Source organism: Erpetoichthys calabaricus, chromosome 14 (assembly GCF_900747795.2).
Source record: "Erpetoichthys calabaricus chromosome 14, fErpCal1.3, whole genome shotgun sequence".
Lineage (NCBI taxonomy): Eukaryota > Metazoa > Chordata > Cladistia > Polypteriformes > Polypteridae > Erpetoichthys > Erpetoichthys calabaricus.
Window position 1 is genome coordinate 97,460,374 of NC_041407.2, and position 144,179 is coordinate 97,604,552.

The 144,179-nt window shown below is 39.3% G+C and overlaps 5 protein-coding genes and 1 long non-coding RNA gene across 8 annotated transcripts in view; 3 read left to right on the top strand and 3 right to left on the bottom strand.

The window, feature by feature from the left end:
• Nucleotides 1-1,110: 1,110 nt before the first annotated feature.
• On the bottom strand, nucleotides 1,111-25,071 carry copz2 (COPI coat complex subunit zeta 2). 2 transcript variants are annotated; one of them, XR_003718403.2, is made up of 10 exons: nucleotides 24,960-25,071; nucleotides 13,818-13,886; nucleotides 12,564-12,648; nucleotides 12,362-12,453; nucleotides 9,957-10,012; nucleotides 6,977-7,054; nucleotides 5,685-5,736; nucleotides 4,720-4,833; nucleotides 4,448-4,486; nucleotides 1,111-3,874 (listed from the first exon to the last, which is right to left on the bottom strand). XR_003718403.2 is itself a non-coding variant. In XM_028819913.2 (9 exons), exons 1-9 carry the CDS (start codon nucleotides 24,975-24,977, stop codon nucleotides 3,827-3,829), a joined length of 537 nt encoding a protein of 178 aa, XP_028675746.1. In that variant the 5' UTR covers nucleotides 24,978-25,071; the 3' UTR covers nucleotides 1,111-3,826. The 2 variants fall into 2 exon arrangements, 1 of the variants encoding a protein (XP_028675746.1); XM_028819913.2 differs by lacking the exon at nucleotides 4,720-4,833.
• A 16,090-nt stretch (nucleotides 25,072-41,161) lies between these two features.
• On the top strand, nucleotides 41,162-79,495 carry nfe2l1b (nfe2 like bZIP transcription factor 1b). The gene is made up of 6 exons (XM_028819911.2): nucleotides 41,162-41,474; nucleotides 44,593-45,486; nucleotides 69,197-69,415; nucleotides 70,184-70,273; nucleotides 73,552-73,698; nucleotides 73,913-79,495. Exons 2-6 carry the CDS (start codon nucleotides 44,965-44,967, stop codon nucleotides 75,254-75,256), a joined length of 2,322 nt encoding a protein of 773 aa, XP_028675744.1. The 5' UTR covers nucleotides 41,162-41,474; nucleotides 44,593-44,964; the 3' UTR covers nucleotides 75,257-79,495.
• Nucleotides 79,496-82,312: 2,817 nt separating this feature from the next.
• On the top strand, nucleotides 82,313-95,640 carry LOC127525881 (uncharacterized). The gene is made up of 2 exons (XR_007933467.1): nucleotides 82,313-82,404; nucleotides 95,436-95,640. It is a non-coding gene; the product is annotated as an uncharacterized LOC127525881 (long non-coding RNA).
• On the bottom strand, nucleotides 90,466-99,801 carry cbx1b (chromobox homolog 1b (HP1 beta homolog Drosophila)). The gene is made up of 5 exons (XM_028819912.2): nucleotides 99,598-99,801; nucleotides 97,959-98,130; nucleotides 97,581-97,761; nucleotides 94,758-94,852; nucleotides 90,466-91,961 (listed from the first exon to the last, which is right to left on the bottom strand). Exons 2-5 carry the CDS (start codon nucleotides 98,096-98,098, stop codon nucleotides 91,817-91,819), a joined length of 561 nt encoding a protein of 186 aa, XP_028675745.1. The 5' UTR covers nucleotides 98,099-98,130; nucleotides 99,598-99,801; the 3' UTR covers nucleotides 90,466-91,816.
• An 18,864-nt stretch (nucleotides 99,802-118,665) lies between these two features.
• Nucleotides 118,666-132,390, top strand: LOC114665046 (sorting nexin-11-like). The gene is made up of 7 exons (XM_028819415.2): nucleotides 118,666-119,078; nucleotides 121,360-121,424; nucleotides 123,825-123,911; nucleotides 125,356-125,456; nucleotides 125,805-125,903; nucleotides 131,187-131,401; nucleotides 131,841-132,390. Exons 2-6 carry the CDS (start codon nucleotides 121,401-121,403, stop codon nucleotides 131,374-131,376), a joined length of 501 nt encoding a protein of 166 aa, XP_028675248.1. The 5' UTR covers nucleotides 118,666-119,078; nucleotides 121,360-121,400; the 3' UTR covers nucleotides 131,377-131,401; nucleotides 131,841-132,390.
• An 8,760-nt stretch (nucleotides 132,391-141,150) lies between these two features.
• Nucleotides 141,151-144,179, bottom strand: part of skap1 (src kinase associated phosphoprotein 1) — a 268,145-nt gene continuing 265,116 nt past the window's right edge. For both annotated transcript variants that reach the window (XM_028819166.2, XM_028819165.2), the window contains exons 12-13: nucleotides 143,347-143,444; nucleotides 141,151-141,344 (exon numbers count right to left, since the gene is read on the bottom strand). In XM_028819166.2, the coding sequence (XP_028674999.1) occupies nucleotides 143,352-143,444 (93 nt within the window). In that variant the 3' untranslated portion in view covers nucleotides 141,151-141,344; nucleotides 143,347-143,351. The remainder of the gene's footprint in view (nucleotides 141,345-143,346; nucleotides 143,445-144,179) is intronic.

Below are 144,179 nucleotides of genomic sequence, written 5' to 3' on the forward strand. Positions count from 1 at the left end.
GAACGCTTCGGTCTTTGCTCAATATATGCTATTAGGACTAAAATACATTTTTCAGATAATAATTTGATTCAATCATGCAGGATGGTTGGAGAAGCTATAGCTTATAAATTGGATTTTAATTATATAGATAGATAGATAGATAGATAGATAGATAGATAGATAGATAGATAGATAGATAGATAGATAGATAGATAGTACACACAGTATAATGTGTGTGTGTGTGTGTGCCTATGTGTTTCTTTCAAGACCATTACTAAAGCGTTCCTCTTAAACAATGAAATTAAATAAAACGGTGGAGTTAAAGCTTTTCTTAAGTAACTTCATGAGGCCTAACCTAAAACTATTTTGCTTTGCAAGATCCATCACATCTGTTTCCAAGAAGGCACAGAAGATAGCTTTTAGGATAAAGAGGATGATGATTTATTTATTAAGCTCTATTTATTAGAAAGTTTATTTATTTATTATGCTATATTTATTATTCCCAGTAACAGGGCTCAGCTCTTTCATCTTATTCAAACTGCACCATTGAACGTTTTTGATTAAAAAAAAAAAAAACAAAACAAATACATATAGTAGGTTTACAGTTTGTTCGTATGGAAAAAGACATACAGATAATGATTATTACAATAGCTTTGTTGATTTTATTAACACAAAAGAATGTCACAATGGCACAGTGCACTTAGGTACAATCTCGCAAGTGCTCAAAATTGTTGGCCTTCATTATTTACACATTCTTATAGCCTATTTGCGAATAACAATAATAAGAAGAAGAAGAAGACAAATAACACGACGAATAATTCAAATAAATAATACAATAATAAGTAATTCATAATAAAACTCTGTAAATCTACTAATATTAGTAGATTTCAGTAATACTTCCCACACACACTCGTGACGTTTGAGGTTTGAATCTCCGGTCTCCATGTGTATGCGTGGGAATGACTACATATTTTATGTATGTGACTACATTGAATACGCGCTGGCGAGTTTGACTGGCATTTCCAGACGGTTACGTTGCTTTCCGATTAACCGGCGTCCCCTCCAGGTCGAGTTCCTGATCTTTGTAACTAAAATAAGAAAAGTCTACAATTGTAATATTGTTCGTATGTCACAATGTGTATGTTAAACAAACAACAACCAACATTCTACCCAAAATAAACCTTTTAATGTAAGCCTTCATTTAATCCCACAAATGTATATCGGTATATTTTGTCTAGCAGAGACTTAAATGTGCATTAAGAAACAACAGTACCAGGAAAATAGTGTTTGTATACATTTGGGATCATGAGGAAGGCTACAAGAATGTTTACTTTACTGCAATCAGCCGACTACGCACTCACTATGTATAATTTATTAGGCAAATACGTCCTCCTGGAATTAAATAAATGATCTAAATAAAACCTCAAATGATCCTGATTTATCGAAGAATGAAAACATTCTTTAAACCTAATGACAAATACTGACACCAATTAAAAGATTTGTTTCTATCCAACCAAAGGCGTAACAAGCGCCCTCTTTCCATTATTAGCTGATATATACACAACCAAATACATAGATTTGGTTCATCTGATTTATTGCATATTTCTAAGGATCTGACTTTTCCTAATTTGGTCAGGAGGTAAAGATCCACAACACGCTTTCACTTCAGTGTTAAGTTTTATGGCGGATGGATTGAATTTTGAAAGTATAATAGCAACTGCTTCGTATTTCTGCTGTAGTCCCAAACTGCAGTGTGCAGTAATTACAGCATATGGTCCAATTATTTAAAAAATGCATTTTTTTTCTATATATGCACACGACATGATGCAACATAATAGTCTTGTCTTCTAGATTTTCATATTTAAGTAACATCGTTTTCACAGTTGCTTTTGCTAAAGCCTTAATTTACTTCCAACTTCCATTCACTATGCAGAGCTCATGAATATTTAATATACATTCGCCAATCAGATTTGCCCGAATGACGCTTGGCGCATTTGTTCAATTACGTTTTTAAAATATGACTCATTTCCTTTACATTTTCAAATACTTTAGAAGAGAATAACATGTCATCATCAATTTTTCGAAGTCGATTTTGTAGTGAGGCCTGTAAAAATAAATTAGTATAAATTTAAAAAAGCACAAACAAATCAATTGACTAAACGAGGTCTTTATTAACTGAAATAAATATTTAAACTCAAACTGGTTGATATTTAAATTTTACAGCTGTTAAATATTTTCAGGTATTACAATTTATATTTGCAATTTATATGTATTTAGAAAATACGCTTTCATTTCATCCTTCAGTAAAACACTGCAAAATATAAAATACACACTCGAAACTGCACAAAATCACTGTATATACACCTTTATAAGTCAATGTTAACATCAGCAGTAAACAATACTATTTTTTAAAAGAAGTCACATTGGGCCATAATAAATATATTTCTTTCGTTAAATTACATTTAAAGCTACACACTTTGCTCCGCTAGTTTTTCTACTGACTACGACAAGTGGTCAACTAATATACTGGAGCCATTATAAAACTACTTCATTAGTAAAAGTCCTGGATCTATAGATGCAGAATTAATTTACATACGTGTGCCTTGACTCGTGTGAAAGTGGAATTGTACTGAACTGCTGCCTGTCGTCCATTTCTGCACTGGACACATTTTCATTCAGAAATTACAGACATGGCTTTAATTCGAATTTGACGAATATTCAAAAATTAGTGAGGGTGTGCGTGCTGGTGTGTCCTGCGATGTGGTGACCAGCACGCCGTCCAGTGCGATGCTGCCGGAAAAGCCTCGGACTTCCCAAGACCCTTTTTGAGTTTATCAGATGTGGCATACAGATAAAAGTATAATGCTTAGTTAGTTGTTTCACCAACTGCGATCTACATACGTTTTACAAAATTTTACTATTATTATTATTATTGTTGTTGTTATTGCTGCACTAACCGATCTTTGGAGACTGGTTGCATTTACATTTTTACAAAAATCCTTCAAAACTGGGAAAAAATGTATTGAAATATAATACGAATTATGAAATCTTTGCAAGTCTCGAAGCACTGCAGCTCGCGGTAAGAGTTCACATTTTTAAGCATAAAAAGAAAGCTTTTTCGAAAACAGGGTGGTCGACGTGACATGCAGGTGAAAATTGTAATGATGCAATTAAATGCACAGATATAGTGTAGTAAATATATCTCAGTCAGTCTGAGTTTGTACATCGTGGAATTTGCATTATTTGATTTTTGGCCTTTTTTGTTGTCATCTTAATAAAAAAACAAAATTATCGCGACTGTGGATCAGACAGTGGACCCCAGTAGACGTTTGATCGCTGGCACAGATGTATTGAACTGATTAATACAACGCGACATGCATTCGTTTAAACAATCCCTTTACAGTTCTATGTTATTAAAATTTCCTTTTCGTCAGCACGTCTGAATGGCTGTTCCTTTCAACAAGACTGACAATTCACCAAAGTCCGTATCTACTGTATTGATCCACAAACGAAACAATTGCAATAATTGAGCCGCTCTCTTTACATTACTTTGACTAAAACATAAGTTTGACTTTTTTTTTTTAACTGAAATTCAGGAATTTTGTAGCATCGTCATTCATTTTAATGTAAACACTGTGATATAAATAGAATAAGATGTTTGTGTCTTGCAAATAGCGGGAGATAAAGCATTTCGTTTTTGGCAGACTCTTATTTTCGTTATCAAAATAAATAATGAAAGGTCCAAGGAGTCCAGATAAAAACACTATTGGCAAAAAAAAAAAAAAAAAAATGCATGTAAGTTTGCTTTTGTGTCCGTTTCTAAAGGACTATGTCGGCCACCACAGTCCTATTTCAGTATGGACCACTTGATCTGCTCTTTCGCCGACTGCAAAACCTGAAACAGAAAATAAAATAAAATACAATAAGGTATACTGTTTAATTGAGGGACCCCACGCTCAACTGATTCTACTCAAATCACTCGTTTGGCAACACACTGCATCTAATCTAAAAGAGCAGTTTCAACTATCGCCCAGTAGGTGTTGCTGCAGACCGCTTTTTGTTTTTTGACTTCTATACCCCATGAAGGAAGACTCAGTATTTCTATCGATGAATAATCGGCCTAAAGCTTAACGTTTATCCGCTTTCACATTTCAAAGATATGTATTTGTGTGAGAAGTTTGTTTTGAGGAATTCTTCATACTAATAAATTGAAAGAATCTGGCCACCAAACACCTGAAGCTCATGAATGTGCTACATTTAGTAAGTGCAGAAATGTAGATTTAGTTTTCTAAACCAGAAAAATGTAGCTATTGCTGTAAAACTGACAAAGAAATCAGTTTTTAAACTGTGATCTTTTCGGGTTCAGTGGTTCAACAGCCAGATCACACTGCTTCCCAGTGTGATGACAAGGAGCTTAAACTTGTACTTGATATCCAGGTGCTTCTAATGGTATATATGGAAGACTAACCTGAGACACACTCTGTTCTGACAGGGGGCTGTCATCAACCTGTTCAAGATAAAGCAATTAATGAGAATTGATCACAAGCACCAATAGCATAGTTCCATCATGTACATAATATCTCATATAGTCAGCACACTTGCTTTCTTTACTTTAATTGTTCTTCTTGCCACCTTTAATGTAAAAGTAGGCCTTTAAAAAACAGTCTAGTCTAGAAGTGCACCTGAAATAAAAAAATATACTGTAATCCAAATGCAGTTCTTTACTGCATGCAGAGTTACCTGAACTGGTGTCCTTCCCCCCCTTTATTTTTTCTGGCTCTTGTCTCCCTGCTGCTCAGTGTTACCCGTGATATAGTCAAAGAGAACGAAGCCATAGGCCGGCTCAGGCAGGGTCTACGCCACAGAACGGGTAGGGGAGAATGAATGAGAAGAAACAAAGAAAAATGTGGCAGAGAGAGGAAGAAGGAGAACAAATTAAGGAAAGAAAAAGCACTTCATTGCCTTCCGCCTTTCACACACAAAGTCAAGCAACTAAACAGATGGCAGACATGCATCCATGGTTAGGCAGCATGCAGCAATTACACTGAATGCCTTGCAAATGATACTGCAGCATTAAGGGGCAGACGTCTCTTTATTCACCAGTGGTGGAAGTGAAAAAGATGAGGGTGAGCAAACAGGAAAATGTGGTCCAAGTCTCTTAATTCTTTTTGATTACTGTGCACACAAAAATGTTCAGATTCCTGTGGTATGATTTATCTACTCATTTTAAACCCAACAAACTGTTGTTTTTATACAATTTTAACACCCAACCCCCGTGTCCTTTGATCATCACGGTCTATTTTTTCCTTGGGGATTTCAAGGAATATCTATAGCAAGCCTACGGGGTTTGCATGTTCTGAAAATAAAATAAAACTGAATTTATGAAAACTTGCACACTGCAACAGCTTTTATTCCCCTAGAGAATAAGGCTCCTTTTGCATCATATAGACGTAGATAATCTACCTTGAATGTAGAGTGTATTTATTATTTTTGCTATGAAGATTATTGCTTTGAGTATAATTGGTGAAAGGCTATCTATTCCTCAGATGAGGTTGCAAGGACTGAAGCTAAACGGGAGAATTAAAATGTGACATGCAGTCAATAAAAACTTAAATTATAGCAAACCAATGGGCAGTTCTCCCATCAGGCTACGTCTCTAGTGTGCAGGCCATATTAATAACAAAAGAAAATGTTTATTTACTTACCCTAAAATTAATCTTCTGGATAACCTGCTGAGGATCACTCTCCAGAATGACTCTTTTGTGAGCAAAGAAAACTCAAAATTAAAATGTGATAATTCTCTCAGAAACAATTAAGCATAAGGTTCCTACCATTGTCTTTGACTAAGTCACTTATCCTTCCAAGTCTTTAAATTTAGAATTATATAAATACTTATTTTGTACCTTTCCATTAATTAATTAATTATTATTATTAGTCTAAGGCAGCTCATAATCCAAACAATAATACATAGAACATGTGAATTGAAAGTACACTTTGAAATTGTGTTTATTATGGAAAAGCAGGATGATATTAAAGGTTTGTTTTTCTTTTTTTAAGGCAATCTGGACTAGCGAGTAAAGAGAAGTGTACAGAACAAGGTTGCTGGGTCAGTCTTCATCACTAAGTTGAAACAAGAAAGCAATTATGTTATGCACTTGTGATCTATAATTTATACACATTAATATATCAGATACAGTAAATAAAATAAATGGTAAATTAGTTTGCAGTAGTTCTCACTATGTTAAGCATTATGTAAAGATTGATTTTTCTAAGTGCTCACTGTAAAAGGTGTCATATAGCTACAGTATATATCACATTCATGACGGCACTCACTATATATATTACATTGATGCTTACTGTGATGAAGGCTGTATAAAAAGTGATTGATGTTTAAAAATTCATGGTTATATAGACTTCTGTGAAGGGTGAGTATAAATTAATGACTGATTTTCAACATACAGTACTTTGAGATAGTGCTCACTCTGAAAAGATTGTTCTGTAAAGGTTGCTATATAAAAAACTGATTGACAGACAAGCATAATCATTTACAGCTGCCTTCTACAGGTGACTTTGACATTGGTAATTCCTGTGCTCACAGTATTCTTATTTTTTATTAAAACAAGCATTAATGTTAAGACTTTAAATTCATAGAATTGATACTACTTGTGAGTATTCATGTAGTCCATCATACTAATCTGATTAAAACATATTAAAAGGACATTGCCAAATTAATCACCACCCTGGCTGGTATATCTTAGGACTGCAGGCGGAACCAGAGTCCCACCAGAAAAGTCACTCAAACATAGGCAGAACATGCAAACTCTCTATAGAAGGCATGCACTTTAAGTCAGGAGCCAAGATAGATTCCAGGGGCAGTGAGGGGAAAAACACATCCTCCAAGACACTTATTAATTAATAAATCAACTAATCTTTATTTTAATCTGTTTTATTTATGTGTGCAATGCTATCTTCATGTTCTAAAAAAATATTCCCATACCCTCCATCAATGACCTCATCGACCACAAGGAAGACTCCATCTAGATTTTCCATCACTGACCGTTTTTCTATGTTTTTTCTGGGGAAGGTTTGAAAGTAAGACAGAATTAGTATCCAAGAAAGTTCCCATTTCAAGACAGAAATCTGCACTTTCAGGCATAAATGAGCTTTTGTGTCTTTTCTCCCATTGGCACAACAAACACTGTTTCAAGGATTTAAAATTGCAACATCCATTGAATGGAACATGGCAACCAGTGCTATACAGTACTTCTTATTAGAATGAAAAATGAATGAGACAATAAAGAATCAATAAGGAACAATAAAATGCAGAATACAAAAGAATAATATAGTAATAATGAATCAATAAAAAACAATGAAACATAGAATAACAAAGAAGAATAATAAAGGATCGATAAAGAACAATATAACACAAAACACCAAAAAATGAGTTAGTATTTATGAATCAATAATGAACAATGAACATCAACATAAAAAGGTCCCCTTCTCTAACTTAGTGTGTGACACTGAGTACTGAGTCACTTAAACACACCATTGGTTCATTTATAAATGTCCTTTTATTTGAAGATGTTTTTTTCAATATAAACTATCTAAATAAATAAATCTAAATGAATGTTATTATCCTCTACTGGAATCTGTCAAGTAAACACTGCAGATTCTGCCATAAAGAAGGGAGGGGTTTATTGATACAAATTACAGAGCATAAAAGAATAAAGGGATATCATTGTCATTAAACTACAAACTTGTCTGAGGAGCAGAAATGCGCTATATAATAGGACTGCCATGTTAGACAAAGACAGAGCTTACTGCCAAATAGGCTCAATCTGTTAATCATAGTAAGTGAGATATATGCACCAAGATATTCATGCAAACACAGTTGTAATCATACAAAGGGGGAGCTAGCAAAGAACTGTATCAGTAAGCCTTTGTAAAAGAAAAGTAGGCAAAGATTAATTATAAAAAAAAAAAAAAAAATTTCCAAAAACAATACATCAGCTCCTGCTTTTTTACTTTTCGAAGTGGACTTAATATTTATGTTTTTTTTCTAGAGCACAGGGAACCTCCACTCTTTTCAAAAGCTCCAGCTCATTCCCATGGTGTACTCTGACACATAACTGAGACAACAAGCCCATAACACATACTATAGTATTAATGTGGGCTTGTGTACATGCTTGACTGTGTATTGATCTGTAGCGTACCTTAAATTCTAGGGATGTAAATGAGACACATTTTTTTTTGCCATAATCAAGTTGTTGGTTGCTGTTGATCATTTTTTGATTTTCAAATGGTGTAGCTTTATTTTACTGTGCCTTTTGAAAGGCGATATTCAGTTGGGTCTAAAGGGTCATTGTGATCTGTAGCGAGAGCAGGGAGCAGGTTGAGGAGACCTTGGAGAGGTGCAGATATGCTCTACAGAGGAGAGAAATGAAGATAAATAGAGGGTCCGCTCAGGTTCGACAGTTTGGAGACAAAGTCAAAGAGGTGAGATTGCATTGGTTTGGACATGTGTTGAGGAGAGATGTTGGGTATATTGGGAAAAGGATGCTAAGGATAGAGCTGCCAGGCAAGAGGAAAAGAGGAAGGCCTAAGAGGAGGTTTATGGATGTGATGAGAGAGGACACGCAGGTGATGGGTGTAACAGAGCAAGATTCAGAGGACAGGAGGATATGGAAAAAGATAATACGCTGTGGCAACCCCTAACAGGAACAGCCAAAAGAAGAAGAAGAAGATCATATTTGCATCTTCTGTGATGCTTTTATTTCACTTAGAAAAGTGTTGGGGACCAAAAATGCTTTTTGAAAAAAATATACAAGTGACATGATCACTAAAGAAGTATCCCATCTAAACATACTGTATACAGAATGTGCTTAACATACTTAACTTCTACCAGCAGCCAATAACAGCTTCTTTGCAATCCTGACAGCACAGAAGTACAGTTATAGTTCGATTCACACAAGGAGCTCTGCTGCAAGCAGGGTAAAGTCAATCATTATTCCATCCATCCATTATCCAACCCGCTATATCCTAACTACAGAGTCACGGGGGTCTGCTGGAGCCAAACCCAGCCAACACAGGGTGCAAGGCAGGAAACAAACCCTGGGCAGGGCACGTACACACACACACACCAAGCACACACTAGGGACAATTTAGAATCACCAATGCACCTAACCTGCATGTCTTTGGACCAATCATTATTCATAAAGCACAAATTTAAACAATTCACAGTACTCAAACATTAAAGGCAAGATTGCCTAAGGAATTGCTAATGTAAATATATTAGAAAAGTACATGCAAGTTAGGGTTAATTGGTGACTCAAAATTACCCTGGTATAAGTAAGTGTGTGTGCTTGTATGAGTGTGTTATATGATGGACTGACACCCCACATAAGGTGGTTCCTGCCATATGATCATAAATTGGATTGAACAGAGCTTTGAAAATTAAAGTTAATCCAGTATTGTGAATAATTCACATGGCCTCAACCCTCATAGTTCTTTTTTGCTTTCTCTCTGGAATTGTCTGCTGCTGTCTTTCCTGAATCTATACCTATTTTTGAGTAAATGCATATTAGAAGTTATAGTGAGGACAGCATGATCACCATGCATACTACTCAGCCTGGATAGCTTTTGTCAGCTTTCTCATTATACCTAAGGCTTTCCTTAACAGAACATAAAAAAGAAAAACAAAATCAATGTGCTTTTTGTTTTTATTCTTGACTTTCACAACTTTCAATTATTAGATTTATTTTTTAAACTGCTGCTTCATTCATAAGCACTTACAAGAGTGTTTGTGCATGTTCAGCAGTTATTAATATACAGATCTCTTATTATCTGCTACAGTATACAGTACCTTCAAATTTGTCCCAACATAAATATGTGCATGAACTACTGGAAAGCACTTGCCATTGTTTAGGCCTGCAGAGAGCCAGATACATGGCATGTTTCAGTGTGTATTAGATACTCACCTCAACATCTGGCTCAGGGAATCAAAGAGACAGTTCAGCACCGACATTAGCATCAACTGGAAGAGAAAAGATGATGATGTTACAGCAGCACAAGGACATCCCTAATTAATGAAGATGCACACTGTACCTCTGCTAACAACTAGGCATATTTAAAAGCTATGACCTTCTGAGGCAAGTACTATTTATTAGAGAACTGATTCATTGGACTTGTTATTATCAGTACAACCTTTTCACATCCAAGTCAGGGTCACATCAAAGTAATGAAAAACATTATTAATGTCTGATTGTGATTTTTGTATCATGAATATCTGTCACTGATCCCCATAGAAACACAAAGTTATGTGAGTGAATTCTTTATGATTTTTTTGTCCTTATCACAAGAATTCATGTAATGAAAAAGCGCATAATGTAGCCCCTAAACACCAAGGCACTGAACTGTAACCTACAAGCTTACACATTAAATTACTCACTACTGTATATGACCCTGAATGTGTCATTTCATTTACCAGTGTCCTAAACATAAAAAGTGTATGTGTGTGTACACAATTGAACTATAATTCTGCACTTTTAAAGGACTATAGGATAGTGATCACTACTGAAAGGTAACCCCTTCTTTGCTGTTTTGCACCATTTCCTGAATTTGAACTTTTACCTTTGATAAATGGTATATGAAAAGTGTTAAATAAACTTCCAACATCATTTTGGTGTCAGCCAATACCTTTTGCATTTTACTTTCTCATTTGCTGCTCAATATTTCTGTTTATTAATGTATTGTAATCTTCTTACACTGTGAAGCCATCTTCTGATAGTACAACTTGTTAATTGAGCTATAAAATAAAGTTTAATCAATTGTATAGATAACAGAAATCAACTGTAGTTGGGGTACCAGTCCATCACAGCACGTAACAACACATATACCCATATTCAGTAACATTCCCATTTAACTTCACATGAATGTAATTCAGGTATGAAAGAGAAACTGAAGTATGAAAGTGAAAAAAAGCATAGGTTAATGTACTGTGTATAGACAGTGACCAGCTTCGGATACTATCCCTATCACCTGGGGAACAGTTTAAAACTGGGGACACAAGGACTTACTATGATGTATCTACAGTATTAGTAACTTACTACTATGCAGAACATATGCTATTGATACCCTCTAGTACGAAAGTGTTGTTACCTGAGCTTTGTAAAGAAGACTGATAAAATTGGAAATTTAAGAAGTGTTGATACAACTGGGTAGCTCTCTATTCTAAAGTGTTGCCATCAAATGCAGCTATGAAACTGGACTCTTAATCATTGAGTGACCCACTACAGAAAGTGGTTATATAAAATAAATATTTCCTACAATAAGGTCTAGTGAGCATTATGACTAAAATGATTTCATCCTGTTTTTTCATTATTTAGGTGAATTACCCATTCCCATTTCCTGCCCGACTACTCCAGACAATTTCAGGGTGGCAAAGATGGCTGCAAAATTCAACTGCTTCTTTCAGCCACCTGTAGCTCTAATAATGTCAGCCCGTCATTTTGTAACCAGCTTAGTCCTGAACAAGGTTGCAGGGGTCTGTTGGACCCTATTCCAGCTAGCATAGGGCACAAGGTAGGAACAAACCCTGGACCAGGTGCCAGTCCATCGTAGGATGAACAAACACACATGCAAACCCATCCAACCCAACCACACACTAGTGCCAGTTTAGGATCACCAATTCACCTAACCTAAATGTCTTTGGACTGTGGGAAGAAACTGGAGCACCCAGAGGAAACCCATGCAGACACAGGGAAAACATGTAAACTCCACGCAGGAAGAACCTGGGATGCGAACCCTTATCTCCTTACTGGGAAGCAGCAGTGCTTCCACTGCGCCACCATGCTGCCCCTCTAATAATGTTGCATGTATACATTGCTTGTTCCTACATCAAATTTCATTCTGACTTATTTTCTTGATACTCAGTACAAACCATATTCTGATTAGGTGACCTCTCAAAGATCACTTATCCGTTCAATATTAAGATTCCCATTTCAATTTCTACTGGAGTTGTATTTTACTGGGGAAATGCAATTTGAATTATGCAAGATCTCCTTGGGTCTGTGTACATTTTTCTTCTACATACTTTATACTTCCTGCTTCATCCCAAAAGACATTAATTTTACTTTAGTCTAAATTCTAAATTATCCCTTTGTCAGTGTGTGCACGAATGGACTTTGCAATAGACTGGTACCCCATCCAGTGTTGTTTCCTGCCTTATGTTTCTGGGATGGTTTTTTGATCCCTTGTTACCCTGAATTTTTTTATGTTGATTTGAGAATGTAAAAGTGTTTTGTTTCATTTTTCATTCATGTTTTCATTTTACTGGCAATATTATTAAAAAAAAACATATTATTTGCCTTGTTTTAGGAAGTACCTCATTTTCCTGGGCACTGCCCACCACATAGAAGAAAAGGTCAATACTGCTTTTATACACAATAGTCATTCCCTCTAGGAAGGCAATCTCACCTGTGGAGAAAGAAGACCACCAGTTACCAACCAGCTATCTACAGGAAATAGACGGTGAGATAAACACAAATGCATGAGAGTTTATAGTAGAATATATTCGTCTAACTTACTGTCAGTTTTGTGTGTTTTGTTGTAAACATTCTTTTCAAAATTTTTCTGCTCCTTCATGGATGGAAATAAATCAGGATCATAGTACTGTAAAGAGACAGACGCAGAAGCACAGCAGAAATTATTGAAAGTGACATTGAATCCATTGGTCTGTTTCTTTTTGGTTTACTTTATTGGTAGCTTCTGCCATACTGGTCCTCAACACTAGGAAAGTCACAAAAGAACTGATATTCCTACTTTTAAATGAATGAACAGACAAAAAACGCTTGCTTTATTTTTTTGTTTTAATATTCAGCTTGTGCTTTCAAAAATGTATCCAGAATATGAAGTGTGACTGAGATGAATACATGTGTGACATTTAAGACACAGGCAGTTTACAGTTACTAAAATTATCTCAATAAACCATTATTGTATACTACCTTTATCTGTAAGCATTACAGTAATGTACCAATACCAGCAATCTTTATTTATAGTATTTTACACAGGTTATATTACCTTAAAGCACCTTACACACTTAGCCAGATTTATTTCGAATAGCTCCATTCATATGCACTTCCTTTGTGACCTATTTTAAAAACCTTCAATTAGCCTTCACTTTATGTAGCATTCTTCATTGGTGACACAACAATAAAAGCACTGCTCGAATTAGCCAATGCAATAAATGCACAAGACACCAGCGTAGCCTTCATTCCCACTTGTGTCACTGCTCAAAAGAACATTAGCTTTAAATGTCACTTCAGTTCAGAAATACACTAAAGGACAATATTAATTAGAACATCAAAGAATTAACTGATTGTATTCCACAAAATGTCTTAAATGTTAACTATTTCAGAGGGCTCATTCAGTAAACACAGTAAAAATTGAAGCAGGAGGTATAATTAAGATGGGGATTCCATTTCCAATAGGAATTAAAAAGAATGACAGCAATGAAACCCTGTAGATACTGTAGAACTCCACTCCTCACTAAGCAGCCAGGTCGATGATCCCTTGTGCTCCGGGAGGAAATAACAGTCATAACTCTCATCGTCTTAGATTGCAGGTCATTAAGTACACATCAGAGCAGAAATACTTTACTAGTAGCTATGTTGGTATAACATATTTCAAGAGCTTAGTTCCCAACCATTAACAACAGAGATCCAACTTCAATATAAAGGCATGCCTACAATAAAGAAATGTGGCATTACCACAGCAGTTTTCTGCTCAGCCCCAGCCTTATCTAACCTTTCCACACAGGCCTTCATGAAGTTATACAGTACCTTGGCCAGCAGGCGTGTGCCATCGTTGTCCAGTATGAAGACAGCTTTGACCGTGTAAAGTGAAGGCTCCTGGAAATGAAAGTCAAAAAAGTCAAATTACTAATGCATTGCAATGAGAAATATAGCCTGGCTTGGACTACAGGTCTTATCAAATGGTGCACATCACCATAGACAGACACCCTGGAGCTTTACATCACCACTGAGAAATACCACATTCTTCACAAAGTAGTGCTCCTATGATGCCAGTGACAGGAATGATAAATACTGTCAATTTCTGATTGACAAATATTACGATAAATTAAAGCAACTCCTGCATGTTAATGCTCAGGCCTTCTGTATGGTCTGCAGCAGCCTACTTACTAGACTCAAGATTAATGATGTTGCCAGAAGAGGCCTGCAGGGCAAAGCCGGATGCTTTACAGCAGGGGTCCTCATGTTTGGTCCTAGAGTAACATGGTGCCTGCAGATTTTGATCCAACCCAGTTTCTTAATTCAAAGCCAGTTACTGCTATTTAAGCAACTGTTGCTCAAACTTGCTTGCTTGAACTCTAAACACCTACATTAATAACATTTTGTTTTAAACTGGTACATTTCCAGTCTTAGTTGTTTCTTGTTTTGTTAGCCAACGATGCAATTTAAATCAGGAGTGTCAAACTTCAGGTCTGGAGAGCCGCAGTGGCTGAAGGTTTTCTTTCTAACCCTTTTCCTAATCAGTGACCAGTTTTCACTGCTAATTAACTTCTTTTCCCTTCATTTTAATAGCTCTGATTTTAAGGATTCAGTCCTCTGAATTGATTTGCTTCTTCATGAAATGGCAGCCAAACAGAAATGAGACGTGAAACGAGCCAACAGATGAGCAGCTAAACTGGGATTTCAAACACCAACCAATTTCACTCCAACCAGTCTATTAATGAGAAGCTGATTCTTGCTGTTGATTAAGCCAGTTATTTAATTTTGTGGCCTGTTGCTGCTCTCATTCTGCCACAGCAGACATTTCCAAAACTGTTGATTTTCTGTTCGTCAAAATGATTTGATGAGCTAAGAGATCAACCATACCGAGACCATCACCTTTCTTTATTTTCAGATATGGTGCGATGGGCACAGGTGAGCTGGTCATGTGGCGGCTCTTTTTGTGTCTCATTATTGTTTGGCTGCTAATTAAAAAAAGATACAACTAAGGGGCCCAAGTCAAATTAATTAAAAACTAAAGCAAAAGACGTTAATTAGCAGCAAAAACTAGTCACTAATGAAGAAGATGGTTAGAATGAAAACCTGCAGCCACTACGGCCCTCCAGGCCTGGAGTTCGACACCTGTGATTTAAATGACAAAGGAGCCAAAATGTTCACCTTCAAACTTGGTCTCATTCACACCTGGCTGTGCTCAACATGAATATCTGCTTCAATAAGATATTTGTAAAGAAAATCAAAGAGAAAAGGGTGAAGGATTAAGAGTTACTAATCTGCCCTAGACTATAAAAAAATGCATGATATCCTTAGAGAGGAAAAATCTACAATATTAAAATGGCCTGATGTGTCAAAAAGAAAACACTAATATGCCATAAAAGTAAATACATTCTATTATTGGCTTCTAATTAATCAACTGAGTTGGAACAAAACCTGAAGCCACTATAGCCCTTTAAGACAGACGTTGGGGAGCCTTGCTTTAAAGTGCTCAAGGGTCAATATTATACTAACTTAAAGACATTTTTAAAACAGCCAGGGGCTAGAATTGCACAAAGACACACTCAAATGTTACTACAATGAAAATCATCCATTAACACAACCACACTCACCCCTTCATATTGGTCACATACATGATATGGCAAACACATCTCTGCTGTATAACCCTTGGGATTAATAAAGTATCTATCTGTCTATCTATATTCTCATCCCATATTTCGCATAAAAGTTGTTTCACACACACACACAATCACAATGGCATGTTTCCTTTTAGACTTTCACAAAGGATGCTCTCTTCTTAATAATATAAGAAGCATGGTAGTAAATTGGAGCTCTGTTTTCTACATCTTACCATGTAAGTGGTAGAGTTTCAAATTAAAACAATCATTCTTAAGGTGTCCCTCTCTGTTAACAGACTCCTTTGAAACCTAACCACAAACTTGAAAGGTAGGGATGTAGTTTCTGACACTGCTATGATGAGAAGGGTTCTGCTTGTCTTTTATATATTTTAGATATTATATATTTTATATAAGCTTTTATTTTTTTCCCCCCATTCCCTACCCTCTGGCCTCTGTCAGATCTCCCTTCATTTGCCTATTAAAACTACAACTTACCCCTCTGAGTTCACTTAATGCACAATTAATTCTGGTTACTATTTAGTATCATTTTGAAAACAACAGCAGATTTTCTAATGACAGCTATGATCCATGACTGGAATTGGCACAAAATTTTAATATTTAATATAATCTATTATTTTCTATAATCTATAATATAATCTATTATTATTTTTAATATATTATTATAATATATTATTATTTTTGTTGTTTTGTTTAATCTGGTCTTTACACCCAGTTAAAACTGGTGAAATTCTGAGCAACTCAGAAGTTCCAGTCTATATTAGGGTTTGACGGACATAGTAATGAACTGGCTATACAGTACATCGCTTTTTAACCTGGAGACAGTCCACCACACTCAAAGAAGACACCTGCTTGTTGGAAGTGGATGTTGCTGCTTACTAGCCTTGCATGTCTGCCTAAATTGTTAGATGAGTAAAAAGAAAGGTAATTAGTGCTCTAAAGGATGTGGTGTTCAGATGCTAGGAACTCACTGATTTTCTGCAAGAACTTGCCACTTCATTTCTTTAGAATTATGCTCCTTTTGGTAATGGTGACAAAGAGTTTGTTGAGATTTCTAAAAGTCATGATCCAATGATTGATGGAAGTAGTTGGTCAATTTAGGCTCCTTATGTTACAACTCTCCAGCAACCTGGGCTAACAATACCAGGCAAACCCTGAGGACTGCTGAAAAACATTTTGCTCATTATTCTATGTCACCTTTAACATTGTGCTGTTGTTATGTGGTATATGTTTGACTGAACATTGAATACGAAGATTTTTATATGACTTAGAACAATCCAGTAGAAATAAGTACCTTTGCCCTATAAATACTACACATTTTCCTACTATCAAAACGCTCTCCTTATGCAGAAATAAAACCCTGAGACAGAATAGTTAGAGAGAGGAATTTGTTAAACCGACAAGGACCTGGACAAAAACCTATGCTTATATAAAATGTTTCATTAAATAAAGAGATGTGTTCACTAATATGGTCATTTTTCAAAAGTGCTTAAATTTACAGTGGGGGGAAGTGAAGATCACAGTACACTTTATTATGCCAAAATGAGAACTTCATGTGGTCATGCATGTCACATACAATGACAAAAATATCAGACAATAAGAAAAAAGTCACTGAAGTTGTATTCTCTTGTAAATGTCATTCATACATACTGTATGGTCTATAGCAGGTGTACTCAATTCCACTCATGGACGTCCTCAGCGGGTGAAGGTTTTCATTCCAACCAGTTTTGTGATTAAAAAGCCAGTCCTAGCAGACAATGAAACTTGATATTTAATTATATGACGTGTCAGTGCTTTCATTCTTTCAAGACAAATCTTTAGCACAATGTACGTTTTTTTTGTTTTCTGAGAACATTATCTATATGTTTTGTGGTCTGGAACAGATTTGTACCTCTTGGTCCTTCCCTGCTCTCTTGTTTATTTCAAATCATTTAATTAACACAGACCCTTCCTGATGCTTGTACACAGGTTTAAATGGAAGCACATTAGCTGGAGAGCTTGTGGTTCCTATCTTATTTGTCTCTCCTTATTAACTGATGGCTGGTTACAAAAACAGACAACAATTAAAACCTGAATGCAGCTGTTTGAAATAAGCAATTAAGAGTTCTGAATTGTAACAAATTAGTTAACTAACACTAAGCCCAAAAAACCTATTGCTTTAGTAATAAATAAGTGGGTTCTAATTAAAAATTTGATTACAGCAAAAGCCTGCAGCAACTGCGGACCTCCAGGACCCGAGTTAAGTACCCCAGTCTCAAATAAAATATTACTGAAGCTGCATAATAACATCTCACTCCATTGTGTTTAAAAATTAATTCCTAAGTTGATGTCAAATTCACTCTTTTCTTTCAATTTACCAAAATCACTTTCTGCAACCTGGTTGCTATGCTTTACTCTTCAAAAATATTCTCATTTTACAGAGTAAAACTGTGTATTTTATAGAGGACAATAGTAATTTTTCTACTCAAGTACCTTGCCTAGCCAATTGTGAACCAGTAGCTTGACCTCCAGTATCATATTTTACTTGAGAGTAGCTTCATAAAAAACAGTTAAAAGTTGGTGAGTTTTGATGAGTAGCTGCACAAGTATAACATTAATGCATCTTTAAAATATTTCCTGCAGATAGCCTTTTATTTTTTCCATTAGTCTGTCAGTCAAATCATTTTCTAACCCACTTAGTCCTGAGCAAGGTCACAGGCAGTGCTGGAGCTTATCTCAGCTAGCACAGGGCACAAGACAGGAACAAACTTAGGACAGGGTGCCAGTCCATTGCAGTGAACTGCTAGATTTTAAGTCTGTCCCCATTAATGATACTGTTTGTGATCAAGTCTTTGCTAACATGACTAATAACAAATAGAAAGCACACTTAACAAAATAACATTCATTAATATTACTGTAAGTATATTTTGGTATTTTTGCAGTTTGTTTACATCAGGACATACAGTGGAACCTCGGGTCACCCGATTTGGCCGTGACCCGAAGCAATTTCGCCCCATAGGATTTATGTAAATACAATTACTGTAATCCGTTCCGGACCGTACAAGCTGAATGTAAATATATATTTTTTTAAAGATTTTTAAGCACAAAAATAGTTAATTATACCATAGAATGCACAGTGTAATAGTAAACTAAATGTAAAAACATTGAATAACACTGAGAAAACTTTGAACAGAGAAAACTAACATTGCAAGAGTTCACGCTATAGCCTTACAAACCGATCACTGTAAACACTTTTTTTTAATGAGTTTTAAGCACAGGGACAAAAAGGAACATTTGAACAAATCCAAACTTTATTTAAAAACCAACCATAAACAACCAAGAAAGTAACATTGCAGGAGTTCACGCTGATAGCCTTACAAACTGATTGCTGTAAACACTTTTTTTAAATGAGGTTTAAGCACAGGGAAAAAAAAAATGAACATTTGAAAAATCTGCAATTTATACAAAAACTAACCTTGCATGAGTCGAGTTCTGGCATGAAGGAAGTGAGGAGGAACTGGGTGGAGAGGAGATTACAGTTTTGAGGTAAAGTCCCTCTGCGCGATGCACGGCTGACCGAGAACAAAGTACTGTACAGGTACATGGAAAGACTGAACACATGCGTAAATCACCGGCGCATACAAACCGGAAGGGAAACGAAATAGAGCATAAAGAGTTCACAGCGAAATCACAGGGAGAGACTGAACATGTGCGGAAATCATCGGCGTGTACGAACCGGAAGGGAAACTGGCTTGTTCGTCACCCGAGTGTGTGGTCGTGAACAGATGCAAAAGTTTGGCAAACTTTTTGGTCGTATCCCGATTTGTACGTGTTCAGAGACGTTCGTGACCCAAGGTTCCACTGTATAATGAGTTTTTTTTTAATTTTATTTAAGAGAACAAAACACATAACAGTTGCACACAATTCAGTCAAAGATTATACTCATATGGGCAAAAAAAAGTCACATTTCTGTTTCAAAGAAAAAAAATCCATCAAACTAAAAAGGAAACACAAAACCTCCTTCCCCTGCACACATCTGACAGTTACTGTATATAGCAAAAAGAAAGTCTTAATGTACTTCTCCCAAAATGTCAAAACAACAGCAAAGACCAAGCAAGCTAATTTTACAACAACATTACTGAATTCTCACACTGTACAATACTCCGTTTACACACTTGGGCTCACTACATTCCTCCTAACTCCCTATTTTGTTCTGCTCCTTGCACTGTAATGTCTCTACAGAGAACACTTTGGTGTATAAATTACAGCACATGTGCCAAATGAGGAAGGACCTAAAGCACAAATTTCTTTTACTGCTCACTTTTTTCATTAGTGCATTTATCTTCAGACAATGTTTTCTGTATTAATAATCATTATGTATTTCACATGCCATACACTTAAACAATCTGTGATGATACTGCAAAAACTAAGTAAGCCAATAACCATGATGAACCAAGCTGAGCAATAACCAAATTTAAATGGCATGTGTACAGCATAAACTGAAGTAGAAAAACCTTATGTCGCCTAAACTGTTAGATCATCAACACATCTGTCACATCACAGTCTAGATCCTTCACTTGAAGTCACCTATTCATATCTGTCAAAAACTAAACAGATGTTTTTGTTGGTGCTGCTGATGACAAAAAAATAAACACTGATTAGAAGTGTAAATCAGGCCCACATTAACCCTTATGTACAATAACACATAAAAACTTTGATCTCCAAGTATTGTATATTTACACAAAGTACCAATGCACATATGCAAAGAGAGATTTCTTCACACATGACAGTTACATACTGATTCTTTATAAGAGATACTTATATACAAATGAGAGTTACACACTGACTTTTCCAGTATTTAACATGCAATTGTTAAACTCAAAGAAGAAACAACAAACCGTCCACCTCTTATGATGCACAATTAAACATGCACATGTACAGTATACCAATTAGAGAATAAACCGAGAGAACAATTTTAATCCATTTGTACTATGATGTCTGAAGCCAGGACTTGGTCTACCCAGCCCTTTATTTCTTCATTTATGAGTTTTGATGTATGGTCCTTCCAAGCAAAAGTTCTGTCATGCACTGACTTCTTACAAACCCAGAGCCTGAGTGTATCACAGAACTTGAGCCTGAAAGAAGTGTCATATCCCAACCTGTAAGAGAGAAGCTTGTCTCACTTGACATGTTCAAAGTTCTTTGACTAGTTAGTCATACATGGCATACATCTTTAATTTGATTCAGAGTCAGACTATCCAGAGTAGATCCTCTAGTCAGGAAGGAACCTGCTCTGGATAGTACCAGTCCATCAAACAGCATACCTGTGCATACATTCAAGTCACACAGTGTTAGTTTGGACACTTTACACAATCTTAACCTGCCAATTCTTGCCACTATGTCTGACTTTTAGGCAATTATTTATTGTAATAAAATGTTATTAAAAGTTAGACTTGAGGAAAAACAAATCTTATTTTAATTATATTCAATACTGAAGTAGTTGATTCAAAAAAATAATAAAATAAAGACTTACTTAGAATGAAAGCTAAACAATCATGTAGACTATTACCACATTATGAAATTATGTGCTTTGTCTGAATTCATCTACATATAGAGGTCCATTCTGTAACAAATGCTGTTCACTACCTTATTTATGTATATATTATAGTGGACGCCCTCAGACACAGTTAATCTAATTTAAGTTTATGGGAGGTTGGAGCCTATGCCAACAGAAGAGAAATAGCCCGGGAGAAGGTGTCAGTCCATTGACAGTGCAGGGCATATACAGTAAATGGCATAGAGGTTAGCACTGCTGCCTCGCAGATTCAATATCATGGAGCTGAAATCCATATTCACTTGCGGTCTGTTTGGAACTTGCCCATTGCTCATGTATCTGTGTGGCTTCTTCTACGGATACTCTGATTTTTCTGTCACTCTCTAATAGATAGAGATACTTTATTAATCCCAAGGGGAAATTCACAAATGATATGCATGTTAGCTTAATACGCAGTTCCTGTCCATGACAGGTTCCTACCTTGCACCTGACAGAATAGAACAGACAGGTTTGAAAATGTAAACTTTTATATTCTCTGTAAAATAAAAAATGGAATCATTGGTGTTTTTTGCTTTCTATTATGTTACAAAGATGTTCTCAGATTGATGTGTGGTACTGCACTTATTCTAAACATAGCACTCAAAGTTGAGGCAATAAACATCATTTTAGTTCTCATCAAACTACATAATCTTATTGGCACACTGAAAGAAATTAAGGCCTACTTGGAGTACAAAAATAGCCTTCATTCTACCATATTCACATGAACCCTGGATTTTCAATATATCTAGAAAATTCTTGTTGTGTATAAACTTTTCTCCCCTCCATGTAGATGACTGTAGTTTGTTTAGGGATGTCATAAAACTTCTTGATGGCCTCCTTGAATTCTTGCCTAAAAACATTTTGTCATGGTTCCCTGATCTGTATCATTTACATTTGCACCATACTTCTCTAGTTGTTGTTTTTTTTTTTTTTTTCAGTAGGCCTTACTAAGCTTTAAAGGATTTTCAGGGTCCTGCAAGCTTTTTTCATTTTTTTTTTTTTTTACAGTTTTGATGATTGGTGCTTTTAAAGGACTGGACGAATGGTTAGCGATTCGAACCTAGAAGTCAAATGCTTGCTGGCTCAAACACTGTCACACTTATTGTGTAACCCTAGGAAAGTTACTTAATCTTTTTGTGTTCCTGTGTAACAAATATATTGTAAACAAACTGCAAAATAACTATTTGATAAACAGTTTATGATGTTTTTACCATATAAAGGACCTATTTAAAACAAAGCTGATTTTTTTTTTTTTTTAATCTTGGATTGGCATTAAATTCTCCTTCATCTTCATGGTTACATTTTTGGTAGTACCAGTACCTATCAACTGTGCATCTTTTCCTTCATCTCAACAGAAACACCTTCACTGCATACTGGTTGAACTCCACTGACTAATTTTATGAATTCTAAAAATGGCTAATTGCACGGGGTTAATGGTTCTGGAAAGAGGGTTTTGTTATAGGTTGTTTTTGTTTTTTTACTTACTTTGATGTCAACCTTGTTGCTCACTGAACATCTTGTTTAATCTATCAGCTCAATCTAGCACTGTGCTCCCTTACAGTTAGGCAGAGAAAGACGCTTAATGCTGCCTTGACTTTTAGCGCATAGAGTTCAACTGTGTTGCTTCATTTTAATTTGCTTTCTTGTGTAATTTCATTTTATTTACCAAAAGGCAATCTGCAAATAGATAATTAACTAAGTCTGTATCATTTTTACTTGCACAGTATGTATGCTCACTGCTACTTTTCATAAAAACATTTTCAAAACAAAAAGTTAAGAGATCAAGAGTTTCTTATCTTGCACTGCCCGTTTTATTGATTTTTCCACAACAGTAAAATATAGTCTAGATGTAAATTTCTCATGCTGCAGGTCTAAATAAATGTAATGCATCATAAGTCAAAAAGCATCTATCCATCCATCCATCCATCCATTTTCCAACCTGCTGAATCCGAACACAGGGTCACGGGGGGTCTGCTGGAGCCAATCCCAGCCAACACAGGGCACAAGGCAGGAACCAATCCTGGGCAGGGTGCCAACCCACAGCAGGACACACACAAACACACCCACACATCAAGCACACACTAGGGACAATTTAGAATCGCCAGTCCACCTAACCTGCATGTCTTTGGACTGTGGGAGGAAACCAGAGCGCTCGGAGGAAACCCACGCAGACACGGGGAGAACATGCAAACTCCACGCAGGGAGGACAAAAAGCATCTAATTTCTACTTTTTTTTTTTTTTTGGAGAAATTGGTTACAACAAATGCTTGCAGCCACAGTTCCCAAACAAACCGCACACTCCTGAGGATTCTAGACCCTATTTAGGTGTGTCATAAAGGAACAGATAAGGTGGCATGGTGGGTACTACTCCTTCTCTAGGATCATACGTTCAAATCCCAGACACTAATTTTATGGAGCCTGAACACTCATCCTGTATTAATATGTACATTTCCTCTGGGTATACCAGTTTTTCTTCCTCATCCCAAAGATGTGCATGTTAGGTTAACCGGTAATTTGAAACTGGCTTGGAATGAGGAACTGGGGGTATCGTATAAAGGACTGCCACCCAGTCCATGGCAGGGAGCCAACTTTTTTACCCATTGCTGATGGGACAGTCTCTGAACCAGACATGTAGCTCAGAAAATGGAAGGATGGATACAAGAATAAATATTGCATACATGAACTCTCTGTTGGTGTGGGAGTGTGTGTTTCTCTATCCCTCTCATCTTATAATTAATTTACAACTGTCTGAAAAATTATTTTAACGATTTTTCACTTTTTTTGTTGGTCAATGGCAAAAAGCACAAACTGAAAATATATTCAATACAGTAAATATGGTTGGGGTATATAAGCACAAAGCCGTTAAAAAGTCTGTGTGCCCTTTAAATTACACTTTTTTTTTACTTTATAGTCACAGCATAACAACTTTACATGAGTTAAAAAATATTATTACTTAAGCAAAATGTATTTAGTATATTTACACTTACAAGAACTTCACATACGCACACTCGGATATATAAAAAAAAATTAAGTATTTAAAAAAAATTGGGTGTAAGCTTTGTGTGGGTGACGCTCTCTGAATGGGTACCAACATTAAATACAACTCTTCTTTCCGACTACAGGCCTGCCAGCGACACCGCTTTTTGACGGGACCGGACTGGACGGGACGTGGCACTCTCATGAAGTCTCGCTTAGATGGTAGAAAGCGATGGTTTTGGTAATTGTAAATAAAGGTTTTACAGCAGATCACTTGTCCATTCCCATTCCACTTGATCCTAATCTGTAGTTTACTGGATTTTAAAATACAAATGCATGTCCTGGAATATTAACTTGAATCGTTTTTTCACTACCGCAACTTTATGGCAATGTGTGGAAACTTCGGTGTCAAGACGTTACGATCAACTGAAAAAAAAAAACTCTGCAGTACAAATGCGTATTAAAATATGTAAAGGCTGTAATAATAGCAAATTGTGACAAGGATAACTCAAATTGTCTTCTTCACTTTTGTTAATGAAAAACGTGTTCAGTTTTGAAGTCACCGGTCGGAAATCTTGCATTTCTCACATTTAAAGCAGCAAAGCATTCAAAGTCAGTTTTCTTGGTTAAAAAATAATTGTTATTCCTCATTGAACGCCTCAAACACTTTCATTCTCAGCAAGCTTTGTTTTAGTCTCTCCCTTCGTTTCAAACCGAGCACGAGTACACACGCCATTGTATTTAGATGTCTAGATATATATTATAATGATTCCTTACCAGAGCCACCGTGTCCATGTTGGAGTATTTCTGTGTTGACGTGGACAGCCTGGAGTTGTCATTTTAACTGCACACGTAGCTGCCGGGTAACTTGACGCTGGGTGGCGCCGCCGAGTTGACAAATGGTCCTATACGCCCCACCAGTTTGCTCTGAACGCCATGATGGCTCGGCATTGCCTTTAATTTAAATGAGGCGACAGAATCACGTTGGAGCCAAAATGGCGGCAGTTTCTGGAGTCTGTTTGGGGCGGGGAGAAGAAAGGCGGACCATTCTGATTCGTGAGTTACGCACATGGGCGGAACTTCACTTCAGAAATTGCGCTGCACCCTGGGAACGTAAATGGGATTAAGCGAGAAGAGAGTGTGTGTGATATTGGAATGTTTGTAAGAAGAGTAATTTTATTTGTAAGTACGGTATAGCATACGATTCAGTAATAAATGTTGGTTTCTCTCTGGTCATTCCGGTTTTTTCCTACATCCCAAAAATGTGCTAGTTAAGTAAAATTGGTGTGTCTGAATGAAACCGCGGGGGTTGTACATTGGAATTGAACCCGACACTAGTTCTAACACAGGATCCGGCTTCTTGCGGCCTTCCATTGAGTTTAAGGTAATTCTGAAAGTGAACTATATGCATTAAGGCAACAAGTGTTGGCATTAAACCCTAAATTCATGGTCGCGAAAGCAGATGTCTATACTATTCAGGATCGAATTTAGGGTAGGAATCAAGTCGGGACGGGGTGCAGGTTAATCACAGATCGCACACACTCATCTAAGATGATTTACAGATGCTAGTTATTACCAACAACTGCACCTCTAAGACTCTCTCTGTCAAGATCCACAAATATGCGAACGACACATCCATCGTTGGATTCATCAGGAATGGTGATGTGTGTGCATGCAGACGGGAGGTTGAGCAGCTGCCCTGTGGTGTGGTGAGAACAACATGGATCTAAACACAATCAAAACTGTAGAGAGGATAGTGAACTTTAGGAGGACCCCTCAATATTATCTCCCGTCACCGTACTTGATAATAATGTGTAAGTTCTGGTAACCCTCCTGTTTCTGGGGTACATACTCTCAAGGGACTTGAAATTCATAGATTCCATTATAAAATGTCAAAGCTGTGGATGTACTAACTGTGACAGCTGAGGGTGTGTATTCTACCACTGGTGCTGTAGATTCAGTTCCACACAGCAATTGTCAAGTCTGTTGTCAGCCTTCCGTGGTTTGGATCAGCAACAAAATATGACAAGAACAGGCTAAAGTAAATAGCCAGGTCAGCCAAAAAGATCATTGAGGTGGCGCAGTGGTAGTGCTGCAGCTTCGCAGTAAGGAGACTGTGGAAGATTGTGGGTTCGCTTCCCAGTTCCTCCCTGTGTGGATAGCGCTTTGAGTATTGAGAAAAGCGCTATATAAATGTAATGAATTATTATTATTATTATTAGTCTTCTACCTATTTCAGAAACATGACACAGGCAGGGAAAAATAATAACAGACTTGTCACATCCAGGCCACAGTTTCTTTGAACATCTCTCCCCTGCCAGGTGTTATAAATTAAACTGTGCCAGAATAAGCTGATCTAAAAATAGTTTCTTTCCACAGCCCATCAAGCTCATAAATGGTTAATTCAGCTGTTCCTGCCCATGTTTTCGTCAATATCTTACAATATTGTTACATATAATAAGTAATTAACTCTGTATTCATTCAGCATTTCTTAAACTGCCTTGCACTATGTGGGCATGTTTGCACTCCTTGTTTTGTATTTTCACCTTGTATGTACTTATCAGTTGTGTGTTTGTCATATCACAATATGCAGGGAGTCAAAAATGATTTAAAAAAAACTCATACATCTTCTTTGTATGTGTGCCTACTTGTCCAATAAATTTGATTTAATGTGAGTGGTTCGAGAATGTTAAGAAAGGTGAAAAACCTATACAGACATACTTTGCCATGCAAAAATCGTTTTAATAAGATATAATGTACATGTTTATTGCTGTAATAACTAATATAAAAATTTCTAAATTAAGAACCAAATTATGCTCATTCTCTATTCAGCCTAATCCCATCAATGAAATGGATAATAAAAATTATTCACTGAATTTTTTTAAGATGGGAGTGATTATTTATTTTCATATTTGAGTCAAAATCCATTGTTCAGAATAACAGATTGTTATACATTCTTAACTTGTTTACATTGAAAAATAAAAACTTAAAAATGAGCGTTGTGACATGATATGCCCATTGAAACTTGTTAATCTATTTCTTCAGATTTGGACATTTAAATCACTTTAATTAGAAAAGACTGTACAATTGAAACCAATGCCAATTCTTAAAGAAGAATTTAACTCATTTTAATGGGCTTGCTCAGACAGTGTGTCTAATGTACGACAAATAAGGCAATGAAATGAAAATTCACTAAAACACAAGCTTGCACAGAGCCGGGTACAGTATAATCTGTTTTCATTTAACAATTTTCAAATTACAAGTGCTTGTAGACAAATACTAGGCAACCATGGAGGTATGGAGCATCATTTATGCTTTATTGTTTGTTAACTAGCTATATCCCATGCAAAGCTTACTAACATACCAAGAGGGGAAAAAGCAGAAGGATTTTTTAATTAATTACTGCCAGGTCAATACTTCTAAAAGAGAAAAAAAAGTTCATTCCAAACTGTTCACAATTGAAATATTAGTCTGATGTAAACATTTTCCATCTTTGACATTATCTAAAGAATAATCAGAAAAATTCCCCTTCATCTCACTTAAGTGCCAGAGTAGAGCTTCAGAGATGCTATGGAGAGGAGACTCCTTTATATTCTTACACAATATCTGGAAGGTTTTTATTCTTCTTTCACACTACAGAATCCATCAATTCTGTCTAGTTTTTCTGTTTTGGTTGACTCAGCAAGCCTTCTATGCCAGCTAATTAGGCAAAAATTGCTTAGAGGAAACATCTTTTCACAAAAATCACATAGACCCTCAGTGACCACTTGATTTAGCCCATTATTGAGTCTGTTCCTTGTTTGCCATCAGACTATCTTGTATTTAGTAGGGCATGGACTCAAAAACGTTTCAGATGGATAACACATTGAATCTGACTGTCGTCAACTCCAGTGTACCATGTGAATGTTGCAAATTACTTGGTGGTGTGCCTCTGTTTTGAACAGCTTATTTAACTCTTCACACAGACACATGACTCTGTTGAGTTCTGGTGAAAGGAGATACTATTTATTAAGATGTATGCACTGTAATATTTGTGAAGCCATTTCAGCAGGTTCCTAGCATTGTGACATGAAGCTTTATTCTGCTGAAAAAGCCTGTCTTCAGACAGGTGCATGGCTGCCATTAAGGAATGTATTTGATCAATAGTGAGTTCCAGATAACATTATTGCATTCTGTCAGTGCTGTCCTGATATGTTCCACACCAGCCTATAGATAAATATAAAGTACTTTATTTGTTACAAGAAAAAAAGTTAAGTCTTTACAGAAGCTCATGTAATATAACAAGGACACACACACAAAAATTGCTTAAAAAGAAAAAAAATGTCTCAGTTGGCTAAAGATAATATAGCAATCACAGTGAGGCATTATGAAGGCATATTGCAGTAGATATGAAGGAACCCCACTCTTGGTTCTTGACAAACTTCTGCTGCATGATTTGTTGGCTTAAAGTACATAATGCTAGTGTGTCCAAGTGTGAGGATGTGTAGCATTGTCCATAATGGCCGTCAGTTTTGTCTTTATTATCTCCTCCACTACTACCTCCAGCAGGTCAAGAGTGTTTCCTATTACTAAGCCTGCCTTTGTAATCAGCTTATTGATTCAGTGGTCCTCTCTTCAAGTAATGTTACTGAGCCCTGCCCACCACAGCATAGAAATCTGTACTGGCTATCTATCTATCTATCTATCTATCTATCTATCTATCTATCTATCTATCTATCTATCTATCTATCTATCATGTTCTTAAACCCAGTTAGTCCAATTCAGGGCCACAAAGGATTGATGCCTACCTTGGCAGCATTGGGCACAAGGCAGGAAACATTGCTAGACAGGGTGAGAGTAAATCAAAGGGGTGCACTTAAATAAATACCCATTGGACCAGTTTAAAAATGACAGTTAATCCAACATGCATGTCTTTGTGATGAGAAAACTCCACTCAGACAACATTCAAGCGCAGAACCTGAACTGAGGATGTCTTGATGCTGATCATATGCCATGTCTTTGACTTGAACCAGAATGACATTTCATTAAATACCTTATAAACAAATAGTCAGAGTGCTAACTTGTTCTGTGGGATTTATTGTTATTTACACATTCAATGTTATTAATGATTTGACTTCGTTAAGAAAATCAGCAAAATGCAATTTCTAAAGAATGGCATAGGCATATTAGAAAATAGTGAAACAAAATGGAGAAAATGTCATATGTACGTATTAGAAAAAATCTTTAGTGCAAATCAGTGGATTTTAAAATATATTTTATTGAAAAGTTAGAAACTTTTTTTTTAATTTAACTCTTGGCAATGAAACATAAAGATGCATATGAGAAAACACTGTCTTCTGTCCTTTATTGATGTATTTCACAAAATCAAATGTGCTGGAGAATACAGACATTTGAAGTCAAGGTGCAGAATTATAAGAGTTATGAAGAAAAAGAGTTTGTAAAATGTTTTTACTCCAAAAACAGCCTTTTATTTATTTCAAGAGTAATAAAAAAGATGTCTCCTCTCCTAAAAGTTTTCAAAGTCACTTCAAAGTGAAAGTGAAAGTGTTCAACTGAACCTCATGTCAGGCAACTGCAACTTTTCTGTATGTTTGTTTAATCCTTTGTTTAAATTTTATTAAAGTCTTTGGGGTAATCAATTTCTAAGTGCAATCAGCTAAAGTTTCAGAGCCTAATATATGGCGAATTAGACAATATTTTGAGTTCGAAATTAGTCTCTAAGCATTCTGTGAATTAAAAGCTATTCCTTGCAAGATTTGTTTGTCTTTACTTGAACCGCGTACAATATATTATTGTTTGAAGAAACATGTAATGTTTACCAAAAAAATCCAATGATTTCACCCCTTCAGTCATAAATAAATTTTCAAGCCACTTTTTGGCAGCCTCAGGCAGCAACAGAAATCCTGGATGGAAAAACTGGGTAATTGCTGACTTTTAAAATATACTGTTCTTAACCTTAAATGTGTTTATGTGGTGTTTTTATTTAATGTGGCTTAAAAAAAGTTATTTTTATATTTTTTATTTCTTTCTTCACCATGTCAAAGACATGGAATTAGTGGGTGCTTCATGGAACCTGATGTGAAAAAAAATAGGGGAAAATATAATGGGGTGCACAGCTAGCAACATCTGTAGAGGAGAGGAACCCTACCTAAAAATGACTGATGTCACTTTCAGCCCTGTCTATTGTGATCTGTGTACTGAAAAATGGTGAAAAGATGTGATGCTTCCTAAAGACTCATAAACAAGGCCAGAGCATTACTTAAGTTGCCCAGAAACAGGCTTCACCGTAGGCAGCCTGACCCCAATCTCTTCTGTCAGGCTTCAGTTTCTCCAGGCCTCAAAAATGGGTGACAAGGCTTTTAACATTCAAAACAATATGTAATCAAAATGCCTCTCAAAAGAAAGTAAAACCGTAAAAAAAACCTTTGGTTTGCAAAACAAGTCAGCTGAACTCAAAAAACAAAAGAAGAAAATAACAAGTAGGATTCTTCAATGAGATAAATTGAACATAAGAATCATGTGCCAATTAATAAATTGGTTGATAATGCAGACCACCAACTAAACAAAATCCAGAGCAAGGTCGAAAACAGAGCAAACAGATAGAAAATCCAGTAATTCACAAAAACACAGTATAATGGCACAAGTGAACTCACCACTCACTTCCTCGCATGTTCGAAATGAACCACCAGGAACTGTGGCAGACCCTCTGGAACGATAAGTTCCTGGCGGTAATCGGCATGACAGATTCATCTGAAGCTCAAATGTAAATTCTATTTTTTTGTACATTTCTACATTTCTGTAATTTTTACACTGTTAATTTAAGTTGCTTGCTTATGGTCAGAGTCATTCTTGTATAGGCAAGTTTATATGTTTTATTGCAATGAGTGTAGTTAAAACCACCCTATAGTACTTTATATGTACACTAAAATGCCACTTCACAAGCAATCCATGACATACATACAAGCTATAAGGTTACAATCAAGAGCATCTCACAACCTCTCAAAATTTAACTCTCCCAGACCGCCTTGATGACTCATTCTTATGTCTCTATTATAATAAAAAAAATCCTGGGACGAGACAAAACTTTTTAGCCTGGGACGAGACGTGATGTTTTCAGAGAGATAAACTTTCACATCCCGTGAGAGGAGACTTTGTGCCAAGAGATTTAACCATGCCCGGTGCCGGAAATAAAACACAAAGAGTAGATGACAAAGTAGAACATCGTAAAGAATTCAAAAACGCTGGTTCGATACACATGCAGAGTAAGTTAGAAATAATGAAAGTACTAAAATTCGAAAGTCTCAAAAAAATGATAGTAAAGATTGCATTAGCACAAACAAACAGAAATTATTACTTGGTGAAATAACGAAACAGTGAAAAGAGATCAAATATATTATTTGGATTTAAACTTTAAGTCAGAGACTTGTAGATCATCTAATTCGTGTTGCCATCTGGGAAAAGTAGTGTTTCTTCCCAATGAAGAGGCGTATCCACAATAATTAAAAGATTTGTTGTTTGGTGAAAGTGAAATCCACATACGCAAATGGCAGACACACAAACTGGCTGGCACGTAGCGCAGGCCGGAGGTGTTAGATAGATAGATAGATAGATAGATAGATACTTTATTAATCCCGATGGGAAATTCACAAAGTGAGCAGGGGGACAAAGCCCCCTAGTTCTTTTATGTAATCTTTGCTTTAAGTCATACTTTGTTTATAAGCATTGGAAATTTCACTAGAGGAAGAGTTCAGTTTAGTCCATTAGAGGTGAATATCTGGATAAAGACAGAGGAACCTATCTGTATCCCACCACCTCTTGTATTATTTTGCATTCCTTATAGATAGATAGATAGATAGATAGATAGATAGATAGATAGATAGATAGATAGATAGATAGATAGATAGATAGATAGATAGATAGATAGATAGATAGATAGATAGATAGATAGATGAGGGTAAACTCACCTGCTTGATCATCAGCATAAAATATAATGCATGATCATAGTGTAAAAACAACATCCACATAAATACATTAGTGGAAGACCCATAAACAAACACAATATACCAAGTGCACACTTAATGTACGTTTTCCCCAAATAAATATTGCACTCTTTTACTGTGTTATAAGTTTGGCGTCCTAGCCATGAACAGTGCATATCTGTCAGTCTGTTGTAACAAGATTTTGTTGGGACTGAGTCCTTGTCCCCACATTTGCAACTTGTCTACAGATATAGCACAGGTGGAGAATATCCAGCTGTGCTGAAGAAGACCTTCCACAGCATGGACAGGTGACATTCCTATCACACTTATGTACATCATATGCTAGTCAACATCTTCAGTGAAAGACACTCCTTCTTATGACTCCGTGTTTATTAGCATTAACTTTTCCCATGGTGTCAATGGTTGCTCATTCTGAGACTGAACACCAGCCTTCACAACTAATGCCCCACTGAGAACCGGACACATGACAACTTAATTGACTAAGCTGAAGAAATACTTTTGAAAGCGTTAAGACTAACTTTTCTGCCACTGTTCCATAATATTTTCATAAATCAAACACTGCCACACTACACTCAAAGTAAAAAAAAATACCTCCAATAAATGTGTGGTTGTAGCTTTGACTTATTGTATTTTACCTATTCATGGTGCTCTGCATCTGCACTTGGTGAGAAGTGCTATGCAAGAGCAAAGTAGGTTGTACTACTGTATTCTGTATTTCTGAGATGGCAATAACAGGTTGACCATCTAACTCTCTGAAGAGGATTACGTGTGTTCTGATTTGTGTGTTGTATTTGCCCCTTTTTTGACACCCATTGCATGCCCAATCTACCTGGAAGGGGATCTCTCTCTGAATTGTCCTTCACAAAATTCCTGTAATTTTTTTCACTACTTGATTTTTTTGGGAGTCTTCTCTTATCTTCTTAAGCTGTCAAGGCTGGGGGGCTTTCAAAAAAAACAGGGCCTGTTAAAGCCCATTGAAGAATTCATTGTGTGATTTTGGGCTATACAAGAAATATATTACTTTTATTTTTTCAGTTTAATTCTGTCACTTATGTCTTGCCCATATTGAAAGCAAGCTGCATAAATCATTACTGATCTACTGTTGCATATACTACTGTAAAGTCAATGAAACATTGCAATTGTCTAAATTGGGTTCACTCACTTTTCACCCTGCTGCAGACATACTGGCCTAAGAACCATAACACTCGGGGAAAAAACCGAGAAGTAGTTTTAGGGAAACAAGCACCATGGCAGTTCAAGTCAAATAGTAAACCCCTCCTCATAAAAGTTTCATAACTTTCCACTGTCAGGATGCATCTCATTATTGTAGAACATTACAACCTTCATGTGAAAATGTTCCAACTGTGCTGCTTCCACAAATTTATCTGAGGTGTTTGCTTACTGATACCACTCAACACCTTTCATTTCAGTGTACACAGTTTTAGTTCCTAAAATATATCCCCTAACGCTATGTACTAGTTATGGCATTTTTGTGAATGTACAGTTTTCCCATGCCTTGGTTAGACCAGAACATCATCGATTCATAATTAGATATTAGAACTTTTATCTTAAGAAATGAATATACTGCAATTGTGGATTCCGTATCAAAACATAAAACAAAAACTTGGCCTTGGCTTTGTTATTTTGTGCCCTGAACCAGCCCACAGTCACAACACAACCTTTTGCTGTGTCCTTTAGAAGAAACACTTTGAGTTCTAATCCTAGCTCATCTACTTAGCATCTATGTGTTTCTGTACTCAGCTGCTAATTTATTCATTCACATTTACATTAAATTTACATTTATTTGCTTGGCAGGCACTTTTATCTAAAGCGACTTGCAAAAGAGGTAAACATAATTGAGTTACATTAGGCTTGGGCCTGTTTGTTCAGCAAGTGTATAGTAGGACAGGCAACAAAAGTTGATTGCCACAAGTGAAAAGATAACTAATACATAGGTTAGAATCAATAAATCAATTAAACTTAATCTAACAACAAATTAACCAACAATATGAAATATCACAGAGCAAAGTTTTTTTCCAATCAGACAGATGTTCACAGAACAGATGCTTCTTAAATAAATTGAGGAAGTCAGCAGTATGGATGGAGGTGGGCAGCTCGTTCCACCAACTAGAAACTATGCAGGAAAAGAGTCTGAATTGTGACTTGATACCATGCAGAGGCGGCATCACCAGGCACTCTTCACTGGCAGACCTGAGTAGGTGAGAAAGAGTATAGGACTTCACCAGTATCTCCATATTCTCAGGTGCTAACCCCTTGACTACCTTTGACTATCCCTGCATCAGGGATATGAACTTCATGTGTGTTGCTACAGGTAGCCAATGTGCGACCTGAAGAGAGGAGTGCCATGTGCCCGTCTCGGCTGGTTAAATACAAGATGGGCCACTGCTTTCTGGACCATATACAGCAGCTTGATAGAACATGCATGTACTCTTGCCAAAAATGAGTTGTAGTAGTCCAAAAGAGACAAGATCAAATCCTGAAGCAGAAGTGGTGCTGCATACTCTGTCAGATAAGGTATTATATATACTGTATATATATACTAGGGGGCTGTGCCCCCTACTCGCTTTGCTCGCCCACTCCACAACCCCCACCCCCGGGGGCGTGCTTCATGCTAGCTACTTTGCGTCTCTGCCACTCGTGTTGTGAAGGGAGGGCTGCTAGCTGCTACTGAGCTGCATGATCTGCATGTCGCACTGCGCAACGATCATTTAAAAGCCTGTACGGCAGCTGTCCTTTTGTCTCACTTCCTTGTCTCGTGGGACGTTAAAGTGTCTCCGAGAAACTGTTTGTAAGTAGGGCGTGACGTGCAAGAAGTCTCACGAGACTTCAAAGTGTCTCTCTGAGATGATCATGTCTCGACCCAAAATTTTTTTATAATAGATATATATATATATTATATAGTACCTGCCAAATAATACAAAGAGTACATGCCATCAAGCCCTATTTGGGACTCATCAGGTGTACACACTTTTGGTTTGTCTCAGGCGCTGATGCCCGAAGTTCAATCCCCTGCCAGCTGGCCAATCAACCAAATGCGTTACCTGGTAGGTAACCACCCAAATATCAGATTGTGGTCAGTACTCCGATCCACACCCTGTCAAGTAAGCAAAACAGCTGCCATGGCACAACATCTGAGGCTTTACCTCAGGCGTTGACATCCTGTTAGGGGAAGCAAAAGTGTGTATACCTGATGAGCCCCAAATAGAATGAAACACATGTCATGTAATCTTTGTATTATATGGCAGGTACTATATAACATGTCTATGTTCTGTTTCTTGCAACTGAGAGGACATGGCAGATGCCTGCCTGCTGGACAACCAACAACATGCATTACCTGGTATATAACCACCCAAATATCAGATTGTGATTGGACCTTTGCATAACTTTATATATAGTACGCTACCGTGGCTGTTTGTTTGTCTGTCCAGGATTTTAAATCACCTGTCATTCGCAAACCGTTTGAACTATTGACCAGAAATTTGGAACACACATACTACGTGACGCCTACTATCTGCTTTCGGGGTGATGATTGACCTCCAAGTTTATTCCTCTTTTTTAGTTTTATCGTAGAATCATCTCTCGGCAGCAGCCTGCAGGGCGGCCCTGTGGCGCATGCGTATGGGTGCCGTTCTCATCCCTATCACCTTCACCATCACTTCTCCTACCTCTTCATATCTTAAATCACTCTTGAGGCAGATTGAAGACTTAAGTGCCAGCTTAAGTGAAAAATTAAAGAAAACGTACCCATTAATTGCAACACAAACATTGACTTAATCAGTTTTAATGCGAAAAGATGCTGACAAAAGAAGAGAAGAAGCAGGCCGCTAGGGTGGAAAAAAGAAGAGCTGCTCAGGAAGCAGCAAACGCATCAACCTCTGAGCAAGTGAATGCTAAACGTACAGAGAAAGAGCATGAAAACTACGAATGCTCCAGTCAAGTGTATTCACCATGCACCGTTACTGGTATATATATATATAGTAAGAAAGGCGCTATATAGCGCCCAACCTGACACAGATTGACAGTGAGGCATGTATAAAAATCTTCAGCTGGAGGGCAAGTCTTCCCCGTAATCTGTCCAGCCACAACAAACACAGTACACTAAGCAATCACCACAAAACACTCTCTTCTTCCACCCCCAGTCCTCAGCAAACTTTGTCCTCCTCCTCCCGACTCTGGCCGCTGAGTGGTGGTTGCTGACTCCTTTTATAGTTCACCCAGAAGTGCTCCAGGTGTTTGATCGCCGATTTACGGCTGCACTTCCGGGTGTGACGAATATGCTGCCTACACGGGCTCAGGAGTCCCAGGTACAGCACCCCCTGGCGGTGCCTGCGGGACCCAACAGGGCTGCACCCAATTCCAAGTTCCATGGAGCCCTGCGGGAATCCGAGGCACCGCTCCAACCCAGGGGGGGCGGCCATCTAGCGTCCAGGGGGAGGTATTGCACTGTCCCGGGCTGCGCCCCCTGAATATAGTGTGCAGGGGCGTCCCGGCTGGGCATGGACCCCGGCCGCCTGCCACAATATATATATATATATATATATATACATATATATATATATATATATCCATCCATCCATCCATTTTCCAACCCGCTGAATCCGAACACAGGTTCATGGGGGTCTGCTGGAGCCAATCCCAGCCAACACAGGGTACAAGGCAGGAACCAATCCCGGGCAGGGTGCCAACCCACCGCAGGACACACACACAAACACACCCACACACTAAGCACACACTAGGGCCAATTTAGAATCACCAATCCACCTAACTTGCATGTCTTTGGACTGTGGGAGGAAACCGGAGCGCCCGGAGGAAACCCACGCAGACACGGGGAGAACACGCAAACTCCACGCAGGTAGGACCCGGGAAGTGAACCCAGGTCCCCAGGTCTCCCAACTGCGAGGCAGCAGTGCTACTCACTGCGCCACCGTGCTGCCCTATATATATATATATATATATATATATATATATATATATAGTAAGGGATGACCATGACATGCAATGCCCTGTGCACACTTATCTCCCATGGATCACTAGATGGCAGCCTTCCTGGGTTGCAGAGGTGCCCCAGATTCCCACAGAGCATCATGGGAAATGGAGTTCTTTTGCACAGTCAGTTTGGGTTCCTTTGGTACCACCAGGGAGTGCTGCAGGGAATTGTGAGCCCTGCTTCATTGGGCTTCCACCTCACCCAGAAGTGCTTCCAGGCCACACTTACAGGACAACAAAAGTACTCCCGGGTGCTGCATAAAAGAAGTTGGCTGCATCAACTCCAAGAGCCAGAGTCAAGAGGAAGAAGGACAAAGCTTGTGGAGAGGAGCAGAGCAGGTAGTGACCAGGAAAGAGAGAAAGACAAAAGAGAGAAGAAGGCAGACTTTTGATTACTGTGTACTTTGTTCTGTGCTTGTACCTGTAGCTGTGGCATGGGGAACTCTTGCCTGAGAATAGTTTCCCATGAATAAAGTGTCCCCTGTCTGTCCTACAGTCTACTATATATATATTGAGTTTATATATATTTAGTGAGTTTCAAAGTGGATGGACAGGTGATCATAATGGAATGACAACATGGATGGAGGCACCTTGCAATCCTCATCCACTTTGGGATAAGGGAATAATAGATGGACTGGACGAAGCTCGGTGCCAGAAACATTACAAAAGATGGCAGTGTTCCTCTTGGCTCATTCAAGTTTGAACACCCACAGGATTTCATGGGACTTGGAGTATGGAAGTGCAAGCCTGTTGGGGTTTTTGGGTGTCACCAGAGGTGACCTCGAAGTGCTTCCAACAGGCAATGACACAACACTGGAAGCATTCCCAGGTCCAGTTTAAAAAGAGTTTGCCCTTTTACCTCAGACACTAAGAGTCAGAAAGCAATAGATAACACTCACCAGGAAAAGTGGAAGGGGAGAAAGAACATTCACTCTCTTTGCAGTTGTGTCAAGTTGGCTGTGTTAACTTGGGAAGGTGCTGCAGATAATAAAAACCTCTTATTTGAACCCAGTGTTGTGTTGGGTGAAATTGTATCTGAGGAATGAGAGCTTAGTGCTGCCCCTTACTGGTTTCTCTCTGGTTTGTCTGTCTGTCTGTCTGTCTTCCACTCTCTAACTCTCTTTCTAGTGATGTGTGGGTCACAGCCTTGCACAAATGAGAAGGAGGTGAGTCCAGGCTTCCGAAAAACAGATCAGTTTTATATTTGTGAAGACAGGAACATTCTTCAAGCATTTTTTTGAATGGTGGCTGTCACTTAAAGTGACGATGATGTTGTTCTGCATTCGCTCCTTCTCAGATCAAAAGAACAGATAGAGGAAACAGAAAGTGAGAGCAATGCCAGGTCAGTGGCCGGTTTAAAATGTTCCCTGTATCAACCATCGGGCGACAGACGTGTTACGTGGTGAGCCTGCAAACTTGTGTTTCTGAACTTTTCCAGCTCCTTCAACACCATCTAACCTCTGCTCCTCAGGGTCAAGCTGGCAGAGATGGGAGTAGATTCATACCTGGTGGCATGGATTGTGAACTATCTTACAGACAGACCTCAGTATGTGTGTCTCGGGAACTGCAGGTCTGACATTGTGGTCAGCAACACAGGAGCGCCGCAGGGGACTGTACTTTCTCCGGTCCTGTTCAACCTATATACATTGGACTTCCAATACAACTCGGAATCCTGCCACATGCAAATGTTGACAACACTGCTATCGTGGGCTGCATCAGGAGTGGGCAGGAGGAGGAGTATAGGGACCTAATCAAGGACTTTGTTAAATGGTGCGACTCAAACCACCTACACCTGAACACCAGCAAAACCAAGGAGCTGGTGGTGGATTTTAGGAGGCCCAGGCCCCTCCTGGACCCTGTGATTATCGGAGGTGACTGTGTGCAGAGAGTGCAGACCTATAAATACCTGGGAGTGCAGCTGGATGATAAATTGGACTGGACTGCCAATACTGATGCTCTGTGCAAGAGAGGACAGAGCCGGCTATACTTCCTTAGAAGGCTGGCGTCCTTCAACATCTGCAATAAGATGCTGCTGATGTTCTATCAGACGGTTGTGGCGCGCACCCTTTTCTACGCGGTGGTGTGCTGGGGAGGCAGCATACAGAAAAAGGACGGCACACGCCTGGACAAACTGGTGAGGAAGGCAGGCTCTATTGTAGGCATGGAGCTGGACAGTTTGACATCTGTGGCAGAGCGACGGGCGCTGAGCAGAGTCCTGTCAATCATGGAGAATCCACTGCATCCACTGAACAGGATCATCTCCAGACAGAGGAGCAGCTTCAGCGACAGACTGCTGTCACCGTCCTGCTCCACTGACAGACTGAGGAGATCGTTCCTCCACCAAACTATGTGACTCTTCAGTTCCACTCAGGGGGGTAAACATTAACATTATACAAAGTTATTGTCTGTTATACCTGCATTTTTATCACTCTTTAATTTATATTGTTTCCTTATCAGTATGCTGCTGCTGGAGTATGTGAATTCCCCCTTGGGATTAATAAAGTATCTATCTATCTATCTATCTATCTATCTGAAAAGGCAAAAGGGCGAAGATCCGTAGTGAGGATAAAAGTAAGGTAGAAAGGATTCAGACCTGGTTTGACTCCATATAACGAGAAATGTTTGATTGCTTTCATGTAAGTTGTATGAACTGTTACATCTCAAAGTGAGTTATGTCGTGTTCAGGTACTGTGTCATTCTGAGTACTGCGGACAGCTAAACCTCTTATTTCAGTTACTATTTTAATGCTGGTCAGGTTACATTAGACTAAGTGAAAAAAGCAGAAGGGGGACTGGAAATGGATGGAGCACAATATAATTAAAACTTAATATGTGATCAAGAAATTGAAATGCAAAGTGAATTCATCCACATTACTGCCACCCTGGCCGACTCAGCAACAGAACTGGTTCACTCTGTACCAGTATCTTAATGATGAATGATGGTGAGTTCAAACTAGGAAATAAACTTTTATCAGCGTGTTTCATTCGTGGCCACCACAAGCTGCTCTATTCAAATGACTTGAAATACAAACATATGGTACAATCTGAACAGGTCTGACCACCTTACTTCCACTTACAACCCTTAGGGTTATTCTTTAATATATATATATTTCTGAGCATTTGTTACAGGGGACAAATAAAGAATCATAAAGCTAAATAAATAAATACATTAGGAAAAGAAGCTTAGTGTCAGTGGAACATAGCCCCCTATTTTCTTAGGTTTATTATTAAGTTCTTGCGTGTATTAACAGTTCTCTATATTCACAAGATGGCTTAGAGCTGACATCATCATCATTTGGATGGGCTCAATATTCAATAGAGGGCGGGGTTAACTGGGGTTGCTGTTACGTCACACCAAGCCGGCCCTGGAACATTCTACGCTGCGCAAGCGTACAACATGCTGTTTCGTTTCTGAGCATTCTGCAAGTCACGGTGGGCCTTCGAAGGGGGTTGTCGGACAACCGTCAAAACGCCAATAACAAACAGCAAATATGCACTTTATGAATACGCTTACATTTTTGTTTCACCAAAATAATACCTGTAAGCACTGTCAGCTTCTTATGTTATATTTTTTCATTTTAGGCAGCATGTTGATACGCCGTCAAAATATTGCGGCATTTGTGGTTACACATTGTGTAACCTTCATATTAGCTAATTCTGTGATAGGAAATGTGAAAATATTTCGATGGCTACAAATTACGTTTCAAGCAGCCGGAATAGAAAGTCACAGCGACAATAATTCTAGTGTGTCCTCGTTTTATTCACGTCCATACCAGCGCTCTATTTCCGTCACAGTTGTGTTGTTTAAGGAAGATCCGCCTTTGTACTATTTTCTTGAATGTTGATTGGTCAAGTTAGGCAACCGTACCCATGACGATTTATGTTTTTACTTTCTAATTGGGGGAACGTCCTGCCCGTTGGCTAGTAGGCGTTAATTGTTGCTTGTAGTGCCTCGAGAGGGCGAACGCGGGTCTCTGTAGCGCTTCCTCGTTAGTTGTCAAGGCTTTCGTGTGCGCGAGATGTTGGAAGGGGCGGAGGCTGAGCACCGACTCCAGTATATACACGATGAAGGTTGGGTGTCGGGGAGGTTCCCAGCGCATGTTGCAAAGCAGCAAATCAAGGTTGGGAAAGGCGGCTAAAGAGTAACCGAAACAACGCATCCTTTTGGGAAGAGAACGAAGAAAGGAGGAAACGACACAAGATCTCCTAGGGCCGAAGATACACTCGAATATACGCTATTCTTTAGGACAACCAAGAGAGGAAAGCAGTGCTATACAGATCCAAACGTAAGATCTTAACTGTTGTTTTGAGGATTTTTCGTCTTACCAATTCTTTAAACTGTTTGGAAACAGGTACTTAAAAGGAAACGCCTTGTCTGTTTTTTTTGTTGTTATTTCGCAAATGCCCCTCCCCTTGTGTATTTTCTTTATTTTATATTCTGGTAGTAGGGATGTGTTGACTAATACTAGTTACGAGTGGATACAAAGTTTTTAAATAGTATATTTAATATGCCGCACCGATGTCTGTGGCCTGCTTATTTTGGAGGCCAGTGTTCACATTTCCAGAAAATCCAACGTTCTGACAGTTTATCCAACGTGGCTCTGTCTACGAATGTGACAAGTAATCCTGGAGCCGGGTGCCGTCTAGTCACAAGTCGGGGTCAGATGATGCAATGAAAAGAAATACTATATCCCGCGTGGGGATACAAAGCCATGTTTTATTATATAGCACCTGTTCAGAGCATAATGACCGTGTTGCCCGTCCAAGACTGATCTTAAAAGCGTAGAGGTCACTCCACATCATCGGATAGTTTAGCTTAGCATTTGGGTAGCAAAGAAATTGCGTGCTTTTGTGAGAGCCATCGTCAGGAACCGTTGCAAATCAAGAAAATAATTTAAACCAAAACCGCCAGAGGCTTGGTTTGTAATAACGACATAAGTATATTTATTATATCGCATCTTTAAAACACATTTCTTGAATTTACGGTAAACAAAAATAATAACCATTTCCTGTTTTCATATCATGGTTTAAATGACAGATGTATACGTTTTGTTGTTCTGAAAGAGTATCTGTAAAAGTGCCATTTACTTCCCACAATTTATGTTTGAAGATTTCTTTTTTTATTGTTAGGGTGGAGCACGGGTGCATTTTTCTCCGTAAAGATATGACATGTGCAGGTGTCACGTGTTCGTATATTTATATTTGTATAGACGCACCAAATGCACACGAGGGTCCTTAAAAGAAAGTCAGTTATCACAGGATGGGTGCCTGGTTTGTGCCTCCCATCCCCTTCACCTAAGGGTTGTCTGGTAACAAAGCGCAATATAGCTTTGGTCCACTTAAACATCGAGGACCCAGGACACCTGCTTGGAAGGAAAAGTCCCACATTTTTCACCTCGTGACGCTATTACCTTAATTTCAACTGTGAGAACATGATGTATTTTAAATAATGGGATCTGTCCTGTACACGTAAATCGGTCATGATGTGGGGGAACTCCTTCGCCTCATCAGGTGGTCTCGTTTAATTTCCTGGCAAGTTAATAAAAGCAAGCGTTAGAGTGCCAGAAAACACATGCTTTTCATTTGTAGATGTCCTGTGTCGCTCCTCCAGTATACACATGGCATGTTTGTTTATTGTTTGCTAGTGTGAGTTCATCATTCATTGATTTCAATGTTTGTTACAGCACCTTTCACATCATTTAGGTTAATGTCTAAATATTATGAAATCCAAAAGTAAATATACTAAGTATTATGCCACCTGTTTCTGTATTTGGAGTATCCTTCATTTTTCATTCCACAGTTTCTTAAAATTTTGTGGGAGGCTGCAGCTTGGTGATAGTGACCATTATGTTAATATAATGTTGTGACTGGCTACCAAAAATATTTAGAGTATGTATTTTTAAATATAAATTACACAGTCTTCATTTTTAAGTAGTGTGAAATAGTGGGTAAGGAGCTGAAATGCAGAGGTCCAAGTTCATTTTCCCCAGCCATGGCATCCACCTTATATACAACTAGATTTCTTTTTTTTATTTTTTAACACCACAGTGGTTTAATGTTACCATTCTATTGTCTCAAAGAGGAAATTATAACGATGGAATCAGTATAATAGAACTGTTCTGCATGTATATAAAGATGGGATGAAGTAATGGCTCCACATCTGTGTCGGCTGAAAAAGAGGATGACATAAAGAAATAATCACAATTGCATATTGAGTGAAACTTAAAACAAATTTTTAGCTTCTGTAAGAAAATTGACTATACAAACTCAAGACAGGTGGACTCTTGATAACATCAGCATGTTCTGTTGGCTTAACATTTAGTCAGCTTTCAGTCATGTTTTTAAAATAAAAGGGAATTTACAACTGGCCAAATTTTTGGCTAAGGTTATTGACTATTTTGCAGGTATCCAAACAAAGCAAATGAAGGACCATAGAATACATGTCTATCAAATTTAATTTGTACCAAATAACACATGGCATAAATAATATGAATGAAACCAGTTTGAAGCTGGTAAACAAATTTTTTGTACATACCTTTTTTAATTTTGCGTAAAGATTCTGTACTTCTTTAAAATGGGAGCTTCATAGTTATTATGGATTCTTATTGGGTCTCTTCCCACAGAGTGAAAGGAAGACTTGTATGGATGCCCTGGTTCATATTTACCACTTTGAGTCAGAGATGGTTGTCCTCCACATGTTTTGGCAGTGGAGGAATATCAAAATGTGCTTTGTATATTTTGGTTGGGGTTGTGCAATGATTTTACATACTATGATGTGTTTATTTGTCATTTATGTTTGCATGAAATTATAGGACCTGGAGATAACAATATATGTATATAGTATTTATGAAAACATTATGAATTCTAAAATAAGGAGGTATAGGAAATGGAAAGATTTAACACTACAAGTTTGCAGGAAGGTGGAACTTCTTTATGGTATTTGGTGTTAAGCAGAACCCATTGCTGGAGGGCTACTTTTAAGCACACACTTAGCTCACTCATTTCAGACCAATGTAGATTATTAATTAACCTAAGGCATACATCTTTGTGATGTGGAAAGAAAATGGAGCACTTTGGAAAAGAACAAAACGAGTACATGGGCACTTGGAGTACGTACAAACTGTAAACTAGCCAAGAAATGAACCAAGGTTCCTGGAGCTGTGAGAGAGCAGAAGTAGCCATTGTGTCAACATATTTTAAATATTGTGAGTTTAGGAAAAAGCAGATTTGGAGAATGAATGGATAATAATAATTATTGCAAATGTACCTTTCAACTTTGTCTGTGGGTTGAAGTAGGCTTAGAAGGTTCATGGATTGAGACTTAACTGTTTTTTTTTTTTTTTTTTTATTCATTTATTTATTTATTTTTTTCCTCACTGATATGTTTCTTTTTTTTCCCCTTAGGAAACCAAATTCATGGCAGAGATTGGACAAATTATCACTAAGAGAGTAGTAAACTTTTCATTAAACTGAATGGAATTAACCTTCCCACTCCTCCAACTGAAAACTAAGCTAACAAACAAAAAAGGCAGGCCCTGGTTTAATCTTTATTATGGTCGTTTTTGTTTTTCACATTTTGAGCAGTCGTGTATAAATTTCTTGGTCCGGTATGAAACAGATAGTTTCTTTAATTTATAGAAACCTTGCAAGTTAATTGGTTTTTCTGCAATTTAAAACTTTTTTTTATATTTTGGTTTAAATCTTTCCTCGCCAGTGTTGTTTTTTTTTTTTTTTTCACTCTTTTTTTTAATCTGCCATTATTGGACTTGTTAGACAATGCTTTACCTGAAAAAGTATTTCACGGAGGGACTTATTCAGTTCACAATTTTGCTAAGCCTGATTGGCATAAGAGTTGATGTGGATACATACTTGAATTCCCAGTTGCCACCACTGCGAGAAATCATTTTGGGACCCAGTTCTGCTTACACCCAAACCCAATTTCACAACCTGAGGAACACCCTGGATGGCTATGGCATCCATCCCAAGAGTGTTGATCTAGATTACTACTTCACAGCACGTCGGTTACTCAGTGAGGTTCGATCATTGGACAGGCTACAGGTGCCCAGCACAGAACTCAGTGCCTGGCTAGTACATCGTGACCCAGAGTGCTCTGTATCCAATAGTCAAGTCAACCCCACCATTACCCTGGAGAATGCCAATAGTCTGGAGGAGGTGGCCAACTCTGAGACCTCAACAATGAGGAATAATGGAAGTTTAGATCCATTATACAGTGAAGAAATGGATGAGAATCGAGGAGCTGTGGCCCGAGATGACAATGATGATGACCTAACCAAAGAGGTATTTGCAATCAAAGTTTTTAACCAGGTTTTCTAATCTTAATGTTTTTACTGATAGTAAAATGCTTAATACCACTCATATTTTTACAGACTTTTTATTTTACTTCTTGCAGCTAATTTTATATAGCATTTTTAGTAAAAATTTTTAAATCTGTGTGCACACATTTAAAAGTACACTAGGTGTTTCAGAATGCGATCATCTTAAATACTAGGGGGGTGGGGGGGTTGTTGTTTGCTGAAAAAAGTTACTTGAAAAAGGTTTTGAATTGAGCACTGATCGTTCTATTGTTAAACCACCTCAGGGCAAAAGAGACCCAACATTTTCCCCTCAAAAACTTGAAGGAGGACAGGTTGTCAGGCTTTCTGCGGCCAACCTCATAGAGGTACTTGTAAAGGCAGAATTCTCTCGCCCCATCTCCCACAAAAAGACATTGTCAGTTTATAATGAGGAATGTGAACATTGTTTCAGAAGAAAACATTGTCCTATGCAAGTTCAAAAAATGCATAATAAAGCAGGTTTCTTTTCTGTCACATTACTGAGAGAAGGTAATGTTTCCTTTAAGTAGCAGATTTACTTAGAAATGGTTGAAGCTGGAGGAGTTAAGTGTACTGATGCTTTCGAAAACAGTGTATTGCAGATTTGTTTTTTTGGGTTTGTTGGTTATATAATAAATGACCGTTTATGTTATCTATTGATGTGTTAACGAAGTAGAGGTTTACATAAAAAAATTCCTTTAGGTTGGACCTAAAGAAAGAGTACAATTATGATAAACAGTTTAGTGTTTTAAGTATTTTTTGATTTTTTTCCTATTATCTAGCTAGGGTCGTCCTCAATAGGATCCATGATCACTTGCTCACCTATCAGTGACGAACAGTCTGGTTTTACGCCTAAGAAGTCTACCATCAACTGCATCCTAGCACTGAGGGTTCTCATGAAGCGCAAATGCGAATATTGGCAGAGTTTCTTTGCAGCCTTTGTCGATTTTCGTAAAGCGTTCGACTCCGTTGATTGAGCTGCCCTGTGGGACATCCTGGGGGTTACGGGATCCCCTCGAGGTTGCTGGGTATCATGGCCGGCTTGTACATTGGTACTGTAAGTGCTGTGGAGAGTGGAGGCACAACCTCTGCGTTTTTCCCAGTTGATTCTGGGGTTCGTCAGGGGCGTATTCTGCTCCTACTCTGTTCAATGCTTGTATGGACTGGGTGTTGGGCAAGGTCGTGGGGTCCAGTAGCTGGGGGGCATCTGTTGGTGAAGAAAGATTCACGGATCTTGACTTTGCTGACGATGCTGTGATCTTCACAGAGTCAGTGGTGGCTCTGATCGGGGCGCTCAAGAGACTGAGCAAGGAGTCTTGAGTGTCTGGGCTTACAAGTGTCCTGGATAAAAACCAGGATGACCTCTTGAGCATGGCCATGAGCTGTGTGTCTGTTTGTGGAGAGAGTGTCAACCTTGTCGAGAGGTTTACTTACCTTGGCAGTGACATTCATGTCTCTGGTGACTCTTCCTATGAAGTCAGTAGACAGATTGGGAAAGCATGGGGGGTCATGAGGTCGCTGGAAAGGGGTGTGTGGTGCTCCTGATATCTATGTAAAATCTATGCAAGTCTTTAGAGTCCTGGTGCTTCCTGTTTTGCTGTATGGTTGCGAGACATGGATGCTATCCACGTATTTTGGTACTGTGTCTCTGGAAAATCCTTGGGTAGTTTGACTTTGTGTCGAATGAGCGTTTGCTCATGGATTCCCGAATGAGGCACATTACCTGCATTGTGAGGGAGCGTCAGTTACGGCACTATGGCCATGTTGCATGTTTCCCCGAGGGTGATCCACCTCGTAAGAATCCTCATTGTTGAGGACCTGAGTGGCTGGACCAGGCCAAGGGGTCGCCCACGTAACACCTGGCTGCGGCAAATAGAGGGTCATTTCCGGAGGGTGGGACTGGACCGCGTGTCTGCCTTGGGGGTTGCCAACCGGGATCCCGAGTTGTTTCGTTGTGTAGTGGGTGCGGCAACGCAATGTACCAGTGCATGTTCCACAACTTGACTTGACTATCTCTATAGATACAGCACAAACACAAGAAATTTGGGAAATATGAAGTCAACTGGTTTGACACTATCCCCAAATCAGCCTATATGCCAAGTTAATGGTGAATTAGACTAAAGTGCAAAATTAGTTCCTGCTTTCAGTTAAGGATTTAAAGTACTATAATTGTTTGTTTACTGTGAATCACACAGTATATTCTAAATTCCATATATTGGTCATCTGCATATTTATAATTATAAAACATACAGAATGTAGTTAGTTTGTACAAAATGCAAACATTGACTTTTACCTCCTGACATGTCCCAATGTCATTAATGAATACAGTACAGAACTTTATTTTATGTGTGTATACCACATTATTGGTAAATCAACACCATTACAGTTCCAGTTCTTTTTGTCTCTGCTGTAGTGGAATTAAGACCCTGAAGGTATGAAAGGCCATTCTGAGTTCATGGGTGGCCTAAAAATATAATATGATAAGCATTGGCTGGCTGTGTGGGTAACTTGTCTGAATCTGTTAACCTTTGTTTCTCTGTGTCCTTGGTAGATGCATCTAGATTTGGATCCCTAGTGAGGCTTTTCTGGATAATTTTTTGATTAAGATCAGAAGACTCCTCACTCTTTTCTAAACTGTTGCATTAACTGATGTTAAATTTATTTATTAGCTTAGGTCTTCTAATATGAGAGGTGATAAGCTTGTCATTAAGGGTGTAGCCTTTTATGCTTGTTAAACTTTGCTTAGTTTCCTTACCAGGATGACGAGAGTTTATTTTGTTTGAACGAGCACATAATACGCCACAGATTTGTTGTCTGCATATTGTGTAATAGTCCAACTGTTTATTTGCCATTGTCCTGTGAAAAGACGTATTGCTGTTGAAGTAACAAACAGATTTTCCCCTCTTCAAAGTTTGGTATTTTGGTGTAATTTTACTGGCTCTGTTGGGGCTTACTATAGGTTAGGTATCCCTAATACAAAATTCCAAAATCTGAAGCTTTTTGAGTGCTGACATGGTGTCAGCTATTTATTTATTTTTTGCTTCTGAGCTTTTGTGAACAATGTATGTCCAGATTCCAAATGTATCTTTTCATTCTGAGCATGATGGTGGTTTGGTTCCTCATGAAGCATCGAGCGCCACCAAGCAACAGTACATGAATGATGACCAGAGTGGGCTTTTGATGGTACAGTTATCCTCCTTGAAGTGCCACGAAGCTAGAACACATGATTGATGACCGGGAATGGGGTCCCCTGTGAAACAGTAAGTGTCACAAAGCACCATCACTGAATCAACTATCGCACCACAATGCAGGGGACAGATGCTGTTTTGGGGGGCATAACGATAACATCTGCAGTGCAGTTCAAAGGATCAGCCTTGTATCAGAGGGAAAATAAATAGGATTCTACAAATGGAATATTCCACAGCAGGGGTCTCATTTAATGAACTATGTTTGGATTCAAGCATGAAAATATGTGTATGCCAAACAACAGCAAGAAAATAGAATAAATACAATTTATGGCATCTGGCATATGCACATTTCTATGCAACTTACTTTCATAAATCACAATTGCTTTATGAATGTGCATACGTGAACATGCCTCAAAACCCCTCTTGAGTGCTAATGGAGTGTCACTACTTATGGTTAACAAAGGCAGCTTCATTCTCGCTAGGTGCTCTTATTGCAGTATGGGTGCAGTAAAGTGTTCCGACTGCGATAGGAGAACTGGATGCTCCTGCATTATGTGTGTACACCCACAACATATGAAAACTTAATGAAGCACACTGTCAGCCGGGTAATGGCTTCTAGCACAGTGGGCGTAATGGAGTGAAAGGTGGCTCAGATATTCCTGACATGTCTGCAAGCTCCCTGAGAAGTGACCAGAGGGAGCCTGTATAAACTGTTGAGAAACAAAAACCGTTCTTCGCTACAAACACACAGCATTGGCCCCCTTAACAAATAAAAATGAAATATAGTCTGTACATGATATTCATCACTTTTGAGGTTTAATATTTTTGTCACTTTGGTTCACATTATAATAACGTCTCATTGATATGAATTATACATGTATGTCGTCATTTAACTGGTTTGGTTGCATTTCCCAATGTGATCACGTGTATCCTCAAAATATCTCATTATGTATATGCAGATATTCTGAAATACAAGGGGGCTTCGCTCGCCTACCCCCGGCGTTTTGAACCCGTGCTCGCTGGGCAGCCGTAGTTTCAGACGCGCGTTGTAGGAGCTTGCATTGTTTTGAACCCGTGCTTGCCCTGCTTCTGCGGTTTGAGACGCATGTTGTAGGCGTATATCCGTCAGTTGAGCTTGTTCGGTTTGAATCCGTGCCTGCTTTGCCTCCGCAGTTTCAGACGGTCGGTCGCGTTCGGCGTTTTGTACGATCCCAAGCAGCACATTATTCCTAACTTCACTCCGCAGTAGTGCCACGCACAATATGGCGGTGACGCCTGCACCTTCACTCCGCAGTAGTGCCACGCACAATATGGCGGTGACGCCTGCACCTTCACTCCGCAGTAGTGCCACGCACAATATGGCGGTGACGCCTGCACCTTCACTACACAGTAGTGCCACTCACAATATGGCGGCAACGCCTGCGCCTTCCGTATTATGTCGGGTTTTACCATGCTGTGTAGGCGCCTTTGCCTTTCGTACTTTCCCGCGCCTTCTGACGCGCGATGTAGGTGCCTGCACCTTCCGGGTCTGCCTCCGCTGTGTGGTGTGGACGTTTAACTGTCGTTTTTTCTGCCTTTTATATTCTGTATCTCGCTGTGCATGTGTTTCGTGCCTAGGTTTTTTTGAAGCTGTTGCATTCCAGTTTTCATCATCTGTAACCTGCTCTCCATGTGTTTGGCCCCGTTCTTTAACCTCTTTATGACATTTTACTTTGTTTCCTACTCTGTCTTTTATTTTTGAGCTCGCTTTATCCTGCTTGCGGCATGTCAGACGGTTCGTAGTCTCTCCCGTTTTGCTCTGGGGTGGGGGGGCTTTGTGTGGCGCCTGCGCACGTTCGTAGTCTCTCCTGTTTCACTCTGGGGAGGGGGGCTTTGTGTGGCGCCTGCGTCCATATCCGGTTTACTATTCTCGGTTAGTAATATGGATATTCAACCTGTATCAGTATTCAGTGCAGTGAAGTGTTTTGGTCATCTTTGTGTAACCATTGCGTGAGCGTTTTAAGAAGTTGGTGTATGATTTTCTTATGTATTACCCACAGGTTTGCATTTTAAAAATGAAGCATATATATTTTGATGGCACAAACTGTCAACAAGGTTAGTGAAAGATCATATCCTAGTCGATTCTGAATTAAGGTTCACTGTATTGTCAATACAAATGAAATGCCCTTTTACTCATTGAGGCTACTAGCAAAACAAAACATAATAATAGACCATTTTGTTGAATGTGCAGTTCACATCTCTTAGACCAGCAATAGATATTTTTTTGCCTATTCTGGGAATACTTAAACCAGCAGACTTTGCTAACTTGCGCTGTATGTGCAAAGCCTTTAATGCATACTGCAGCACTTTATAGTATAAAACTGATTCATTGCTGTTCTGTTGTTGGAATTTATAAATAAATGTCTTTTGCAGGTTAGGTAGGCAAGAATGGGCTTTCCTGATAGGAGGCTGAATGTTTTGATGTTACATTTTATGGAGGCACAGTGATGCTACAGAGAAGGCTGCAAGTGCCAAGTGTAGTTCCATTTGGTGTGCCCTGCATATGATGTATATAGAAATCTCTCTGTGTGGTTTTGTGCTTGGTACTCCAGTTTCCACCCATGGCCCAAACAGCAGGTGTTAAATTTGTAACACTTACTTGTTACAATGTGTGTTTGTGTTTGTGTAACTTGGTGTGCATAGATGGGCTTCAGCATCCATAGTTTAGAAAGATGAATGAGTGCATAATTTTGCTTGTAGGAGGATTGGGACATGATGTGGGTGATGTTCTGTCACAATGCAAGACGGGATTCATCTGAAGAACTGATTTGTGTTTAATTCGTCTTCTTCCTCCTATCCGCTTCTGTTGATTTATGCTCTAAGGTATCATAGATTTTTTTTTTAATACATAATGCTGCTTCACTCTGTATCTTGGTTTTTCCTGTCAAAGTAGTTTGCACAATTAAAATACCTAGAATGTACAGCAAGTACAAATATGAGGGTATCTAAAGGGTTTGCTTGCCATGTAGCAGGAAGAATAGAGATCTGATTATTTATTTATTTTAAATTCCTGTCCCAATGGGAAACACGTTTCTTGGTAATATGTGGGTAGCTGAATGTTCTTTTACCATTTTGTTCATTCATCCAGATCAAAATGTAAACATAGTGCTTTCTCTTTTAGAAACTACTCTTTCCTTGTCCTAAGGTACTAATGTGACATTAAGAGAAGTGCAAAATGCACACATGGCTAAGCAGTTGGTGATGGGGTTGGGCAAAATGCTGTAGCACATGATGTTCCCATACCAGGATGGAAAGTTTTATAAAAGCAGGTGGAATGGGGGGTCGGGGGCACTGTTCTCAGAGTGTCATACTCAGCTGTTTGTTTTGAAGTTTACTCCAGACCAGATCCCAAAGCTGATAGATTTATGCACATCACTTAGTCATATGAAAAAGTTTGGGAACCCCTCTCAGCCTGCATAATAATTGACTCTACTTTCAACAAAAAAGATAACAGTGGTATGTCTTTCATTTCCTAGGAACATCTGAGTACTGGGGTGTTTTCTGAACAAAGAATTTTAGTGAAGCATTATTTAGTTATATGAAATTAAATCAAATGTGAAAAACTGGCTGTGCAGAAATTTGGGTCCCCTTGTAATTTTGCTGATTTGAATGCCTGTCACTGCTCAATGCTGATTACTTGCAACACCAAATTGGCTGGATTAGCTCGTTAAGCCTTGAACTTTATAGACAGGTATGTCCAATCATGACAAAAGGTATTTAAGGTGGTCAATTGCAAGTTGTGCTTCCCTTTGACTCTTCTCTGAAGAGTGACAGCATGGGATCCTCAAAGCAACTCTCAAAAGATCAGAAAACAAAGATTGTTCAGTATCATGGTTTAGGGGAAGGCTACAAAAGCTGTCAGTTTCAACTGTAAGAAATGTAATCAGGAAATGGAGAGCCACAGGCATAGTTGCTGTTAAACCCAGCAGGTCTGGCAGGCCAAGACAAATACAGGAGCGGCATATTAGCAGGATTGTGAGAATGGTGACAGACAACCCACAGATCACCTCCAAAGACCTGCAAGAACATCTTGCTGCAGATTGTGTATCTGTACATTGTCCTACAGTTCAGCACAATTTGCACAAAGAATATCTGTATGGCAGGGTGATGAGAAAGAAGCCCTTTCTGCACTCGCGCCACAAACTTGTTGTATGCATATGCTCATTTAGACAAGCCGGATTCATTTTGCAACAAAGTGCTTTGGACTGATGAGACAAAAATTGAGTTATTTGGTCATAACAAAAAGCGTGTTGCATAGCGGAAGAAGAACACCACATTCTAAGAAAAACACCTTCTACCTACTGTCAAATTTGGTGGAGGTTCCACCATGCTGTGGGCTGTGTGGCTAGTTCAGGGACTGGGGCCCTTGATAAAGTCGAGGGTTGGATGAATTCAACCCAATATCAACAAATTCTTCAGGGTAATGTTCAAGCATCAGTCACAGAGTTGAAGTTACGCAGGGGTTGGATATTCCAACAAGACAATGACCCCAAAACGTTCAAAATCTACAAAGGCATTCATGCAGAGGGAGAAGTACAATGTTCTAGAATGGTCGTCACAGTCCCCTGACTTGAATATCATCGAAAATCTATGGGATGATTTGAAGCAGGCTGTTTATGCTCGGCAGCCATCAAATTTAACTGAACTGGAGAGATTTTGTATGGAAGAATGGTCAAAAATACCTCCATCCAGAATCTAGACACTCCTCAAAGGCTATAGGAGGCATCTAGAGGCTGTTATATTGGCAAAAGGAGGCTCAACTAAGGATTGATGTAATATCTCTGTTGGGGTGCCCAAATTTTATGCACCGGTCTAATTTTGTTATGATGCACATTGCATATTTCCTGTTAATCCAATAAACTTAATGTCACTGCTAAAATACTACTGTTTCCATAAGGCATGTCGTATATTAAAAGGAAGTTGCTACTTTGAAAGCTCAGCCATTGATAAACAAAAATCCAAAGAGTTAAGAGGGGTTCCCAAACATTTTCATATGACTGTAGCTGTATGTGGCTGTTTCTAGGGAAGAGGTGGGGATGGTTAATGTAGTTGGTATCACTTGAGTTTTTTTTTTTTTTTTTTTTTGGAGAATGGTAGGTTGTGAATTGTGTGGAGATCTTGAAGTCCATATTGTAAATATTCATTTTGCATTTTATAGCTCCATCTGTATTTGCTATAGATCCCACCTCTTTATGAATTTAGAATGTACACATGAAGCCTTACTTATATATTTGAGCATTTTGTTCACCTATCAGACCTCTAGTCTATCTGCTCAGAGATGTACAGTTTTCACCTTCATTTCTGGATGCATAGTTGCTAAAGAAATTCTTCTCACTGTGGTTTCAGTTCTACATTATACTGTTTTGAGTGTTAAAGACAGAATTTTATTGCTTTTCCTGAATCAAATTCTTTTGGCAACTTTTGAGGCTTTGTGAATAATGTCTGAAAAATGCTGTTTCAAACTTAATTGTGTGATGATGTTATGTGAGAACACTATTATAAAAATCAAAGCTTTTCATGATTCCACTAACAACCTTGTAGTTCAATAAAGAACCTGCCATGGATCAGGAAATTCGTGTGTACTGTGGTAATGGATCCAGTTGCCCCCAGTGATTTAGTTTCCTCTGAGTATGGAATGTTTTAGCTTTAGTAAAGTCTCAGCAGATTGCTACAGAGACTGTCCCCTATTTGGGTCATCTGTAGATAATCCTGGTTGCCTCAACCCCCTATCCTGTATTTGTGGACAGCAGGGTAAAAGTAAAAATCACGTACACAGTGTCATGTGAATATAATGGATTTTTTTGTTTTTATTTGACTGTCGTCCTTTGGATATTTTGTAGTATGCTGACTTCACAGTAGACCCCAGATGAGTTACAGGACTTCTATATAGTGTGTATGCGTTTCTACACATTCATTCAGTCTATCTTCAGATGTTGTGTAACGTTTTTTTTAATTGAAGCTTGCATTCTGAAGTTGTCCACCCCCACACAAACATTTGAAAGCCAACCAGACTTGATGCATTGATCTGCTTGTTTTGTCATCACATTCTTTCAGCAGACCTCCAGCCCTTTACTGCTACCACAATGTGGATTGCCAACTATTGTCACCTACGCTGCCATTTAGACAGCCGCTCCCCACTGTGATCACCCACTGCAATATTTTTTTTTTTTGTCATGTAGGACTTACCAAGCAGCGCTCACTTTGGCATTTCTGCTGATAGCTGGTAAGCTTAGGATTTCTAGCTGCATAATCAGGAAGAAATAGAATAGCCAACCTTACAATACTGAATTGGATCATAATGGCTTGAAAATGTTATATAGAATTAATGTAAGTATGGACAAAAGCATCTTTAACTTTTAAAATTTTAATGCACTTGAAGTACTACATATTGTTACTGATGTGTGTGATTTGGGATGGATAGAAGTTTTTGTTCCCGGGGGAAAGTTTGGCTTTTTACAGCAGCTATTTTAAATAAATAAATAAATACATAAATGGGCAGATAATAGATAAATATACACACACCAGAATGACAAAAAGGAAAGAAAGAAAATTTATGACTTGACTATCACAGTTACAGTGAGGCATTATGCAGTCATTGGCTAAAAGTCCTCAGTGCTAGGGTGTCAGAAAGAAGATATGTAGCATTTTTCATAATGGCACTCAGTTTTGTTTCAATGCTCTCCTTTGCTACAACCACCAAGGGGTCCAGAGTGTGTCCTATAACTGAGTTTTCCCTTTTAATTAGCTTGTTGATTTGGTGGGCCTTCCTTGAAGTGATTTTAACAGCGCAGGCCACCACAGCATAGAAAATTGCACTGACAATCACAAAGTCTGCTTTTTATCTCCTTAGCTGAGGGTGTGAAGAGCCAGTTAGACCACATGCACTGACATCCCTTTCAGTGTAACAAACTACACCAGGGTCTGTTTGGATTCGGATGCTGCCCACCTTTCTGATATACAACAGATTGTGACTTTTTCATGAACACACAAGTTAAAAAGGAGCCTTCAAATCTCCTAGAAAAAATCAGATTTAGGGGCTTAAACAGAGGTGGACTTTGGAAAATGTATTCATAATTTTATTGCACAGAATTTCTCCAAGCATTTTCTCTGTGTTCCTTAAGAGAGCCTTTCCATCATTTACAAAAATTACAATAATTAGAACATACTGGAGGAAAATTCATGCTATGTATCAAGCATTTCCAACTCTGCTCCAGGATTGTCACTATGTTTGTTGAACAGTGTTCCTGCTAAGCTTTTTATATGAGGCTAATTAAAACTCCTTTTTTATTTTGCTTTTTTGATTTGTGTTTTTGAATTCAGCTTGTGGGTTTGCACAACCATCTCCAGTGTCTGTTTTCAAAATGTCTTTTAAAATTCTGTTTCATCATGGCACTTGCACATTGTATTCAATCAGAAATAATAAAATAACAATTATGTCTTGTGTGAGCTATGCCCGGACACCACCAGCCAGAGACCACGTCTTTCTAAAAAGCACACATTTATTAATGTTACACAGTCCCGCACAGCACACTGTGCCCCCAGCACCAATCACCGCCTTTCCTCTCTCCACAGGAGCCTCGTCCTGCTCCCACTCCCGACTTTAGCTCCTTGATTGTAGGGAGGCAGCCCCTTTTTATAATGACCCGGTTGGGCTCCAGGTGCTCCATCTGACGACACTTCCTAGTGTGGTGGAAGTGTCAGGAGAGCACCCAGAAGCACTCCGGACGTCTCTGGAAGGATCATCTTCCTTGGTGTGGCGGAAGTAAATGTTTCCTGGGCTCTCTGAGACTCGGTGCGCCCCTTGGCGGTGGCCACGGGGCCCCAATGGGCTTGAGCCTCCTTGCTCCTCTCCTGTGGTCCTCTCCAGATCCAGGGCGGTTGCCCCCTCGTGGCCCAGAGGACTAATACGCCACCTTCCGGTCCTTCCAGGCATCCCGGCTGGGTCTGTCCCCCAGCCGTTGGTGACACTTGTTAAAAAAAAAAAAAAAAATGCAAGTACTGTGACATATTCATTAGCAGCTAACATGAACTCTTTATTCATCAACACATCCTTTTATTAAACCTGCGTAATCAATTTTATCGTCACAGAGAGCCATAGCTTATCCTGGCAGCATTGGCTTTAAAGTAGCAACTAAACACGGGTTGCCTAGCAGTTGTTGGGCACTCACTGTCTGTGTGTCTCTCTCTCATACACACTAGACCAATTTCAATTGGCTACTTGTATGCCCTTTAGATATAGAAGAAAATATGGAATATCCAATGAAAACCCCACAAGAACAAGTGGAGAACATGCCTGCTTCTCATAGAGTAACCAGGTCAGGTTGGAGCAGTGAGGCAATTACCTCCTATCACTGTGCCCTTTCTAGAAATATTTCAGAATTATTTTAGAAATAAACAATCTTTCTGAAATTATGAGTTTTATTACAGAAGTCCTCACTGATCAAAAAGTCATACTAAGCTTAATAGTTCCTTATGTGAAGGCATTCATGATATTAGCACAAGTGTTTGAAACAGAAATACAAAGCTACTCACTATGTCTGTACCATTGAAATGTGGAAAACCAGAAACAAGAGGCTCGATTAAGCTGTTAAATGAAAGGATTGAATAAAGACTGTGAACTGGAGTTAAATCATATTGACACTCCAGCCCACCAGATGCCAAGCTTGGCATCCCCTGTATTATGCCCACCTACCGATGTCTGAACCAGAGAAACAAGAAGCCAAATTATGAAAGGATTTCAATTAGAATACACAATGATCATCTTATTGCAGGCCTAGCGCTCCTGCCTGCTTCAATTTCTCCTAAGTTGTAATCCAGTGTTACTGCTAGTGCACCAATCCTGTTTAGAAAAGGGTCAGCTTACCTAGTGATATGGATCAAAATGTACTGATGATCACGTGACCCATAAATCGACCCAGCATGACATGTTTAACCTGTGTATACATCTAAAATGTAATTTATTGTACATTTGTCTGGTGATGACAGTTGCTACAGTTGTTTGCGACTGATTTTTTTTTTTTTTGAGTGCATGGATTGGAAAAAAAAGAAACAGTCCCAAGGTTGTTGGATGCAAGCATAAAATGCTTACAAGACCCTCATGTTTCAGTCGAGATTTCTGTTTTTTGTTCATCCTACCGCAAATACAATTTATATTTCTGCACAAGGAAGACCAAGGGACATGAATGAACTCAAAGGTTAGGGCATATATCCCTACTGTGACATGCCAAGGGGGCTGAGAAACTCTTCAGCTTTGAGTAAAGAAGAACCTGAGGAGACACTTGTTCAGGATCCTCAAACAGATTTCATATGCATTCACTAAACTCAACAGAAAACCTTGAACAGAGAGCGAGCGAGGGAGACATGATTTTAAAATCTGGCAGGGGTATCTTGTTAAGTTTGACTTGATTGAATGTAATGTTATCTTCTTTGTTGTATCAGTTAGACTTGATCATATGAAATGTTTTTGTCTTCAAATAAAATTAAAAAGATAAAAGGAAACCATTTTTGTAATGAATAAGGTATTGCTCTTTTTGGAGCTATTATTGACTTGGAAGTTGGAAGAGTTTTCTACTTGTTATCTAAACTAGGCAGTTGAAACTTTTAAAACATGACCTTCAGTCAAACCTTTACTTAAGGGCAGCCATATTTTGAAGTAGATTCAAGCAAATCATGCGTTTCTTTATTGTTCTTACCAAATGAGAAAACAAGTTCTGGCTTATTTGAAGCTGGTACATTAGGTAGTGATGGGCATTTTGAGTACTTAAGTGTATGGTGGGGTTTTTTTTTTTTTCCCCATGGTTATAGACTCTTGAATACATAATAGAGAATAATAACTTTTGTGGCACATTTTACCAGTGTAGGGTTAACTTTTCCAAGGAGGAAAATAGTGGAAGTTGCTCTTAGACTTCATTTAAATTGTACTTTATTACTGTAACAAGTTTGGTTGTGTGAAATTTTATTAGGTGAAGTTCATACCAACGACATCAATACACGCTTGCAGTATAAGGCCAAAAGTGATTGTCATTCCCTATTAACCCACAAACAAACAGTTTAACACAAACACACTTGAACACACTCATCTGTTAAGTTCTAGGTTCAGCTTGTGGATGGGTACCTGTAAGAAATGCTGATTGATCTGAGCAGTTTGCCAGATGAGGGGAGATTGAACAGGGGGGTGGGCAGTGTATGATGCATCAGAAAAGATTTTAATGGCTTTATTTTTCAGTTTGATAGAGTAAATGCATAATGAGAGGTTGGCGACCAAGAATTTTAAAAGCAGCATGCATTGCTCTCCTACTGAAATTGCTACACTAAAGAACAATATCATCATTAACATTTTCATTCTGCTTGTCCTAGTGAGGGTTGTGATGACAACAAGCTGATGTGGGTTGAAACAGAGCTGCCTAACCCTTATCGACTTTCTCCAGTACTTTTTGGGGAATTTCTTGATGCTTCCAGGCCATCTGAGAGATAAAATCCCAACATTATTTTTTGGGTTTGCTTGTCATCCTTCTGGGTCATGCTTGGTACTTGTCCCACAGGAGATACCCAGGGAGCATAGTACCCATGTGTTCAAACCAACTAAGCTTGTTTCTCTTGATAAATGGAAACATCAGTTCCACTCTTAGGTTCTTCCATATTGTAAGCTCCTCACCCTTTCATGTACAGTGAGTCTTTCAGTCACTACACAAAGTTTATGACCATAGGTGAGAATAGACCTGTAGACTGATTGGTAGATTTTATTTAATGAATTCAGACCTTTGTATGGCATGTGGACTTGTGTACCTCGTGATCCTTACAGCTATGTTGTCTGAATATATGTGCACTGTTATAGTTACCCATGGCAAATTGGGAAGGGTTCATACAAAGAACATTACATAGCTGACCCAAATGTATGCATTTAACTAAATTAGAACTTCACCCGGAAAAGGTGTACTTGGAACAACTCCTGATGCTAGGTTTGGGAGTGGTGATTACTGAGTAACTGACATAGCATAGCTTTGTCTGGTTCAGTCTAAAAAAGCTTTATGAAGTCATCACATGTTGTGAGAGTTAGGTGCAGTTAGGGTCAGGTGACATGCAAGAGTGAGACTGACTTGGGTACACTAGATTCTTGTAATGGAATCTGGTATTGCCCTACAGAATTGGGATGGAGAATTTTAAAACGCTTTAAAAACGGAACTGTGAAAGGTAATTATTGCTTTCTGTAACGCTGAGTTTCTTTAACTGTCTCAGAAAGATCAATCTCTAAACATTTTTTTTAACCTTGCCAGATATACAGACCCTCCCATGTTAGAGTGCTGAAAATGTTAGTAGAATTTAACAGCTTGAAAATCTGCACTACCACTTCAGCTTCACCAGTTATACTTTGTAGTAATCTTTTGTTTTGCTTAAAGTCCTCCACCAGTTCTTTTGTTTTTTTAGGACATTTAATTCTGGTTTATGGATTAATTATGATACACTTTGTGTTATGAGCCCAAAAATGAACAGTGTTACCTGCAGCGATGACCAGTTTTATTAAATCCACGTGTGTAATACAGTTTGTGTACAATTAATAAAGGAACAAAGATAGCTCAAAATCTGAATGCCCTTTGTAGTTGAGGTGAAGGACTTAAAGGTGCCCTCATACTGTAGGATGTGCTAGCGTGTACAGCAATGACTATAGGGTTAACTTTCAACTGCTTATATCACAACAAGACTTTCCCAATTTTGCAATGCTTTTCAATGGATCAGCGTCTTTCAGACAGTTTATTAAAATCGTTAGTGAACATCTCTTTTCATCGTTGCAAAATTAAAAGTAACAGAGCCTTAGAACCCCCTAAGTGCAGTTTTTAAGCATTAAGGACCAAATTTATTATAGAATAAAATTGGTTATAATTTGATAGCTAATTTAAAAATAACTTATGAGCTACTAGAGTAATTTGGGTTTTCCTACTCTGGGACCTTGTCTTGTCTAATTCTGAAGTTCTTTATTTTGGATTGACTACTTCCACCTGTGGGCACGTAAGGTTTTCAGAGGTCGCATTGGCACTGATATTTTTCTGTAGCTGACCACCTTCCTGCCCTGTCCTTGTTAAGTCTGTGGCTTCACCTCCCTGCTTCATATTAGCTGCTCACATTTTTTGAATGTTGCAGCATACCAGTTCTTTTGTTGTTGTTTTTCTGTCCTTCTGGCTTTTGGAATTTACCTGTGTTAGATCACACATACCCCACACCCTAGTATGTTTTGTTTGGTTTTAACCATCAACACTTTCTTAATTTTGCCAAATGTTAGTGGCCTCATCTGCGACTCTCATTATAATTTTATCACCTACAGTTTACCTTTTGATTGTCCATTATTATCATACTTTATGTTGAATCAAAGCTACATGAACCAGGAGTTTACCAGAAAATTTGTCCTGTCTACCTTTTCTCTCCTAAATTATACCCTGCATTAGATGTGCTGGATGCCTACTGTTAAAAGTAGCTGTGCCTTTTTCTGTTTTGCTCCCTGACAGCCTGATAGCTGTGCTTACATGTTGTGCAGCTGTATGGAAAACTGAAATATGGCCAGTGTGTTGCTGTTTTGTCCCATGACTAAACTTGTAATCTGAGCCTTGGAACATGGCCAAAATATATTTAAAACCTTCACAGGGCTTGACCAGTGGCGAATTTCAAGGATGATGTTTGTATTTTGCAGCAGTTAACAAATTAGCTGTCTCCTCTTCACCACTTCTCTCTTGGTTTAATCTTCTTGTGATGGGGATGTAATTCCTCTGATTGGTTATTCATGTCCAAGAACTTGTAAGCTGTAAATTAATGAATTCATCCATCCATCCATCCATCCATCCAGCCATTAACCTATATGCAATAACTTAGACAAATGTTTACTTACAGTATTTTCCTTCTAGGTGTTTTTCCTTGGGATTTAAGTGCACAGTAAATAATATGCAAAGGGTGTAAACAAGACCTTGGCTTCCTCTCTGGTTCTTTCAAAGTTCATGGTTTGCCAGCTTTATGCTGTTGGATTTCCCACTTGAAGAACACCACACAAATACAACTTCAAGCTACAAATACTAATTCAAATAAGTAGACGGCATCTGTTTAGACATCATCTTGAAGTTTCCTGCTTAGCCATCAGCAAATTTCTACCCTGGGGTTAGGAGTTACTTGTCATAACACTTAAAAATGGGTCACATTTCCATTTAGTTTAATCTTTGATAAATGGTCTAATTTCTAATTATAAATCTCTGCCCTCTACGACGGCAAACAGAGAGGTACTTGCCCTTTGCTGAACTTAACAAGATACCCATCTACTTTATTTTTTAAGGAGCAATGTCCACTTCTTAACAAGCCTCTTATGGCGCCTTCCTAAAGCAGATATTCCCATTGAATTCCCTTCTTGAGTATCATTTATAGTTAGAGGGTGCGTCCTTTTGGCTGCAGTCTAGACATACTGGAATGTAGAAGAGCTTTTCAGATCCCAGTATAAACTTCTCTGATCTTCAGAATGATCCCTCTTGATCTGATTGTGCTTCTCAGTTTTTGGCTTTAATCTTGCAGCGCTTTAGCGATCTAACCAACTTGCATTTACCTTCTACATTTCTAATAATGTCCCAGATCTACTTTATCTAGTGTCTAAATTCCACTCACAATAATAGTACTTCAGAATATAGCTCTGCAGTGTCCAGAGGTTTGTCAAAAAATGCAGAGTTCTGGCAAAAATTACTGTGTTGCCTTTTTTTAATAAAAAGGACTGATCATATAATAAAAATAAACAAAGCTTACACCAATGATAAGTATCCAAGCCAGAAAGCAAATAACAATTAGGAACATTTTCAGAACAGTAAGATGCTATGTACTGGGCAGTGAAAGTGGAAAGTTTCAAACTACAGTGCCAAAAAGTGAGAGAGAAACACTCCTCCACAAGCCAAGCATAAAAATACATGAAACTGATGCCCTGTGCAGCTGCTTGCACTGTTTATAATTTAAATAGAATGTATAGAACCGACCATTGTGTGTATGTGTGTGTGTAGTTGTTTGTGTATATGTGAGTTTATGTATATTTTTATAGGTTTTGCTCCCCATGGTTCAGCTAGGTGTCAGAGTGGTAAGAAATACTCTAATGTCAATGGATAACAGCGCTTCACTAAGGTTGTGATCATGGATGGTGTAATGGTTCACATGTTTGCTCTTCAACTAAGAAACACGATTAGGTTCCTGCCCATTACATCAGACTCCTTTGTTAATCAAGCAGTTTTATCACAGCCACAAAGCAATTTGAGGATCTAAGCATCAATAGAAAAAAAATATTGTATACAAAGAGACTGTTCAGTATTAACAGGTATTATGTACTAAATGCACTGTGTTTCAAGGTAGTAAAGTTTGGTAGTTTGTAATTTTCAAACATATATTTACACACAAACACATCCTTTTCTCAACTTGGGGAATCTGGGACATCATCTAGTTTAACTAAGGTCAGAAATCTCGGCTGTGATTTTAGAAAATGATTTCATTAATAATCTTTTACAAATCACAAATATTGAAATTGTGATTAGGGTGTATATTTCTGTGTGTAACCTTCCAGTTACAGTGATGTCCCTGCACGTGTAGTTCAAGTGCCTGAAACTGATATAGTTGAAAATTAATCTCTGGAATGAAGTTATCTTTATCTTGTTCTAGAGTCAAAGGTGTTCTATCAAAGGATTCAATTGATATTCTCATGGTCTCATGCACTCTACAAAATTATAATCATTGCAACCACACTGCGGGCGGCACGGTGGTGCAGTGGGTAGCGCTGCTGCCTCGCAGTTGGGAGACCTGGGGACCTGGGTTCGCTTCCCGGGTCCTCCCTGCGTGGAGTTTGCATGTTCTCCCCGTGTCTGCGTGGGTTTCCTCCCACAGTCCGAAGACATGCTGGTTAGGAGGATTGGCGATTCTAAATTGGCCGTAGTGTGTGCTTGGTGTGTGGGTGTGTTTGTGTGTGTCCTGCGGTCGGTTGGCACCCTGCCCGGGATTGGTTCCTGCCTTGTGCTCTGTGTTGGCTGGGATTGGCTCCAGCAGACCCCCGTGACCCTGTGTTCAGATTCAGCGGGTTGGAAAATGGATGGCTGGATGGGCAACCACACTGCCCCAAAAAAGCAGTTGTTTGAAAGCAGCTGACTCCTAAAGGACAAACCACAAATCCCATTCACGCTGTTGTGTTTACTTTCTGCCCACTTTTCATGAAAATATTTTATTATGCCTCTTCTGAACAATAACAGTGCATTGTGATAATTAACTGACATCAAACAAACTTTAATTAATAAATTTTATGCAGCATTATGTAAATAAACATGTTTGATTAAAATAAAGCATTAAATGATTCTTGTCAGTCAATTTATGAATTCCTACAGATAATATAGTCAAATTGAACATGTATGATGCAATACCAGAAAATTTACAGTAAAGTCAACTTGCCAAGATATTATATTTATCTTAAACAGGTTTATAACTGAAGGTACAAATATTATTTCATAATTGTGTTTATTCTGCATTGCAAGATTATATCATGTGTCAGGCTGCTGAGCTGAGATTTAAAATGCAGTTGATTTGTAGAATCATTAAGGTTTTAATTAAACACCTTTATTAAAAATTCTGTATATAATATTGTTCCACAAATGTTTGACAAACTCCAGCCACTGTGCTTGCTCTTTTAAGCCCATGTCACATTAGATGAATTTTTCAGTGAGTTTCAATCATAGCCTTCATTATTATAATCTTGGAACCAGTCAGCCATGCACTCCTGTGAATGCAGTCACATAATGTGACGAGCTTAGCGACTCAGTCCAACTAGTGTGTGACTCACCCCAACAAAATTAAACCGGTTTAATTTTGTCTTTGGTTGTAGGGGTGGGCTCTGTGTTCATGAGAGCTGACAAACAATGAATGCTCATCTGAAAGTACAGTACTATGCATATAAATGCAGCGATGAGGAATAAGAATAACGGGTATTTTCAATCTCACAAATGTGAAACTCATCTGTCTGTCTCATACATACCATGACAAAATGGAAAAAAGAAAAGGGGGGTGGGGGCAGAGATTGGGGTCGAACTCTTAACTGTTCATACAGTGCCACCTTTATCAGGGATCATGCTATTGGCTGTGTCAAAAAAGGGGGAGCACGGCTATGCTTGGAAGATAGATTGCCACGTGTTCATTACATTTAATTAGTTATGTTCAGCAATTTTTTTAAAGTAATTTAAATTGACATGGCTCACCATCAAGATCAACAATTACACTCTGTAATCGGACAATCTCAAATACTAAAAATTGTGTCATATGGCATTGACTGTAATCAGCGATCAAATTTTTGCTTTATCTTGTTCAAAAGGTTTTTTTTAAAATGCAGAACAGAACAAAGAACAGAGCAGTGTACAAAACAATATACATATAACATTTGTGCACTACAGCAGCATGAAATGATACTTGTTGAAAACATCTAAATATAATAAAGTTAAAGCACAATCGTAAAATCCCAGTTGCTGTTTCACCTGGATTCCTAAATATGTGTAGAATGTGGCATGCTTTACCAGTTCCCTGTTTGAGTATGTGGGGTTATTCTTTTATACTCTAAAGTCTGACAGTTTGTTTCATTTTCTTTAAATTTACACAGAGAAAGTTATCCAGATGCCTTTTTTAGGTTTTGATGCCTCTCTTTTTAAATTTTCCTGGGATTATCATATTTTAAAAGAACAGGTTAGTGCAGTATCATCTGTCTATTTTTTAAAAAGGAGTCAGATTTGAAACTTGCGTCCAGGCTTGGCAGGCATACCAAAAGTCTCGGTTCTTGCCAGTGTGCATCTCACTCAGTCTCTTTATCTCTTAAGCCCTTTCTTGAGATTTCCTTGGGTCTTTGTAAGTCAGCATTTTTTGGTGAGAAGGGACCATGGTGAGTGAGGCAGCATGTAGCCTTTAAAGATACAGTAGCAGCCTATACAGACTGTTAAAGCGTTATATTTTAAAGGACATACAACATATTGCAAACTGTTTAATCAAAAGAATCAGTTTGTTAAAGTGCACTCTTAAACATTTAGTGTTAATAGGCTTACTTTGTAAACAAGCTGATTGCTTCCAGGTAACATCTTCTGTAAGTATCTTGCACTATGCAATATGTTATCTGTTTAGTTGAAGAACTATTATTATTGTTGGTTAAATTTCACTAACAGCATACTTGATTCAAATTAATTATCCAATGAGTTAGCCAAACCAAGTGTGATAGTCAGGGCCAGATTTTCCTATAGGCTAACTAGGCTTCAGCCTAGGGCCTCAAGATCAAGAGGGGCCTACATTCAAATTGTTAGCAAAATTTTATTATCTCTCATGTAATTTACAAACTTAAAAATGGAAGGTGAAAGGGCCTCATAAGTGGAATAGCCTAGGGCCTCTTTTCATATAAATCCGGCCCTGGTGATAGTGGTCCAAGTAACACATAAGTGGGTGCACACGATTGTAACTGCAAATACTTTGCCATGCTGAGGAGAGGGTTAGACAGAAATAAACTAAGAAACCATACTTATAGAAAGACCACAGTCAGAAGAGAATGTAGTACATGAAACACCTTAAAGCGCAGGGCAACAACCAGTGGCAAAAAATGTTTGGAAGTGACAAGTCTACATTTTTGGTTCACAAACATATCATATGACTGAAGAAGATTTGGCAAGAAATACATTGATAACTGTCTGTTGCCTTCTTTAAAGGCTGGTGGCAGCTCTGCTTTCATCTGGTTGTTCATTTCAGCCAATGGTGTAGATGATCTTATCAAAATCAATGAAATGATGACTGTTGAATACTATGAACAGATTTTGCTACATTATGTTGTACCCTTGGGGGGTGTTGGGGGGTAGTTTTTGGCAGAACTTCATCTTTCAGTATGATAATGACCTTAGATACACTGCATACACAGTTAAGATTTACTTGGATTGGACCCCTGCAGATGAAGCACTAATTGTATTAGATTAGGCACCTCAGAGCCCTGACCTCTGCATAATTGAAGATGTATGGAATCACTTGGGCAGGGAAAAGAACAAAAAGCAAAAGCAGTCAAAATCAAAAGGTCTATGGCAGATCCTGCAAGAATCTAAGAATTAATTTGGCAGTGGACTGTCTAAGAAAATTATAAATCATCGTGTCAAACAAAATTACAAAGCTAGCTTAACCCTAACCACCTTGATTGAGGTTTCATTAGTTTGATGCCAATGCAGTACAACCTCTGCCTCTGGTGCTCTCTGCGAAATGGGCAGCTCTCCATGGTTTGAGTATCAAGTGCATATGTGTATAATGTGAAACAGTTGCTAACTGTTTAATTTCAAAAAGAAGACAGTGCACTTTTCATCTGTTTTTTTTTAAAACCCTGCTTTATTTCCAGTCAGTTGTGTTTCTTTGGCATGATATAAACAAGTATATAGTTTCCTCCAACCTTCCTCAGTGACCTGATATTTGGCATTAAATTTGCCTTGCTGTCCCCTGAAATTCTATATAAAGCTTTATTTTCAATATATGTAGTACAGAAACAAGTGTACTGTTAGTGTAATTAAATGAATATAATAATATAGATATATTATATATAATATAAATGAAGTATTTGAGACCCAGACTTTAGAATTGTGGGAGTTGTTATGTAATCCACTGTTCAGCTTGGTCTGGTAACTTTTAAGTTCTTACCTGTTGTCATTAAACGCTTTGTGTGTTTATGTTACAGAATTGCTTCCTTGTGTTAAGACTATGTCTCAGTAAGATGGTCATATGAAAAAGTTTGGGAACCCGTCTTAATTCTTTGAAAGCTCAGCCAATGATAAACAAAAATTCAAAGTAGCAACTTCCTTTTAATATATGACATGCCTTATGGAAACAGTAGTATTTTAGCAGTGACATTAAGTTTATTGGATTAACAGAAAATATGCAATGTGCATCATAACAAAATTAGACAGGTGCATAAAATTTGGGCACCCCAACAGAGATATGACATCAATACTTGGTTGAGCCTCCTTTTGCTAATATAACAGCCTCTAGACGCCTCCTATAGCCTTTGATGAGTGTCTGGATTCTGGATGGAGGTATTTTTGACCATTCTTCCATACAAAATCTCTCCAGTTCAGTTAAATTTGATGGCTGCCAAGCATGGACAGCCTGCTTTGAATCATCCCATAGATTTTCGATGATATTCAGGTTAGGAGACTGTGAAGGCCATTCCAGAACATTGTACTTCTCCCTCTGCATGAATACCTTTGTAGATTTCGAACTGTGTTTTGGGTCATTGTCTTGTTGGAATATCCAACCCCTGCGTAACTTCAACTTTGTGACTGATGCTTGAACATTATCCTGAAGAATTTTTTGATATTGGGTTGAATTCATCTGACCCTTGACTTTAACAAGGGCCCCAGTCCCTGAACTAGCCACACAGTCCACAGCATGATGGAACCTCCACCAAATTTGACAGTAGGTAGCAGGTGTTTTTCTTGGAATGCGGTGTTCTTCTTTCGCCATGCAAAGCACTTTTTGTTACGACCAAATAACTCAATTTTTGTCTCATCAATCCAAAGCACTTTGTTCCAAAATGAATCTGGCTTGTCTAAATGAGCATTTGCGTACAACAAGCGACAATGTTTGTGTCGTGAGTGCAGAAAGGGCTTTTTTGTCATCACCCTGCTATACAGATGTTTTTTGTGCAAATTGCGCTGAATTGTAGAACGATGTACTTGCAGGTCTTTGGAGGTGATCTGTGGGTTGTCTGTAACCATTCTCACAATCCTGCTCATATGCCACTCCTGTATTTTTCTTGGCCTGCCAGACCTGCTGGGTTTAACAGCAACTGCGCTTGTGGCCTTCCATTTCCTGATTACATTCCTTACAGTTGAAACTGACAGTTTAAACCTCTGAGATAGCTTTTTATATCCTTCCCCTAAACCAGGAGACTGAACAATCTTTGTTTTCAGATCTTTTGAGAGTTGCTTTGAGGATCTCATGCTGTCACTCTTCAGAGGAGAGTCAAAGGGAAGGAAGCACAACTTACAATTGACCATCTTAAATACCTTTATATCTCATGATTGGACACACCTGTCTATGAAGTTCAAGGCTTAATGAGCTAATCCAACCAATTTGGTGTTGCAAGTAATCAGCATTGAGCAGTGACAGGCATTCAAATCAGCAAAATTACAAGGGGACCCACATTTTTGCACAGCCAGTTTTTCACGTTTGATTTAATTTCATACAACTAAATACTGCTTCACTAAAAATCTTTGTTTGGAAAACACCACAGTACTCAGATGTTCCTAGGAAATGAAAGACATACCACTGTTATCTTTTTTGTCGAAAGTAGATTAAATTATTGTGCAGGCTGAGAGGGGTTCCCAAACCTTTTCATATGACTGTATAACAGTGGATTTATGTTTTTTAATTCTTTTTTTTTTTTTTTTTTTTTTATGTTTCCAGGACATAGATTTAATTGATATTTTATGGCGGCAAGATATTGACTTGGGGGCAGGCCGTGATGTGTTCGATTATAGCAACCGGCAAAAAGACAATGAAGTGGAGAAGCCACAGAGTGATGACAGAGAGTATGGTGAGAGCTGGAGGAATGGCCTGAACTCACGAGGAACTCCGGACTCGTTGCCTGTAGATGGCGAGACAGGAGAGAGCATTCCCGAGCAAGTGGGTAAAATGTACATTAACTACATGCCATTAATTGTTGAGTTTATAGTGTATGGCCGGCAGAAACTCTTAAGGTTGCGGCAGTGTTGTTGAAATGGCTTATTGCATTATTGTTGTTATATCTCATTACGTGTATTTAATTAGTGGATGTTTTTTTATCAAGTAGTACAGGCACAAATTCAAACATGACAAAGCCACACAAACTGTAGATTATGAGTTTTATGCTGTTTGTAAGTGTTAGTTCACAGTTAAAAAGATTAATGGCGAAGTAATGTTATGTGTATATTGGATGTGTTGCTGTTATGAGGGGGCTGCAGTGCTACTTAGGAAAACATATACTGAAGAGCCAAGGGTCAAACTGAGAAGGGAGTGATTTAAAAATTTCAGTATAAATTTTAGAAAAGTCAAGTCTTTGCACAGCTTAGTTTCCCAGGCTCATATTGCTCTGCTTGTCTTGTACTGCATAACCTGAAAGCAGGATTGTAAAATCTGTTTAATATGTGGTCTATATGTAATTATGTACAGTGCTATACTTGTATACAAAGGTTGTCATGATTGACAGTCTTATGTGTTTTTGTCCCCTGAAAGCTAAAAATCTGTTATTTTGAATCTAACAGATAATTGTATACCATAAGATGACTGTGTGTCATTGTTTCTTTATTGAGTAATTAACAGTGATTCTTACACCATGTCTTTAAATTTTTTTATGTTTAGTAAAATGGGCATGATTGTTACTTTTTTTGCTAATTGCACAATTTTTTTTTACAGGTTACTGGCCTTACAGATCAGACTGCCTTATCCTTGCAGGAATGCCTTCGTTTGCTAGAGGCCACATTTCCTTTTGGTGAAGAAGCTGAGGTAAATGTCTGTTCATTAAGCTTGTTCATTTTGGATCATGTCTGTAAATTAAATTGCAAACTTAAACTTCTTTCTCCACACTTAAAACTAATTTCCTGAAGTTGTTTAAACTCACTCACAATCTACCTTAAATTCTGTAATGCTTCTGAGCTGAAATAATATCTAGAGCTGCAACTAATGATTATTTTGGTAGTTCGTTGTCACTTATCAATTAATGAATGTGTAGAGGTGTATTTATATTATTTAAACAAAAGCAATCTGAGATGTGTTCATCTCTTCAGGTTTCTTTTTTCTTTGAATTTGTGACTGGTTTAATTTCACACCTTGCTATGACCTGAAGAAATTATATTTCAGTACAGAATGCTTCTAAATAAGAAAAGTATAACAAACAACTGAATAATTAACACAAGTTGTGTTCTCTGCGTTTATATAATATGAGAAAACTGCAATGTCTGGAGGGAGTTAGCTTGTATTGCAGTATAAAAAATAGCTTTTTAATATGATCTGGACTGAGATTAGCTGTTTCTTAATTTTTTTTTCAAAAGTAATGATTCCATCAGATGTGATAATAGTATAAATCTGATGTCTTAGATGTAACAGTAACACCTGAGCAGGACTTTACCAGCTTTATGGGCCTAGAAATTATCTCCCATTTAGTTTTCCACATTCCACTGGGTATGTTTCTTCAACAGGCCTGGCTACCCAAAGTATGCACATCAGTTTTTTAGTCTGTTTTTTTTCTCACTGTTTCCTTAGTTGAACGCTACTTGGGGGAATAAAACAATCACCCTGCCTAGAAAAATGAGCTTTGTTACATTTAACATCCAACATTTATGAAATATGATTATTTAGTTTATGACCATAACGGACATTCTTTTCATCTTTCATTCACTCCCTTCTTGATTTAAATCAGTTGCTTTCATTGCCCCTTCCAAAAAAATACTGAAGCCCTACTGGTTTGCAGGACATGACTATGAAGTTGCTCTGTGCTAGCACTGTCCTTATAATTAGGACCAGCAGATTGTACGTCAAAAAAGGCACAGAGAAGACAGACAAAAATGTAAACATTAAAATATGTGACAGTGCTACTGACTTAACCTCCTGCTTCACCACCGAGGTCCATGGGGCAGCTGCTTACCTCTTATCTGATGAGAGCATGTCCCTCATTTCAAGAAGTATACTGTAGCCTCCAATAGGGTTCTCGTACATCCCTTGATTTAGAGTGAAAGTTTCTTGTAATACATCAAGGCTGGTGTTATATTGCAAAAAAATTTTGTGGTTGTGTGTTTTTTTTTTTATCAAGAATAACAGGCAGTGTGATGCCCTAAGACAGTGGTCCCCAACCTTTTTGACAGCAAGGACCACTTTATTAGATGCAAATTTTTCCACGGACCGGTCGCGGGGGGAGTGGGGGGGCAGTTTTATACACAATTTACATAACATTTCTATTATTATTAAGTTATTAAGCAGTTCGCATACGTTTGCAACCTGAGATTTTTCTTCTTTTTTTGCATATAGCAAAGACATATGCTTTGCATTTGCCATTCCAGCAGATTGCACATCACAAACATTAACACTGTTATCGTTTTTTTCGTGTCTGCCGTTTCTATAGGAGGGTGACAATGAGTTAAATTCCAATGGATGTTTTTCAAATGTTGACAAGCAATAAGCAAAAGGTATCACTGAAAACCACAGAAAACAAAAACAGCAAAAAAAAAAAAAAACAGTACGAGGAAAGTTCGAAGAAAGAATTTTTTTTACAATGTTTCTGTTTGGGGATCGTTGTGCAAACGTGTACATCTGAGCTGCGACCACAGATCTAACTGCTCTGTGGATGATTCATTCAGGCATTTCAAGGTCACTTTGTTGTAATGAAAGCATCTGCTGAATGTACTTCGTAGTAACGCGATTTCTATAGACTTGTGTCATATGGGGAAACTGTCGGGACCGTAACAATACTTTGTTGTAATACTCTCTCACCTCGGTCTCTCTCCTCCTCTCTGCGCCGCTACAAAGCCCCGCCCGCCAAGCGTTCTGAAAAGTCTGAGTGAGTCTCCGTTGCCGGCAGTTCTCTCACGGCCCGACTGTCAGACGGCTGCGGCCCGGTAGTGGGTCGCGGACCGGTGGTTGGGGACCCCTGCCCTAAGACATCTCGGAGAACCCGAAAGATGCATCCAGAAATCCAGGGCCTCTATAAATATAGTAAATGTTACCAATGCTGACTTTGCCATCAGTAAAACGTTTAACAAATACTTGCGTTTCGTCGGGGCTTGATTTTACTGTACAATTTCCGGTATTTTATAATGTCGGTCGTATAAGTCAAATGTGGAAAACTCACGCTTTTGGTCCAAGAGATTATGATATGCTAACATCCACCTGAGAGAGTAACCACGGAACACACGGCCTTTTTTTCCTATGTATTGTGCCTACGTGTGACTGCATGGTAATACCCGAACTATTCCAAAGTCACATTTGCACTGTTTTGTGTTTTTATTTTGTATCTCACACCCTCATACACCTTTATTGTAAGAGCATCCCTCATCTACGATGGAGCGTTCGATCAGAAGAAAATATGAAGCTTGCTTTAAATTAAAAGTTGCTGAAGTGGCAAAAGAAATTGGTATCTGCGCTGCCGCAACAAAATTAGATGTGTCTGAGAAACTGATGCGAGATTGGAGGAAGCAAGAAGATGTTTAAAAAAAATAAATAAGTGTCGCATTTTTGAACAGGTGTACAAGTCGGGGTCTGATTTTATGATCCATTTTTCAGGCTTCAAGACCCGACTTATACAGAAGTATATACGGTATTTATTTTTGTTGAAATCAAATTCAGTTATATTTTCTTTTGTCACATGAGGTTAGATTTTAATTAATCATAATAATAAAAATAATGCATTTTATTTATAGGGCACTTTACATTAGCAGTAAATCTCAAAGTGCAACATAAAAAGATTTTGTTCTAATTATGAGACTTGGTGGTGGTGAGGTGATTGTTTGCTATGCCCGTTATAAAATCGAACAATTGAAAGAAGGTGCACTTTAATTTTCACATTGGAGCATTTTTAAGATTTGTTTAAAACATAGAGGAACCTAGGAAATCTCTCATAATTTTCATACACCTGATGCCTCAAAAATACCCTTTTAAGATATCTAGAGATCCCCAGGGCTATGGCAAGGTTGTGTATTTTTGTAACATCATACATTTTTACATGTAACATGGCAGATTTTGTTTTGTGTTTGACCACATACAGAAGTGTGTGAAAAAACTCAATGCTTTAGTTTTCAGGCACTGTTGGTCCTGAATTGGAAGGCCCTTCAACATCCTCTTCTCAGACACCACTGCTGTCCCCTCTACTGCCATCCACAGATGTTCCTCTGGACCTAGAGCAACAATGGCAGGACATCATGGCCCTCATGGAGCTTCAGGTAAGCCAGTGTAACCTAGCCCTCATACTTTTCCATCAAACTCCTTTAGAAATGACTTTTCAGTATAATAACGTTTGATTTGTGTAAGGAGGAAATGTATTTTGTCCTCATTTGGTTCTTGTTGGACGATACTGTTTTAGGTTCAGTGTAGTTGTAAGTCAAAAGCCCCTGTACAAACACTATTAAAAAGTTTACATTTTTTTCTGTTTTACAGGAGATGGAAGTAAATAGTTCTTTAGACACCTCATTTAACGGGCATTCTGGGGAAGGGCCTTCTGATAATTTCAATCTGTCCAGCAACACTCCTATAAATGAAGATGTAAGTCTGCACCAAGCCTCCCTTCCCAGCTGCAGCCAAGACTTTCCTGTTTTTTTCAACCCAGAGTTAGTAAACTCATGCACCATGGAGACTGGACCTCCTGACACCCTTTTAAGCCTGTCTTCAAGCAATTCCACTGATGTCAATGCCACCTTTGGAGCCACTAACCTCACGGACATGTTTCTCCCTCCTCCTCTCAACGATACTTCTAACAGCACAGCAACCCCAGACCTTGCTGACCCCATCAGTACCTTACTGGAGGAAGCAATGCTGGATGAGATTAGTTGGTTGGATCTTGCCATGGAGGAAGGATTCAGTCAAGCACAGGCATCTCAGCTGCAGGAGGAGTTGGACTCTGACTCTGGACTTTCTCTTGATTCTGGCCGAAGCCCAGCTTCTCCAAGTAGCTCAGAAACGTCATCCTCCTCCTCCTCCTCTTCCTCCTCCTCCTCCTCTTCTTCTTTCTCCGAGGAGGGTGCTGTGGGATACAACACTGATTCTGAAACAGTTGATTTTGACGAAGGAGCTGTTGGGGGCTATCAGCCAGAGTACAGCAAGTTTTGTCGAATGAGCTACCAAGATCCTTCTCAGTTCCACTATCTACCCCAGCTTGAGCATGTCAACCATAACCACACTTATAACTTACCCCCAAGCTCACCACAGGAAGATGAACTGAACCTTACTGTCGGTGCCAGCAAGAAGTCCAATGGTGCACGAGATAGGCATCATGAGGACTTTATAGATAGACAGTCTAGCCGTGATGAGAAAAGAGCAAGGGCCATGAAGATCCCTTTTTCTAACGAGAAGATCATCAACCTTCCTGTTGAAGAATTCAATGAGCTCATTTCTAAGCACCACTTGAGTGAGGCACAGTTAACTCTTATTCGAGACATTCGCAGACGAGGCAAGAACAAGATGGCTGCACAAAACTGCCGCAAGCGTAAGTTGGACACCATTCTGAATTTAGAGCACAGTGTTGATGACCTGCGCAAGGACAAGTCCAGGCTTCTCAAGGAGAAAATGGAGTTCATCCGGTCCATCCGACAGATGAAGCAGAAGGTGCAGGACCTTTACCAAGAGGTGTTCAATCGGCTGCGGGATGAGAATGGCAGGCCCTACCCAGCTAATGAGTATTCCCTGCAGTATGGGAGTGACGGCAGTGTCATTGTGATGCCCAGGAACTTGGCAGTTGAGCAGGGCAGGAAGCCAGATAAGAAACACAAAGACAAGAAGAAATGAAATTCTGTTTGAAGATGATGCTCGGGACTCTTGTGGAAAAGAGAAAATTAAAATACTTTTTTTCTTTTTCTTTTTCCTACCATGAAGCACAATGGTTTGCTTTAGAAAGAAAAAAGACAAGCCCAACAAAATGAGATTTGAATAGTAAAACTGAAAGCAGAGCTTACAGAAAATGGTCTGCATACGTTTGTGTCAAATCTGGCATCTGCAGGTCAATTAGAAAGAGGAAGGGGGTTTTTAATTTAATGTTTCTGTCCTGTTCCCTCACCCCACCCCCCTCCCAAAAGGTGGCAAATTCGCTTTTAGGGATGGAGGTCAACAGTGGGACTGGATCACAAATCTGTTTGCTTGTTTCAGTTGCTTGGGACTTAGTGGGCACAAGCTTGTCTCATCCTGTGGAGGGTTACAAGAGACTTCTGCTCCCTAATAATAGTAATTGGGACAAAAGGTGTCTTCATCCATTAAAAGCCTCCCTGTGAGGTTTGTGGTTGTCCATCTTGGAATGTTGTGGCTTTTGGAAGAGGAAGACCCCTGCTGCGAGGGTCATAAAAATGAATGTTGGGAAGGACTCTGAGGAAGAAAGAAATACTTTGCATTTTAGAAAATGTTTACCAAAGTTGTTTGCTGTCTCTCTTTTTTTTTTTTTTTTGTCCTTTTTCTTTGATGGGTTTAATTACTTGCACTTGGTAAATGCACCTGGGCGGAGGGAAGTGTACACCTTTTTTGACTTCATACAAAGCAGCTAGGATTTTTCTTTGTACGGAGACTGGAGTTCTTTTGTGAAAAGGAATGCTTGTCATGCTTGAAGTGGCAATAGGACCAGCTGCTTAGATTAGCCAGTGTGAGCTAGATGGTGAGCCTTGCACGAAGATGGTAAATTGCAAGTATAGACTGCTAAAGTTTTAGTGCTGAAGTTTCCATAATAAATAATGTAAGATTTATTTGCAAAAAGAGAGAGAAGAAATAGCCCAAGAGCTCTGCTTGCCTTCTTTATGAGGAACGAGTTATTGTTTGGAAAACGCTACCTAAATTCTGCAATTAATAGTAAATTGACAATAAAGCGCCAAAGGTTAGGACTTCCCTCACCACACTACTAGTGCAACAATACTTTATTGTTGGCTTTTTCACTCGCCTTATAGTGTGCAGTATTGAGCACCTACGTTGTGTTTTTTCAAGTAATATATTAATTTATCTATATGCTTAAAAATCAAGCAGATATACAGTGTAGCAATCCATTCAACTCCTATTGTCAATTGAGAAAAAAAAAATATGTGTATAGTACTCTTTGCTGGGCATAGGCTCATAGAACTGTAACAAGTTCACAGATAAAGTTCATTTGCAAACTTTACAAACCACAATGTACACACAAACACACACACAGATTAAAAATATACATTATAAACGCACATTAAACAAGGCCATTTCAAACAGAGTTGTCTATTGATATTATTGTAGAGAAATGTCCAGTTGACAATGGAGGAATTGGAAAACAAAAAGTCCAGTCAGTTGCATTGATTCCATAATACTGGTTTGCCCACATTGTGCAGATTGGGAGGCAGTTTTACTGGGTCATATGATTTTAATTATGTCCATCCATGCATTATCCAACCCACTATATCCTAACACAGGGTCATGGGGGGGTCTGCTGGAGCCAATCCCAGAGGCTGCAAGGCAGGAAACAAACCCTGGGCAGGGCGCCAGCCCACCGCAGTTATGCCCATTTAATTCATTTTATTTTTGCATGGTGCTCTTCAGTGAATGCAGGCACAGTGACAAGCGCACACATAGATACAACATAAAACTTTACAAATTACTAATTCCGTAATGAACACTTATATACAGACACAGATTTGTGTAAACAGACAGGAAAGCAAAGTAGTTTGAAGCTGATTAACGTCAATGGAACCCAACAGTATCGGTCCACTAATTAATTGTTGAACTACAGCTAGTTGGCATGAAGCTGATTAACGTCAATGGAACCCAACAGTATCGGTCCACTAATTAATTGTTGAACTACAGCTAGTTGGCAGTAGAGGAGAGGAAAACAAAAACTCAGCTAGCAGCATCCCTGGCGAATATACACCTCTGGGGGTCCAAAGCAAAGTCATAAGATTAAGTCAAGACAGTCACGGTATTTGATGTAGAAAAAAACAAAACACTGTGTGGGTTAAGATCTTTCTTTAATTAAGCAAGATGGGAATCCATATCTTGGGGAGTAATACATAACTTGGGGGAGGGGGGGTTATAGGGCTTCTCTCATTATCCAGTGCATTTGCCAATCTATTAATCATTTTATTTTCCTTATAGATTGAATGCTTTAGGGCACTGATGCTGTCCTTGCAGCTATTTTTTGTGTCTGCCCTACAGAGATGGAAACTGGGGGCTTGAGCTAGAGTGTTTGGCACTGTTTTGACCATTATCTTGGTCCTCTGCAAAATGTGCAGTGCTTCAAAATGAAGGGAGTCATGCAACTCTGATGTCGTTACAGGTAAAATGAACTACCATAACCTTTTTGACATTTGCATTAATTACTTTTATGTCACTTTCCTTATATAAAAAAAAAAAAAAAAAAAAAGATGTAGCAAATTGCAAAACTTCATTTTGTTTGAACACCGTTATTTGTGGAGGAAAGCCAAGCAGTTATTTATCTTGAACGTTTGCCATATGCTTTCTTTTCCAAATTGCACGTATTGGCAGGACATTTGCAAACGGCGGATCTCATGCCTCTGTTAGACCCATCCTGGAATGAGTGGGACCCAACGCACATCTTCGTTTTTGTGTTCTTTCATACAGGTGCACGCAAGGCTCCGTAGAGATGCTGTTGCATTTCCCATGCTGCTCAGACTGGGTGAATAAACCTTAGGCTGTAGATTGCTTGGTAGGAGCCTTTTTATTTTTTCTGTGTTGGTAGTTTCATGACTCTGGAAATTTATGAAATTTCAATTTACAAGCTTTTTTTTTTTTTTTTTTTTCTTCTCATCATGATGATTGCGAGGATGTCCCTTTTGGTTCATATATATAATATATATATATATTTATATAATTTTTTTTTTTTTCTTCCTATCTGCACAAGCGTGGCTTAAACAACAATACACTGTCTATCCAAACAGTTCCGTTGCATATTCTACAGAGTAATCACTAATGCTTCAGGATGCTTCCCTGCCAGTTCATGTGTGTGCCCATACCACTTACAGATCCACCACAGTTTATTCTGATTTGGGTGGGATTTTTTATTTATTTATTTTTTTTTTGAGTTTGAGGTTTTTACTGTCTCCTGTTGTTTGTAACTGGGTTACAAAAGGCTCCCAGTTTTCCTTGAGTGTCTAGAGAATGGTTGGACTTGTTGATTTTTATGTACTTTGCTGTGAAAGCAGTTGTGCACTTGCACTGTATTATTTTGTTACCTAAAGAGAGGCTGCCTTTGCGCTCAACTTTTTTTTGGCAGTTCATACAAATGTGGAAGCTTGATGGGTTAGCCTGCCTTTTGGCAGGAAGTGCCGTTTCCACTTAGTATTTTGGGGTGTGTGACTGGATTGCTGTCAACCTACCCCACTACATTCTCGGTTGTCTCCTGCATTATAGTGTTATCTTGACCATCCTCTGTGCCAAGTAACACTTTTAAGAAACTCAAGTACGTTCATTCGTTAATTGATGGCCTAGCCAAAGCTAGAGGTGTTGTCTACAAGGTTGAGCCCCTGCTCCCCCTTGAAGTATATTTCATGGCTGTTCCATCTTTGATCAGTCATTTGGAATTACGATTGATGTACTTTCTCCAACTTGAAATTAGATTCTGCCTACACCCCTGGTTGTCAGCAGTTACTTTTCATGTCTCCATGTCAAACACCAGAAATGAGATGTCATGCCACAATTTCCCACACGACAAGAACACTTGAGTGGGTGTTTCTGTTTTGCTTGAAAGTGATACACTGGGATTAAAATGCTCCAAAGCACTTTTAAATTAATTTGTATGTTGCTTAAAGATACCTTGTGTCTCCTCTTTATTTTTATTTCTTAATATGTTCGTGTTCTGTTGGATTTACTGTTCTGTTTTTGTACAGTTCTGAGTGTTTCGTGTCAAAGGAAAGCTCTGTACCCCTTTACTTTTTTTGTGTGTGTGTGTCTGTGTGTGTGTGTATAAAACTGATGTATACTCATGCACACCATTTTTGTTTTTTAATTCTGAATATTTGCTAGCAATCTGGGATTGTTCTAATGAAATAAAAATTTGTTTTATTTTCACTGGGTTTACTCTTTCATTTTTATTTTTTATCCTTTTTCCTCCTGCTTTGATCATTTGGGCTCCATCCACTATTACGTTTTCGTCTAAAAATCCAGATATTTTTTGTGTTTGGCCTTTTTGTCTACACCACTTCGATGTTTTTAAACTGCTGAAAATGGAGACTTTAGGATGTGCTCTCCAGGGCCAAGTATTTCTGAAAACACTGACTCGGCATTGCAGTGTGGATGGGTGAAAATGTAGAGTTTGAAAATGCAGTCTGTAACTGCACCCTAAATTAAATCATACTTCCATTAACTGGCCCTTCCTGAATTGGATCCTGCTCACTACATTTTCCCAGCTGCTTTTCTCACATTATACTGGTGCATTACTCTCAGCAACACAGTCGTCAGTACAAACAAAACGATTTTTGTTTTTTTTTAAGTCCTATTCACCATTACAATTCTCTGTATGTAAACACAAACTGCACATGAACTTCTAGAGTGGAGGACACTTCTTCTCGATTCCAGTGATGCATATCTGCTCATTGGAGGCAAATGGCTACAAACGTACAAGTGCTGGTCATAAAATTAGAATATCATGACAAAGTTGATTTATTTCAGTAATTCCATTCAAAAAGTGAAACTTGTATATTAGATTCATTCATTACACACAGACTGATGTATTTCAAATGTTTATTTCTTTTAATGTTGATGATTATAACTGACAACTAATGAAAGTCCCAAATTCAGTATCTCAGAGAATCAAGGTTCAATATTGAAGACACCTGGTGCCACACTCTAATCAGCTAATTAACTCAAAACACCTGCAAAAGCCTTTAAATGGTCTCTCAGTCGAGTTCTGTAGGCTACACAATCATGGGGAAGACTGCTGACTTGACAGTTGTCCAAAAGATGACCATTGACACCTTGCACAAGGAGGGCAAGACACAAAAGGTCATTGCTAAAGAGGCTGGCTGTTCACAGAGCTCTGTGTCCAAGCACATTAATAGAGAGGCGAAGGGAAGGACAACATGTGGTAGAAAAAAAGTACAAGCAATAGGGATAACCGCACCCTGGAGAGGATTGTGAAACAAAACCCATTCAAAAATGTGAGGGAGATTCACAAAGAGTGGACTGCAGCTGGAGTCAGTGCTTCAAGAACCACCACACACAGACGTATGCAAGACATGGGGTTCAGCTGTCGCATTCCATGTGTCAAGCCACTCTTGAACAAGAGACAGCGTCAGAAGCGTCTGGCCTTTGGACTGCTGCTGAGTGGTCCAAAGTTATGTTCTCTGATGAAAGTAAATTTTGCATTTCCTTTGGAAATCAAGGTCCCAGAGTCTGGAGGAAGAGAGGAGAGGCACAGAATCCACGTTACGTGAGGTCCAGTGTAAAGTTTCCACAGTCAGTGATGGTTTGGGGTGCCATGTCATCTGCTTGTGTTGGTCCATTGTGTTTTCTGAGGTCCAAGGTCAACGCAGCCGTCTACCAGGAAGTTTTAGAGCACTTCATGCTTCCTGCTGCTGACGAACTTTATGGAGATGCAGATTTCATTTTCCAACAGGACCTGGCACCTGCACACAGTGCCAAAGCTACCAGTACCTGGTTTAAGGACCATGGTATCCCTGTTCTTGATTGGCCAGCAAACTCGCCTGACCTTAACCACATAGAAAATCTATGGGGTATTGTGAAGAGGAAGATGCAATACGCCAGATCGAACAATTCAGAAGAGCTAAAGGCCGCTATCAGAGCAACATGGGCTCTCATAACACCTGAGCAGTGCCACAGACTGATCGACTCCATGCCACGCCGCATTGCTGCAGTAATCCAGGCCAAAGGAGCCCCAACTAAATATTGAGTGCTGTACATGCTCATACTTTTCATGTTCATACCTTTCAGTTGGCCAACATTTCTAAAAATCCTTTTTTTGCATTGGTCTTAATTGATATTCTAATTTTCTGAGATACTGAATTTGGGACTTTCATTAGTTGTCAGTTATAATCATCAACATTAAAAGAAATAAACATTTGAAATACATCAGTCTGCGTGTAATGAATGAATCTAATATACAAGTTTCACTTTTTGAATGGAATTACTGAAATAAATCAACTTTGTCATGATATCCTAATTTTATGACCAGCACCTGTATGTGTTTCCGATTGTAAACTGTTTGAAAAGCTAGTGTGGATGGAGATCATGTTTATTTTTTAAATGAAATTGTTGTAGTGTAGATGCAGTCTAATTTAGATAATGAAACATCCCTTATTGTTACTCTGTTTAAGAGAGGATAGCCAACCATCCATCCATTATCCAACCTGCTATATCCTAACTACAGGGTCACGGGGGTCTGCTGGAGCCAATCCCAGCCAACACAGGGTGCAAGGCAGGGAAGAAACCCCTGGCAGGGTGCCAGCCCACCACTGGGCGCACACACACATGTCTTTGGACTGTGGGAGGAAACCCAAACAGACACGGGAAGAACATGCAAACTCCACGCAGGGAGGACCCGGGAAGCAAACCCAGGCCTCCTTACTGTGAGGCAGCAGCGCTACTGCAGATTAATTTATTTACAGATAGGGAAATAAATTCTGGTAGATTTTATATTGTTGTTTTCCTTTAGTATTTTTATAATGTCCAGTAAGTCATGTAACTGGATACAAGTCTGATTACTTTTTAATTATCTAAATATAGTTTGAATTCAGTCATGATGTATTCATAAATATGATCTTTATTAATTGAAAGGTGTATTTAAGAATATAAATATTAAAACTTCTGACCCCACTTTCTCCCCCAGACTAATGGATGTGGTATAGACTATGAAAATATTGAATAGAGAAGACAATCAATCAGATCCAGTTTTTCAGAACATTAAAGGCATTGACAAAGCAGACCCAACAACAGATTTTAATGCTAGTTTTTTTTTTAAGGTAAGGAAGACAGAAGTTTCAAGGTAGGTATTCATTATTCATGTGGTAAATAGTGGTGACATGTTGCATATTCATTAGCACACGCAGGTTAAGAATTTCACTGGACTCTGTGTATATGTGACCGTAATGACCTTATGAACCATTGGAAGATAACTGGACGCCAGAACCAGTCCTATAACTAACAGTCACGGGGAAGAAAACAACAGAAGAGCCCATGACATTGGTCACTTGGGATGAGACCATTTAAAGATGGCAGTTAATGTATATATATATCCTTAGGGCACGAGAGAAAACCCGTAGTAAGACTGGAAAATAAATACACAAATTCCACACAGAGGGGTGCCTAGGTAGAAGTGGGGGATACAAACGGGAGAGAAGTGAGGACATCTAGATTTAAGACGTAGAGCTCTACAACAGTGTTTCCCAACGTCAGTCCTGTGACTGGAGGTTTTTGTTCCAACCAGCTTCTGTTTTTAATTGGACCCCTGGGCTAATTAAGTGAACTGATATTTCCCAGGTTCTGTGTTTAGGGAACAATATAGAAATTGGAAAACTAAGTTTGGTTAAAAAAAAAATCTAAAATGTATATATAATATAATAATATGGGTGGCACAGTGGTAGCGCTGCTGCCTCGCAGTATAGTGACGTGGGTTTGCTTCCTGGGTCCTCCCTGCATGGAGTTTGCATGTTCTGCCCGTGTCTGCTTGGGTTTCCTCCCACAGTTCAAATACATGCACGTAAGGTGCATTGGCGATGCTAAATTGTCCCGTGTGTGTGCGCGTCCTGCGGTGGGCTGGTGCCCTGCCCGGGGTTTGTTCCCTGACTTGCGCCCTGTGTTGGCTGGGATTGGCTCCAGCAGACCCCCGTGACCCTGTAGTTAGGATAAATCGGGATGGATGGATGGATGGATGTGTGTGTGTGTATTGTATAATATATATGTGTATGTATGTATGTGTGTGTATATATGTGTATGTATAAATGTGTATGTATATGTATATACACACACACATACACACACACATATATAATATATATGTATATATGTCTGCAGTGCATCCGGAAAGTATTCACAGCGCATCACTTTTTCCACATTTTGTTATGTTCCAGCCTTATTCCAAAATGGATTAAATTAATTTTTTTCCTCACAATTCTACACACAACACCCCATAATAACAACATGAAAAAAGTTTACTTGAGATTTTTGCAAATTTATTAAAAATAAAAAAATTGACAAAGCACATGTACATAAGTATTCACGGCCTTTGCCATGAAGCTCGAAATTGAGCTCAGGTACATCCTGTTTCCCCTGATCATCCTTGAGATGTTTCTGCAGCTTCATTGGAGTCCACCTGTGGTAAATTCAGTTGACTGGACATGATTTGGAAAGGCACACACCTGTCTATATAAGGTCCCACAGTTGACAGTTCATGTCAGAGCACAAACCAAGCATGAAGTCAAAGGAATTGTCTGTAGACCTCCGAGACAGGATTGTCTCGAGACACAAATCTGGGGAAGGTTACAGAAAAATTTCTGCTGCTTTGAAGGTCCCAATGAGCACAGTGGCCTCCATCATCCTTAAGTGGAAGAAGTTCGAAACCACCAGGACTCTTCCTAGAGCTGGCCGGCCATCTAAACTGAGCGATCGGGGGAGATGGGCCTTAGTCAGGGAGGTGACCAAGAACCCGATGGTCACTCTGTCAGAGGTCCTCTGTGGAGAGAGGAGAACATTCCAGAAGGACAACCAACTCTGCAGCAATCCACCAATCAGGTCTGTAGGGTAGAGTGGCCAGACGGAAGCCACTCCTTAGTAAAAGGCACATGGCAGCCCACCTGGAGTTTGCCAAAAGGCACCTGAAGGACTCTCAGACCATGAGAAAGAAAATTCTCTGGTCTGATGATACAAAGATTGAACTCACGTTTGGAGGAAACCAGGCACCGCTCATCACCAGGCCAATACCATCCCTACAGTGAAGCATGGTGGTGGCAGCATCATGCTGTGGGGATGTTTTTCAGCAGCAGGAACTGGGAGACTAGTCAGGATAAAGGGAAAGATGACTGCAGCAATGTACAGAGACATCCTGGATGAAAACCTGCTCCAGAGCGCTCTTGACCTCAGACTGGGGCGACGGTTCATCTTTCAGTAGGACAACAACCCTAAGCACACAGCCAAGATATCAAAGGAGTGGCTTCAGGACAACTCTGTGAATGTCCTTGAGTGGCCCAGCCAGAGCCCAGACTTGAATCCGACTGAACATCTCTGGAGAGATCTTAAAATGGCTGTGCACCAACGCTTCCCATCCAACCTGATGGAGCTTGAGAGGTGCTGCAAAGAGGAATGGGCGAAACTGGCCAAGGATAGGTGTGCCAAGCTTGTGGCATCATATTCAAAAAGACTTGAGGCTGTAATTGCTGCCAAAGGTGCATCGACAAAGTATTGAGCAAAGGCTGCGAATACTTATGAACATGGGATTTCTCAGTTTTTTTATTTTTAATAAATTTGCAAAAACCTCAAGTAAACTTTTTTCACGTTGTCATTATGGGGTGTTGTATGTAGAATTCTGAGGAAAAAAATGAATTTAATCCATTTTGGAATAAGGCTGTAACATAAGAAAATGTGGAAAAAGTGATGCACTGTAAATACTTTCTAGATGCACTGTACATGTGTATATATGTATGTATATAAATAGATACTTTATTAAACCCAAGGGTAAATTCTCATAAATAAAAGAAGACGGGATTGAACCCAAGACTTCCAGGGTCATAATGTTCATGGCCAACTATTTACAGTAACTTGACCACTAGGCTATAGGAACTGTATATGTATATAGCAGTTATATGGGAGTAATGTATTTTTTTTCTTTTTAACAATATTTTCATTCTACTTTTCCAGGTGCTCTAATTGTTTAGTTATTTATTACTTAGTGGGTCTGATGCTGAAGTACTTGCAGCCTTTGATTATTCCGTGTTGTTTGCCAGCGTGTCTGCTCTGTTCGTTTTTAATTGTCATTAAGATACAATGAAGGGGAAAAACTGCACAGAGAAAGGGCAGAGTATAATGAAATCAACAAAAGAGTTAAGCATTTAAATCTACAGCAAAAGCAGAAACATTTCTAAATGTCTTATAAATGTAACAATCATGCTGCGGTGCTGTTCTGAATGTCGAATAAAAGAAACAAATAGCAGCTATGAGATGAGTGTTGTCAGGTGTTGTCACTGATTTGGAATCTGATTGGAGCAAAAACCTGCAGCCACAGGGGGTCCCCAGGACCAAGGGTGGGAGACACTGCTCTACAATAACCCCCCAGTTAGAAGTAAGAAACTGGAAGGTTTTTAAGACTTTGTAATGGAATGAAAATCTAGTGCTTTCCTGCTAAGATGGTTAAAGTATAGTCTGAAACTGGTTTAAAAAAAAAAAAAAAAAAAGCTTAGTCCTGAACAGGGTCACCCTGGGGGGTTAGAGCCTACCCCAGCTAGCACAGGGCGCAAGACAGAAGCAAACCTTGGACAGGATGCCAGTTCAATGCAGGGTGGACAAACACAAACAAGCCAGTCCACCTAACTTGCATGTGTGTGGACTGTGGGAGGGGAGGAAACCCACGCAGGCACAGGAAAAACATGCAGCCTCCATGCAGAGAGGTCCTTGGACACAAACCCTCAACTACGTGCTACTCCTTAGTTCTAACACTGCACTGTCGTGCTGCCCTCATAAAAAAGTGCGACACATAAATGACAATTAGAACGTGTAATATGTGCTTTTTCTTCCTTAAACCAGGTCTTCCCATGTACACCATTCCAAAGTGACTACTAATGCTAGAATAAAACCTGACAAATGACACCTTAAGCTGCTCTACCAAGCACTTTGCTGCAGTCACTCATCGCTATTCTGTTATTTTCACTCTACTTCTTGAGCACTTTTGAGCGTATCTTACGGATTTTGGCCTGCAGATCATAAAAAAAATCACCTTTAAATTTTCCTACCATGTGCTGTTTTCTTGCAGTCAACTATTTTGTGTGATTTCCTCTCACAAGTATACATAATGCGCTGCAGCTACAACAACTGGACCATCTGTGGTGGTCTGAAAGTAGGGGCTAGCACTTGACACTAGGGATGCAGCTCTGCTAGCACAAGTCCTGTTGTTTCTTGTATGAATGAGACAACTGTGTTAAATAACAATCTCACTACATTACAGAGAGCTGCCTGTTCTGTAAGGGCAGCAGGAGTGTGCCACATAAACCACTTGTCTATCTCACCAAAATATTTTTTCCTTCCTTTTCATATAAAACTTCTATCCATTTTCCAACCCGCTGAATCCGAACACAGGGTCACGGGGGGTCTGCTGGAGCCAATCCCAGCCAACACAGGGCACAAGGCAGGGAACTAATCCTGGGCAGGGTGCCAACCCACCGCAGCTATATAAAACCTGGACTGGTGAAAACTTTTTTGAAAGGAATGAACAAAAAATGTGAAGAACTTATATTTCCATGAATAACTGATGCCAAGATTAAGGGAGGCATTTTTGTTGGTACACAATTCGGCCATGTCCTCTGGGTCAAGCAGCTCGAAGATTGGGGGAATCGGTTGGAAGGTATTCAAGGATGTTATCAAGAATTTTCTTAAAAGATTAATTTTCTGCATTCACATGTTGACTTTGGACCAGTCAGTGATTAACACTGTGAAAGGTTTCACCAGAACATTAGAGTGATGAAAACATGGCTTCAGGGCAAGTGGAATCCCATCAATGCTGGCCAAATATTGTTGAAAACTTGAAACAAGAAGCATCAGATGTTGAGGGCAAATGAAAATTAGCAGCAAAACAGGCAATAAACACACCAAATCCAGTAAAAATTCTCATTTTCTCCAAACATCTATGTGATACTGTCAACGTGAAATTGTATTTGTGTTCAGCTTGAAGCTGTCTTATCACAATTACAATTTTTCAGGAGGCAAAACTTTTGTTGTCCAGGTTTGTTTGGTTTTTTTCACCAAGCGTGATTGGCACACACTGACTGACTTGTTGCAAACCCAGAGTTCCCGTTTGTCATCCGCATATATTTTATACTCCGGCTACTCTACACACACAAGTAAGCCGCTCACTTTCCCTTTATTACATTTATCTTTACTGCATTTACTTTGAAAACGTCTGTCTGCCCGGGTTGAGGGGTGTGGGCAGAGCCAATCCCACCAGTACAGTGTACAAGGCAGGATCCACTCATGCAGAAGGAATCTGCTCACTCAAGCACACACCCTTACTGAGCAAGTTTCTAGGAAGGCTGTTTAGGACTAAAGCTAAAATGCACTTCTTCATACAGAGTTGTGGGAATCAAGAAGAAGCTACCAAGCCATTTAGCTGAAGTGGAAACCTTGACAGCCTTTAGTAAGGAGCTGGATGAGATACTGGGACAGCTTAGCTATTAGCCAGACAAACAAGCCAGATGACAATCCATGGTCTCCACTGTCATTTGTCAAATGATGTAATCAGTGAAACGCACATATTAGGGAGGAAACTCAGTGCAGACATGGAGAATGAACAAAATCCACGTGAAACATCATTGAAGTACAAGATTGTAGCCCATGATGATGGATCCATGAGGCAGCAGCAATACCCTTACTTCTTCTTGCTTATCAGTCTACTAATAATACACTGCTACTAGTTACAAAAAAAAAAGCTACATGGAGATACCAAGCGCAGACACCAGCAATTCTTCACACGCAAAGAAAACCTTTCAGTTTCGATTTCAACATGACCACCAATGGAGCCTCCCTGTTGATTAAATAATTTCGATATTTGAGAATTCTGCACATACAGCAAAGAATAAACACAGCAGGAGAACTGGAAGTTTGAAATTGGACCCCAAAAATGGCCATGCAACGATAGTTCCTGCCTTTAACCCAAGACTTCTAATCTATACAGGTAAAGTGGACAGTGTTAGACATGTCTGCTTCGGATTAATAACGTGTTATATTTTCAGGACAGTTTCCTTATAATTTAGCCGTGTCCGTGGACTACACTGAAATTTAGACCCAGCCCATATCAACTAATAGAAAAGCGACTGCTGCATGGATTTCTGTCCTCTGTGTTGTTGTGCACTCCTTGGCTATTTTGAAGCACCAATCGCCTACAAATTCAGATTCACCAGACCAATTTAACATGTACACGACTCATTTGTATTTTAAGTTATGCAATTCCATCAAATCCGGCATCTTAACTTTGACGTGTCCTACCTGTCCCAACAGTGTTAACTAGTAAGAAGGCCACACTCCGGCATCTTTAAATAAATGGTGGCAGCATGAATGGTAATACAAGTTCTTGCCAAGGTGTGTTCTCAGACACTAATTAATGGGAACATCTGGTAGCAGGTCCTCTGCCTTGTATTAAGTCGTCGTTGAAGCAGTTCACCATAATTTGCCACTACAGATACTGCTACAATGCAATCCTTACACACAGGCAATCTCTCATACAGGAATTCTAAATAGAAACAAGAAAACATGTTTATAGGTGCACACATTATCTGAGCAACTTCCAACATATTCTGAAAACTAATTAAATTCATGGTTGTGGAGCAATGTTATGGAGCTTATCCTGCAGAATCAAGGCCAAAACAAATGAGGCCCAATCTCCTTTATGGTTGCTACTGCAACAAATGCATCTTTATAATTTAGGATTAAAACTGCACAGACACTAAAGGAATGTGCTACCCACAATTCTAGATCTTTGTGGAAGCCAAAGACTACTTTGCCAAAATTTAGAATTTCATGCTAGGGCAAACATTCAAAATCTTGAAATCGGCATACATGCATTTAAAAAACGTCCTGCCCGGGGTTTGTTCCTGCCTTGCGCCCTGTGTTGGCAGGGATTGGCTCCAGCAGACCCCCTGATCCTGTGTTCAGATTCAGTGGGTTGGAAAATGGATGGATGGATTTAAAAAAAAATAAAAATTGCCCCAAATCAAAATTGTATCTGTGGTAGCAAAAATTGATATGCTGAGAATCCTTAAAGCTCCAGATACCAAATAGGTCAGGATTTTGAGACAGCACAATGAATGTAAGACCCCAAAAATCGTCCTATAAATAGGCACAAGTAATTTGTGTGAAACAGCTGACAGAATTAACAATGCCCATCTGCTGGCCCAAGGCTTCCCTTTCCAGAAGCTTCTTCAAAATAGCAGTGCATGCTTTGATTCACCAGCTCCCCCTAATGGCAAGCTGCAGTACTACATAAATCACTGAGCAGTATGACCTGTGCATAGATTGTGAAGCAAATACCATAAATCAGTCTGATGATGTGCAATGACAGAAAAGGGACACAGCAATGTACAGTGAGACTAAGGAGGGGAAAATGCAACTGTATGCCTGTTCAAAAATGAAGTAAACAGCTGGACTTGTAAATTTAAAAACAAACTGGCAATCATTTTTTTTGTTTTGTTTTAATAGAAAATGCCACAAAGCAGCAGTTATGCACCATTTACTAAACATTTAAATGAAATCACACAAACTGAAGAAAACATGCACAAAACATAAAACTCAGGTTCTGGATCATCGGTTTTTGACCAATGGCTGTGCCAACTCTATAACCATCCCCACTCTTCCCCCTTACCCTACAGTGAGTACTGGTTGCCACAGTATGAGCAGAGGTTTATGTACTCTTATTAAAAGTACACGATTATTCCTTCAGTGAGTACAATGAAATATCAAACTTGTGTAGCATGTTTTTCCCCCCCACATACACTTCTCTTCCAATGGTAAAAATAAAAAGCATCTCTACATAATACATTTACAGGTCAGGCAGGACACACAGGTCTCAAAAAGCTTTTGGAGCTTTTAAAGCGATTACTCCCATGCCAAAAAGGTGGAGTAAGTAAGTATGCCACATTAAAAAGGCAACTTCGAACAAATAAAAACACAAACGTTAATCTCTTTGACAAACCTAATGATTTTTCCCACATTCCGGAAATCTAAAAAAACAAAACAATTACTTGCAACTGGAATCAGACTCTACACAAGTGAGATATTCCTGCACCAGTTCAAAATGTCTTAGGGGAAAGAAAAGGAAAATTTGCACCTTTCAGCAAACCAACATTTTTATTTAATAAAAACTATACAAAAGCTTCCATTTGTCATTTCAGTCTTCAAGAAAGTGAAATAATCCAAGTGTAGAGGGGAACTCATTAATGGGTAACAACACTACTATGTAAAATATGATGCAAGACAAAAAATAACGTATCCAGTTTCTGCTAATACTGCTCTACCAAGAACATGTCTTAAGTCACATGTACCAAGCTTGACAGGCTCTGTACTATATGGTGTGTGTGTGTGGGGGGGGGGTTTGGGTGCCGATTCTGACACTGTGCATGTCCTTTATCACTTCTGAACTGCCATCATACTGTTCTGTGCATACCGGTCCCAAAGAATTACTTATGTGACAGCTGCACAGACCACCAGCCCCCCCCCCCCCCCAAAATACTAATCAGATGCTACACCTCATCCAAACAATGTAATTCTGGGTTAGTCAAAGCATGTTACAACACTAACTGGCCTCTAGAATATACAGAGAATCTGGGTGGGGAGGCAAGCTCGAGGTTAACATGCACATTAAGAGTTTAAAAGAACTTCAAATGCCCTCCACTTAGTTGCACTCTCCTGGAATACCCAGCCGTCTCCATAGTATCCACAAGCTGTTTAAAATGCAACAAATCAGCCAACATGGCACATTCATGATGAAATGACAACAGTAAAGCCAGAGAACTTTTACACCATTTACAAGGCCAGGGTTACAAGGCCTCTAAACATACTGTATCTTATGAGCAGTAGTTTTTTTATACTTCCCATACCAAGTTTTGCCTTTTTCTTTTCATTAGATCACTTCTAGATTCTCAGTGTTCACATGATTCACAGCTTTAATGGCCCTTAGAAGCAAAATTCTGCTTTAAAAAAATATATACACACGCGCACAATATATCACAGTATTAAAAAAGAAAATCTGGTGTAAATCATGTCTACCGCCCATTGCTTGACCTGCATAGAGGGTTTACTGATGCTTTGGTTAATGAACACAGAACATGTCTCTCCCAAGTAACAAACCAAGTACACTCTTCCTTTACTACTGAACTGTACAACGTGGCCAACAGTCCTACTGATATGATGAACATAATGAAGGAGCCTCCCCTTCCATCCCCATAAAAAACACTCGCTAAGCAAGTGGGGATAAGAAAAAGCCAGCTTGATGGTGTAACTAACCATGTTCATTAAACAGCTCAACAGAAAAGGGATACTGCTATTTTTTGTCAAGCTAGTGCCTATACATTTTGTACAACTGAACCATTCTCCTCCAATTCTTGTTTAAAAGAAACAAAATAAAGGCCAGCCACTGTCCGGTTTCGCAGCAAGGAGTAACACCATATATATTCCAGTACATTAATTTTTATCATCTTTCTTTTCCTCCTCTTCTGAGGGATAGGAGTGCCATGTTAGCCTTTCCTCGTAAAATGAAATGACCACCTGTGGGCACTTGACATTAGCTTCTTTTGCAGGAACAAGATCTGCTTCATCTGAATTTTTCCTAGACAAAGAAAAACAAAAATAAGCCCAAAAATTGCACATGAAAGAATTGGCATACATTTATGATATCCTAGGCACAACACAAAGTGGTTGTGAACAGAACTTGTAGAGACGGAGTCAGTCAGTACTACCTTAGTTTGAAAAACACCAACTCCATACTTAATCTTTTCAATGCTTTGGGATACAAACAACTCAAGAGTTACGTATATTCTTTTTGAACTTTGGTAAGTTGCATACAACACCTTGTCACTACATAGTTTAATTGGGGAAACAACTGCATTTGACATGTGTACAGTTTGTTACAAAGAACAAATATTTTTTGTACCATTACAATTTTTAAATGCAAGAAATCCCAGACGACTGCAAACGCAAAAGACAAGTTGAAAATTACAACAAGAGCTAACTGGTGTGTAGTTTGTAAATGGTATCTGACCTAATGAAGACTATACAATTTAAATATCTGAATACATTTTTGCATAATTAAGAGTATATACAGTAATGATGTACAACTGTTTAAAGTGTTAAAGCCTGACAGAAGTAAAAGCACGTTTGGGAGCATGTGCTGATAGAGTGTTGCTGCACCCACCACACACCAAACCGTACAGACTGGGACCAGAGTGTAGCAGGTGAGAGCTGAGAACCACATTGGAACAGTGCAAGTTTTTAAAATTTTATGTATTTATTTTAAAAACGGTGGCTAGACTGCCAATCCTGCCACCAACCCCCAAGTTTTCCCTGTCAGTTGGAGGACCTGCTTGCAGGGCTGGATTCAGATTGTCACACCCAGGACAATTGCAGGTTAAGGGCCTGTGCTGAAGCAAAATCCAAATTTCTACAGGTCACTGTACTTAGACAAGAAAACTGTAGGCGACCCTTTTTATGTGTGGCTTTGCAAATCACAGACTGAAGCAAGATCCATGTTTGTATTGGGATCCAAATACTGAAAATATCATGCCACATAAACTGAACTGGGGATAAGGCAAACTTCACACACTACATAACCAACACCATCTAGTGCCCAGGGAAAAAGATGAGCAGAATGTTCCATAACTATCAGTTAAATTCAGCACAGTTTAAGTGTTGAATATAAATTAACTCTTGTATTGAATGAACGTCCAAACTAGTAGACTTTATTTTTTTTGTATGCAGTTTTTGATAACTATATTTTGGTGCATACACAAAAACACAGCAGCTCTTGAAGCTGGTTAGAAAAAAAAAAAAAAAACAGGCTAGGTACATCCCTTATAACTTTTCTATACTGACAGGTTAAAGGAATTAGACATTATTAGTCTTTAACAGTCGACAATGCAAGTAGCTAATTCTAGTTGCCAAAAATTCTCAAAGGCATCAATGCAGCTAATACAATGTAATGTACTCATTTAAAATGTGAATCACATACTCTAGGGTGCCAGTGGAAATTAAAGGACAGTGCATTTAAAAATTTAACAAAGAATTCGGTATTGATTCACACAGAAAATTGTGGGAATCTGGAATAGATGTATTGAGTCATGGTGTTGATACAGAAGTCCGAACTACAGTATAAAAAGTATGCAGTTGAGGTACTGGTGTAATTTAATCTGGGAAAAAAACATTTCAGACAATCAGGAAGATAGCATGTTTAATATGGCATTAAAGAAATGCCACTGTGCCAACTGCATAAAATAAAAAAAAAAAGTGTTGGCATTTTAACATACCACCTGTGCATGTGACAAATAAAAGTTGCACAAAACTTATATACAAGCACAAACATGCTTTCTATTTTGTAAAGAATGTACTCTATGATCTGCAAGGGTGTCTTGCCTCAAATGAACAACTGCTAAGCATTCCCAGCTCATTCTTACTTCTGGTTCCCTAAAGTGCTTAATGCTGATGTGACAGCAAGTAGGATAAGCAGTCACACACAAACCAGATCCAAGTAATTCCCCATTTCATACTAATGTTAACTCACAGAATTTGCCTTAAGTCAACAAAAGCAAATTCAGCATTACCTCAACACTTCAGATGTGCACTGAAATGATGCAGTATTACAAAAACAAAAACCAATTACCTCAACCGCAGGGAACACATAAAATAAAGCTAAAAAAAAAAAAAAAACCACCTTCCTGCACCCAAGTCAGTGCCTCTTAACATAGGCTTTAGCCTCATTCTAACAGCATAAATATGAAACCAAGTCTAGAGAGCAAAAATCAGATACTCGGTTTATCTAAGTGGTCACCCTCTTAAGATGACTTCAGGCAGACAATATACCAGCACATAACTTGCTACAAATATATGTGGACATACATCAATGCAGACATTAACAACTCTCCCTAACCCAATGTTCCAGAGGATAGTAAAGCAACAAAATAAACACATCTATAGTCAGCTTTATTTGGCAAAAGAGAAAAGGAAAATTCAAGCTAGCATCATTGTAAATTGTAGCTCTGTGCCCTTCAATTCCACAACACAGCATTTGACATACTGCAGTGTTAAGCATGAACTGTCGGGTCAAATGAGATTTAATCAGCTATCAGTTTATATTTTTCTTCTCTCAGATCTTGTGAAGCAACTAGAGCCTTAAGAAGGATACACAAAATTTAATGGGTGCCTTTTTATTGTATGTGAACATTTACTTAGCACAATATCACTCTTCATTGTACACAATTAAAAAGAGGGAGAGCTGAACCTACTAGTCAGTGCTTCCAGGTAATTAACCCTATACTTCAGTGCCTACTTCCTGTGTGGCAAAGAATATTCATTTTTAACAAATGTTAAAGGAGATGGTTGTCATGTACAGTACTAAGAGACCAAAACTCACCATTTCATCAAAAACATAAGTTCTCCACTGGAATCTGTAGCTCCAATTATTCTTTCTGGTTCTAGGCCTCTAGCAAAACCACGAGGTTTCTCAGGCTAAAATAAAAATTAAAAAAAATTATTCAACACAAAGATCTTATTAAAATTTACATCATATACAAACATATTAACCCTTGTGTGATATTTGCATTTTTGTTACTCATCTGGTATTCATGGGTCTGGTACACATAGTGTTTTTGGGCTTTTAAAATAATAAAAACGTTTTACGTCAAACTACTTAACAGATGTTGACTTTTTCTTACTAACAATAATCAGTAAATATCTTTAATATTTACTACTAATCTCTGCTAGATCACACTTCAAGGAAAGTGCTGTTCGATTCTTGCTATAAAATTTGACTTGTGTAGAAATCAATAATAAGATACGAGTGGAATACATCATTAATATTGAACAAATAAATAAGACCAGGTTTCCGGAGCTATTAATGTTTATTGTTTTGAATTGAACAAATGAAGCATGTAAACTGGGTCTGTCTGTCATTCTTGGGTCCACAAACATCACAGCGTTTCCTCTTGCAGCGACTGGTAGCAACCTAGAATGATGAAAACGCTAGTTAGTTCTAAATGTCTGCTAAAATATTTAAGTGTCTCTATTCCTCACAAAAAATATATATATTCAGGCTCACTCACATTTACTTGTGGTTCTGGTGATCATGTGGCTCCAGCATCTTCCCCCTCTCAAAACAATGGCTGCAGAGGCCTGGGTCCTTGGTATGTGTTATCTCTGGATTTGCTGTCTTATCAGTTCCTTGCTCTTGAATAAATAATTCTTCTCTGGTGCATTCCTTTATTCCAATTTGGATTTAGTACCATCCAAATGACAAATGCATTATAAGCAGAGATATCCAAGATATTAAAAATAAGTGTCCAGCATAGGGGGGTTCTTTTGTAGCTGTAATCACAAACTTATTCAGGTTATCTACTCCTCCTTTAGTAGCACTGTAATCCATAATAATTTGTGGTGCTCCCTGCCATAGATTTTCTGCTCCCTATGCAGCATGCTCAGAAGTCCAACATTTTTTCCTTTTTTTAGAATGCAAGACACCAGGGATGCATTGGCTGAAAAACTTTTTTGAATCAACAGGTCCGTTCTTTGTACTCATCAGCTGAGGTGGGAGCTCTAGCTTGTTTTTTCGTATTGTTTCTACCATTGTCAAGTGTTCTTTCAAGAGTTCCTGTCCCAAGTTGTGTGGGAGAAAAAAAAACAAAAAAAAAAAAAACACATAATGTGACCACGGAATCCCTGTGTCATGTCCAGCAACCCGCATCCCTTGTTTTTTCTCAGGGTCTCCTCCAAAAGGCGTTCTAGTGTACACCTGGATGTTCAGTGCATAAGGTGAAGCAGCGTCAAAGGCAGCCCAAACCTTCATTCTATATTTGGCAGGTTTAGATGTCATGTACTGCCTTGAGTGGGCACCAACCCCAAAAATGGTACAAGCTGTTCATCAACTGAAACGCTGGGCCCAGAGTTGTATGTAGCACAGCTGAAGGTGTTCCACCCACACGGACCTGACTGCAGCCAGCATCGACCTCTCTCTCTCTCTGAACTGGTTTGGTGTCTCAGTTGTCAAAGCAGATAATCCTAGAAATATTGTGAAAGCCTTTTAGAGACACTATTGCACAGAAAAGTTCTCGGCCAGTTTCTGCATTCCACAGGAATTCAGTGGACTCCTGCATGCTGGTTTTTTCAGATTCAATGAGAAGCCCAAAGTATGCCTGTGAACTGGCTTGGTCCATTTCCTTCCACCTGTCTCCAGAAACGTGCCTCTCCTCCAAATTAATGCATTCCAGAATGATATTCTGGATGGTGTCTGGAATAAAAAGCTCAAAAGAAGACATGTTATGTACATTCGTAACTGCCATCTGTGTTGGCCCTGGTTGTCTTTACCACATTGGCAGCAAAGAATGTTGGCCACTTCCATTGACAAGAGCACCGTTCAATTTCATCATATTTTTGACATCCATATTTATCTGCTTGTCTGATATCATTTCAATACCCTTCTTCAAATTCAGTCACAGACTCCAAATTGGCAGAAACATGATCCTTTGTTTTCTGAAAATTCTTCATCTTTCAAACTGAGCACCCCCTCCATGTTGTCTGCTATCTCTTCAATTATGAGGTCTAAAGCCATCTGAGCAGAGATTTTTTTTGCCATACTGGATTGTTTTTGGAAAGAAGCCACATACACAGATATTCATTTGTTGTGTCCCTCCCCAATTCCATTTTGAAAAGAAATTGGAATGATTGGTCTGATGAGATGTGGGGATTGTACGTGAATGAGAAAGTTATTGGTCAGATGGACATGGAAGAGTTGATGGGGTATTCATGGTTGATGGTGATGTAAATGATTGGTATGATGGGATTAGGTTTGGGCCATTTGGGAGCAATGCTTCTAAACTGGTGGTATTGTCTTCTTACAGTCTAGTCTCCACAACTGCATTGCTCCCAGATCTAACAGACCCAATACCACCAGTGAAATGTAAATGTGTTTGGGGGTTTTGGGGTGGGGTGAGCAATATGTACAATAAACAATTGACCCGTAACATGTTCTTTAAAGAAAATAGGCCAATAACATCAAATCTTAGGTTGGGGGGGGGGGGGGAATAGTTTTCAGAAAACATTGAAAATGGGTCCCACACAAGGGTTATATATGCGAAAATAGAAATTAGCCGGAACACACCAAACTGCCTATGTCGCTACTTGTACTTAATTTCTTTTAACATTAATTTCTATTTGATGGCTAGTCTGTAATTATTCTATTCACCTCTTCTTTCTTTTTTTTGGGCTTACTCTCCTCCCCGGCAGGCTCCGCCTCTTCAACACTAGCTTTTCGCTTGGTGGCCTCTGTCTTATCAACTTCATGGGCAGTCTTCTGTGATTGAAGAAACTCCGCAATTAGGTCTGGACAATCGAGGTTCTCTTCTGGCTCCCATGTATTATCTTCACTATTAAAAAATAAAAAAAAAAAAAGATTCATTATCACTGCAAGCACTGACCTGCCAAACATCTTACAAGAGCGGAGATTAAATACCACAAAATGGGCACGAGCAAGTAAGCTTACAGAAAGTGAATGTTCTTTCCAAAGGAAAAAAAAACAAAAACAGTACACAGAGTCCGGCTTCAATATGTTGGGTCAACTTACTCTGAAAAGCCCTTCCACTTTAGGAGATATTCAACTTTCCCTTTAACTACCCGTCGGTCCAAGACTTTCTCCACGACATACTCTTCCTCTTCTTCCTCTAGGACCTCTTCCACCTTCTTCTTGTTTTGCTTCTTTCCCATTGTTCCAGCCAGTTTAGAATCGTTGTGTGGCGCTGAAGGAAAAAAAAATGATTTGCTAAGTTACTGACAATATGCACAAATGCTTGCACTTCTGTTATCCATTCTACACCATGTGCAGAGTATTAGGGTATAACACCAGATAGAATTTTCTTACTTTTTGATACCAAGCACCTGACTTTTGAGGACGTGGACACCACACTGGTCATAAAAGTATTGTACATTATACTGCCAAAAATTTATGAATCTAATGTATGGCATATTGTTATTCAACCTATCTATAGTAATCAAAATAACTGATTAATATGTACTGTTTGAAATGTTTGTCTCAGGTCGGGCCATGGCATAATATAACCATTACACCATAAAATGTAAAATTTTAGGAGTCCCATAAGCGAAAGAGAGGACAGCAAACCAAAGACACAGTCGCTTAAGCTTTTGAACAGCATGTTTCATAAAAAAGAGCAGCTGAGGAACATTTTAGAACCACAATAGAATTCTAACTTTTAGGCGGGACAAGTAATTCGTATTGATGAACCTGCAACCCGTGCGCTTTCCAGCAGACCCTCCTTTGCCAAAATCGCCCCCAAGCAGAGCCCCGTCCTCGCCACCCCCAAACCATCAGGAATTCAGCAAACAGACATGAACCACCGAAAGGCAAATGAAAATCCAGCTAACAGACCCCGCGAAAAACTACCTTTGTAATCCCTAAAACCAAACCACGTATGTTAACAATCCCCTGCCATTCATTAAATGGACCGGCATATATCGTTGTTCTCAAAACGTTGCCAAATACGAAATTTAAAAAACAGGAAACTGTATTTTTAGGAGTTTAAATCTTGCACATTCACCTCTAACAAGAGGCCAGTGGTCCCCATTCCAAACTCCAGGTACCCACCACGCGCTAACACGCTTGCGCTGCGAGGCTGCTATAAGCTCGCTCGCATCGTGCAGGGCACCCAAAAAAAGTTAACGTCTTAAAGACAATCCAGAAAACTGCATACGCATTCAAATGCAACTAATTTGTAAAATTAAATATAAACCTAAGAGAAACATCGGACAGAAAACAAACACTGATTGGCAAGGTATAGATTCAAGAACTGATAAACTCGGCCCGCACTGCACCATCCACCTATTCCGATTTTGCTGCACTCGTCGTATAATTAGAATTATTTTCAATTTTTCACATTTGTCGTACAGCTGCCTGTAGACGACTCCCCGCCTTCCACCTCCATGTTGTTTCACATCGCAAACAGTGGTGCTGCCACGAGCCCTGTAAATTGCAAACCTAAGCCGGGGAAGAAACTGGACAGCAATAAAAAGGCGCCACAACACGCACAAGACTAACAGCGCTGCCCCGCTGCAAGTGTTAGAGAACAAAATTGCCCTAAACCGTCGATTTATGTCGACTTTTCCCCTTCCACACTCCTCTGGATTTCCTGGCACGCACGAACAACGCCAACTACGAAGACGGCAAATACGTTTGTGATCACTACACGTACCTTTAAAAGCGTCGTTCAATATGAAGAAAAATAATGAGTTATCTGTTGATAGGGAAACGAGTACGGGTTTTTTTTTTCAGATTTGTGTATCCTCTTCTTTTTTTTTTTCTTTACTTCGATCAACCAAACCACGCAACACAATTACACTCCGGCGCGCGCTCCCTCGCTTTTACTGAGAAACAAAAGGCAAGAAGCGCCTAGTCGACCCCGCCACCACACAAAGCGCATGTGCTGTCGGCCCCTCGTAGCACAATGCACGCCGGGAAATGGTGTCTTTTACACGCAAGAATGCACGCTGAAGAAATTTGCATATATCCACGAGATCTGTGACCAGCAACATGACATCGATGCTATAAATTAAAATGAATGTAAATGTAAAAAGTATCGTTTATTGTCTAATAAGAAATATTGATAAGACCGCACAACAATTTTTTTTGAAAAGGATTGCTTCCTTAAAAGTTTTTGCTGATTGTGACAGGTACCCACTGGGTATGTACATATATAGTTTTGGTTTTAATGCATCACGTAGGAACTCAGAGAAATAGAATTTATATGTCTATTTGACTAAATAACATATTTAGTTTGACTAAATAACATGTTTAGTCACGTTTATGTTTCGCATAAGCTATTAAATTCAACAGAATTTAAAATGTTTTGCTCCTGATTTTCTTTTGTATTCAATGTCTGCTGCATCACGTTGCAGTGTCCAACAGTAGTCAGCAAGCATTGACGGATTCCAGTTGCCCTGGTATTGTTTCTCCATCGTTGCAATGTCCTTGTGAAACCTTTCACCGTGTTCGTCACTGACAGCACCGAGATTTGCGGGGAAGAAGTCCAAGTGTGAGTGGAGGAAATGAATGTTGAGTGACATGTTGCACTTCATTGTCTTGTGTGCTTTGAGAAGTTTGTCTACCAGCTGAATGGAGTTTGGGGCTCTGTAATTGCACAGAAAATTGTCAGCAACGTCTTTGAAGGCTTTCCAGACAATTTTTTCCTGCCCAACTAACAGATCTTCAAACCGCCTGTCACTCATAACATGTCTGATCTGGGGGCCAACAAAAATGCCCTCTTTGATCTTGGCGTCAGTTATTCTTGGGAACATCTGTCTTAATAATGAAAACCTTCGACTTACTTGTTCAGTGCTTTCACGAAATTCTCCATGAGTCCCAGTTTTATGTGAAGAGGAGGCAAATATATCTTTGCCGGGTCGACAAGCGATTCATGTGCCACATTTTTCTGTCCTGGAACTAACTTTTTACGGAGTGGCCAGTTCTGTCGAGAATAGTGCGACTCTTTGGCACGGCTGTCTCATTCACAGATGAAACAACACTACTTTGTATAGCCGAGCTGCAGTCCTAGTAACAGAGCACCGACTTTAAGATCTCCACAGATATTCCAGTTGTACCTGCTATACTGGACGTGCTTCAGCCACAGTTCCAGATTCTCATACGTTTCTTTCATGTGTGCTGCATAGCCAACAGGTACTGAAGGATAAACGTTGCCATTGTGTAGCAGAACAGCTTTCAGGCTTAACATTGACGAATCAATGAAGAGACACCACTCTTCATGGTAGTGATCACAACCCAAGGCCGAGAACAATCCTTCAATGTCACAACAGAAATGGAGACTGTCGACTTGTGCAAAAAATCTGGTGATATCCTGATGTTGGCCTCGAAACACAGAAATTTTCTTACCTGGTGACAGCAAACACCATTCCTGGAGTCTTGAACCCAGCAGCTCGGCTTTTGCTTTTGACAGACCCAAATCGTTCAATTCGGACTGTGTTATCAGATGTGGATCTCCTGATGAGCACGGTTCAAAATCCGGGTCAATGTCACTGCCAGTACCCTGCATTGCAGTTTCTTCATCTGATTCATCTAAGGTCCAATCCTCTGGTGGTTTCGGAATTGGAAGACTGTCGTAAGTCATGTGGCACGGGTCTCATTGCTGAAGGCAGATTAGGATATTCAAGTGACTTCTTGTTTTTGGCAGAGAAGCCAGACACATTAGTCAAACAGAAGTAACAGTCCGTCCCACGGTCTTTCTGTTCTCGCCATATCATCGGAACAGCAAACAGCATCGTCTCTCGAGTGCCTCTGAGCCAGGCTCTCAGACTGACAGCACATGTCACACAGCAAATGTGAGGCGCCCATTCCTTGTCTGGATCACCGATTTTGTAGCTGAAATACAGATGATAAGCTTTCTTCACAAGAGCAGTCACCCAACGTCTCTGAGGCGCAAGTGTATATTCGCCACAGATATAGCAGAATGTTTCGCGGCTGTTACGACATTGACGAGACCCATCGCCCGACACCAAAACATCTATGGCATCAAGCTTACTTACTGTTATATTGCTACAGATACTATACTTTAGTGTACTGATACTGTACACACACACTGACTATCTATATACACCAAATGAGCAGGATCGCTGTATGCAGGCCACCTTTATAGCACACTGAGACAGCATCAAGATCCTTCAGACCTGCCCAGGATGTCAACTGCCACAGAACATCTTCCAACCTGCCCAGGCTGCACAAACCGTTGTCGATAAGTCACTTATGGGAGCGAAAATGTTTGGATACAAATAGAAGAAAAAATCATGACAAAACTGAAACGGTACGGTATGGGTAAATTTTGATGTGATATTCGTGATCAGCACCCAAAAATCTACAAGAAACACCCAGCAGTGTTCAAGAAGCAAAAACTTTGTTGTGCAGTGGAATCTGATCCAAACAAATCTGAGCTTGTATATAAAACTGGCTTTAGATAATTCAAAGACATTTGAAAGGTAGGAATTTATATATATATATACAGTATATGTACACATATATATGTGTGTGTGTAGCTAGAGATCCACAAAGAGAAAAATTAGTCACATATCTAAAACAGTTTTTTATTCCCAAGCTTTTGACAGCCTACCAGGTGTCATCCTCAGAGGAAAAACGATTAGACATAAAAGGCAATAAATATAACAGGTGAAGGCTGGGGGTGCAGGGGCAGGTTGTAAGGGGGGTGAATTAGTAAGGTGGATTTCAGAAGGTCTTGGTCTTCTTTTAAGCCTCTATATGCTGGGTTCAAGTCCAAGTGTCTGTTAATGGTGTTTTCATTAGAGAGCCAGGATTCAGCCAGCTCTCCGGCACTCTTAGTATTGGCCTTGAACTTCACTTTCACAACGTCCCAGTTAAATGTGTGTCTGGTGGAATGTGTGTGTGAGTGTACAGATTTACCAATCTGTCTGGCTTGAAAACACTGAACTGCATAAGAAAGCTTTCTACACTACTCCATATTACTTGATTAAAATATAAACAACCGTAACGTTTTACTTAAAAAAAACAGTCCTGTGTGAGTGTGGGTATGAGAGAGGACCGTGTGATGGACTCTCAACGGCTATTTACTGTCATGTGCCCAGTGTTGACAGGATAGGCTTTGGCTCCCTGTGACCTTCCCTTTGATAATGGGATGAGAATAGCAAGACTTGACAGATGTGACATTGGAAGTGTCTAGCCAAACTCCGTCTAATATTAGGAACAATGAATATATGGATTTTTGTTACAATAAACTAAGTACAGTAACCTAAACTTCTGAGCTATCAGTTTTAAGGTATAACACAACTGGAAAACAAAATGTCACCAGTTATCCCAACCCATCAATTCATCCATCCTTTTTCTGGCCAGTTTATCTATCTATCTATCTATCTATCTATCTATCTATCTATCTATCTATCTATCTATCTATCTATCTATCTATCTATCTATCATATAGTGCCTTTCCTATCTATCTATCTATCTATCTATCTATCTATCTATCTATCTATCTATCTATCTATCTATCTATCTATCTATCTATCTATCTATCTATCTATCTATCTATCTATCTATCTATCTATCTATTGTGGGATATGGCCGGCCATTCATCCTGGCCAATACCCCCAGGCCTTTAGATGGAGCCCTCCTTGCAACGTGGCGATGCCCCGAATTCCAGCAGGGCATCATGGACTATGGAGTTTTAATACACAGCCCTGCTGGATAACGTCGGGGCCGCTGGGAGTCGCTGCAGGGAGGCCCAGGGATTTATATTTTCTGTATAGCCCAGAAGTATTTCCAACTCATGGGAACGTAAGAAATGATATACTTCCGCGCTGAAGAAAAAGAGAAGTTTTTGCCTGACCCGGAAGTGCTGGATAATCACATGGACTGAGGGCTCAGAAGCACTTCCGGGTCGAGGACTATATAGGACTGTGGGAAATCCCAGACGTCGAGCTGAGCTGGGTGGAAGGGTGGCAATGCATCTGGGAGAGGAGGATTGATTATTGTAGTATTGATTATTGATTAGTGAGTATTGTTTGTGTAGTGTGGATTGGAGGGTGCTTGGTGCACATTATTATCATAAAATAAATAATAATTGGAGTTTTACCTGGTGTTTGGAGTGGTATCTGAGGGTTCAAGGGAGCTCTAGTGCCCCCTACTGCGACACTATCTATCATATAGTGCCTTTCATTTCTATCTATCTATCTATCTATCTATCTATCTATCTATCTATCTATCTATCTATCTATCTATCTATCTATCTATCTATCTATCTATTATATGGTGCCTTTCATTTCTATCTATCTATCTATCTATCTATCTATCTATCTATTATATGGTGCCTTTCATTTCTATCTATCTATCTATCTATCTATCGATCGATCGATCGATCGATCGATCGATCGATCGATCGATCGATCTATCTATCTATCTATCTATCTATCTATCTATCTATCTATCTATCTATCTATCTATCTATCTATCTATCTATCTATCTATTATATGGTGCCTTTCATTTCTATCTATCTATCTATCTATCTATCTATCTATCTATCTATCTATCTATCTATCTATCTATCTATCTATCATATAGTGCCTTTCACATCCCACTAAACAGTATCATCTCCAGACAGAAGAGCAGCTTCAGCGACAGACTGCCGTCATCGTCCTGCTCGACTGACAGACTGAGAAGATCGTTCCTCCCCCACACTATGCGACTCTTCAATTCCACCCGAGGGGGTAAATGTTAACATTATACATAGTTATTGTCTGTTTTTACTTGCATTATTATCAATCTTTAATTTAACATTGTTTGTTGTATCAGTATGCTGCTGCTGGAGTACGTGAATTTCCCCTTGGGATTAATAAAGTATCTATCTATCTATCTATCTATCTATCTATCTATCTATCTATCTATCTATCTATCTATCTATCTATCTATCTATCATATAGTGCCTTTCACATCTATCTCACTTTTTAATCTCCTTGGATATTTTAGTTCAGCGATGGCACAACAGCACCCCTACAGGTCACTACAGATGAACAGTTTATGAATCCAAATATTAACAGCAGTCAGTACATCTAATTACTGTACTAAGTTCTGAAAAGCTAAACATGTGAATAGCACATTTAAGATCAACATATTAAAGCTGAAGAAAACCTTGTTTAGATGGAGAACATGTTGTGCCTTGTGATGCGAGTTGATATAATAAAGATCACCACGGCAGGTTCCCCATTGGTTGAGCAGAGTGTCATGCGGAGGGAGTGAGACGTTGACCAGGATGGCCAGTGGTCTCGTGCCGTGTTCTCGCACTCTCAGACGATTCGGAGCTGCGAGTTGTGATATTTCACCGTCCCACTTCAGAGTGTTCACGTGGGTTTCTGGTCGGCCTCTTCATTAAAATGTGAAATTGCTGTTGATTGTTGTTAGTCTGCAAAAAAAGGCATGTAAAGGTAAATGGGCATTTTTGTAGAACTAAAGAGCAAAATAAAGGTACAGAATATGTATCACTTTGCTCCAAATGCATTTTGACCAAAAACATGGCATTCTGGCCTGACCAGGTTATATGTTTTATTTTAAACGTTTGACTAAGGTGAAAGCTCAGCGCTACGTCACAACTGGGAAAATATGGGCAGCTTTGTTTTGTCTGAATTGACTGAGTTGCGATTTCAGATTTGTCGAGTGTTCACGTGGTGTTCCCATCTCGACAACTGGCATGTACTGTCTGTCCGAGAGCACGTGACCCCGAGTGCAGCTATCATCCTTTCTGATGCTTTCTGATTATCCCAGAAACAGACGCAGTCTTCCTGGAATTTATTTGGTATTAATGAGAGTAGAGTGGTGGCTCTGTGGCTAAGGATCTCTGCTGGTATCTGGAAGGGTGCTAAGTTCAAATCCAGTTACTGCCAGAAGAGATGCCACTCCATTGTGCCCTTGATGCTGATGACACTGCTATCGTGGGCTGTATCAGGAATGGGCTGGAGGAGGAGTATAGGGACCTAATCAATGACTTTGTTAAATGGTCCGACTCAAACCACCTACACCTGAACACCAGCAAAACCAAGGAGCTGGTGGTGGATTTTAGGAGGCCCAGACCCCTCATAGACCCAGTGATCATCAAAGGTGACTGTGTGCAGATGGTGCAGACCTATAAATATCTGGGAGTGCAGCTGGATGATAAATTAGACTGGACTGCCAATACTGATGCGCTGTGCAAGAAAGGACAAAGCCGGTCATACTTCCTTAGAAGGCTGGCGTCCTTCAACATCTGCAATAAGATGCTGCAGATGTTCTATCAAACAGTTGTGGCGAGCGCCCTCTTCTACGCGGTGGTGTGCTGGGGAGGCAGCATTAAGAGGAAAGACGCCTCACGCCTGGACAAACTGGTGAGGAAGGCAGGCTCTATTGTTGGCATGGAGCTGGACAGTTTAACATCTGTGGCAGAGCGACGGGCGCTCAGCAGGCTCCTATCAATTATGGAGAATCCACTGCATCCACTAAATAATGTCCTCTCCAGACAGAAGAGCAGCTTCAGCGGCAGACTGCTGTCACTGTCCTGCTCCACAGACAGATTGAGGAGATCGTTCCTCCCCCAAACTATGCGACTCTTTAATTCCACCAGGGGGGGTAAACGTTAATATTCAACATTATACATAGTTATTGTCGGTTTTTTTCACCTGTATTATTATCATTCTTTAATTTAATATTATTTATTGTATCAGTATGCTGCTGCTGAAGAATGTGAATTTCCGATTGGGATTAATAAAGTTTCTATCTATCTATCTATCTATCTATCTATCTATCTATCTATCTATCTATCTTGATCAAGGCCCTTAACCTGAAAATTGCTCCAGAGGTTGTTGTACAATGGCTGACACTGTGCTCTGACCACTAAAGGACACGTGAAAGGACAATGTCCTCTTGGGTATTAATATAGTATACCAAAAAATTGCTGTTGCTGCTGCCTGGCAACAAGGAGCCTGGGCTTTGCGTCCCGAGTGCTCTTTGTGTGGAGTTTCATGATGTCCGTCGTCCTTACAGGTTTCCTCCCACAGCCCTAAGACTTGCAGGTGAGGTGAATTGGCGTTGCTAGTGTGTGTTTGTGAGCGAGTGTATGCACCCTGTGATGGACCAGGGATTGTTTCTGCTTTGTGCCTGATGCATGCTGGGATATACACTAACTTCCCTGCAACTGTGCTCAGGATAAGTGGGTTTGGAAAATGGAGGGATTGATGGAATGGATGGATGGATGTTGGCATCTTCTGCTACAAAACACCACTGTGTAAAAGGCTGTTAGACTTCAGGCAGAAATGATCTGTTAGACACCAAGGGACCTGTGCTTCCTTGGGGAATTCGTGCCCCCTTTTGTAAGTGGCTTCAACGTCTGTAGCCTTTTCCAGATTTCTGTCAGGTCAGGTCAGGTTTGGGAACATGGACTGGTACAACGTATTGCTGCATCCACCATAAGACGAAACAGCTCAGGATCCTGGTTGGCAACCCCCCAGGCAGACACACGGTCCATTCCCATCCTCCAGAAATGTCCTTCTATCTGCCGCAGCCAGGTGTTACATGGGCGTCCCATTGGCCTGGTCCAACCACTTGGGTATTCAATAATAAGGGTCCTGTGAGCCGGATCACAATCGAGGAATCGCACCACATGGTCATAGTGCCGTAACTGACGCTCCCTCACAATGCAGGTCATGTGCCTCATTCGGGACTCGATGAGCAACACAAAGTCAAACCAGCGGCACCCAAGGAGACACCAAAGGAGTCAAGTCTTCGTCTCAGGTCACTGGTTAGCGTCCATGTCTAACAACCATATAGCAGGACAGGAAGCACCAGGACTCTAAAGACTTGGACCTTCGTCCTTTTACAGATATCAGGAGCGCCACACACCCCTCTCCAGTGACCTCATGACCCCCCATGCTCTCCCAAACTGTCTACTGACTGACTAGAGACATGAATGTCAGTGCTGAGGTAAGTAAACCTCTCGACGAGGTCGACACTCTCTCCGCAGACAGACACACTGCTGATGGCCGTGCCCAAGAGGTCATTAAAGGCCTTCTGTCCAGGAAGGTTACGTAAAAGAACCTCCTCACCTTCTTTTCCCTGGATGAAGCCAGGAGTTAGGGAAGCTGTGCTCTTTCTCACATTTCTAACACCTCCTTCTTTGCTTCGCTCATGTTGAACTGCAGGCGCCGGCTTCCAGGAGGATGAGAAATCCTAGCAGACCTTTGTATTTCTTCTCCTGCTCACCACATGATTGCTGAGTCATCTCAGAATCATGTTTAAAGTCTGATGTGTGTGGACAGGACGGGAGCTAGAACATACCCTGCAGGCCCTCCTGTTACCGATGACCTGCTCAGACGCACAGCTCCTTATGCACCTTTGAATAAATAGATAAAGCAGCAGCCATGTCAGTTTGGTTCATTCTAGTAGAGTAACTCATAGAGAAGCAAAGACAGTCATATTCAATCCGAATTCACATATGAATACGTTGTTAAGAAGAATCTCATTTACACCGAGTTCAGAAAATGAATAGCACAGCCCTGTAAATTAAAATTCAACATTACTCACATTTACAAAAGCCAAAGACATGCTGCGGGCGGCACGGTGGCGCAGTGGTAGCACTGCTTCCTCGCAGTTAGGACACCCTGGTTCGCTTCCCAGGTCCTCCCTGCGTGGAGTTTGCATGTTCTCCCCGTGTCTGCGTGGGTTTCCTCCCACAGTCCAAAGACATGCAGGTTAGGTGGATTGGCGATTCTAAATTGTCCCGTGTTTGTGTGTGTCCTGCGGTGGGGTTGGCACCCTGCCCGGGATTGGTTCCTGCCTTGTGCCCTGTGTTGGCTGGGATTGGCTCCAGCAGACCCCTGTGTTCGGATTCAGCGGGTTGGAAAATGGATAGATGGATGGAAAGACATGCTGCAGGCCGTATGTGATCATGGGGACAGCATCAAAACTGATTTAATAAAGCAAGGAGGTTTAGCTCCGTGTCCCTGAACTAAAAGGAAATGAAGAAATGATTTTAACAAACAACTTGAAATGTAAATCAGCAGAACTCCAGGTCTACAGAACTTGTACTCCAGCTTTTCAGGGCTACTAGCTTCTCATATCATGGACTCGTAACAAACATATTTCTGAACAGAATGAAGAAGTTGGTTTTTCAAATATCAATTCCTGACATGACTGGTAAAGTGTCATATGATCCCGAAAAATTGTTATCCAATCTGTATAATGTGAGCAAAGCAACATCATGGAGTCACTTGGGGTCACTTCATGAGTTTGGTAAGAATGGAAACATAACATCTTCTTGTTGTTCTTTCGGCTGCTCCCGTTAGGGGTCGCTACAGCGGATCATCTTCTTCCATATCTTTCTGTCCTCATCATCTTGCTCTGTCACACCCATCACCTGCATGTCCTCTCTCAGCACATCCATAAACCTTCTCTTAGGCCTTCCTCTTTTTCTCTTCCCTGGCAGCTCTATCCTTAGCATTCTGTTCCCAATATACCCAGCATCTCTCCTCTGCACATGTCCAAACCAACGCAATCTCACCTCTCTGACTTTGTCTCTAATCCATCCCACCTGAGCTGATCCTCTAATGTCCTCATTTCTAATTCTGTCCATCCTCGTCACACCCAATGCAAATCTTAACATCTTTAACTCTGCCACCTCCAGCTCTGTCTCCTCATTTCTGGTCAGTGCCACCGTCTCCAGCCCATATAACATAGCTGGTCTCACTACTGTCCTGTAGACCTTCCCTTTCACTCTTGCTGATACCCGTCTGTCACAAATCACTCCTGACACTCTTCTCCACCCATTCCACCCTGCTTGCACTCTCTTCTTCACCTCTCTTTCACAATCCCCATTACTCTGTACTGTTGATCCCAAGTATTTAAACTCCTCCACCTTCACCAGCTCTACTCCCTGCATCCTCACCATTCCACTGACCTCCCTCTCATTTACACACATGTATTCTGTCTTCTTCCTACTGACCTTGATTCCTCTCCTCCTCCTCTCATATCTCCACTTCTCCAGGGTCTCCTTAACCTGCTCCCTGCTATCGCTACAAATCACAATGTCATCAGCAAATATCACAGTCCACGGGCACTCCTGTCTAATCTCGTCCATCAACCTGTCCATCACCATTGGGTTTAAGAAAGAGCTCAGAGCCAATCCCTGATGTAATCCCACCTCTGTCACTCCTACTGCAGACCTCACCACTGTCACACTTCCCTCATACATATCATGTACAACTGTTACGTACTTCTCTGCCACTCCTGACTTCCTCATACAATACCACAGCTCCTCTCGAGACACCCTGTCATATGCTTTCTCCAGGTCCACAAAGACGCAATGAAACTCCTTCTGGCCTTCTCTAAACTTCTCCATCAACATCCTCAGAGCAAACATCACATAAGATAACATAAAAAACAAAAAATGTGACAAACGAGAGGAGAACATTCAGTTTATCAAACTGGTTATTTTTGGCTAACAACTAAAATTGTCCCAAAAGCTCATCCAGATGCACTATATGGCCAAAGGTATGCGGACAATCCTTCAAATTATTAGGTTTAGGTGTTGCAGCCTGTGAGGGACAACCAGATACTCTTATCCAGCCAGGACACCTTTGACATGTAACGATTATCTTCCCCAGACTGCTAGATGGCAACTTCTCCTGGGCTGTCACAGCGCCACGGTTTCTCACAGGGCACCATGGGACTTGGAGTTTGTCGGCTCATCCTTATTGAGTTCCTGGGTGATGCCAGGGGGTGCTGCAGAGACTGGGGACCTCTACTTGATTGCCTCAGTTGGACGAGCTTCGGAATACCGATAGTGCTTCTAGGTGGGACATACAAGGAGCTGCCTGTCACTGTTCTGTGAGCCAGAGTTGGAAGGAAGGAGGACAAAGCTTGCATGGAGGAGTGGAGGAAGCTTTGAGAGAGTGAGAACAAACGTATCGCTGTGTGCTTGCAGTTGTGCTCAACTGTACTTGTGGCTGTGGTGGGAAACATTTGGGGAAGAGTTTTCCCTACAATGAGAACTCTCTTTGTTCTTTGAAACTTGCATCCGAGCCTTTGTGTCGGGTATTTCAGGACCTGGAGCTCCCACTTCAGTTGTTAACAGGTGCTTAATATCAACCACATACAAACATTGAGAGTAGAAGGGGTCATACTGAAGAGCTCGGTGACTGTCATGGGAGGCCACTTTTGCCCACATTTAGAACGTGAAACTTCTTCTCTGCCCTGGTCAGCTGTAAGTGCAAGCATTGAGAAGCAACAACAGCTCGGCCACAAAGTGGGAGACCACACAAAATCACAGAGCGGGGCCGCCAAGTGCAGAAGCAGGTCTGAGAATATTCTTATACTTTGAGCTTTAGGACGTTGTACAGCCATATTTACTATCATTTACTTCTAGTGCCTCACCTCCCATCTTACATCTACACTTAAGACGCCATTTTTTAGGTTCACATGTTCATGAAGGGAAACTGCCTGCTCTTTCAAACAGTCCGTTGTGCGTCTGCAACTCAGCGTGTGTAGCAGGCAGACCCACTCAAGAGATTTAGTTGTTCGTTGGCCAAACACAAGAACGGGCAAGACGTGTGAGCAGCGTGACTTTGACCATGGGAATGAGCGTTGGTGCCAGCTGCCTTCCTGGGTGTTTTTGCATACTTCACAATTTAGAGTTGGAGAGAACAGAACGATAAACAGAAAGCATTTAGTGAGCAGAGTGTCTGTGGGAGAGTGAGGTCAGGGGTGGGCTATGCAGATTTGACAAATACTCCCGTCACACACGTTTACAACAGATTGTATTGAAGCAGATGATCTACAGTAGCAGCAGCTCACTTCAGGCTCCATACCTGGGGGAGAAGATCAGGAAGATAGATAGATAGATAGATAGATAGATAGATAGATAGATAGATAGATAGATAGATAGATAGATAGATAGATAGATAGATAGAAATGAAAGGCACTATATGATAGATAGATAGATAGATAGATAGATAGATAGATAGATAGATAGATAGATAGATAGATAGATAGAAATGAAAGGCACTATATGATAGATAGATAGATAGATAGATAGATAGATAGATAGATAGATAGATAGATAGATAGATAGATAGAAATGAAAGGCACTATATGATAGATAGATAGATAGATAGATAGATAGATAGATAGATAGATAGATAGATAGATAGATAGATAGATAGAAATGAAAGGCACTATATGATAGATAGATAGATAGATAGATAGATAGATAGATAGATAGATAGATAGATAGATAGATAGATAGATAGATAGAAATGAAAGGCACTATATGATAGATAGATAGATAGATAGATAGATAGATAGATAGATAGATAGATAGATAGATAGATAGATAGATAGATAGATAGGAAAGGCACTATAAGATAGATAGATAGATAGATAGATAGATAGATAGATAGATAGATAGATAGAAATGAAAGGCACTATATGATAGATAGATAGATAGATAGATAGATAGATAGATAGATAGATAGATAGATAGATAGATAGATAGATAGAAATGAAAGGCACTATATGATAGATAGATAGATAGATAGATAGATAGATAGATAGATAGATAGATAGATAGATAGATAGATAGATAGATAGATAGAAATGAAAGGCACTATATGATAGATAGATAGATAGATAGATAGATAGATAGATAGATAGATAGATAGATAGATAGATAGGAAAGGCACTATAAGATAGATAGATAGATAGATAGATAGATAGATAGATAGATAGATAGATAGAAATGAAAGGCACTATAAGATAGATAGATAGATAGATAGATAGATAGATAGATAGATAGATAGATAGATAGATAGATAGATAGATAGATCGATAGATAGAAAGATAGATAGGAAAGGCACTATATGATAGATAGATAGATAGATAGATAGATAGATAGATAGATAGATAGATAGATAGATAGATAGATAGATAGATAGATAGATAGATACTTTATTAATCCCAAGGGGAAATTCCCATACTCCAGCAGCAACATACTGAAACAAAAAACAATATTAAATTAAAGATTGATAACAATGCAGGTAAAAACAGATAATAACTGTATAATGTTAATGTTTACCCCCCCCCCCCCCCCCCCCCCCCCCCCCACGGTGCGGCTACACTGGACATGTCATCACCAAACACGGCCTGGTCAGAACCATCTTCAGTTCTGCTGTTGAGATGTACAGATGGTAGGTTAGAAGCAGCATGAAGGCCCAGATCTGCTGTACCTGTGTGTCTGAGGTACAGGCCGCTGGTGGCAGTGTTATGTTTTTTGTGATTTGAAAGCCACACTGCCTGTAAGCACTGGTGCTGATCATACACACCCCCTTTAGATTAGATCCATCCATCATCCAACCCGCTATATCCTAACACAGGGTCACAGGGCCTGCTGGAGCCAACACAGGGCACAAGCCAGGAAACAAATCCCGGGTAGGGCGCCAGCCCACCGTAGGGCAATTAGATTAGATACCCTTTGTTAATTTTAGGGGGAATTCGGACGCATACAGCAGCAGAAACATAAAAAACAAAGATACAGACTCATATTAGAGATAATACAGCCAATCGGTCGGTAAATAAATAAATCAAAATAAATACAAGTATATTGTATATTTTAAAACTTACATCAGGTGGAAGTATTCGATTGCCTGATCGCAGTGGGCAGGAAAGACCCTCAGAGGCGCTTCTTAGCACACTGTGCTCCAAGACAGCGCCCCCTGGAGGGGATTTTTCATGATGGCATCCAGTTTTTTCCACCATCCTCTTTTCCACAGCAGTTTCCAGTGTGTCCAGTTCTCGCCCTGTGATGGCGCTGGCTTTCCTGTTAGGTTTGTTCAGGCCTTGTGCTTCAGATTGCTTCCCCAGGAGACCACAATGGTAGAACACCACACTGGCTACTGTGAACATCGAAAGACCTGAGTCTCCTTAGGAAGTCCAGTCTGCTGTGGCCCTTCCTGTCCAGTGCCACTGTGTCTGTTCTTTTTGAAAGAGGTGATGCGCCATTATGTTTGTCTTTAGTCTGTTCTCGTTTTGAAGCATACTGTTCTGCCGTGGACATGAAAAGGCAGGGTGGAAAGGCTTTGTAAGGACCAGAAGATGGAAGCAGCAAATAACGCAGTCAAAAAGACAAACCAATGGACAGAAAAGGTGGGAAGTCAAAATAAAATCAAAATGAGAAGATTGCAGTGTCACCAAAAATCAAAGTCAAAGTAAATACACAAAACGTCTTTTAGCCCTTAAGAAACCTTTATAGAAACCCACTGTAACACCACCAAGTACCTTTTTTAGAAAATCCGCAATTTTGGACACCAGGAAGAGCACATCACAGCTGAACAGCAAAATAACCAGGAAAGAAAAGGAGGTGAAAGGAGAAATGGGAGGCAAACTGAGAGGATAAGGGAGCCAAAATAACAAAGCCGAAAACATAAACCAAAACTCGTAGTAGAAAAGGACAAACGATCAATTAGAAAAAGAACAGGAAGTCAAAAGGAAAGTTTGCACTCACAATTCCTTTAGGAAGTTTCTTCCGTTATGGATAGTGAGAAGATGCTGGGATATAAAGCATCAAGCTAATGAGGTAAGTCATCGCACCATACAGAACCAGCGGATGGTGCATCCTGATGACTGATACAGAAAATGGTGACGCAAATGGTGATGTCATAAACAAAATACATAACGAAATTAACAATTAGTACAGAAAAATGACAAAACTTTAGCCACAAGATTGGTGACGAGACATGAAAAATGTGAACAACACTCACGATATCAGAAGACAATTTTAATAAACTGTTAATTCAACAAGAGCTGTAAATACCTTTTGAATAACAAGGTCACGATGTGGAAATTCCCAGTGTCACATGACCACAACATGATTGGCTACTGGAGAAAAAACAATTGTTTCAAAATCGGGGTGGAGGAGCTACTAGAAAACTAATGACACTTAAGCTTCAGAGCCCCCTAATCCCACAGGGACCCCACAAGTGACTTCAGTCCACAATGCTTTAAAGTTTTGGGTGTCAACTGTATGAGAAAAAAGAGAGAAAAGTTAGGAGCTCACGCTGAGAGTGCGTTGTTGCACCCACCACACGACGGACAACCTGGATTGGGACCCTGAAACAATGAGAGACCTGCTCCCACCTGGTTATGGAACACCTTGTCAGTCAAATGTCCTACTACTTTTGAGCCCATGGAAATGGGGGGCTATGCAGGAAAAATGGCTGTCATTCCTAAACGGCTCATACAATATTTTTGTTAAACCCTTGAATTAAAGCTGAAAGTCTACGCTCCAGTCACATCTTGACTGCTTTATTTCAAATCCATTGTGGTGGTGGCGTACAGAGACATAATTATGAAAACTGTGTCACTGTCCAAGGACTTATGGACCTCACTGTCTGTTTAGGAATTCCCAAGATGCTATTTTGGGTAACTGTTGCTAGGAGGAGGGTCCCACTTGTTAGACCACACACCTTTAATGCAAAGCTGTTCAAGCTGGTGTCACCCCGGGTCTTCGTCCATGATTGTGGACCCCCCACCACCTCGCCATCCCACTGTGCTTGTGGTTTCTAAACAACTCTTGGTTTTGGCTTAGCGATTTGGTTTGGATGTATGTTAGAGTCGATCTCCTGGTGCTGACTCTCACTTTGTTCCCTTCACTTTTTCTTTATCTCTTGATCCATCTCACCAGGGAAGGACAGACTTTTAATAAGAGGAGCGTTTATGTTTGTAAGTTAATAAGCTTACCGCGAAAACTACCTGACAGTCTTTCTTTAATGCAGTGTATAATTTGTGTACGTGACAGGATTGTGCTTAGTCTATTCAAATAATCACCTTTTGTTTTACATAATTAAACATGCGCACCATTACAACATACTACAGTACACCTAGCAAACACCCATTTACAGGAACTCCTGAACACACCAAGTCTTTAGAAAACGGAAAACTGAAGGACAAAAATCACAGAAAGATGCAATTTAATTTAATTTCTTCAATTCCACCCGGGGGGGGGGGTAAACATTAACATTATTCAAAGTTATTGTCTGTTTTTACCGCATTTTTATTACTCTTTAATTTAATATTGTTCTTTATCAGTATGCTGCTGCTGGAGTGTGTGAATTTCCCCTTTGGATTAATAAAGTATCTATCTATCTATCTATCTATCTATCTATCTATCTATCTATCTATCTATCTATCTATCTATCTATCTATCTATCTATCTATCTATCTATCTATCTATCTTATAGTGCCTTTCATGTCTGTCTATCTATCTATTATATAGCACCTTTCCTATCTATCTATCTATCTATCTATCTATCTATCTATCTATCTATCTATCTATCTATCTATCTATCTATTATATAGTGCCTTATCTATCTATCTATCTATCTATCTATCTATCTATCTATCTATCTATCTATCTATCTATCTATCTATCTATCTTATAGTGCCTTTCATGTCTATCTATCTATCTATCTATCTATCTATCTATCTATCTATCTATCTATCTATCTATCTATCTTATAGTGCCTTTCATGTCTATCTATCTATCTATCTATCTATCTATCTATCTATCTATCTATCTATCTATCTATCTATATCTATCTATCTATCTATCTTATAGTGCCTTTCATGTCTGTCTATCTATCTATTATATAGCACCTTTCCTATCTATCTATCTATCTATCTATCTATCTATCTATCTATCTATCTATCTATCTATCTATCTATTATATAGTGCCTTATCTATCTATCTATCTATCTATCTATCTATCTATCTATCTTATAGTGCCTTTCATGTCTGTCTATCTATCTATTATATAGCACCTTTCCTATCTATCTATCTATCTATCTATCTATCTATCTATCTATCTATCTATCTATCTATGTATCTATCTTATAGTGCCTTTCATGTCTGTCTATCCATCTATTATATAGCACCTTTCCTATCTATCTATCTATCTATCTATCTATCTATCTATCTATCTATCTATCTATCTATCTATCTATCTATCTATTATATAGTGCCTTATCTATCTATCTATCTATCTATCTATCTATCTATCTATCTATCTATCTATCTATCTATCTATCTATCTTATAGTGCCTTTCATGTCTGTCTATCTATCTATTATATAGCACCTTTCCTATCTATCTATCTATCTATCTATCTATCTATCTATCTATCTTATAGTGCCTTTCATGTCTGTCTATCCATCTATTATATAGCACCTTTCCTATCTATCTATCTATCTATCTATCTATCTATCTATCTATCTATCTATTATATAGTGCCTTATCTATCTATCTATCTATCTATCTATCTATCTATCTATCTATCTATCTATCTATCTATCTTATAGTGCCTTTCATGTCTGTCTATCTATCTATTATATAGCACCTTTCCTATCTATCTATCTATCTATCTATCTATCTATCTATCTATCTATCTATCTTTACATGTGACTAGAGACGGTACACAGAAAGTCAAGATAAATCATGTTCCGTTACAGGGCCATCTTAACATCATCATAGGACCCCGGGCTCAGTAGTGCGCTCGGCTCCCTGTTCTAATAGCAAAACAGAAACATCCACAGGCATCAGAAACATCGTCGCCCCCCCGGCCAGTGCCCGTATGTTAAAACGGCCCTGACCAGTAATTACGTATACAGTATAAGGTGACAGACAACACACTTGCAGCACTTAGTAGCCACCTCATATGTGAGCCGTTGGTGTTCAAATATTCCAGAATGAGTCGGGAACAGCAGAAAGAAGAAGAAGAAGAAGAAGTCGTGTTACTAAACTGTGATTACCTATCAGCATCAACCAAGTAAACTTTGTCAGAAGCTGTGCAAGAGCTGCGTCTCATAAGAAAATGCAAAAGCCACACAAATTAACAATAAGTAGGCCTACAGTTAAGGGTGGCGTCGGGAGTTTGCACTTCACTGAAATGACATCAGGCTCCAGTCAGCGTCACAACTTTGACAAACGACAGACGATCCTTCACTTCTTCACACTCTTTGGTTGGCTAATAGCTAACTAAGGATATCCTAACACCTCGTCCAGATACCATCTTAAATGCTGTCGGCTAACCTGACTGGGCCACTTACTTCGCAATCCTGAGGCCCTTCTCTGTCTTAAATGTTTCCCTTAATATTTCCAACAATGGCAAAGCGCCCTGGGCATGGGAAAGGCGCTATATACGTAAAATGTATTATTATTAATAATAAGACGTGTCTGTATTTATTCCTTTAAAATATTATGAGTTGCCTGTTTTATCAAATCCAACTGCATTAGAATTGAATAGAATTCAGGATCAGGAGGTGAGTGGCCCGTCTCCCTTCTCCACTTTGTTTATTCCGTATTGACTTTTGTTGTTGCCCACTTTGGAATTCCAGAATGGATAATTTTGGCTTATATTATCCATCGAATACCAAAGAATGAAGTAGGATGAAAGCAGTGCGCTAACTTTTTATTACCAAGTTAGAACACAAATGGCTAACAATATACGGTGTTAATGACGCGTTCCCGTTCCGTGCCACAACTCCATTAAAAAACATTCTCGAAGTCGCTAAAGTCTCTCCGAAGTATCGCAACATTTGGCTGCCACCGCCACTTCACACCCCACCCCCTTTGTTGCTGCACGCTGCCTAATGGCGCGCAGGTGGGCTTCAGCCTTTTTTTTACGTACCAGAAGGTGCGTACCTGGGAAATGTAGTCTTCGTGGTGTCGCTGCAATATCGCGCGTGTGCGCAAGTGACGTAAAGTGACTGGGAAATGTAGTCTTTAACAAGAAACGCAAGCCGGTTGTATTTTTGAGTACTTTCCCTGAACTGTGGAATTTTAGGATAAAGATTATTGAATGATAACAGAGAGCGAGTAGAACACTTTTGGAAATATATTTATGCCTTTCGACAACTGCTTGTCGACGTATCACATTAAATGTCACGGGGGTTTTGTTTGTCTTCCATCTGGGAAGTTGAGGCCGAAACCAGAGTCGCGTGATTCTGGCGTGTTGTTGAAGGGTGAAACCATAAACCAAAAGTGCGGAGAGGGTCCAAACGATGCCGACTGGAATGAATTAAAATAACGTTTCTCGGTGCAGTAGCTCAGAAGCACTTCCTGAAGAAAATGAGGTAGGTTCAGGCTTTTTTTTCTATCATCTTATTATTATTATTAACGATTTGGAGAGCTTATGTAGACCGCTGTCGTACAATTGGTCAAATACCACCGAGGCCAACAACGATTTATTTACCGTCTGGTACACGAGGATTGTGAAGAAACAAATAGCCAAGGGCTTTAATGTACGATGTGCCGGTCAAACGGGGTTTATTGACCTGATAGTCGTTTACTTATTTCGAGATTTGATGCACTGGAAAACTGTTAAAAAAAAAAAAGCGAACGTTGTATATCGTGTATCATATGGTCTTGATCGACAGTCGGGGGTCTCTCGGCTTTCTGGTAGTTGCTAGTCCAGGTTGACGATCTTCTTTAACGAAAAAAAGCAAAAAACAATAGACCAGTTTCTTCACAATTTCGATTATTGTTCTATAGTGAATCTTTGAAATTTAACTAAAGATGCTTTGTTTTCACTATATATTATTGTCATCATTGCTGGCGACTTTTTCTACTGGTACTTCTAGCCTGCCAATCAGTTTGTTATTTCTGTACTATACTGGTGTCTGCTTTGCCAATTAACTTTGTGTGGCATCGCCAAGCACTTTAACGACTCTGCTTAAAATAAAATAAATTACCCAAAGGTTAGAAGGACAACCGGATTGGACCGTTTGTGCTACCAGACATTATTGACCTGCAAGGATGACAGTTAATACCTACTGTGTGTGTGTGTATGTATGTATGCCGTGAATATATATATATATATATATATATATATATATATATATACATAATCACGGCATTCGTAGTCTGAATCATATATAATGTGTGTACGGGGTGGGCCATAAGTTTCCATACATAGGAAAATAAATTTTTTTTTATGAAAAACCATTTTTATTTATATAATATGCTCTGCATGACTGCCGTTGTTTTGACATCACATCTCAGTACGTGTCCGCCACTGCTGGAGTTAGGCTTGTAATGGCGTTGGTGATCCGTACTCTAAGGTGATTTATGTTTCCTATCTTTTCCTGATACACTTTGGCCTTCAAGTGCCCCCAAAGATAAAAATCAAGTGGGCCATCAGTGTGATTTCAATTCGTTGCTCTTTATTCAAACATATTTTTTAGGGTATCTGAAATATAAAAAATAAAATATTAAAAACCATATGTATGGAAAGTTATGGCCCATCCTGTATAATCTTTTTCTTTCTTTCTGTAGGTCTTTAAAGGGGTTAGACAACAACGTTCAAATGTAATTATAAATTTAAATCCATCTTTATCTTGTGATGGTTTCCATGAAGGCTGCTATACAAGGTGCTTTACCACACCAACAATCCTGTATTTAAGGAAAAATACAAAAATCAAATGTAAGAACTTTGGGTGCATTTTTAAGTAAGTGTATGGGAAGTCCAAGTGAAGTTAACAGTAAATTGGAGTTGTGGTTTGAAACTGGGATCAGTGAAGCCGGAGTAGAATGAAAGTACAGACTGCAGTGGCAGGTGAAGTCGATTTGAAATCCAAGAAGCGGCTGCATGTGTGCTTTATGGCAGATTTGAATGAGCCCACTAATGGAGCTTTATGAACATCTCCAAACACTTAATAGCCCACAGGGTAAAGGAGCATTGATTAAGATTTGTTAAGCAAGTGTTTGGAATGGCTGGAGGACCCCCAGGTGTCCACCTCGTTGGTGTGATGCTGATAAACTGCTGTGTTGAATGAGGAGGTGTTCCTCGTAATCCACGTGTAGTCAGACCCGTTGACGCTGATGTGTTTCTTAATATGACCGTAGCATTTTGAGTGACTTGGGGTTATTTTACGTCCCCCTAAAGGCACAGTAGCGCTGTATGTGTGGGTTTTTTAATTTTATATATTTTTTTTAATTCTTTACACAGGGAAGTGAGTGTGGTGTTGTGGTTAAGTCACGGACTTCAAACCCTGAGGTTGTGGGTTCAGAGCCCATTACTGACTCTGTGTGACGCTGAGCAAGTCAAATCACCTGCCTCTGCGCCAACTGGGAAAACATTTTAAAAAATATAATCGGTTATGTCTCAAATGTTGTAAGATGCATTTGATAAATGCAACAGCCAAATAATAAATAAATAATCCTCCGGTCTATGTTATGGTGAAACACTCGGCAGGATTTAAAAAAAAAAAAAAAAAAGTTTTGTGTTGTCCTGCACCCTTGGAGATTATTTAATAATATTAGAATTATTAAGTCTGCCATTTTGTCCTTTTTTTTTCCCTGAAACTTTAAATTCTTTGCTTGATAATTTAGAGTTTCTTTTATGTTTGTTTTTAGGCTGTTGAGTTGCCTGTTTTATCAAATCCAACTGCATTAGGATGATCAGAGTTCAGGATCAGGAGGTGAGTGGCCCGTCTCCCTCCTCCACTTTGTTTATTCCGTATTGAGTTTTGTTGTTGCCCACTTTGGGATTCCTGAATGGGTCATTTTGACTTAATAACACAGTTTGCACAGTACAGTAATCCCTCACTTATCGCGGGAGATAGGTTCCAAGGCCGACCGCGATCACTGAATTTCCGTGAAGTAGGGACACCATATTTATTTAATTATTTAACGTGTATTTGGATGTTTTTAAATCCTCCCTGTATTGTTTACAACCCACCCTTTACTCTATTAATAACGGGGACAACTGCTAAGCAATATGAAATCGGTAGATAAGTTTACACTTACTGTATAGCGAAGTACACGTAGCAGCTTGTAGGCGGTCATGACGTCGTCAACCTTGTTGCAAAAATTCCCAAAGCAGATTCCATCCAGACTACTGCCTTATCACGTCCACTTGCAACTCGTTTTGCGCCCTGGTTAAAGGACACTGCGGCCGTAGATCTTATATGCTTTTCCTCCTTTTTAAATAAAAAGAATCATGGACTCATTGATGCCGTAATGGTGTCCTGCAGCGGTGTAGCTGTTCCCTTCCTTCAACATATCCAAAACTTTTACCTTTTCTGCAATCATTTGCATCTTCTGTTGGCACTTGGACACGGCCCCTGAAGCAGTAGCACGTTAATGCTGAATGAGTGAGATGAGACTTCCTGGTTAATGCAATACTCCGTCGCTGAGCCAATCAGCAGCACACAGGAACTTAACTGCGTGCTCTGATTGGGTAGCTTCTCAGCCATCCGCCAATAGCATCTCTTGTATGAAATCAACTGGGCAAACCAACTGAGGAAGCAAGTAAAAAGACCCATTGTCTGCAGAAACCCGCAAAGCAGCGAAAAATCCGCGTTATATATTTAGATATGCTTACATATAAAATCCGTGAAGTTGTGAATCTGCGAAAAGTGAACCGCGAAGTAGCGAGGGATTACTATACTTTGTTTTTTTGACATACGTAGTTGTAAATTGCATAGAAACAAGATGAAATACTTTAATGGAAGTGTGGATAAAACAAAGTGGTAGGCTGAAAAACAGCATCAGTGAAACCTCCCATGGGGGAGACACGCTATCAGAAGACCCTGTACTAGCCCAAAATGAACAGGCAATTGTATTTAATACGGCTGTTATGTATGTTTTACCATCTCGATGTGTTCAATTTATTTATTAAAAAATACAAAATGATTGCTTGTACATCATAAGTATTGCCTTTTAGTCCGTGAAGTTACAACTAAATCAGAATTCCTGTCCAAATCCGTTTAGTTCTCTTCTTATGTTATGGTGGGTGAGTGTTGAGTCCTCGAGGCCCTGCTCTCATTTTAAATCCTACAGGCCTTCTTTACATCTTTCCATGAATTGGGTTTCCTTAGGATTTAAATCTTTTTGACTTCACACTAGACACATGATGTTCATAAATCATGCAAAGTACTCACTTTAAAATAAATAAATAAATAAAACGATAATAATATATAATGAGCTGTTTATGTGTTTACATCGAAGTGCGTTGCTTTTGCTCTTTCTGCCAGGCAGTTAATGTCTTTTAAAAGGTCTTTGCTCGGCACTAACTTTTGATACAAAATGTGCCTCAGCAGCTATCGGGTTTCTTGTCAACATTTAACAGAGTGAATTGTGTTCTGTTGAGATCGATTACAACAACTGACGCTGCGCACTCTTCTCTCGCATGTCAGACTCCGTTCCTTGAGGGCTGCAGTGGCCGCAGGTTGTTATTTCAGCCACTTTCTCCATTGGTAACCAACTACTAATAACGGAAGATACTGTGCTCACAGCCTTTATTTGAACTGTCTTTGATTTTAGTCATTTAATTTCTTCTTTTAATGAACAGTAAAAAGTGAACCAACAGATGACCAGCATAACTTGACTCTCATTTGCATCTGCGCCATTCCTGCAGGGTCTGTCTCAATAAAATATCTGAAAAGGAAAACAAAAAGAAATATTGATCTGCTGTGGTCCAAAAAATATTTGGATTGTGATTTATTTATTTTGGTGTGAAAATCAGTTTTGCAATTGACTGGTGTGGCAGAATGACAGTTCTAAGAAATATTCAAATTGTATAACAGGTGTAATTAACAGCAAAATAAGAAATTGATTGGAGTGAAAATGGTGGGTCTAGAGGACTGTTTGAGACCCCCTGAGTTATCTCTCTTTACACAATTGAACAAGTTGGTCCTAATTAAGAGAAGTAACTGGTAATTTATTAAGAAAGTGTTTGGAACCAAAAGGAGCAGCCACTGCGGCCGTCCAGCATCTGTGTTTGACTCTCCTGGTTTAAACTGCATACATTTAAAAAGTGGTGAGACTTATTTATTGTTCATTTTTATTTATTTATTTTTTATTAATTTTGTTTCAAGGAATTTATTACGGTGCGAGTACAAGATCCCAGAGTACAGAATAAATGCTCCTGGAATGCCTATGTTGATTTTAAAATATTTCTTCATGTAAGTAGAAATGTTTCTGTATGTTAATTTTTAATAATCGTATGTAGTTGTGCTGAAACTTTTTTATTTGAGAGGTGTAAATAATCAGGAAATGCTGGATATTTTTGAAAGGCATAAGTAGGATCATGAAGCAGTTAAGGGAGCAAGGAGTAGCAAATTGGTTAAAAAGTAAATTTAAAAATATCCTATGTGTAAAGTGCACAAAATGCTAAATGATTTTTCTTTGTATAGCTTTAATATATACTTTTTTTAAAACTAATTCAGGTTTTTTGGTTTTTTTTTTAAATAAAAATTAAAAGATGAAATATGGAAACTACATGATTTTAGGAACTAAAGCATTCTGGCCATTGTAGTTGTCTGATGTACATAATCAAATATATTCTTGTTCACTTTTCTGTACAACATGTGGGCTTTGTGTTTGGTGCAGTCCTCTGTCGCTGATGGTAGTTTGTCTTCTGCGGTTAGCATTGCTCATATGGCACACGTACTAAAGAGTGACGGCAATTGTGATATTGTAAAAACTGGAGCAGTCCAAACACAATTGCATCTCCTAATAAAATCCATCCATCCATTTTCCAACCCGCTGAATCCGAATACAGGGTCACGGGGGTCTGCTGGAGCCAATCCCAGCCAACACAGGGCACAAGGCAGGAACCAATCCCGGGCAGGGTGCCAACCCACCGCAGATCTCCTAATAAAATGCACAGTGCAAATCAAAAAACAAATGGGATGCAGGAGTGAGCAAAGTGCACACTTGGGAATACAAAGAGAGTGTGAACTTTGGTTGGTGGAGGTGTGTCTTCACGTAAAACGGACTTCATTGTCGTTTATGCTAGTGTGTTGTTAGAATGGCAGGTCTTTCCAAACGATCTCCAGGGTTATTTCGGTGTTCAGAGATGCCAGCCTCTTTACATCTTGTTTTGTTTGTACCATTTTGTGTGTATCCGCTGCACCACCCTAAACAATGTAAAACCCCCTAAATAAAAATTAAAATCTTAGGTTGTATGTTAGACAATTTTGTCTCTGAGAGAATTTTGGATGCCCATTGGCAAATAACAGTAAAAACTATCATGAGCCGACCGTGGAGCAACTCCATTGGTTTCACTTTCTTATGCCCCGCGATTAACTTTGTGGTTGTGGTTTTGCAGGTTTTTAGTGCTGCTTGTGTTTTGACTTCTAACAGATTATGGCAAAGAAGAATTCACATATTTATAGCAAGAAATTGTGAATCAAACACAGCCCTAACATTTCTCCTCCATATAAAAGAGAGAATCCGCAGAAAGAGCAGGTGAGGAAGAACGAGCCTTGTGGTCCCATGCATCCATGGGAGATGAGCAAGCCACCCAAGCAAACCTGATAAAACTGAAGGCCTTTCTGTTAGTCGCTTGCAAGGTTTACATTCTTGAGACTTTGTAGGGTAACGTGTGATGTTTAATGCCCACAGACTAATAGCAAAGCATTCACTGCAAAGACGTCTTGTGTTCGGAGAAGATACAGTGAATTTGTCTGGTTGAAGAAGAAACTACAGAAGAATGCAGGTTTGGTGTAAGTTAAAGTGCTTCAGAACTTTTTTTTTTTTAATATTAGAAGTCATTTACAGAAATTAATTTTCAAAGTGTATAATTGACTAAACATCTGAATATTTATAAATTTTTAATAAAATGTACTACGTTGAGATGCAGTATTGTGCAGTCAGTCAGTAATGTATTTTCTAAATTTGAGTTGCCAATGTATTAAAGATATTACACATATATTAAAAATCTATCTAAAGAAGTAGAAGCACATTTGGGGAGCACGTTTTTCTGGACCTGCCCAACTGAAGCTGGTGTATTGTAATTCTTTTCCAGTTTTATAAATGAATTGTTCACAGTACTGTTTTTGCCAATATTTTAGACCTGTGCCAGAACTTCCAGTTAAAACACCATTTTTCACGCTTGACAATGAAGAGTTCATAGAGAATAGACGTAAAGGCTTACAGCAATTCTTGGAAAGGTAAGTGATGAAGGTTATTAGAACATTCTTTAGAAACTTGCTTTGTTCAGTAAAGGTTCACCTTCCTTAAATTGGGAGATGTTCTTTGTGAAAGAAGATGTTATGTGAGAGATTTTGGCAGGATTTTTCTTAATTGACATCAGCAGTGGTGTATTTGTTATCCACAATCTTCTCATCTGAAATAAAATTTGTGTGTGTATTTATATATGTATGTATGTGTGTGTGTGTGTGTGTGTGTATAATGTGTGTATATATTATAGTACACCCCCAAAATTCGTGGGGGTTACATTCCTAGAGCACCCATGAATTGTGAAAAAACGTGAATTTTGGATGTGGTTTAAAAAAAATGCCTATTTTCATAGTTTAAACCCTAAATATGCCCCCAAAACACTTTAATTTAATTTCAAACCACTTAATACATTACCTAAAAATAAAGAGTGTAAAGATAAGCCTGTACTGCTATGTCTCCCACAGTGCTAGAATGTAAAATACCGATGTTACCGCTATATGTATTGTAATTCATGCAAGCGCGTTTTCATTGCCAGAAGCCTTAGAGGGTGCAGCTCGTTTGGGCGGCACCTTGGGGCTTTAACCGTTAAACTGCCACATACTTTGGGGGTTAATGCACCCCCGGACACCAGATACGTTTTTGCTGCACTTTTTAAGTAAACGTCACAATTAACAAAGAAAAAGTGAAATTTTTATGGAACACATATTTTTTCCATGCGAAGAGCATCACAATTACTGCAACACTGATCATTTTACACACAAACTATTTAAAAAAAAACTACTGGAACAATATGTACAAAGTGCAACTGACGCCATGGATGTAAATCACTGAGCCAACTGCACTTAAACTGGCTGCACGAAAGCACACAGAGGTAATCGCTGATGCCTGCAGGCTAGTCTTAGTGCAGCTTGGGTCACAGGATTGCACAGAAACACAGGAGATTGTAGAGACAGGAACTTTATTCAGACACTTCAAACAAACATGTCTCTTTCAGAAGTAAAAGATGCTCAGCATGCAGTTAGTTAACGATTAAATAGACAAACATCATAGTAGCAGAGAATGTCTGGGGGAGGAGAGAAAAACAAAGCAGTCAGCCAAAAAGGACAGGTACGGTTCAGGCTTTTAAGTAAGCATAGCATCGAGAAGACGGTGATTTTAAGATTTATTGATTTTTATCGTGGAGATTCCAGCCTTGACCCGATGTGCGCTCTCACAAACAGAGACAAAAACAAAGCAAGCTGGTAATCAGTTTGTGAATTTCCCCTTGGGATTAATAAAGTATCTAATCTAATCTAAATAAAGAATGTAATGAAAACAAATGAAATAAAAAAACGATACCACCCCTGTACCCCTTACAGCGATTACACATTAAATACAACAAAGCACAAACAACACACACACAGTAAATCATGAAAAAAACGGCAACAGATGAAATGTAATGATGAAAATAGAGTCCAGAGATCCACACGTTGAATGGGAATGTACAGATAGTCCCACCAGTAGTTCCTGAAATGGTGAAGACAGGTGGATGGGTTCAGGAGCGCTCCTTTCTTTGCAGGATGGCCATGAATCCACTTACAGTCGTCATGTACACTAGCAGACAATCCAGATGCACAAAATGAATAAGTGCAGGTAACCCAACAGAAGGCAGACAGACAGGAACTTGAAACACAAATTACAAAAACTTTTTTTTTTTTTTTTGCTTTTGGTCCCCAGCCCCCATTTTAAAAGCCGCGCTGACATCCTTTGACCCCAACAACCCCTGCACCCTCGGCAGAAGACCAATCAGAGCCACTGCTGGGAGTTGCAGTTTCAAATTCTATTGGCTACTTTCACCATCCCAAGTCGCGGTTTTCTCTACAGTACAGTATTACCAAGGAAGAAAGGCATAAAAATTGGGGAGGATATTTGCAGTGTCTGCTAACAATTATTAGTTAGGTTCTACGGAAAAATCTGCGAATAACTGAGGCCACAAACTCTGAACTGTGACTTCGTGGGGGTCTACTGTGTGTGTGTGTGTGTGTGTGTGTGTGTGTGTGTGTGTGTATATATATATATATATATATATATATATATATATATATATATATATATATATATATATATATATATATATATATATATATATATATATATAATATAATATAAATATATAATATAATATAAATATATAGAGAGAGAGCTTGTTCTGAATCTTATTCCTGAACGACTACATTGATTGTTTGGTTTATTCTCTGAAAGACGAAGTTGAACTTTAATTGAACTGCAGTTTTTATTTTGTTTTCTGCAATTTTGTGAACTAGTGAAGCTGTTCTTTCCTTTTCCCTGGGTTTGCCTCACAGTCTTGTTGCCATCTGGCCGAGTTTGTGCAGGTTTCTTACCTTCTCATTGTCTGGACACTCCAGTGTCGTCGCCCATTCCCCAGATGTGTAGTTTGTTTGTTTTAATGTGTGAATGTACTCTGGTTTAAGGAAATTGGAAGCTTTTAATTTGAGTGTAAATTTAAAAAAAAAAAAAAAAAAAAAAAAAAGGTGCAATATGATAAAGATTTGTACTACTATTGTAGTCTTTGTTCCATGAGTGAGTACTGTTTTTCTTTTTTTATTTAAATATTTTAAAGTTACACACAGCAATTTAACTAATGTGATGTCCAGTTTGTCAGCAGGACTCAGTTTTTGTCTTTTGTGAATTTGGCTTCGTTTTATTAATGACCCCTTCAGTGTGCGGTTTATGGGTAGATTAGGAAGTAGAATACAGTTTTATGTTCTCTGACCCTCTTAATCCAATTCAGAGTCACAGTGAATTTGAACAATCTGAGTGGCTTGAATCGATAACATTATTCAAGCAGTACCAAATAAAATGATTAAACAAATTGTGCAAGGGTATACAGAATAGATAGAAACTTTATTAATCCCAATGGGAAATTCACAATATGCTAACACTAAACCACCCATAAACATCACTGGCATCAGGGCACACCAAAGAATCAATTTCATTGGATAATTGGACCATTTATGCCCACATTGCCTTGCATTGGAGGGGAAAGATACGCTTTTCTGTTTGCGACTATAGTTAAGAGCAATAAAGAAAAGTGACCATGAACGTGGATATTCAATAACTATTTTAAAACACCGTTATTGAACCATCTGACAGTGTGGTGTAAGCTCTTTTAAAAAGGCAGGTGAGAAGCTTCTGGTGTGGGAGTGGGGGCTTCTGGACCACTGTATTAGTGAGAGACAAAAGTCCCACAGTGCCACTGCAGAGACCACCATCGGGCTGAAAGGACAGCTTCCCATTTTGTCCATAGGTTGCCATGAAGATCTGCTTGAGTACTGGCAGTAAAGATCAGCCACATAGTCACATCTTTAAATACTTGTTGGTTGGGGAACGTGTATCTTTGATGTTGACTTTTTTTGGGGACCTCAGGCCAACTTCTGACTTATTTAATTTGAATATTTTTTTGTTTCCTGATTAAAAAGGTGTCCTAAAAAATCTTCCTTGAGCGTAGAAGTTTTTTTTTGTGTTAATTTTGTTTTTTGTTCTGCATCTTTCCATCCATGCATATCTTTTTCCTTTAATCTGTGTTATGAATAAATTATACTGTTGTGTTTATTGAAGCTAGCAGGTTTGATTTTAATTGCTTGCCCAGGACGCACAACAGGAAAAACGGACGGAATTTTATATTGTTCTTCACATGAATTTTTGCCCTTCATTCATAAACGTCTCATATCTACACCCATGGGTCCAGTTTAAAATGGCCTAAAACATGTCTTTGGTTTTGTGAACTAAAATAAACACATTTAACCAAACCATAAGAAAAAATAGACACTACAAGATTATTTTGAAGTTCAGGAAATATAAAATCTAACAAGGATTTAAGGGGACAAAACAATATTTAAAACGAGCGCTGTGGTACGTACTTGGCAAGACTTCTAGACTTTTACTTAGCAAAGGTTGAGGTTTGCTTTAAATACGGGGTGATTCAAAAATTCATCCAACTTCATAATTCACTTGTAAGTCATTACAGAACAACGCAGTAAATTGTAAATGGAGGAGGTTAGGAGCAGGCGCTGATACAGCACATTGCCGCACACACCACACGACAAACCAACTCAGGATCCCAGATTAGGACCCGAGTTTAGCCGTGCAGCAGGTGACACCTCAGCACCCCACAAGTTCAGATGGAGTGGAACCAGTGAGAGGTCTATTATGGTGGCAGGAGTGCTAATTCTGCCACCAACCCCCAGCTTTTTCCCTGCAGGTTGGAGGGTCTGCTTGCAGGGCTGGATGCAGATTAACGCCATACCCAGGACGGAGCAATGGCAGGTTAAGGGCCTTGAGCATAAAGTTTATTCTGTAATTTTACAAGTGCTCAATATGGCCTCCTTCAGTGGTACGAACAACATCAACGCGACAGTCAAATTCATCCCATACTCGATTGAGCATGTTAGGTGCCACTGTACCCAACAGCTCTTTCATTGCGATTTCGGACATGATCCAGTGTTGTTGGGAGTGGTGGCACATAAACAGAATCTTCAACGTAAAAAAAAAAAATAAAGTCACATGGCGTAAGATCTGGTGATCTTAGGGGCCAGAAGTGGAGTGCCAAGTCATGGGCACCTTTATGGCCAACCCAGTGATGAGGGAACTCGTTGTTGAAAAATGAGCAGACTGAAGGGAGCCATCTTTTGGTGACAGTCAGAAACTCGGTGACCCCCTCTTTCAATTGGTATGTGATTGGTTCCTTGGTGCCTCACAGTTGTAAAAATATGGCACTTTGAAATCGGATGAATCTTTTGGAATCGCCCGTATAATATCAAAGTAATTGGTTTCTACACCGTACATGCAGTGCATTCCACACCCCCATCCCTGCTTCATTTTGCTTCTGGTTTTTAATTAATTCAGATTTAGACTTTGGTCTTTTTGTCTAGTAAATCACTCTGCTACATCATTTTAACTAAAGGTAAGTTTGCACATAACACGTTTTGTCATTATGGTAAGCAAGTCATTTCCACTAATGACAGACATTAGAGAGAACCTTTCAGTTAAAATGGACTCTTCATCCCATGTCTTAAATGAAATGTATTTCATTCAGGCAAGCAGCTACTGATGTTCAGCCTTATTTGTTGTTGTCGTCGAAAGAAAATCTGTGGTGACGTTCATCGAAGTCTGTGTTTATGCAGTAAAAAGATCTTATAAACAGTAAAATCTAAGTTAAGCTGATTTGTTTAATAAAAATGCCCTGTAAATGGTTTCCTTTCTCTCACACACAGGGTACTGAAGATGACTGTATTGTTGTCGGACAGCCATTTACATCTTTTCCTGCAAACGCAGCTATCCGTTACGGTGATCGATCAGTGTGTGCAGGGTTGTGGCCCGCACAGCGTGACAGGTGCTATCCTTGCTTATGCTTCGTCCAATCTGGGCTGGGTGCAGGAGGAAGGAGCAGGAGACGAAAGCTGAGTTGGCCTGGCAGCACATGGCTCAGGTAACAGGTGGTATTCTTCAAAATATAAAACCATCTAAAAGAAAGTCTTGGTTTACTTTCATTAGCATCAAGTCACTTTGTAAATCATGCATCTTGTGTCTTTCCCATTGTTCATGTTTCATGCACCGGACTACAAGAGACATTAATGGTCAAGGAATTAATTTTGTTTCATTTAAGATAGTCCTCTGCTTATCACTGAGAGCCATGTCTCTCCTTGAGTATTAAATGTTGACACGCTGTGCTAGCTGAAAGGAATATTTTTTATATTAAATAAATGTAAATCATCTTGAAATGCAGAGTAGCTGGGCCGCTGCCTGCCTCTGATGCACTGTGTGACCCTTGACTGTGCTGCAGGTATCAAGCGCCTCTAAGTACCTGAGCTTGTAGTTCGACTTTACAACTTGAAATCGCATTTCACTTTTCTGATTTGTTTTTAAAGAAGCCTCTTTGAGTCCTTTGTGAATCGACTTGGACGGCAGCTCGCTGGAAACGGACGATTGGATTGGAGCGGCCAGCCTGCAAGAGCGCTTCTTGGATGACACAAACGGAGGTGTTAGCAGATGAGGAGAATGTCGGACTATTTTCTTTTCTTATTTATTGTAAAAGAATTGCAATTAAACATAATATATAAATAATGGAGTCAAATTCCATACACTGTGCAGAATACTTTATAGATTTAAAAGTTTTAAAATTGAAAACGCTTTATTGCACCAGTTTCTAGTTTTAGTGGTTTGTTTGTTTTTTTTTAAATATTACAAATGTTTTACTTTACACCAATACCGTAAAACTTGAAGGATGTAATTTTTATTTTTTATGCTTGGAGTACATATTAATTATTAGTATCCATATTGATTAAACACTAATTTCCTAATGCAATTTTAGAAGTGATTTATCACTGAGCCCAAATGGCAGCAGCTACTGTATTTCATGATTGGGAAGTTCTATCAGTCATTTGTTTTTACAAGTTCAAAATTTTGGAAACTTGGGGGGGCTGGGATGGGGGGGGGGGGGATATATATATATATATATATATATATATATATATATATATATATATATATATATATATATATATATATATATATATATAATAATATAAAATTGGTATTAAAAAGATGTACAGACTTTTTGGCATTTGTGATAAATACTGCAGGTACAGCCCAGAGGGCATGAGGGAGCTTTAAGAAGATGCGACTTGATTCTGACATGATGCCTGTTAGTACTTATGGAAATTTGTGCAAAAAATTAAAAGCCAAGCATGCTTAAAATAACGCAGGTTATTTGAATACAATTGCTTATTGATTATAATCACTGTGAATAGAAGGAGAGCTGCTTTAAGCCTGGCACTCTGCTGTATTCAGACGGGTGTAATTAAAGAGTGCGGTGGATTGGCCTTAATTGATTGATTTTTTGGTTTGTATTAACATGTGTTCCTGGATTTGTTGGAGGCACCTTCTGCCTGGCGTAAGCGTAGCACCTTAATTCTGCTTAGTCAGGAAGAAAACCTCCGCTGCTGTGACGCTCAAAGTCGATGGGAGGAGCACCGGTTTAAAGGCCTGGGTCTTGGAACTGTTTACACGCTACAGTGCTTGGGATAAAAGGTCCGAAGAGTAAACGGTGGGCATCCCCGGAAATGTGTGGAATATTTAAATGTAGTAGACGCTACAAGGCAAGTACTGTAATGAAAACAAACTGCTTGGCATCCTGCATGTAATAAATCTGTATAAATGGCATCTTCTGATTTGTTAGGAATATTTGTGTTTTTGGACCTGCAGGATATTTTAAGTTTGACACTGAAGAGAAATAATGTTGTAATTTTATTTATTTTTTTTCTGACACAATGTATATATTGTATTTTGTTTGTAGTGCATACCATGACAAAACACCTAAGAGGCCGTTCTGAGATGCTTCACAAATTAAACATTTTTGGGAAAAAAAACAAAACATACATGGCCTAATATAATACACGATGAGAGTAATGTTTTTGAGAATAATATTACTTCTAAATAAATGTAGTTTTTGTTTGAGAAATGACCTTGTCTGTTTGGACTTTTCTTTCAGGCTGTCGGTTTGTGGCCCCTCGATTACCTGCTTACAACTAAGCCAGCCATGGGCAGTGGTCTCATGGACCCCCACAACAGCACCTGCCTTAATGCCACTTTGCGGCTCATCTTTTTCACTTGCCCCTCACTTTCACTACGCCTCTTTTTTTCCCGTTCCAAAGAAACATTCATTTGCCTTGTTGAATTTTATTTTACAATTCTGAGCTGAAGCCGTTATATTTTAAAAGAGAAGGAAGCAAAGGAGAAAATTGTTTATAATCTGACCCAAGGGATGACGCAGCCCGCATTGAGTGGTGCAGGTTTGAGAGTCAGCAAATGATAATGAAATTCATCTTCTGTCTCTCCCACCCGATTGGGATAATTATCCCATTATTCACTCTGACCGCTGGGGCTCCTTCTTGGGCAAAGCATTGCTCCTAATTACCTTGGTGTGCTGCGCTGCGCTGGCAGCCGGGGTGGGGGTGGCGTAGGCCGGGGTTTGTGAGATCTTAATGCAGGAATAAAACCTGAGTGCCGGACAGAAAGGGAATTTGGTGTATGAAATGAACAAGTGTGTCGAGGTGCTGGGGGCAGCCTGGGCCTTTCATCCTTTCCGGTGAGAGACTTTTTATTAGCTTTTTCTCTGGAGTTGTATAGTCGGGTCTAGAGGTAATTAGTAGGCCTGACATATTTTTGACTGATTCTGAATCTATGAACATTATGGGACTATCTTAAAAAACAGTTGCTTTTATACCTCTCACTTGGTTTTGGTTTCTTAAATATAACTTTTTTTTTTTTTTTATTTTGGAGCTTTTAGTCAAGTATAGCAGAAAATGCACTTGGGCCTCCATGTTTTGACTTTTAGCTAGATGGATAAATAGCACTTTTCATTTTTTTTCCAAGGGGGAAATTTTAGTTTTTTACAGAGGCTCAATACATAAATATTACAACCTATGAAAACAAACCGCCTGAAATACACAGAAGAATTACTAAAAAGAAAAAAAAGTTTTAACGTTTCCAAAGATTAAAAGAAATGTTGCAGCCCTGAGAGGTGTTATAATTGTGTTTTGCCATCGGTGGAGAAGGGCCACTTCTATGGAAGTGCTGAAAGCCCTCTGTATCGTTGTGCAGCTTTGTTCATTATGGCGGTCGGTTTCGTTTTCTTTCTGTCCTCCACTACGCCCTCCAGAGACCGCCGCCTTAATTAGCTTGTTGAATGACTGGGACTCTCCAGAAGTGACGTGACCTGCTGAGCACACCACAGCTCACTACCCAGGGCTGAAATGGCGTGCCTTCTTCCAAATCATCATTTTAAAAGATTATTGCATTTCGCAAGATTTATCCTCAAACCTTTTTAAGTTGTGCAAAATGGAGAGCTTACAAAAAGTGTTCAGGGCATATTTGACTGTGTTTTGCATTTGAAATCGGTAAAAGCACTTTAAATGTCTTCTGTTCAGCCCATAAAAACATCCTAAGTGTCGTGTTCTGAAACTTCTAATCATCGGTACTACAGGCTAAGATAGTTGAGCGGGGTGAGCAATTTGAAGATCAGCGCACAGCACTGAGTTAGCACATGAAGACACTGTAAAGATTAAAGATGGAAGGTTCCCATAATTTACTGAGGTGGGTTTCTTTCCTGTTTATTAGATTTTTACTAGTCTGGTCAATTTGTGTACATTTAATTATCTGGCTGATCTAAGGCTACTTGAAGCATTTGAGACTTTATTTCCAATTGAAGTGCAGGGAGGTGAGGTGACCTGCTCGCGGTCTTACAGTGTCAGTAGTGGGATTTGAACCCACAGGCTTGAGGCGCAAAGACTTTTTTTTTTTTTTTTTATTGAATATATTAAAATCAAACAACACTCCATACACACAACTCGAGTTTTACAAAAAGAAAAAGGTTAGAAACAAATCAACCCCCACCCCTGAGGAGGAGAGCTAGGCCAACAGAGCAAAACGTAAAGACAAACGAATAGATAAAATAATAAATGAATAAAGATAAATGGAGTAAAAGAGGGGAGAGAACCTGCTTCCTCAATTTAAATGCTTATTCTAAAATGTTATTGATGAGATCCTGCCAGGTTTTGAAAACGTTCTGCACAGATCCTCTAAGTGAGAATTTGATTTTTTGCAGTTTCAAATAGTAAATAACATCAGTTACCCACTGACTTAGAATAGGAGGGTTAGGATTCTTCCAGTTGAGCGAGAGGAGTCTGCGTGCCAGTAGTGTAGTGAAGGCCATTCCAGTTTGTCCTTCTCCACTTTAAGCCCCTCTGTGAGCCCACCAAACACAGCTGTTAGTGGGTTAGGAGGGATTGGGACACCAAGGCTGTCTGAAAGGCATTTAAAGATTTGTCCAGAATGATGTTAATGTGGTGCAGGCCCAAAACATGTGACGCAGTGAGGCCGGAGCTCGATTGCAGAGTTCGCAGGTTGGATTTTGCCCTGGAAACAATGAGACAGATGTGCTCGATTATATAATTTTAAGATGAATAATTGTATGCGCAAATGGCGCTCGAGTGAATTCTGTGCATTGCTACTTTCCATCCATCCATTTTCCAACCTGCTGAATCCGAACACAGGGTCACGGGGGTCTGCTGGAGCCAATCACAAACACAGGGCACAAGGCAGGAACCAATCCCGGGCAGGGTGCCAACCCACCGCAGGCATTGCTACTTTCCACTCCTTTTCTGAGATGTTGAGTGAGAGATCCTTTTCCTACTGTTCTCTTGGATCTGTGAAAGGGAGGGAGTGTAAAATGTTTTTATATATTATAGAAATGCTGTCCGAGTCCTCAAAGACTGAGCAATATTTTTTCTGGTATAGAGGTAGGTGCGAGGTGAGGAAAATTGGGCAGGTTCTGTTTAACAAAGTTTCTAATTTGAAGGTAGTGAAAGAAATGTGTTGCTGGAAAGTTAAATTTGGACTGTAATTGTTCGTAGGATGCAAAAACGTTGTCTATGTACAGATGTCCAAGTGATTTAATCCCGGATGTTTACCAGGCATTAAAAACTGCGTACATTTGAGAGGATGGGAAAAAGGTGGTTCTCGTGCAGAGGTGCCACGGATAAAAGCTTCTCTGTCTTAAAATATTTCCTACATTGATTCCATATTCTGATTGACTGAAGCACAATTGCATTGTCAATATATTGTATTTATTGGGGTGCAAAGACTTAACCAATGCACCACACTGCCCGATTTATACTCCTACAGTATTTGGCTGCACATTAAAGGTCCTGTTAGGTTAGAGCACTTTGTAAGGTGGTTGATGCTGCCATGTGCTCTCCAGTGGACCTCACTGTAAGCTGCTGAGCTGAGCATTGATCAGAACTGTGGAGCGGCCATCTTATTAATTATGAGCTTAATGACGGCTTGTGATGTCTAATGGCTTGTGCACTTGGCTGGTTTGCTTTTCAAAGGCCTCGTTCTGTAAATCCAGGTCTACCATCAGATGAAAACCTGCCTTTCAGGTAGCTGGTCTGTTTTGTGCTCACCATACTGTTGGGAATCTCCCTTTGTTTCAGTGTAGCGTAGTCAACCAGACCTCTGTTGGGGTAAAATTGTGGAGAATTGGTTACATATTCTCTGTGTTGTGAGTGAGTGAGTGTACTATTGAGGTAAAGCAGTCAGAAAATGTAATTAGTCAGGGCTTCACTAGAACAAATGGTGCTGCTTTCTGTAAAGGTATCCATACCACACAGTTAATGTTGATGTTTCTACGGATTTTGACGGCCTTGGCTTGAAAGTTCAACTCCTTTAGTCGTGTTTATTTAAGATGTACTTCGTATTGGAAAAGAATGATGGAAGCACATTCTTTGGAATTCCCCTGTGTAATCCACAAGAGCTGGCCTGTGTCCTCTCATCCTCAGGTTTACTTTTTAAACTCCATTTACACCTGAGATGTTTACCGGTAGGTGAGCTAACTTGAGCCAGGAGGCTCATCACTTGAGGTTAACTGCCAGCTAACAACGCACCCCTGGTCAGTGTTTGAGGACTTGGCTTCATTTAAAGAGGCCTCAGCAGTTGATTTTTTTTTGTTTGTATTTCAAATTTATCACCACTGGGTGAGTTCATTTTTAATGTTATGCTGAATTACAGTTACTATACTTTGCTAAAATGCTCTTCATTGTTTTCAACATTTCCTAAGAATCGGCTCTTTCATTTATGTGGAGTCTTTGGCTGTGAAGAGAACTGAATGCTGTTAACTTTCAGCCGTTTTCGTTTTTCACCTGTCAGAGGCAAAGGAACGCCAGGCAATGTGGGAAAATGGCCTTTGGTGGGGAAGCAGTCAGTCGCAGGGTATCTGGTGACAAAAGACACCATCCATCCATCCATCCATTATCCAACCCGCTGAATCCGAACACGGGGTCACGGGGGTCTGCTGGAGCCAATCCCAGCCAACACAGGGCACAAGGCAGGAACCAATCCCAGGCAGGGTGCCAACCCACCGCAGCAAAAGACACCATTTAAAGGTAATTGAAACAAGAGAGACGACCGCATCTGCTTCAGTTACAGTTCCTGTCGTGCACAGGATGACGACGACTGCTCTAAGACGATTAGAAATTCGGGAGGCTTGTATGGATTTAAAACTGATTTGTAAACTTTATGAAGTTTGTCTGGTCCTCTCCTAATTCAGTGCCTTAGACTTCAAAGGCTGCTCGGCTTTATACAGCAGGAGAGTTTGGCCTTTGGAAGCCAGACTGAGAGTCTTGAAAGAGCACGTCTGCCACCTAGTGGCCGTCTGTTTAAACCGCTGGGCTTAATGGGAGGGAAAGCGGGTGGTGGTCTGTTTAAGCTTCCTGATTTGAAAGTGTAGAGATGTTGATGTCTTTTGACATTTACTCAAGTGTGCTATAATGCAATTTATTTACGTTGTTGCAAGTTGTGCCAAATAATCAGCGTCCCCTGCAGCAGTGAAAAGACAACTGGGGGGAAAAAGCAACATCTGAAACTGGCACATAAAAAGGAAACGTTAAACAGGGTGGATTCACCTGGAAATTTAATGGCGTCCAGTGCCTGTGTACTTTGCCCATTTAAACGCTGGCTATAGTGCAGATGCTGCTGGTATTTGGTGTTTATTTAAGGGCAAAGCCAACTGAGGACCTGTAAGCCATTTGTTTCTTGGACTTCATGCTCTGATCTCTCATGTCCTGATCTTATGCAGGGGTCTATCCGAGCCATCCTTTTTCCCCCTTATCAGATCCATTTTCTCATTCTCATAGACACCATTGTGTGAAATCTTCAGTTTCTCTGCAGTCTGGCCAAAGGAATCCCCTTTATTTCACAAAGCAATGATAGACTTGTGTGTTTCTTGGGAAAGCTGTTTTGGTTTGGCATTTTGTGAAGCCAGAATTGAACTTTAGGGATGCCAGGACCTTGCAACCCAAGGAACCACAATTTACTTTACTGGGCAGTATAACCAGTTTGCTCTCTGCTAATGTAATCACAAAGGCTTCTCTAATGACCAATTAGTATTTAAATGAACTAATCCAGGATAAACTAAAAGAGCTGACCATTAGGACACTGAAGGGTATGGCTGCTGAAACACGTGAATATAAAATTAAAAACCAGTCATTTCCAGGAGCACCACTAGTAATATCTAATAACGTCCCTGATTAGGGAAAGGTGCTATATAAATAAAATGTGTTATTATTATTGAAAAATTAAATACATTTCCATCAAAAATATGATCATTTGTGTGACTCCAAAATATAAACGCTGGTGTATGTACAGGATATACAAACAGAGAAATACTGTGGCCACTAGGAGGTGTCTTGGGACCCCAAACCCTCAGCACAACTACACAAACGCCAGTTTTGGGTTCAAATAGCCTGTTACTTGAAGTTTGTACCTTCAGTATACACAGACACACGTCACAAATCCTTCCACTTTTGTGTCCCCAGTTTTCCGGATTTCTCAAGTGAAATAAGGTGGCCCATTTTACAATGGAGCCAGGAGTACTTTTGCTGCCACAACAACACATGAAGAAAGCACTTCAATATCAGGCAGAGACCCCCCCCCCCCCAAAATTGGGAGAGCCATTTCCTGCCACATGCCCTGGGGGGCTCCATGGGACCCAGCAAGTACAGTTCCCAGTATGCCCTGTGGGTGAGTGTATGGGTGCACTGGCATAGGAATGTGCTCACCTACTACATCAGGGAAACATACAGCCCTGGAAGGCTTTCTCTGCCTGTCCATCCATTTTATAGTCTTGTCTGGGAAAGGAAACTCTAGCCATCCTGCCTGAGACACCAGTCCAGTACTGCCTCCCATTACTACATACATGAGTGACTGAGAGGTGTGCGTGTGTGTTTAGGTGTAGATGTGGTATTGTGAACAGTGTGATATTAGGGAGATGCCAAACACACCTGCAACTCCAAGGTAAAGCTTTGCGTGTATTGAGTTGTTCCTTGGGAGTTTCTCGGGCACACTGACCACATCATCCGAAGCAGAGCCTGCGGCTTTGAGGCATGTTGCTCAAATGATGTTGGCTTCTCTTCATTAAGTTATAAAGTCAAGCCCCTGCCCTACAGTATCAATACAGGCAGCTGGGGGCTGCTCATTAGTGGGGTGGAGTAAGTGTTTGGGGCCGGAAGGCCTGCCTTCGTGTTACTTTTTGACTCCAAGACTACATTTCTTGTTCACAGTGCTCCTTGTACTTGAAACAGCTTGCATTTAAAAGAATTGAAGTGTTCCAGGGCCGTCCTGCAGAGGGCGCTTGTGCATGGATAATGGATAGAGGAGTAGCAGTTTGTGTTCATTTTATGTTATGCAATAACTTTGATTTTTGCCAGCTTTGTGGATATGTATATATAATCTATATATAAAATATAATTTGCATTGTTGATTAAAGTCGTCCAGTATTCCTCTTAAAGGAAATTTTGATACTGAAAATGCATTATGAAAAGAATCCTACAGAAACGGCAGGCGCTTTGTGATGTGTTTTGTATCAACAGCATTACTGTTTCAATAAGGCTCGGTTAATGTTCTCTGCTGTATGCCTGATGATAAAAGACGCGGCAGTGAGCCTTTTCAACTTGTGGCACATGGATGGAGTACAAGAGGACTAACAGCACCTAACAAAATGCCGTGCCAGGGGAGTGCCCATCACTGCATGGTGGGTGATTTTTCTGTTTCCTTTGTAATTTCTCACCATGTAAGAGACATGTTTAAGGAACATTATTTTGCCCTGCACAGTGTTTTAACTTTAAATCTTTCATCTTCTGGTTTATAGGAAGTGAGGTTAAAAACACTGGGATTGCAGGTTTGTTAGCATATTTTTATTATTAGCTAAGCAGACAATAACTGGATGACATTTCACACCTAAACAGAACATCAATTAGCTTAAATGGAACTTTACATCATAGTGATTTTGTTTTTCTCTGAATACATAACTGTATTTATTCTCAGTGTAGTGAAGAGGGACTGGTGGAGCATTGATGGTTAAGTTACACGCTTGGGACTCAATTTCAAAGGGTTCTAATGAAAAAAATGTAAATATAGTAGTGGCCTGCCATTATGAACCAATATTCTGAAGACGGACAGGCCTGCACTGATAACCTGGAATGAATGATAAGTCACCAACTGAGCAACAAGAAGTGAGTTATTTAAATATGACACACATGAAAACAATGTCATTCAATTTGTCTCATAAAATTAAAAAGTTCCAACATTTACTCAGTCCTTTCAGTAAGGGGCAAATACTGATTTGCTAGAATCAAACCTGTGCTGTCACGTTTATTAATCTATCCTGGCAGACCAGATCTGTAGATCAGGCAGATTCACAGCATACAGTAGCAGTTGGGCAACACATCCAGAACACAGAGTATAATAGAAATGGCCGTCATCCGTTTCTTCTGCTTTTCAACTTCATGGTCCTTCTTCTCATACCAATTCTTCCTCTAAAATAAATCACAAGAGACAGTCAGCCTTCAAAAATACACACAAACATAATTTTATAAAATTAATTTTCTATTCTTGGACTTAGTAATATATGGAGAATAAACACTCAGACTGTGACCTTATGCGCTTGCAAATCCACATTATGATACACCTGAGATGCTCGGTCTGTAAACGTGGTGGTTTTCAGCATAAATTGGTTTCTGTGTTACCCGTAAGATGTGCCATTGCAGTCTTTGAATTTAACTTTCTCAGATCCATTTTATTCCATTAAGAATTTCCATTCCCTAAATAAAAAGCTGTAGATCCTTGTATCTGAAGAAGTGTGCATGCCATCAGCGGTTTATTTCTGTATATTTTCTCCTTTAATTACTGATGTTAAGTAATAACTTCATGGATTATTTAAAATGTTGAACTCACTTGTTACAGTAATGTCTATGGAGTGTCAGCGCTCTTATGTCGAACTCCTCTATTTGCACAACAACATTTCTAGAGAGTGTAAGTATTATATAAGGTATCTTGACATTTCCATTTCTTTAAGTACACCTCTACATCCGTGGAAGGTGCTAACAAATGAAGGAGAGCGAGTGCACAGCAGCTTCTGACTGGTCGAGAGCAGTTCTTCATTTTGGTTTTACGGCGGTAACTTCCAAGGAGGCCTCATATGTACACATTTTATTGTAACTCTCGGCCTCTTTGTTCTCCTTCTGGCTGAGGAATAAAAGTTTTGAGTTGTTTTGCCTGTTCATAATCATTGAAGCGACTCAAAAACGGAAGGATTTCAAACTGTAGTGCTCTGGGATCAAGGATGGCCACAAAATTAAAAGTTTACTGTCCCACCTGCCATTCCCATTAATCACTAGTTGACCCCCACAAAGCCAATCATATCCAAGATCCCTGGTTAGCTCCCTTCTGTTGGTCTTGATGGTCGTTTATTTTCAGAGCTTTCTCATTGCTGTAGCTTTGACAAATAGGATTTCTGGCACCGTCTCTCACTAATATTAACTTGGCATTGCTGAGCCTGCTCTCCCCATCGATATTCAAAATGGAACTAAAGTTCTGAGACCCCCCTTCATACCTTGAGCTACACCGGGAGTTGACCGTTTTTGAAATAAGCCCTTAAATGTAAAGCTTACGCTGCCTAATCGTAACATCCAGCACATTTTTAAATATCTGTTTCTTGTACAGAATGATGCTCTTTTACAAAGCGTCCGGAGCCCATTACTCCCCATATGGACCGATTCAATGTTGGAACTCCTTTTCCATACTTTACAAAGTCTCTCCACTTCTGTAATAATCCTACTAAATGAGGCCACAGGCCTGAGTTTTTATCAAATTTATTTCAGTGGTTCAAAATGAAACACTTCAGTTTTTCTCTAGAGATGCACTCGATTCACATCTTCATCAAAAAGAAGAAAAAAAAGACAGTTGGTCCTGCCTTCTGTGAGCCTTCAGGGAAATGCTAAAAAATAAAAAGGGATCCTAGACTTTGTGCTAACAGTTTGACACACACTTCTGAATAAAATGCAAATACTATGACAAAAACAGTGAGGTTTACAGGTTATTTAAACCCGGAGAGATAAATGTATAAATATCCATGAAATTCTATGAAAACTGTACTTGTGAATTTCCCATTGGGATTAATAAAGTATCTATCTATCTATCTATCTATCTATCTATCTTAAATTTCCACCCCGTCTTTCTTTTGCTTACTGATTCTGCCAGCAGGTGGAGCCAGTGAGAAGAATCAGATTTTTGATTGAACACAAAAAACAAAACAAAACTGGCTGTTAATATTTTGTTCACATTTTGCGTAATGAGGTTTTTAAAGCTTCGGTGTCTGGCGAGTGTCCTGATGTAGGTTTCTTTTTTTGTGGCGAGACGTCTGTTTTCAGATAAGGATGTACTGCTCGTTTCCTAGTGTGTCATTTATGCGTTTGTTTGTACAATTTAGTTTCAGTTTGTAATCATGGGTACTTACATTAACTGGTTGTCTTAACTTACCAAACTCAAAGGATGTATGCGGTGGTCAAGAAATCTTTGGGTACAATGCCAATGTTGCCATTCAGTTCACCTACCCACCATCCATAAATATTGTACTCCTGCAAAGAAAAAGCAAAAAGCACCTTGAGACTGACTGTTGGGTTAGCTGATGGGACTCAGCTCAGCTTTCATTCTATCGTTTACCACTAATAGCAGTTTACTTCAAAGAATCACTGAATGAGGACGAAAAGCTGGAGATCTTTTATTTTTATTGAAGCCAGAAAAGGAGAAAAGATGGAGGTGTGAGGTGAGCTCTTGAAAGGGCGTTTACAGGGAAAGGGTGTTAAGAGTCTGAGGTGTCACTGGCATTACCAACAAGTAAGGGCCAAGTAGTGCTTTCAAACTTGTGTCTAATTGTCAGTTCAAATGGCAAAGGGAAAAGCTTGAAAATGATTTGGTGTCCATATTTTGTAAATAATATCCAAAGACCTGGAGGTTAGAAAAATTAGCACCAGTGTGTGTGTTCACCCTGCAATGTGCTGGCACCCCATCTAGGTGTTGCTCCCTTGTGCCTAATGATTTCTGAAATAGACTCCATGTGCTATGACCCTCCCTGGATAAGCAGGTTAAGAAAAAGAGTGGATATCCAAAGATGCTTTCCAGGTTTGGTATGATTTTCCTCTTCCTTTATGTATTTACTGCCTCCATTATCAGGTGATGCAACTTGCTTATGGTCACACGGTGTGTGGTGTGGGCTGGGAGGATCGCGCCAAAAGCCTTAAAATGCATCATTTTGGCCACTAATGGACCCCATCAACCCACTGTCATTGTTGATAATATAACACAGCTTCACT

Coding starts and splice junctions, on each gene's coding strand:
- nfe2l1b (XM_028819911.2), top strand. CDS start 44,965: ATGCTTTACCTGAAAAAGTATTTCACGGAGGGACTTATTCAGTTCACA. Junction 70,274..73,551: donor CTTTTGGTGAAGAAGCTGAG/GTAAATGTCTGT, acceptor TCAATGCTTTAG/TTTTCAGGCACTGTTGGTCC. Junction 73,699..73,912: donor TGGCCCTCATGGAGCTTCAG/GTAAGCCAGTGT, acceptor TCTGTTTTACAG/GAGATGGAAGTAAATAGTTC.
- LOC114665046 (XM_028819415.2), top strand. CDS start 121,401: ATGATCAGAGTTCAGGATCAGGAG. Junction 121,425..123,824: donor TCAGAGTTCAGGATCAGGAG/GTGAGTGGCCCG, acceptor TTTTGTTTCAAG/GAATTTATTACGGTGCGAGT. Junction 125,457..125,804: donor CAGAAGAATGCAGGTTTGGT/GTAAGTTAAAGT, acceptor CCAATATTTTAG/ACCTGTGCCAGAACTTCCAG.
- copz2 (XM_028819913.2), bottom strand. Junction 10,013..12,361: donor GCAGTGCCCAGGAAAATGAG/GTACTTCCTAAA, acceptor TTTCTCTTCCAG/TTGATGCTAATGTCGGTGCT. Junction 5,737..6,976: donor GATGAGGTCATTGATGGAGG/GTATGGGAATAT, acceptor TGCTCACAAAAG/AGTCATTCTGGAGAGTGATC.
- cbx1b (XM_028819912.2), bottom strand. CDS start 98,098: ATGGGAAAGAAGCAAAACAAGAAGAAGGTGGAAGAGGTCCTAGAGGAA. Junction 97,762..97,958: donor AAGTGGAAGGGCTTTTCAGA/GTAAGTTGACCC, acceptor ATTTTTTAATAG/TGAAGATAATACATGGGAGC. Junction 94,853..97,580: donor CCAAAAAAAAGAAAGAAGAG/GTGAATAGAATA, acceptor TTTTTATTTTAG/CCTGAGAAACCTCGTGGTTT.